This window comes from Lutjanus erythropterus, chromosome 11, assembly GCF_056507025.1.
Source record: "Lutjanus erythropterus isolate fLutEry1 chromosome 11, fLutEry1.hap2, whole genome shotgun sequence".
Classification (NCBI taxonomy): Eukaryota; Metazoa; Chordata; class Actinopteri; order Lutjaniformes; family Lutjanidae; genus Lutjanus; species Lutjanus erythropterus.
Window position 1 is genome coordinate 23,940,547 of NC_139327.1, and position 103,325 is coordinate 24,043,871.

The following is a 103,325-nucleotide window of genomic DNA, read 5'->3' on the forward strand; positions in this document are numbered from 1 at the left end:
ATGTGCTTTTATATGGACAGTGTGATGTGTTTTCATTAGTTTTATTTGATTTGTAATATTAATATGTAATATTTTGCACCTTCAGTTGAAATTTGAATAATAAATGCCAAGCACAAGGTTATACATGCATGGTGTCCTCAGCTGTCTGTTTATGCATCAATGTGAGAATATATTCAGGGCACACAGACTGTGCATCTCCACGCACAACTTCTATTTTGGTTCATGTGCGTGCAGCAGCGCAACATGTGAAAGGGCTGGGTGAAGCTGAATATAGATCAGTAGGTGTGATGATTGTTAAATACTCTCTCAGACAGTCACATCACTGGTCTCATAGCTCTGAAGCTGAAACTGCGCCGTTTCACAGTTAAATGGGAAAATGAGCAAACAGAAAGTACTACAGCCAAAGACAAATGGAGTAAGATTTTTTTTTCCTCCATTAGATAGTTATCATGATGATATAAATAAGAAATAAAGAAACTGATTGGGTGATGATTACATTGGACTGATTCTATTTTAGCAATATTTCTAATGTAGCTCACTTCATATTTGGTCTGATAGTTTTGTAATTAATGCTACACAACAACGTTTGCGCTGCAGTGTGTTTCAAGGATAAAATATTAGCTAGTTTTGCTAAGAGGAAAGTTGTAAAATAGGCTATAATGAACCCTGGTAAGCAGACGTCTCCCTAAAAATGAAGAATATAGAGTTATATCCAAGCAAACTGATGTGTGTGGAGGTCTGTAAGGTTATACTGTAGCAGCCTGGTGTTGTTATCAGGTGATTTAATGAAGGTTAACACAGTAAGCGGCCGTGCGTAACAGCACTGCGCTCTCCAGTGCAGGTTTATTAACAAAAGACCATGGTGCCATTCTGACTCATAAAGCAAACTGTCACTAAAAAGGAGCAAGATACTGCATTCAGTTTAGGCTGCGTGCAGCTTTTTCCAGCACAATCCGACCTGTAACACCTGTAACATGTTTGTCATTGCTGTTGCCGACCCATACTAATGCTCTCCTACTAACTTCAGGTGCACTCCTCGCCACTTTGTTCTGGAATCAGGCCAGCCTGTTTATCAATGGGCTTTAGAGACTTTAAAATGACTGAGCAATGTGTATTTGAAACTGTTTATGTCTTATATTCCCATGCAGTTTTCACTGTGTATGCTGACCAAAGAGAGAGAAAGAAAGAAAAAAAAAGCTTATTATTATTTTGTTGGACCCGTGTACTTACAGCAAGTGTTTTTACACCTGTTTTAACTCCAAATTCTTTTCTCCTTACCGTGTACAGTCCCAACAGTCAGTTGGTCAGTTCACAATAAAGATAATGAGATGATACAAATGCTGATCTAATCAACTTGCAGGCAGAAAAATAAGATTTACTTCAATTTGATTAGCAGTCATGTAATAATGCACAGTCTGGGTGGGATTTTGTACACTGGGGACCGGCTTTCCCACCATCAGCATGCGTTTCCTGGTTTTAATGCACTTTGCTCTGCCGCTCTGTGGGCATTTTTCATGACGTCAGCGGCCCCCTCCTCCACGGCTGAGCGGCTGTTTACAGCACTGACAGATCTGGTCCCAGGATACTAATTAGCACAGAGTGATCCAATCATAATTGTTAGCAAAGGGGCGGTGAAGGTGCTAATTGTTATGTTCCCTCGCAATTTTGCTCCTCACTGTAAAATATATAGTTTTCCAAGAAGGTTGAATTTACTGCCTTGCAAAAGTTGTACTTAAAAAGCGGGATGCAACCATCCCTCAACCCCATTTAAATCATCCTCAGCCAATAAGTCCCCACAAGGCCACTGTTGCCAAGAAGCTGCTGGCTCAAGGCCAGCTGACCTGGCTGTCAGTCACAGTGATTTGTCCACAGCCACACCCAGTGTAACTCACAGTCTAATCAAACAGCCTTCAATATTCAGGATCGAGCTCGCAGTTTGGGTGTTCTTGATTTCAGTGCGTAAACTGCCGCAGGAGCTGAGGAGTCTTAATTATATTTTCAGTCTCTTCTGCTGAGGTTAAATGGCTTTAAGCTGATTTGCCTCCCTGGATTTAACATTTGTCCACTCACAGTTTCAAATCCGGACACATTAGTGTGTTTGCATGTGTGTGTGTGTGTGAGACAGAGTCTGTCTGTCTTCATGAGGAGCAATAGATCTTTTTCACAGCAGCCACTGTGACATGTAAACACAGGTGTTAACAGTTATACTAATTAAGGCTCTGTACCATTCAGGTCAAACGGAGTCAGGGTGCCTCTGTTGTGCATGCTGGCTCACTGAAAAGGCTCTGTTACAATAAATGGAACTGGGCCTTAATTAGTATCATCAGTACCACCCGTGTTTACCCTAATATTTCATATCAACATGGCTGCTGTGAAATAGGTCTGTCTGAGTGTGAATGTGTGGAGATTATGGCTGTTTTTCACTTCTTCAAAAGGCTATTTGTGAATTAAAACATGATTTAAAGGTTAAGGTGAGCTTATTCCTAAACAGCAGGCTCTCTTCCCACAAGTTATAATTCAGTCATAATGGTAAATACCTCTGTATAGTAACAGTAACACAAATTGAGTTTAGTCAAAAAGTCAGCAAACAGACTTGATAATGTCAGTTACACAATCTTGTATAATTATAAATACATTACCTTGATTAGCTATCTTAAAGGACCAGTGTATAGGATTTAGTGATATCTAGTGGTGAGCTTGCAAATTGCAAACATCTCATCTCTTCTCTGATCCAAACACATACAAGAGCGGTGCCCAAAATCTTTCCTATGAAGGGCCAAAAATTTACCTAGATGGAGTGTGGGCCAAATATAAATGCTGATGTTATATAAAATTACTCTACATTAAAATGAATCATGTTTTATTTTAACAATACCTTTTAAGCTGCTTAACAGTGGTTTTTATTCATTTGCAAAGAGACTGCCTCACTCTCTCCATCTTGACTGGCAGATTTAAAGCTAGTGACGTAAAACACATGCATTTACGTGAGCATTAGTGGGAGAAAGAGAGAGAGAATTCAGAGATAACACACTTTGATAGAATTTAATAGGGAAGCTTAATAGCACTGTGCTCAGAAAACTCAGATGATGCACTTTAGTTGTACAAAATGTACATTTCGTAGTCATGCCATGGGTGCTCAAAACAAAGGGAGTGCAAGTCACGAAATTCACATAAAAATGCAAAAAGTCGTATCTCGAGTCAGTGTTTGTTTTTTTCATTCTGGGGTGCTCTAGAAACATACTGGTGCAACATGGCGGCCTTCGTGGAAGACGACCCATGCTCTCTGTAGATATAAACTACTCATTCTAAGGTAATGCAAAACAATTATTATTTTCAGGTGATTAAACACTAATGAAAACGTACTAATAGGTGTTATTTTCCATTTCTTGCATATTCTGCAAATAAACCCTGTAAATCTTACACACCGGACCTTTAAGGCTATTTAGGGTCAAGCCAACCACGTGGTTATGGTTAGAAGTAGGGGCTAGGGAATATAAAAGGTGAACGAGGGTCCTCACAAATATAAAAGTACAAACGTGTGTCTGTGTTGGTGTGTGTGTGTATGTACTCCATTTGAAATGTCACGTAAGCCATGCTGCAAAAGCTGCTTATCGGACAAGACTCATCATGATAAACAACATGATTAACAGTTGGTAATGTCAACAAACATGCACACACACGCACACACACACACACACACACACACACACACACACACACACACACACACACACACACACACACACACACACACACACACAGTCAAGAACTGTCCTTATTTCTCATCAACAGTCAATATTTGCTATTGCTCATGTTCAATCTGAAATGACCGAATAAAATCTCCGCTTTTCAAACTTTGCCACTCTATACCTCTTTCTTTTCTAGTACACACGTTCAAAATCTCTCACACACTTTTTTCCTGTCCTTTCACGCTTTCACTCACACACACAAACACACACACACACAAATGTGAACATACATACACATATTCTGCAGCGCTCCAGGTGAGTAAACAGTGTGCTGCTGTACTTTGGAGCGGTGGATCCATCTCTCCTGCGTTCCTGAGTTCAGGCTTTGAATCCGCAGTGAAAAGCAGGCGGACAGCTGACAACAACAAGATGGCCGGAATTTGTTTACTGGCTTTCATAGCTGGTTTACTTCTGGAGGTGCACGGACTGCCTGCTGAAATCCCAAAGGAAAACACAGGTAAATGACAGACAATGACAGAGGAGCAGGTATGGACTAACAAAGGTCAGAGATGTGAGGATATACAGTATGAAGAGGCTGGTGGTTGGATCGTTTTCAAAACCCTGATCTCTGATTCCAAAGTCTCAAAGTGACAACACACAAAAAAAACTTTTATTTATGACTAAAAATTATGACCATGGCTTGGAAAAATATAAAATATAAACATTAATAGAAATGACTAGAGCCAGTCCTGCAACATAACCCAGTTGTCTGTCCATCCAAATGCTGAGGATTAAGAAAAAGTGTACTTCTGGCAGAGTGTTGATGCTTCGTGGAAGAGGATACAGTGACAAAGAAGCAGTGCATTTGGTTGTATCTGTGTGATTTTAGATGTTTAGACTTTTTTTGATGCTGTTTTGCAAATTCAAACTTCTACACCATTGTAACCACAGTGAGTTTAAAATAACTACAGCTGCTGTTCTCCACGCCAAAGGAAACTTTTACAGCCATATCTGTGAAGCCTGACACATCAAACAATTGCCAGATAATTATTTTTTTTTATTGAAATCTTTATTGGACTGGTATTAACCTGGGATGTGTATGCTGTCAAGATTTTTAAAAAAGGCACAAATAATGCAAGCTATAAATGCAGCGTGATCGGAACGTGCTCAGATCTGCCAGACCACACTGTGTTTGAATCTCAGGTAGATGTAAACGCAATCTGTGCAACAACAGATAACAGTATTCTGATACTGATTATATTTTAACACCAGGTACAAATTAGGTTTTTGACAAAATCAGAAAAACTTTTTTCCATGTCATTTGCATATTTTCTTGTTATCTATTTGCGTGGGGCATTTATGAAAATTCATTAATCTGAATAATTTTTACTTTTGAAATAAAAACAAATGTTGTCCATTTGTCCTATTTCAAATGGTTGGGTGGTATTTTTTATTAAAAACAGGAACGTTTTTATTGGCAATGGCAGGCTTATTCCTACAGTGTACGTCTGGTCCGGCAGACTAGATTTCGTCAGTATTAAAATAATTTAGTTAGAGTTCTCTGTACATCTATTGGGACATTGTAAACTGCTAATAGCTCATTCAGGATACTGACCAATCTACTAAAATGGAAACAAATTGGGCTGAAGTTGTGGTTGACAGCGAAACCCCCTGAATCTATGGCAATATCATACTTCCTGTTTACGTCCTTGAAAATCATTCATGCCTCTGAAACTTAGAGCAGGTTTATCCATATAGGAGTAAGACAAAGAAAAATTATAAAAAGGTATGAAAAAAATTGGACATTACTGAGGATGTGAAAGTCCCATCAACAGTGTCAGAATTTGAAAACTGAGCTGAAAAAATTGTTTTTTAGTGGTAGGGCTGGAGAATAATGTCAGAACTGTTTTAATAATTTTCCCCTTTTGTCTTCTGTTATCTTTTCAGGCGCTGTATTTGTATCTCAGCAGACGGCACATGCGGTACTGCATCGCAGACGCAGGTACAACAGCGGCCTTGAAGAAATGCTGCCGGGCAACCTGGAACGAGAGTGTAGAGAGGAAATTTGTTCGATGGAGGAGGCCAGGGAGGTGTTTGAAGATGATGAGAAAACTGTAGGTTGCATACACACAACTAAACCATTCTCCACTGCAATGAATGACCAGAAGTGTTTCATTATCATCCGTGTTTCTCTTTCAGATGGAATTCTGGGCCGGCTACCTCGGTAAGACAAATGAAAGTTCTCACAATTGCTCTCAATTTAAAGTCCAACTTCACCTCATGTGTGTGTGTTTTACACTTGTGTGTAGACGGCGATCAGTGTCAGCCACCCCCTTGCCAAAATGACGGTACGTGTGAAGATGGGATGAGTGCATATATCTGCTGGTGCCAACCAAACTTCAGTGGCAAGAACTGCGAGATCGGTAAGTGTGACTGCCTGAATAGAACAAACTGAAACAGGAACCTTTATTTTTGTTTCGCTAACATACAAACAGTATTTTTTTAAGTTTCTATGAAGTCAAAACCTATGTTGAAGTGTTTTATCACGCATTTGCTCTACATCACAATGACCAAAAAGTAACTGTGTGGTTATTTTCTGGTTATTTAGTGCTATTTCAGAGCTTTCTGAAAACAATTAAAAACTCTTTATGACTCAACCTGCACTTGGGGAAGTTCACTAAATTTGCGTCCATTGAAATGCTGTCTATGACACTGCTGGAGCATAAAAGGAGAATATATTCATCTTTACATATTGGTGTGTCACTGACTTTGGTCAAACTGGATCATGTTTTATGAAAAAGAAAATTTCTCATTTCCTCTCTGATGTCTTCTGGATGTTATTTAATTACAAAGCTTTCCTGATGGACAGACAGAGTTAGCTTGTTGCTAAAGTAGCTAACTGTACATGTTAGTTGCTGCTGCTGTTAGCAGGCAACAGAACTGCCTCACAATTTATGGAGTTTCCTGATGGAAAGGTAGCTGTTCTTGATGGTAAAGTAACTTAGTAAACCACTAACTGCTGTTGGCTCAGTGCGTGACTCTCCTCTGGTGTGTCAGGAGCAAAACCACATCGGTATTCCCTGCCATCAAACTGGCCTCCATTGGTTTCGGTGGCTGTTTTGGTCCAGCTGTGCTCACTGGGAGCTCTGGATGTCAAAAAGGCCAGAAAGGGTTAACTAATATGACTAACTAGCTATATGACTTACTATGTCCTTCCTGCATTCATGGACTGCTTTAGCTGCATGGTGGGGCAACGTAACACACGAAACATCCTTTCTCGCCTTTTTCCAGAGGTGTATGAGCAGTGTTCGGTCAACAATGGTGGATGTTCCCACTTCTGTGAGATGCAGGGGGAGCTGCCTGTGTGTCGGTGTGTGGCTGGTTACCAGCTTGGGCCAAACAAGAGGACCTGTCATTCAACAGGTAAAATAAAATGATAGAGCCATACAAAGCAATCAAACAAAATGTTGAGGAAACAGATTACAGATTATCATTCTTCCAGTAACCCTGTCTTAGCTGCTTAGCTCCCACTGAACTTCCACTGAGTGTGATGTCAGAGGAATATGATGAATTACTATGCTGTGTTTTACACTCTTACACTCTGAACACTACGTTACACACATTACAGTACATCAGGACTAATGAAAACAAATGGGAACCATCCAAAAACACTGGCTGGACCCCACATATAAATTTTGACACTAAGTTGCACCTTTCTCATCCTCTACACTCACATTTTAGACCGTGGTGACTGGTAGCATTGGCTCACATGAAATCCTGGTGTCAGCTACTGTAAATAAACATCCTCTCCCACAGATAAGAGATTTATTATGATATATGAGCCGTCTTTTAAACAGCAATAAAACAGAAAGCTGGACTCATCATGTTACACTTCTCATCCCCTTGGTATCCATTAAGGGAGCACAGACTGGCTCGTAAACTGTTTATTTCACAGTTTATAGCTGTCAAATAAAACACATAATAAAACACATAAAGCACATCTCCTGGTAAAGAACCACATGGATTTAACCACAGCATTTAAAACAAATGATATTTGAGGAACATTGACCTTAACAACTAAAAAATATATATAACTACAGTAATCATACACATCTCTGCTACTTAAACTTAAAATTTTGTAAAGAACTGCAGCTAATTATTTTTGCTGTTATGGATGAATCTGATTATCATTTTCTCCATTAATCCTCTGATTGCTGGTTTGTTAAAATTCTGAAAAGTAAGTGAGAAATGCTGACGCTTGTTTTTAATTACAAATTATTAAAGATAAATAAAAACAATTAAAAAGGAAAGCGAAAGCTTCTGCATGAAATACAAACATTATTAAAATAGCTGCTATTTCATTTTCATTCAACTGACTAACTGCTTAATCAGCTATACTTGTAAATACTGTTGGGTTAAATGAAAAACATTTTATAAGCACTTTGTATGTTTTGATTGCAAAATTGAATTTGTCATTTGTACAGTTAAAAGTAATTCAAAATGTCAGATAAATGTACTGAAATAAAACATACAGTATTTTACTTCTGAAATGTAGTATAATAGAAGCAGAAAGTGTAAGGAAAAGAAAAGATTCAAGTTCACTACAAGTACATCAAATTTGTAAAATCCCTTTTTTCTGCAACTGCTGCTTGTAACAAAATAACAAAAGTCTTGCAGAAAAAACGTTCCAGGTGTGAAAAAATATATACTGTTATTTACCGATGTTTAAGAAACAACAACTCTCTGCTTTGCCTTTATTTCCCCCTCAGAGCAATTCAGCTGTGGCCGTGTGGACACAACACAGGACACCAGATCCAACATAATCCCTCGGTCGTCAACAAACAGCTCTGAGAAAAAACACAGTACCACTCTGCAGGATGACTACTATGAAGACATTGATATACAGCATTTTGACGATTACCACGACCTCCCTTTGAATGATTCAGATCTGTTCAACAAATCTGCGGCCTCTGCAGAACACAAACGTTCAGTGAGGTCAGCTTCAAGCTCTAACGGGGAGGCGAGCAGTGTCACGGAAACACCCACAGTTACAAAGAAGATGCATTCCTGGGGTTTTGCCACACTTCCCAGCTCCACAGGGATGGAAAAAAATGACGAGAAGATTGTTGGTGGCGACGCGGCCATGCGTGGAGAGATATTTTGGCAGGTACTGCAGCGTGGGATGCAGAATGAGGAAATGGGGTTGGGTTCAAGGCAAATATGGATGATGCAGTCAGGTGTTTTTTGTTGCCTTGCTTTGTTTGGAAAATTGGGAGTTTTGCACATAATCACTGCAGCAGTGCAGAAAAAAGACACCAAAAAAGAGACAAAGTTGGTTGTTGTGATACTTTGAATTGGTACAATTTAGCTAAAACATTTTGTACTAAAATAGAAAATAAGTACAGTTTAATTGACCCTTCGCTAACCCCACCTTCGTTGCGCTGCACATATACACTGCAACCAAAATCACACACTATGCACTACATACTTAAAATGTATCACTCTTCTTGAGAATTGGGACAAAACAGTATATGGAGTTTTTTTTTTATTATTTGTACAACTGGGGAAATATATTTTAAAAGATCTAACTCTTGGCTATCAAACCTTGTAACAGGCCTCACCTCCTAGTTTTTACATTTTTTATTAAATGTAGACCTAAACTTCATCATATTGTTTGTCTAACAAAATGTTATTTTTTTTTTTTTCATTTCAAAGCATTGTCATAGTGAGTAGCCATTTTATTTTTTAAAGTTACTAAGCGTTCTCTTAATACTAATCAAAATACACATTTCTAAACCATAAATCTCATTTAGCTTTGATTTAGAAGGGCTACAGAGTTTACATATCATGATTGAGACACATCTGATAGCAATATTTGATGAATTTATTGAAAAATAGAAAGCTTACCAGTGTTCAAGCAGTATTCGTGCCTTTTTTAAACCAGCAAGTGAAACAGGGGAGTTTAGGCTAAAGCTACACCTCTTTATGCTTGATTAAATCATGTTTTTGTAAAAATCTGATGGAGCTGACGGAAAGCTGGACACAACTTTAAAGGGACAATATTTTCATAAAAAATAGATTTTAAAATGAAGATAAATATAATAGCACATGTTCGTACCTATGCTACCAGTAGGTATTGTTTGTTTTAAATTTTGAGGACTTTTAAGGCCTGACCACTGCTCAGCGTGTATCACGTCACTTCCAGAGAGCCTCTTTGCTGGATGGAGAGGCGTAACTATGGTAACCAACTATTAATTAATTAAAAAATATATATTCTGCCAAGCAAAGTGAAGGCTTACATTTAAACTGAAACATCATTGATGTTACACAGAGCTGCTTCCTCCTTTGCCTGTTATGTTGCTGTTGTTGTCTTCGTCACTACCGCATTGCATTGTGGGATATCTATGTTGGTGTAGTGACCAGTGCTTGCATAATATAACATTTCCCCTGAAGCAGGAATTCTATGCATGTGCGAGAGACAAATGCTGCTTTGCCACTTTGTTCTTATTGCAGGCTGCCCTGATGTCTTATTCAGCCATCCTTCAAAGAGCGGAGCCGTTCTGTGGAGGATCTCTGCTCAGTGAATTTTGGGTCATCACCGCTGCTCATTGTCTGACGCAGGCTGACATTGCTAAAAAACAGTTCTTCGTCAGACTGGGTAGGAAAAACAAACGTTTACACTCATATGCTACATCTCTGGTCTATATCTCTAACATAGTCATGTTTGTCAGCTATTTGCATGTTTTAACTCAATAACTACAAATTACTCGTGACTACTTTCCAAAGCATAACTTTTCTATCCTCCTGGCAGCCATTGGTTACAGTTCATGTATAAAAATAACTTGCAGATACTTGACATGTGCTTGAGACAGATAATCAAAAGGTTAAAATCTGCTCTGCTGTTGGTGGTGCATTCAATGAAGCTCTGACATTCGAGACTGAAGAGTCAAAGCATTTCATTCATCAGCTATTTTGTTGCGAGATCAAGACACGTAGACATGTCCACGACCACACCATAAAGGAATCTCCTTACTCGCAATTACTGCACAATGATGCAACTTTGACAAGAACTTGCAAGTTATTTTTTCAGAAAAAATACTGCTTAGAAATCAATATGCTACATGTCACATTTTAAGAAGTAGTGATTAGTCGTTCATCAGCTAAAACATGTATCTCATCTTACAACACTTTTAACACTGTACTGTCTAATAATACTTGCACTGGTGGACAGATTTATATTTCCATTTGAACAGGTATACATCATAATACTTAACTGTATTGTGAACATATATTCAAAATAAGACGATCTTGAAGTTGAAGATCATGGACCACACCCCCTACTAATACCACCAGCTGTTGACATTTTGTTTTCTTTTATTTTGCAGCTAGGTAAAGTGTTAGTGAGATCATGAATATACATTTATTCTTTTCAGCTTCATGAGTAACAAAACTGCTTTGCTGAATGTTTTTTTTTTTCTTCAAAATTTTATATTGCTTGCTTTAATTTTGATCAAGTAAATGGTTTGGTGCAGAAAACTCTAAACTTACATTATTCTATATACTGTCTTTCTAGGTGAACATGATGTGAGCGTGGTTGAGGGTCCAGAGCGAGACCATGAGGTGGCAGAGCGGCATATCCACCACATGTACAATTACAACACATCACCGTACAACCACGATATTGCGCTGCTGAAGCTCGCCACTCCAGTGGAGCTGTCCGAACAGCGGCGTCCTATCTGCCTGGGCCCTAAAGACTTCATAGAGACTCTGCTGACGGAGGCCAGCGGCTCTCTGGTGAGTGGCTGGGGACGGCAGAAGTTTTTGGGACTCGAGGCCACGAAGCTTCAGAAGCTGATGGTCCCTTACGTGGACCGCACTAGGTGTAAACGGAGCAGCCGGAGCCACGTCACGCGCTTTATGTTCTGCGCTGGGTACCTAAATGAAATGAAGGATGCATGTCAAGGGGACAGCGGGGGACCACACGCCACCAATTACAAGGGCACGTGGTTCCTGACAGGCATCGTCAGCTGGGGGGAGGAGTGTGCCAAAGACGGGAAGTATGGCGTCTACACTCGAGTGTCACGGTACTACGGGTGGATCAGAAATACAACAGGGATCCATATTAATTAACAAACACAGCTGTCTGGCAACAAAACACACAACAGTATTTGTCTAGTTTAGCCTCTGAAAAAGTTTTTCAGACCACTCATGATCATTTTGACTCTCCAATAAAATGTAATTAAAATATATGAGTATTTTGCATGTTTCTTGAAATCAGATATATTAACGCCTTGTAGCTCCTCATCCAGAGTTTGAACTGAAACTTTATACACGAAGAAATATTTAAAGGGAAAATTCAACATTTTTTATGTGGATGTTAATGTAGTCAATCGAATAAATTCCTCAGTGCTGCTTTATTGACTGTGAGTTCTGCTGCAAAATCTGTTGTTCCTGTATCCAGTGATGTCACAGTGATGTAGTTAGTGTTAAGGAAGAACTACAGGATATTTCAGCTTGGATTTCTGGGTAACCAGGGAGCATGAAAGATGAGTATTTTTTATCACCTACTGCTGTGTTTCCGCCAACACAGTATAGGGTAGGATGATGATATGCAGCTACATGTCCTTTTATTTTGCTGTGCTTTAATATCATTATTACCATGACAGTGATGTGTTTTTCTGGAGACACATGGGAGTCTGACAATTAACGTAAATAAAAATTGATAATAATGTCAATTATAAAACTTTCCACTCCTGCTGCACCTGAATTAACAGGGTGCTCTGCAGCAATCTAACAGTACCAGAAATTATCTTCATTAAATATAGTTGATTTTATTATTCTACAAATTATTTACACAGCTGTCAGAAATAGCCTTGAGCTCATAGTCTATGTAGGGCCACTGTGGTTCCTGATTTATTTTCATGAAAAAAGATGTTTCGAACCCAAGAACTGCACGGTCTGGCACCAGGCTACATTTTAGAATTATAGATCCTGTGACCAATCAATGCTCTCCATTAAACTTAAACACTCAGTTAAAAACCAGAGGTGACTGAGCATTTTCAGTTATTAAATATTTTGCCATTAACAGTTAGCTCTCCCCCTTCATTTTTATTTTTAAAACCCTTCTAAAGATCCTTCTTTTTTCTTTAGCCTTTAAATATTAATTTATTATAATATTAAAGGCCACACTCTGATTTTAACTTTTTAAAACCTGATTTTACTGTATTTTGATGTTTATATTATCAAAATACTTTATGGTTTTGTTACTTATATCCTCTTATTAATGTGTAGCTTTACCTGATCATTCCTGTGTTTTTATTTCTTCTTCTTTGTCTTGTTTTTAAACATGCTCTAAATAATAAATAAACTTGATTAACTTGACATGGGCATCAGAAGCTCAGGTGCAATGCATCCTGGTACATGTGGGCATTGCTGGCTCAGCAACACAAGCGGGAGAAGTCAGGTTCCTTTGTCAATATATCACACACTGAGCGATCTGTTGCTTCAGTTGACTACATTTACCATCAAAACTGATTTAACATTCTCAAAGAAATGGTGAATTTTCCCTTTGATGCAATTTGAATCTGATACTAGCAAATATAAGGGACATGAAATGATATAGAGAATGTAATAATAAGTTGCATGTCCAGCAGTAAAAACAGCAACCCACACATTTAGTAGAATTCATTATTTTAATCAATCATCTGTTGATGTTGTTGCACTCACTGCAGCCATGTAGCATCACTCCTGTTATGTTTGTTATACTGTAAGCAATCCATACATCCTAAATAATAGATTAGACCCTGTTGAACTGGTGCATTGGTGAATCCTGGGAGTTTTACAGCTTATAGCTCAATAGGCCAGAAAATTAGATTATTATAGTTAACAATGGCAGACTTCCATTTAAAGGGAGAGTTCACCCTGATATCAAAAATACACATTTCTCCTCTGGCCTGTAGTGCTATTTATCCATCTAGATTGTTTTGGTGTGAGTTCCTGAGTTTTGGAGATATTGGACTTACAGATAAATGCCTTCTTCCAAATATAATGGAACTGAAAATGCTGAAAAAAAAAATACAATCTAAAAATTTGAAAAACTCAACAGCAATGTCTCTTCCTAGAAGTCATGGCTTGGTTACGCAAGATAACGCACAAACCTTGTTGTGAGCTGTTTCATGAAGGTAGTGGTCGACCTTTTGCTGAGTCATGTTCCTTTTCACTCTTTGCTCCAGTAACAGTTGAGCGAGCTTGGTACCCGGCAGAACCTTTTCTGTTTGCTGTACATTATACACATGCAATGTGCTGGGCCTGTCTATGTTGAAGAGAAAAACTAATTTTGAACAAAATTCTAAAAACAGATTTTAGAAGATTTTGCTGGTGGGCCTGTAAAAGTGACTTATACTCAAATCAGTCATTAGCTGGACAGTTAGCTGGCCTTTTGCCAACATTAACCAGCTGAAAATGTGACTCTATATATAGCTTTTACAGGAAAATGAGAATGCTGACTGAGGAACCAAGTTTGCTCAATTGTTATTGACCAGAGAGCATAAAAGATTAGGACTTAGGAAGGTCAATTTTCTTTCAGTCAAACTACATCAACCAACCGTATCACCAAACAGAAGGCTGCGTGCATCCACTCATGGACGAGAGGCTTGTGAAAAAAGCAGATTTAACTGAAAGAAGGATCAATTTCCAAGACACATGTGTGGGTGTAGCTCTGTTACTAGGACCTAAACAATATTATAAATGGAAAGAAACCACACGAGTCAGATTGAATCAAATTAAATAATCCTGTGCTTATATTTGGGAAAATAATCATATATATTATGCATTATAATACAAGCTTTCACAATGATTCAAAATATCAAAAAAGTGCAAAATGAGCAAACATAGCAAACACCAGTTTAAGGTACTGTGGAAAAGACATGTTTTAGCCTGACTGAACAAACCCATGAACAACTTCTGATGTTACAGTATAGCCGGTGGATTCAAAACAAATTTAAGGTGATGAAATACTATTGATTAGTTTAGACTGAGTTTGATTGGACACACTTTCTTCAGACATTCTTGCACTCACTATGAAATAACTACAATCCCACTGCATATGTTAAATATTGTCCTGTGAAAATTAATCTTCATTCAGTGTTAATCTTAGGTTTAGGCTGAGTTGCACAAACAAGGATTCATTTTTAAACCTGCTTAAATCATGGCTTGCAATGATGTTGAATAAAACTAATTTAAAATTAAAAAAGATTAAATTTAAACCTCTCTTTCAGCCTGGGTTTAGTTTTTCTCTAAACCTAGATTAAATTTAATTCTGTTGAACTAAAACTGTCCCAGTGATCCAAATGTCCCATGTGATCCAGTACTAACTTTAAAATTACACTTGAGAATGTTTGAGAATGCTTAACTCTAAAATTGTTGCCTTTTTTAAATGGATTGAGCAGAATAATTAAGTTCCTTGAAGACAGTTATGAGACTAAACACAAATGAGTTTTACGATGCATCTCTTCTTTTCCAAGATGATCTGTTAAAACAGTCTGCCAGCTGCTGCTTGGCAGTCCCTTTTTCCTTATAGTGCTTTTTAAATTTTCTATCATTTGGCAATATTCAGAGCTTAAAATTAGATTAAAGTAAATTATAGTTTCTCTGCAGAGCCATCATGAGTAGGCTAACTAGGGTAACTTTTTTTCTATGATGTGTTTTTGTTGTTGTTTTCTTTACTTTTTAGTCATCTAGCAAATAATGTAATACATTAATGTTTAGCTAGCTACCAAACAATATAACATTTTTTTTACTTTATAGTTAGCAAGAAAATAATGTAACATTTTGTTAGATTTTTAGTGAACTGGCAAACAATGTAACACTTTGATAAGGAATACAGAGCAGCCACAAAGTAACAGTTTCCCCCTCTTCTAGTAGGTCTTGACAGCTTTTCAGCTTATTTTTTATTTATTTTAATGTGGGTAAGCAAGTATCTCCATTTAAATTAATTTTGGTTTAAATCTAATCTAATATAATTAGTTTTTAATGGTGCAAAAGAACTTAAAATTAAATTTAAATCTGGATTTACTCATTTTAAACCTAGTTTTACTAAAATTGGATGATAATTCATCTTAAATTAAATTGATATTGTTGGTGCAACACAGTCTAAGTGTAAGCAGCAGGTTTAGATTCATTTAGTCAACAGATGCAGTAAATGCTGTAGAAATGTAATGTACCTTTTGTCATTTGATAGCTGAACATCAACGTATGACTGATCAAACACATGTCCAAAGTTGAGATTTACATCTAAAATTTAGATTTTTACCATATACATATTCACAGTTAATTGCAGTTGACTCTAAAAGCTGTCACTAACTTCAGTAATTATACATCTGTCTGGCCTTCAGAGATAAATCCTCAGCACATGTGGTGGTGAAGTGGCAGTGTTTTCATAACCACTTTTCACACTTTGTTTAAAAACTGTTTTAACTGTTGACACTGTAAAGAAAATCAGTCGGGGCAGTTTTAAAACCCGGCAGTTTAAAAAAAATCAAAAACCAAATCGAATCGACATTTCATGAATCCACAATATAACTAATTTTTTCAGTTGGTAAATATAATTCTACACTACTTCACTACCCAACACCGAGCCTAGTTTTCCTGTTGGTCTAAAACAGTAGTACAGGCAGAAACAAAGCAATAGGCATGTGAGGTGATTTGTCCATGCAGAGCAGCAAACGAACAGAAACATAAAGCTCGTCTCACCTTAGTGGTAACAACAGCTGATGCAGTCATTTGATGGATGAGTAACAACACATAATCAACAGCAGCAAAAGTAAGGAATAAATCGGCAAATTAAGTCACGTTTGAAATATCTGCAGTTCAAAGCTTGCCACACTCACATGAAAAACTGAATTACAACAACCAGCTACAGTGACTGCCGGTGTAGAGATCTCCCTACACTGAGTTTATCCTGCCTAAGTACTGCGGCGGTTTCTCCTAACCCAGATAGTTCATCACGAGGACTGACCAGGAGCGCTGCGGCTGCATCAACAGACCTGATTTTCTCAGGAGACACTTTCACTGGTCAAAGCAAGAGAAGCACAAGAAGAACTAATAACATTTATGATGGCTCTGTTCCACTGAGGCATCATGCACAAGACCAAGGCTAAATGGAATGCAGCCATTATTAATGTTATTAATTACATCTGTAAATTGTCTGCTATGTGTCAAAAATATCTATAAAGGGTATGCAATGAGAGTACATCCCTAACCAACAACCACAGACTTTATAAAAGAAATGGATGTAAGTTTCAAATCTGAAAAGTGGAGCCAATGTAGAAGTGATTTAAACCTATATTCTTTCTAATGACCAGCAGGGGGCGACTCCGCTGGTTGCAAAAAGAGGTCTGATTGCATACAAGTCTATGACAAAATGACCTTACTTCTCACTTCATTTATTACCTCAGTAAAGAGTTTCCTAATGAGTCTATGGTCTCAATTGCTAGTTTTTAAGTCTTCCTTAATAATACAGCATGATGATTTTTTAAAATATGGTCCCACTTGGAGCAGACAATATAGCACGGTATGCTTTAGGGAGTGGCTACCTTGTGATTGACTGCCAAGGCGACCTGACAATCAGGATCAGACTGTATAAATGCTCCCCCTGAGCTTCACCCTCCCGTCCAAATACAGTCACTTGTGGCTCTAAAAAAGATAATGATGGCCAAAATGCCAAACTCAAGGCTTCAAAACTGTGGCCACAAACCAGTCCGTCTGTGCCAAAATCTCTGAGTGTCACTGCAGACAAACTATTGCTCTTATGAACGGGGAACCCTCCAATATCTTCTCTCAATATTGCCAAATTATGATTTTGTTGTTTTTCATGTGAATGCACCTTGCAGATGTTTTCTGTTTTGAAAGGTGGCGTTACCACAGCAACATTAGGCAAACATGAGTCTCTCATAGCCAGACCTTTTCAGTGCTGGAGAAATTCTGCTATAATCTTCTATAGGAGAAAAATGTTATGGCTTGTTTTCTTTAAAACAGAGGTTTCAAAGTCTAAGACTGTGGTCGTCCCCTCAGACAACAACTTATTTTATTTGAATAGCTCTGCTTAATTTCTGGATGGTCTGGATTTGATCTAATAAACACTCAAGAATTGAGCCAAGATAGCCAAATATTGCTGTTTTCATAGCGTCAGACTACACTAAATACATAAAAAAAAGGCCTGTCCAAAGGCATTTATTTGTTTCTGACTCTGGGAAAAACAGTTAAATTCTCCAAAGCTCTCACGGAGCCTCCTCTGAAACTGTTTGGAGTCCCCTGGGGAGGCCTGCCTTCCACTTTGAAACATCTGCTTTAAACTAGTCACAATTGTCTCAGGCAATGCTAAGGCCAAGATGGTTCTCCTGCAAAATAATGTAAGAGAACTTCTTTTGAAGGACATTTCCACACAGGGAAGCAAGCTCTGCCATTAAAATGGCTAAATCATCCTAAAAGTAAAGGTAACAGCAGCTAGCTTGATTATGTTCGTACATTGACCAGGTTAAAGTTAGGATAGCTTGCCATTTTCTGCATGTAGGTTGCTAAGTCAGAGGTTTTTGTTGTTGTTTTCTGTAGCAACAGGCATTTTGAAAACTGTAACATGCAAATAGCCAATGCTGTCTGACATAAGCAGACGTTGGCAGATTTACAGCCACAGTCTACATCTGACCAGGCATACGTCAACATCATATGCATACCCTGTAGTGATGTAGCTGGCTGCTGTAAGAAAGAAACAGAGTTTAAACTCACTGAAAACAGTGACACCACAAGGTAAAGCTATAGTGATATACAAAAAGAAGCCACGATAATTAGCTGAGCTGTTTGGCACATCAACAGTAATGATATGTTAGTAGGCATATGCATGATTTCTGTGATATTTCATAAGAAAATAGAAACGATAAAACCTGTTTTAAACAAAAGTCCATTCTGTATGTATGAATAAAAGCCCCTGTTCAACATCTTTACTTATAAGTCCAAATAATCTGCTGAATTATGCTGGAGAAGATCGATAAAGAAAATGAAGGCGGCGGTTTTGTGAGGTCCCACATATGTGCTTTGCATTGTTACAGTCTTCTGAGGTCCACTCTGTAGTTTACAGCCTTCTGAGGTGAAAGTGTCACAGTAGTCTGAAGAGGAAAATATGCGGTTGATGTGCTTCAATCTGATGATCTGATGAATGTCTCTGCAGAGTCAGATGCCCCCTTTTGGTCGGGAAGTTGAGGTTGTGTCAGTCTCTTTGTGTGTCTGTGTGGGTGTACGTTTGTGTGTGTGTGTGGGAGGCGTATTCAGGGAAAGTCTGAGGCAAAATAAGTGACCTAAACAGGAGGAGAATGGACTCATCTTTCCTTAGTTCTGATTGGCTCTTAGCAGGTCTCTCCCAGAATCCTGTGCAGGTCCTCAGGTAGAACACGCCCTTCTTCGCCACGACTTATATTCCTCACCATCCTGCGATTACACACACACACGTAAACACAACACAGATGCATCAAAAGTAACAATTTGAACATGAATTCAGTATTTTCATCTACAGTTACATTTTAAGTTGTCTGTAATGAATATTTCTGAAACACGTAGCATATTTTACCACATTCCTGACAACTCCTCATGCAGCAGCTGGATGACATCACCACAGTTAAAGATGATGTCATCAGTGCTGGCCATGCTGCTCTCTACCATGACCCTGTACCTGCCCGGCACCTGGAACAGAAGAAAGGTAAATAAAATACAGGGGAATAGAGCATTTTGACACATTTCCACATGTACAATAGTCTTAAATCTATACATCCGGACATACAAATAGATAATTTCAAAGGTACATAAACACAGAGCAGATCGGATCTTATTTAATGTGAGCCTGCCAAGGAAGGAGTGACAGAGAGAGGAGGACGAGGAAGGAATGAAAAAACGCAAAAAACATGGCATGTTGTGAGACTGATGGACAGTAGTCGTTTTTCTGTACAATTATCAAGTGAGTTTGAAGTGAACTTGAGAAATGTTTCAAAAAAAAGAGAAGAAAATGCAAATAAAGCTGCTTTGGAGCCAATAAACAAAGCTATAAAATTTGTAGTTTTGTCACAAGTTGGCAGTATAGACTATGTTAATAAAGTAGAAGGGAACGACAAAACCAAACCAGTAATAGACCTCGCAGAAGAAAAATAACTTGTTACATTACAAGATTACTGCCATTAAAAAGTAACTTTTTACATTACAGCATTACCTAGATAATTCTGTGCACATGATGGGCACATACTGCCTACGTACAAACTATAAAGGCGAATGGCTTTTCAAATCACATAAGTTCACCCAACCAATGTTCTCGTTTACTTAAGTGTCTCCACGGGAATATTATCACAAAGACAGATTTTATTGATTATGGTGCAGCTAGCTTCAAGGCTCAGCGTTCATGAATTCTCGTAGACATAACAACATATCATTTCTCCCATGCTACCTTCGCCATGACAGTAACCAGATCTCACCAGGGGGGCGGGCTGATCGTCCTCGTCTGAGTCTGATATGTTGGAGAGGTCTGTGGCGCCCCAGTCCTCCAGGCCATCACAGATCGCCACTGAGTGGGCAGGGACAGGCCATGCTGCAGGGGACAAGACAGCTGAGATGACTAAAAACTGCGGTCTTACACTTTTTAATCACTGATTTTCCATAATCTGTGATATGTGTGTCCACTGTGAAAAATTTACACGGGGTAAAGATGTTTTTCAGGTCATCAGGGGTATAAATTCGGGCAACAGATGACTGTTTCTGCTTCAGCAAATCAAAAAGATATACTCGTGACACTCTTCTACAACTTTCACTACTATTTCTTCTTTTAAAGTGATAAAAATATTCTAATTATATTGTACACTTAAACTGATACAGATTTTTAGAGGTGTGTCTTTTTTAGGTGACTAAAATACGTACTGCTGTTGACCCTGTCCTCAGCAGTACATTGATGCATTTGATTGATTAGCTTTCTACACCAGAACTCCTGCTCTTCAAACCGGAAGTGTAATACATTGGCCATGGATCTCACAGTATCCCACACAACCCCACTTAAAAAACTCGTACTATCCCTAAGTAAAGTTCAGTTTGAGAGACATCATCGCCCAATGTAAGACCCAGCAGAAAACAAATGTTTAGTTTTTCATGAATTTCTCAGACAGTGACAGCGGCCAGTAATTACTGTAAAGACAAAATACCATTAAGTGAAAATAAAAAGGAACTGATGTGTGAGTTTGAGTGTGAGTGTCAGCAACTCACTGCGTCGAGGTGAGTGAACCACAGGGTCGGAGTGGGCGGGGCTAGTGTGTATCGACTCCTCCCCCTGGAACCTGTGGGAGTGGCTTGTTGCCGAGGAGCTGTGAGGAACAGGGAGACACGCTGAGCAGCCTCCAACCGGTGCTCCGCCCCACGACACACACATCTCTGATGCACTAAACAGCATCACCATGGGAACAAGACACGACCACAACAAACAAAACAAAACGAACAACAACAACAACATCCACGGTGTCACAAAACGAGCTCATCCACATTCTGTAAATTAATACAGCATTCCAGTAGGTTCACATATATTCCAGCGCCTGATTTCAGAGCATGTTTGAGGTCATAACACAAAGATCAATTCTATCAGAGATCGCTGCAATATATGGAAATATAATCTGAGTGCACAGTATTCTGCACACACACACCAGGCCCTGATTAAACAGCATTTGCAAATAATCTACTGCATGGTTTAACCTGCTTTAAGAAGCAGAGGGTTAAAAAAAAAATGTATGAAAGTCACTTTGTCTGAATATGCTACCCATCTGATAAATAAAGCAGAAAAACTTTGATTACTTACAAATGCTCTGTGTTCTACACCTATATCATGTAGACAAGTCATTCAAAAAGTGACAAACATTCACAGAATCTCATCCTCCATCTGTTAGTAAGAATCAAAAAGTACCACAAGACAACTGACAACTGAACCGTGAGTCTTTGTGAATGCATCTACTTAAAGGAAAAGGCTCGCATTCTTTTATTTTTTTTAACAAATACCACGAAATGACCAGAATCAACAACGTGTCAGTCCATCTGTCAGTGTTTTCTGAATCCCCTGGCCCATTGGTCCCTGGTGAAGATGTAAATCTTTCAGAATGTGTTGCAAATATAAGCTTTGAGTTTTGAGTTTGTGTTTGTCTGTAATTTCCTAAGACAACTAGTCACTAGAAAATATTATTCAAACGGGAGGAAACAGTGCATCCGTTGAGGACTAATTTTAGCAGCTAATTAATACACAACTGGTGTGCTTCGGTTTACACTAGTGGAATGTGGGATTGACTAAAAATAAGATGTGGTGGCTACGTTCACACTGCAGGGACAGTGCTCAATTCTGGTTTATTACTTAGATCAGTTTTTGTTTGGCCTGAGCCGCTCAAATGAACAATCACAAAGACTTCACACGCAGTGTGCCGTCATTCAAAAGTAAACACAGAGGCCAGTGAAGTGTTTACAGGTTAATTTATATGTTGATGTGCAGTGGAAGCCATTTGTGAGTGGATGATAATGATAATGGCTGTGACTTCTGTATGGAGGTGTGTGTGGATGCAGAGTCGGAGTCAGGAGTGGTGGGACTGATGTGAATGGCTTCACAGAAACAGATTTCATCCAGAATTTCAGGATGTCCAGGGGCTACTCTTAACTTTACCTGTCAGTGTTTCACACGTGAGTGACATAAAAGTTGCATGAATTCTGACATGACTGTTCACATTGTGGTCACACTGCAAAAAATCAGACCTGTATCTGATTTAGGACCATACATTCAATAGGAACAAATCTAATTTAAAAAGATCAGATTCAGTGTGACTTGTGCTGTTCACACAGTCATGAAAATCAGATCTGAGTCACAAAGGAGAAAAAAAATCATATTTGGACCACTTTTATGTGCAGCGTTAACACTGACAGTATGGCTTTTTGCTCTGTTATTTGTTTCTGGACGATGTTTGTCTGGGGCACAGAAGAATTAGATATGTCGGGGTTTGGCTACACAAACAACTGATTGCTGTTTTTGATCTCTTCATTTAATTTGCTGACAAAATTACATCACAGTCTTAAATATTTTGACCCTAAAAAAACTATGTTAATTTTCCTGCACAATGAATCAACAAGTTGTGTATTGTGAAGCATTCATGACGTTTGTAACATGCTAGCATGCTACCAGTAAACAGAACACGGATATCTCCCACAAACACTCCACAAACACACACCAGCACCCTGTAGAGCTCCATTTTTGACACTAACCCAGAGAACCAGCACTTTTCAATGACTAACAAGCATCAGAACGACTGAAAGACAATTTTCACTGACTTAAATTCTGGCATTTATCTCTTAACATGTATGCTCAACTCACCTTTTTGCTCATTCACTCACTTTGTCATGTTTAAATTCATGTTCAGCCCCCAGGATTGATAACATAACGCAACACACTTAAGAGTTTCAGCACCACAGACAGCCTTAAAGCAGGATGTAGTCATGAATACCAATTCTCTGGGGTAATGACAAAGATGCTATTAAATCACACACACACACACACAAACTCATACGATAACTTTAACATCCTGTGTACAGAGAACCATGATGCTTTGTTTACCAAAAAAAACCAAACGAGATGTGGGTGAAATTGTGGGATTATTTCATCATCAGTCAGAAATTGAATTTCTATCAGTAACACTGTAGGTGAGAGAGCCCTTTTCCTAATGTATCAAGTTTTAAAAAAGTTCTGACTTGAGACTGAATTAAAAGTGAGTCGACCCACATCAGGAGGTCATAAACTGACAGAGCGGATGATAAGGAGGTCATGCAGAGACAATCACCTGTCAGAGAGGGCGTTGTCTGAAAGTGGAAGAGAGGGAGTCTCATCTGAAAAAAGGAGGAGAGACAGAGGACACGGACATAATTCAACAGATTCAGTTGAAAGAAGAAATCTGTAATATATTTACTGTAATAAATCATCAAATGATCATGATACGTTATCAGAGATATCAGTGTCACTTCTCTGACAGCCAGGATGTCCTCTTTTGAATTTTCGAACTGGTAACTTGTGTTATTGTTTGCCCATCTCACATTAATTAGAGTTAAAATTAATACTGAATATTCGCTGAATGAGTTAGTGTCTGCTTCTGTCTGAAGGACTAGATGTTTATAACAGTTAAATTGAGCAATATGTTTATGGGGTTTGGCAGGCAGCCACTGAACTCCAACTCCAGCGCATGTATTTTCAGAGCAGTGGGCTTTTGTTTTCAGGGTAAAGCGCTTAGCTTGTCACCACTTGTTATTGTCAAATTACAATGTTGTGCTCCTGCAGTGTTCCTGCAGCCTGCCTGAGCTTCCTTGAGTCTGGGAAGATTGTATATTAAATATGATTTAAGTTTATTCAAAATACGATCTAATTTAATATACAATTTAATGTCAGTGGCTCCAACTCACTCTTTAAACTGCAGCATTCATTTTTGGACGTGTAATTGTCACATATTGCTCCTTTAAAAAATAAATAAAAATCTGTTCTGACATTGAAAGAAGTTAAAACATATCTACAGTTCTACATTGGCTCTTCCCATAAATAATTTGGAGTTGGATCAAAGTTAAATGCAATAAAATCAGGCCTAAATAAATAAAACAGATGCAGCAAATAAATACACATAGCAGTAACAGAAACCTTGACGCAGTTTCAGCTGGTTGGTGAGAATTTTTCGGATCTCCGTCAGCCAGGCAACTTTGACCTCCACTGTGGGAGCCTGGACAAGACAAACACACACACAGAGCACAGCAGGGACCATAAGACAAGAGAGGTGTGTGAGTGAACGAGCTGAAGGTAGCAGTAAACATAACGATAGAAAATAGGAAGCAAAAAATAAAATACCTGAACTATGTACACTACTTCTCTACCACTGTACCAGATTTCAAATTTCTTCACATCTCCCTTCACAGTTTCTGTGATTCCCACTGCACTCATCTATAAAAAGAGAGAAAAGTCATTACATTTCACTATAACCTGTCATCTTTACAGACTCTAAATCGCAAATTGCACCTTAGGTCCAACAGTATGCAGTACAAATCAACAGAAAAATAGACTGACCGGTCAACAGTTTCAAAACATCATACAATAAGCTTAATAAAGGGAGGATTTATTGTGTGGCTGTTGAATTGGACTACACCGGACATTGCTAATAAAATCAGTGTATTGTGTATTGTTACTCTGAGGCAGGATTTGAAGCTGTAGAAGGGCGTCCTGTCGTGAGCGTCTTCGTCTCTGCGCTTGCAGAAGAGCAGGGCGTGTTCGTAGAGGAAGAGATGTCTCTGCATGGGCTTGAACCTGGCCATCTCCTTCATTCTCACTGCTGCCCTCTTATGGCTGATCCACACGTTGAAGCCTCCCTGCATCACCACCCGACCCAGCTGGCTGAGGTTACCCTGGAACAGACGGGTGTAAATTTAGTAATATTTGAAATATAGTAAATATATTGCACCATATAATGGAAATATTATTTTCATATAATTTATTTATCTTCACTTAATAGTTGCCAATTTATGCCTGATGTTGTAGAAAGATAGTTCACAGATAAGTCTGAGATTAGATAATGCAAATGAAATGAAAAAATCATAAATGAGACAGATTAAAAACATCCATCCTCACTATCTGTACTGTAGTCACAGCAGGACAGACAAAGTGATGAAAGCCCGGATCGGACCATTTTATATAAAAACATAACGATGAATGTCAATAAATCTGTCATCCAGTGCCATGACTGTCCACTCTGTCCACTTTACTGGTCTGACTGGTTGGTACCTGATATCCAGTAATGGCTATCTGATGCATGGAGTCGTTGACAGACTTGAGCAGCTCCAGCATGGAGTCCAGAGCCTCCTGGAGTTCACAGCGGTACTGCTGCTCCGTACAGTGTTTCAGCAGCTCCTGCGCAGGGACACAAAGACACAGGTTGACTGGTCAGTGTCTTCCACTTCATCTAATTTAGTTTGCCTTGATGTCTGCCTGCCTGAAGGTCTGTGTCTACAAACCAGTTTTGTTTGGATAAATCATGTCAATTTATGTCTGGGCCTGTTTAAGACGTCTGCTTGTGTCTTCGTCTGCAGCTCAGTGTGTATGTCTTGCTGTTGGTATGATGGTCTTGATTACTCGGCTGTCTGTGCCAACGTACCTCTGTCCTCTTATCAATCTGAATGAAATATGCACTTTTTTCTAAACAAAACTCACACTGACCTGATCACATGCATATCGCAATACTAGCGACTAGCGACGGACAGATTGCCCTGATATCTGGTTCAGACCATCGACTGTAAATGAATATGCTTGATGTGTCTCCACATCTTCCAGCTGTACAAAAATAAAGCCAGAATATCCTGGATATGAGCCCTGCCATCATGCACTGATGTCATGTGGAGCCAGAGTCTGCAGAGTAGTACAGTCTCACAGAGTCACAAGCACGATTGTAATCTTGTCGGTGATACCATTTGCAGAAACTGCAAAATGAGGTATCTTTGGATTTCCTTTAATTAAACTTATTCATTAGAATTTTGACATGCAAATGAACTTCACAGTAAGGATGCAGGGTAAATGCACCACATCTCTGCTTTGTCTCATCACAATGAAAACAGCTGTCACTCAGTGCTTGATACATTACTGTTACTGTTCTCTTGTATCTGTTTATCTGTTTGCCAATCATCATGCAAAAAAAGACGAACAGATTTTCTGAAATGGTGGACACGCGATCTCGGAACAATTTCTCTTTATGATGGCGTCTAAAAACCAAATCTTTTGGACATGCATGTCCTTGTGAGAGCTGCATCTCTACAGGACTGTCCTTGACTGAATGGCTCAGATGTACAGAACCTTGAGGAGCAGCTGGTACTTGGTGAGGCGCTGGACTGGTTTCAGGAGGTAAGAGTCCAGACCCAGCTTGTGGTCCAGCTTCTTCTGGCACTCCTGGAGAGAAAGAGACAGATCCATGCACAAGTAACAGTCGGAAAACCATGATTCTGTTCTGTAAATAAGGAAAAACAAACAGCTTTACAAGCAAATATCAAGATTATGTCACTAATCTAAATGGCTTTCATACCATCAATATGTGGGGGGATCATGTTAAAATGTACAGTATGTAACTACCTGAAAGAAGGGCGAATCAGAGCACTGTCTCCATAGCAACTCCGAGCGAGGCTTGTTTTGGCAGTAGCGCTCATACACCTGGAACTTCTCTTTCTGCTCACACACACACAAACGCATAAATGTAGATTTGTATATGTTACGTCATATGACCTCACATCAAGCTGCCATGCTTCTCCTCATGTTCCCTCACCCGTTGCAGGAAGCAGGCTCCCACCTGCTCTGGTGTCTCCAGGCAACCCTGCAGATCTTGGAGGAAGATTCTGAATGAAGAATCCAAGAGGAAAATGAAAGGAAATTGGATTGGTGTGCTAAGACAGCCCTGCAACAGCCTGTGAGCTCAGTGTGTGTGTGTGTGTGTGTGTGTGTGTGTGTGTGTGTGTGTGTGTGTGTGTGTGTGTGTGTGTGTGTATGTGTGTGTGTATATGTCTTGCCTGCTGTGAAACTGGTAAATTTCTGGCATGTTGCCAAACAGAACGTCCTTCTGGCTACGTAGAGCTGAGGGAAGAAGATTAGCCATGGATGGGTCCTCCATTTCTGCCCTGTAGCCCTGATAAATGTGAGAGGAGAGGAGAGGAGAGGAGAGGAGAGGAGAGGAGAGGAGAGGAGAGGAGAGGAGAGGAGAGGAGAGGAGAGGAGAGGAGATAAAAAAGAAAACATACAGGGCAGGAAAACTTGATCGGAGGAAAGAGGAAATGGAGAATAATGCAATAAATAAAGTGACATAGTGGGATATTTTGGTCATTAAATTTTCTTTTGGCCTTATAACAGTTAATGACATCTTTATGACAAGTCCAAATGGTACCACTTTAGTTGAAGTCCAGGAAATTATTCATGAGACCATCACAAAAGCATTTGGAAGTGTAATAACACTTAATGTCATCTTTATGATAATTCCAAAATATGCCACTTCACTTGAGATCAAGAAAAATATTCATGACACACTTATAATGGTCTCATGACAGCCAGAGTCAAAACCAACCACATATGACAGTTTAATTTTATGTTAAAACATGAAGCTGAACAGTTTCTTAGTTTAAGTCGAGTTGTCATAACAATTGACAGAATTACACTTAACTAAATTTCACATATGTCTTTTTGATCATTAAAAAATGCCTTGTATTTAAATTTTAATCAATCAATAACTGCTTCTGAAAATAAAGTGAAATGACCAAAAGACAGACCCTTTTGCTTTATTTCTCTTTCTTTCCTCTATTTTCTGTTCTTTTACCCAGTAAATTATCTAACAAAAGCAAAATTATATGAAAATAATCTAAAATAAACTCACCAGAAGCACAGAGAGCAGCTCGTCCACATAGATCCTCTCTGTAGCAATCAGTTCCTTCATAATATGGCTAGAAAGAGCGAGACAAAAACTGAATGCAAAGACAGAAGAGGTGCACACACACTGACCCGGGCCCACACACATACTGCAGACCGATACACAACCAATGCACAAGTAGAGTCACAGATCAAACTTCAGGTCAGGGATTATGTGTGACAGGTCAAAGATTACATACCGTGTCACTTGCTCTGGATTGTCTGATTCTGCCTCTGAATCGGTTTCAGAGGCGGGGCCGTACAAACAGCTCCGGTTGCCTTGGAAATCATGCATCACCTCGATCTGACAAAACAAACAGGAAACAAGTATCTCAGCACATTTATGCAACAACTTCTAGCACATTTGCTTTGAGCTAAACGCTAACAGCATGCTCACACTGGAATCGCTAACACATGTTGATGTTTCGCAGGTATAATGTTTACAATGTCCATCATCTTAGTTTAGCGTGTTAGCATGCTAATGTTTGCGAATTAACATTAAACACAAAGTCAAGTTGAAGCAGGAATGTCATTGTTCATAAACTAAAGAACCACGTTACGGAACAATTCTTCTTGATTTTGACCTGATGGTAGCACTAAATGAAAAGATGCCTTGGAATCCATTGGAATCATATGTCAGCATGTTTTTCTGACAGCTGCACATCGCAAAACAATAATGTCAAACTCATGCGTCTACACTGCTGGACACTTGCAACAAGAAGGAGCGATGACGGAGAAGAAAACTAGTCCAAAGCATAAGCTTCATTTCACAAAGATAAGAACAGTGTTAGTTGTAATGACTGTAAAATGATCATTTCAATAGTTGTTCCACTGGGAACCTGATCCACTCACAGTTATTCTTGGAGAAACTAACTCCTTAGCTTTTGCCAATAAATGTGAAAAAGATAGCTGTTTGGAAATGCAAGTGAGGAAATTGGGGTCTGTACCCATGTACAATTTGTGGATGGGAGAAATGGCAAACATACTACATCTGGAGAGACTGAGGTCCTTTAATGACAAACAGAACCTATAATAGTGTGTTCGATAAGATCTGGGACCCTGTACTGAAATAGGAACCTAGGATGTACTGTTTTCATTTTTTTTTCCTTTCTTCCTTTGTTTATTGTTGTTGTATTTTGCAAAGTTAAATAAAAGTTAAATAAAAAGGAAGTCATGTACACTGCCATTAGTGCCATGCAGATTTTTTTCTCTGACTAAGAAAACTGAAACAAAAACAAATGCTGTACAAATATTCTCTCATTCCTCCATTTTAGATCCGCTAAGGCTACAGCAAGCTCAACTAAAATTGATCAAGAATTAATAAGGGAACCAATAAAGAATTGGATCGATAAGCAGAATCAATAATAGCATTGGTATCATTAAAATCTGAGGCTTGTGGTGGTGCAGCAGGAAAAGTCCAAGGATCACCAAAGTCAGAGGGATTCATCCATCCACCGACTGACCAACATTGTGGACCCTAGAGCCACACTGCCAGTGTGACTAAAACACACACACACACCTTGCGATGGCTGTTGTTCCTCCTCGCGGCTCTCTTGCCAGGAAGCAGGTCAAAGGAGAACTTGGAGTTCAGGACATTAAAGTCCACACCTGTGGAGAGAATCACACAAACATACAAATACGACTTGTGACGCCAGAGGACAGAGGAGATGCAGACAAAAGACTGTGCAGGAGATATAGAAGAGAACAAAACACAGTGCGGAATGACATATGTCACAAGAAGGGAGAACAGGCGAGAGGAAGTGAGAGAATGGGGCTTGTAAGGAGAACGGTTAAAATAACTGCATCGCAATATCCTTGTCAACAAAAGACAGTGGACAGACTAAATCTACACTCCAGAAATAAGTGAAGGAAAACATAGGAAAAGGAAAAGAACAAAAATGACAAGAAAAATTAAAAGAAAAGAAAAGAAAAAAGGAAAGAAAACAGAAAAAAGAAAAATAGAAAGTAGAGAAAAAAGAAAAGAAGCAAAGAGGATCAGTGTGAGAGGAAGGGCCCATCGGAGTGGGTTGTACCATGTTTTGGGGAGAAGAGGGGTGACTTGCAGCGCTGTGAGGTCGGGTCGGGTTCAGGCCTGGGGGCCACCAGCTGAATTGGTCTGACCTGCATATCTGCCAACTTCCTGAGACACTGCTCTCTGTTTCTGATCATGGACTGGACAGAGTTCAGCTTATCTGTTACCATGGAGATTTGGGACTAGGAAGAAAGAAGAGAAAGTGTGAGCTGAAGTATCCTGTGGGTCATCGGCATGCTGGTGTCACTACCAGTGGGTTACCTGCAGCTGTGGAGTGAGTATGGCTTCAAACTCCAGGCTCAGAGTGTCCTGGCTGTTTTTCACTGCGGATGGCGCCCTCTCCTGGTGACAACTCAGGGACTGCAGTGCCTCCTGAGCTCCCTCTCTGGTTTGGAACCTGTCCACCATCTGACTCGCCAGAAGGTAGGCGCCCTCGTCACACCACCGCAGTGCCTACACACACACACACACAGAGGATGCAACACAAGAAAACACGTGTTTGAAGGCACATTAGAGAAAGAACAAAGAAAAGATTTATGACGGGAAATTTAACAATTGTCCATTTAAAGGAATAGTTTGGGTTATTTGTGGGATTGGGATTTGGGATTGTATGAGGTACTTATAGACAGTCCGCTATGGATGTAGTCAGCAACAAAAGGTATTTTAGACACTTCAAAAAGGTATACTATATTTATGTATTTTCACCACATTACTTTCATTTGTCAGCTTTTTCACCAAACATGGTTTTCTCCAAACTTACCAAACTCCATGGGCAAAATCAGTCATTTTACCTTGCAGGACATGTGAGTTACTGGTCTACCACTGCATCGATCTCTTGGTTTATTTGTGCTATTGAGTGACTTTGATGAACCCAAGCAGCTCTTTTAAGACACCAAAGTCACACAATAACACAAACTAACTAACAGATCGTGGCAGCGGTGGACCAGCAACTCCTGTGGTATGCAAGATAAAGTTACTGATTTCACCAGTGGAGTTTGGTTGGCCTGGAGAGGGCGATATGTGGCTTATATAACTGCAGCTTCCAATTAGAAAAGGCTGTCTGATAGCAAGGCAAAGAAGTCAAAATATTCTACGTAAAGTGCACACTCAGACTGATATTGATTTATTTTAGGTGGACCTTCTTAAATTGCTAAAACACCATTTGTTGCTGACCCCATCCATGCTGGTACTCGGTGACGACCACTGTCCATTGCACGTAATACACTGACTATCGATAAGATTCTTGCACCTTTTCTGTCATTCATGACAATCAAACAAAAACAGTCATTCAGAGCACAAATGTAGGAAAAATGGAAAACAGACAAATAGACAAATGAAGAACATTTTAATATCAAAACACACAACTTACACTACGCAGTTTGTGATGAAACTTGCATGGAAGTTTGCTTACAGATCAGTGAAACAAAAATACAAAACAAGTCAAGATTTTTTTTCCTGTTTTTTCACTGCGACAATTCTGAGTTTACATGTGTATATTTTTAAGTATATGTGTCGTATCAGCAGTTACCCCTTCGAGGCGGAGCAGCAGGTCTCGTGCTCGAGTGAGCGAGGCCCGCTTTGTGCGTACGGCAGTAGTGATGACATCACAGCGATGTCGAAGCTCATTGCAGCGCTGGATGATGAGTGCCATGGCGTAGTGGTGGTTGGCAGCCAACTGGTGACCATGCAGGATCACCACCTGGGCACGAGCCATCTCCTCCTAATACACACACACACACACACGAAGGTTTAAGTTCCAAGAAGAGTTGAACAACATTTCATTACACCTCGTCAGACAGCTATGGCATAGAGACATTTTTCTTGAAAAATAATGAACATATTGAGCCCTAAAACTGTGTGCATTGAACTTGTACCACATAAAATCAACAGGGGCCGCTGTTCTTCCACTGCACACAGACATAAAGCTTCCAGAGTTACTGGCAAGGATAGAAGGTGTCATAAATTAATAAATATAATAGATAACAAATATAATACATTGTATTATATTTCAGAGATTTTCCTTCATGATCACGAAGGCTCCTCGGCCCTCTATGAAGCTTTGGCGACCTCTAGTGGGGGTGGGAACCCCATGGTTGGGAATCAGTGCCCTATGCTATATCATATTAGGGTATCACAACAAATATTACAATGATATCATGATATACTGATGTTTAAGTGAGAAATATATGACATTGCTCATTTAAAAATTAGTGCTATGATCCTAATAGCCAGTTGGAACCACAAACTTTATATTAAATAGGTTTAAATAAACATCTACTCCTTCTAGAAGATTATTTATGATTTCTTACAATTTATTAACAAACACTAATTCATTAAGCAAATATTCTGCATTAACTTTAACTCTAATTCAGATGAAAAGGCAAACAATAGCACAACTTAGAGTTTGCATTGTTATCAGAGAGGCGAGTATTTCAACTTAACGTTTCCTTAATCTCTGATGACATATCATTTTATGATTTGTTGCAGTAAATTTATTACAGATTTGTCCTTTAAAGTGCTGTAATGTGATCCTCATCAGACACATAACATCATGCACATTTTGTTCTGCCCGGCCACTTCCTGCAAACTGTAACCACGTGCACGTTGTGTTGTTTTGTTTATGACCTCAGCACGTGTGTCCAGAGTCTCCAGGTCTTTCAGCAGTTGTTCTGTCTGAACCACCGTGGTTCCCACAAATGCAATGTCCTTCTCCTGGTTAGTGATCCTCTCTAGCACCTCGTCCATCTACACACACACACACACACACACACACACACACACACACACACACACACACACACACACACACACACACACACACACACACACACACACACACACACACAGAGTAAATCATCACAGCAGCATAACACAGAAAAAAAATGGCCAGATGCAGACAGACACCAGTCATCACACCTGCTGGAAACTGATTTCATAGTGCAGCAGCTGGTGGTACTGCTGCAGCTTCAGGTGGTGTTTCTCAAAGAAGCCATCAAATGCCTCCTCCATGTCTCTGAGCTGGGCCAGGAGCCTGAAACACACGCGACACACACAAGTTCACACAAGCTGCCTGGTAACCCCCTGCTGCACAAAATGGGTATAAAAAGATCAGACTGAGTATTTGGAATTTGTAGGTATGTTTTTGATTACCTCAAATCATTTTCTTTATGGCAGATGCTACTAGCACCCAGGTGTCAGTAGCTAACAGTGTTATTTACACTCAGGGTGGAATAGCCATGTGGCTATTTACACCCATAGGGTAAATCATGATCTGTTCCTAAATCTAACCAAGTAGTTTTGATGCCTGAACTTTGGAGACCTTTACACCCCCCTGCAGGAGAGGGGAGAGTCGAATACCCAGAGGCATGTTGTTTTCTTGTTTCAGTCTTCCAGTTGTTTTTTGTGAGTTGCAGTGATCCATGTGTCTCTTTTCTTTTGCTTTCAACAGTTTGTAAAAAGATCGCCCCGATGGCTTGTTGAATCACACAGCAGCCCTCTCATTTTAGATGTGATTTTTTTTGTGTGTTTTTGTGGCATTCAATCTGAAAGCTAGTGCTGCCACTCAGTGGGCGCAAACACAGTGACTCCACTTACTGTGATATCACGTGCATACCCTCTATCATTAGTGGAGTTCAGCAGGTTACCCATGCTTCTCTGTGAAGGGTAGCCACATGATAATCCACTTAGTGTGGCACACATGCAGACCTGGAGGTCTAAGGGCATTACAGACCTATTATTCCTCAATCTCTTGTGGCTGAACGCCATTTGTCCCTGTAAGAGGTTGAACATCGACTGCACGGGGTCCCGTAACTGGTTAGCATGCTGGTGTCTCGTATGTTATCAGAATAAACCACACAAACACAGTTACACAACAGATACACTGCAATTCAATATCAGTGTTGTCGGTTATCAGTGACATGTGTACATTATGTGTGACAAAATGACAAATAAACACATTTCAAATATTAAATGTGTTATTGTTTCATAAATCTATCAACATTATTATTTTTTGTTTTTTTATTTTTCACCCATGTCTGTGAAGCCCGATGTTGTAATAAAAATATGTTTTTGTTCATAAAGTAAGAAATCAAAAATAAAAATAATGATTTTTATTAAAGACAAGATACAGCAAAGAATCATTCAGTAATACATGAAGTAACATAGGAAATGAATATGGGTCATTTTTGACTCATGTTGCACATTAGAGGAGGTTTGGATCACTTGTGCATCAAAGGATCAACAAGATGTTAGTGTCAAACTGAGAATGTGTCTTCCTTCTTACAATGAAAACTTGTCTTGTGTCAAATTAATTTCTCTACAGGAGATGTGTGAACTCTGTACCTTTGAACAGTGTCCATGTCCGCTCTTATGTCCCTCTCCTCCTCTACATCTTTCTTAGAGGCCTTGACGGTCTCCAGGTTGGACAGCAGCAGGCGTCCCTCTTTCAGCACATTACGGATATCGTCCTGAAAAAACACGACGAGAGCAAGAAAAGACCAACAAAACCACATAGAAAAAATGAATACAAAAACTGGCACATGCAGAGATAGAGTGGTGAAGTGAGAGAGAGAGACGAGCCATCAGAAACCTTCATCTGTCTGTATCGGTGTGTGTGTGAGTGCAGCAGGAACTCGATGGCATTAGCTTCATCTGGGAGTTCGGTCTCAGACAGCTCTGATCCGAAGCCCTGCAGCAGCTGAGCGATCTCCTTCACTGTCACTGCAAACGTCTCAATGGCCTGCAGACACACATGCAACATGAACGTCACGTCTTTGAAGTCTATCAGTGTTGATAGATAAATTGTTGGTTTGATTCCTTGTGCTGTTTCATGTTCAGCTGCAAAGACCAGTGGGAAGTGCGCAGCTTTAAGCTCAGACACACATCAGAGGTGTTTACCGTGCGGAGGACGATCCAGTCGCTCTGGCAGTACTCCACTTTTGCAGTGAAGTCTGATGTGAGGTGGTTTTCATCTATGTAGCGCAGCAGGTCACCGACCGAACGCAGCATCACCACCTACGAACACAGAGACACAAGGCGTATATAGCAGTTACCTGGCAGGTGATGTACTGTGAACTGAGAAATGAAGTGTGAAAATAAAACAAGATCATATTTAAACCTGTTTGTTTGCCAGCATGCAGTTAGTAATGTATGGTGCTTGGGGATGTAACAATACCAAAACCTCAACGTATAACACTAAAATGATAAAAAAAAAAAAAAAATCCATGTTTAAAATTGATTTTTCCTTTTAACTTGAAGTCCTTCTGCTTTCCTTCTTTAATAAAGTAAAATAAAAGGAGTCAGCTGTGACCTCAGCATGTGCAAAAATTGGCATATATTGTCTTAGGCAATGATGATTGAATTATGTATGTACAACTGCAAAACAAAAACAGTAGAAGTCCTAAAAAGCCTTTTTATAAAATAAATGAAAAATAATAAAATAACAGAATTAACACACAATGATACACATTATGAGCCCAGTTGGTAAAAACATGTTTATAATGTTTTTAGTCATAAAATAGACAAAATAAGCATAATTTGAAGACATTTTCCAGTAATAATTGTGGTAAGTTTATTGCAATACTATTCAAGAATATTTGACTGCCTTACCAGTTTAAAATTTATAGAAAAAGATTAAAAATTAACGCTTTTCGTAAGTTTGTTTGTGTGGACGTTACCTTCAGATAACACTGAATCATTGTGGAACAGCTCATAGGAATGAATGTGTTAAAGAGTGTCAGCATTTTTCACAAACTTGACATCAACAATCTATCAAATCTATACAGAGAAAAGAAAAGAAAAGAAAAGAAAAGAAAAGAAAAGAAAAGAAAAGAAAAGAAAAGAAAAGAAAAGAAAATAGGATGGACAGGACAGTTCTGAACTCCCTCTCACCGGCATCTTTAACAGGAAGTCATCCTGGCTGAAGCGAAAGCCCAGGTCGGTGCTTGAAGACGGACTGGGGGTGGTGCTTAACAAGCCCGTGGGGCGGAGCACCAGGACCAAATGCAGATTGCCTGGAAATGACGTCTGAAAGAGGAAGAAGCGTATTGTCGTATTTGTTCATTATTTGATCCTTGAACAGCAGACAAAAGAGGAGAGGAGAGGTAATGGTATTTAAAAATGCATAAAGTTGCAATTGCAAATCAATATTAGACCACAGTTTAAAGCCTCTGTTCTGACTACTGAGGATTTAGGGCTGTTATATACCATGAATTTATTTGAGGGAAATAAATGATGATGCCTTCACAGTGTGTTAAACTGTGAATTTACCCACCAGTATGTCCCTGCCTGGATTAGAGCAGAATAAAAGGAGTCGGACAGTCAGTCAGCATTGTTGACGGCTGATTGTTGTTCGTCGTGCGGTCTAGCAGAGCTCAACACAGCATCAGCATCTGTCAGTGTCAATCTAAGAAGTCTCAGCAGGTCTGACTGTCAGCTCCTCAGACTGACTCTGCCGTTTCGTCACTCCTCTTCATGATCAGCAGCCTCACATGTCCTCACTCTTCCCTCCTCTGTACAAACACTGACTAGAACTGTCATTATTTCTCTGAACACTCCTTTGCTGTGTGGCTTCTTCAATCTTCTGAATTCAGTGTTTCTCTGCGTTTTTTTGGATTATTCTCTGTTTCTGTTTATTTATGTCTCTGTTGTTTTCCCTGCAGCAAATCAGCTCTCCAATTAGCATATTTTCAACAAGAAGTTGAAGCAAATAATCACTGAAACACACTGCTGTGTTGCACAGTGGTGTGAGGATTAAAGGGATGGTTAGAAAAATACAAGCTAAATATTGCTGTCTCCAAACCAACTAATCTCTATTGGCAAAATCAGAAATGTTACCTCACAGAACATGGGAGTGGCTGGTCTACTTCTGCCAACAAGTTAGTTTACACATTATTGTGTCGCTTCAATGTTTTAAAGGGTTAGTTTGGATTCACCGGAGTCACACAATGACACAAATAAATGAAAATCAAAGCAGCAGTAGATCAGAAATTTCCATGTTCTGCAAGGTAAAATTTACCAAAGGAGTGTGATGGCTTTGGTGAGAACAATCATCGGCTGGTATAACGGCAGTTTTCATTGATTAAGGCTTTTTGACAGAAAAGTAAAGTGGTGAAAATATTCAAAATAAGGTGTACACTTAAACTTATAAAGATTTTTTTTTAGGTGGACCTTTTTTAAGTGCAAAAAAACATTTTGCTGCTGACTGTCCACAGTGTTGCTCTGGATTACGTTGCTTAGCTTTCATACAATGGTCCTCCTGCTGGTTCTCAGCAGACCACCCCAACACTGATTACCACTAAGCTGGTCACTGATCAAGTGCTCTATCAAAAGTGGTGACTCTTTCCTCATCTGCGTACCATCTTTTTTCAATAAGCCCTGTCTCATCTCTGCTATCCACCTCACATTTTCTGAACAACGTTTGCATAGACCCAATGGCCTCCAAACACTTCATATACACCTCTTTCGCTCAATATCAACCGGTAGACCTGGCAGGCAAAGTGCCAACCAAAAGGGTTTGTTTTTGTTTGTTATTCACTTGCACAAAATTGTTGATTTTGTATTTGACAGTGGCAAAGGAAACAGCTTTCTGTGTTCAGGTGTGTTGCACTGGTGGAATGTAAGTACATTTACTCATATACTGTCATTAAGTACAAATACTTTTACTTGGGTATGTCCATTTTGTGCAACTTTATACTTCTTCACTGCATCTCAGAGGCAAATATTGTACTTTTTACTCCACTACATTTGTGTGAAACCTTTAGTTACAAGTTACTTTTTAAATGACACTGTTGTGTGTATCTCCAAATTTGGTGAATTTGAGAAGATTCTCCTTCTTACTCTATTTTAAACCCTCTCGGATTAGCTTGAATCTATTGTGACAAAGAAGAAAAATGTCTGTTTTTCTGAACTCATGAAAAGTCCGAAGACTATTGAGATTCAAGTTTTTCTCACAGGACAGCAATGCTACACACTATGATGATCTTATAGAAGATGGTGAGTTGGTGTAGATCGAATTAGTGAACAGTATATAAAACATTAGATATAAGAGTAAACCACTGTCAAGGACTATTTTACTACATAATGAGTACTTTTACTTCTGATACTTTCAGCATAAACCCCAATTCCAAAACAAGCCTGAAAACAAACATGGAAAGCAAGTGACCTTTGACCCCTTTGGCAGCCCTGCATTAAAAATCAAGATGATTTGTTCAAGGAGTCGACACAGTTTGCCACAGGATCTACAAATGTAAAGCGAAAGTCATAGCCGGTATCAACAACATCCAGAAATGCCGTGGACTTCTCTGGGCCTGAGTTCATCTGAGATGGACTCAGACAGAGCGGAAAAGTGTTTTTTGGACATGATGGACGCTGTGTCTGGGCTAGAAAGGAAAAGGACCATCCAGATTGTTCCCAAGGAAAAGTTCAAAACAGCGTTAGTGCCCATGGCATCATGCGTAAACTGTCACATACGTGAAGACCCTATTAAAGCTTAAAGGTACATACAAGTTCTGGAGCAACATATGCCACCCAGACAGTGTCTGTTTCAGAGATGTCCCTGCTTATTTCACCAAGACACATTCTGCATGTGTAAAAAAGAGTGTTGCTTCATAATAAAAAAGTTCGGTTAACTAGACTCACCTGCCTGCAGTCCAGACCTGTCTCCCATTGAAAATGTGTGGTGCATTATGAAGCGCAAACTACAAGAGACCCTGGACTGTTGACCACCTAAAGTTGTCCCTTTCAGAACTTCCAACAATTAGTGTCCTCAGTTCCAAAATGCTGACTGAATGTTGTTAAAAGAAAAGGTGATGTATCATAGTGATAAACATGCCCCTGTCCCAGCTGTTTTGGAGCATTTTACAGGCATCAAATACAGAATGAAAAAAAAAAAAAACACAATAAGTTTATCATTCTGGACATTAAACATACTGTCTTTGTACTGTACTGTATTTAACTGAATACAGGTCAAAAAGGATTCGCAAATCTTTGCATTCTGTTTTTATTTACTTTTTACAAAACGTCCCAACTATTTTTGGAATCAAGGTTTATACATAGTTTTGCTTAAGTAAGGTTTTGAATGGAGGACTCTTACTCGTAGCTGAGTATTTTCATTCTGTGGTATTAGTATTTTTACTTAAGTAAAGGAGTGCTTCCTCTCCCATTACCCAACCTGTCTACACAAGCCTTTTGCTGGAGGAAAATCACTCTGCCAGGTATAAAGTCATCCAAGTCCTCAGACCGGACCTGGATATTTACCCATCCGGCAGCCATGATGGATTTTTTTTGGGGGGGAATGATTGCAGACTTCCTCTGCATTCCACAGCTGCATTTAGATCTGTGGGCATCAAGTATGTGACACATATTCCCACATCTGTTACATAAAGCTGCACAAGTTGAACACACTCCACAGTCACAGTGCAAAGCTGACACAGCCTCTCACTATTCTGCACCTGCAGTTGCAGTCCAAACACACACACACACACACACACACACACACACACACACACACACACACACACACACAAACCCGTTTGTCATTGGCCTGTCCTGGTCCCCAGCACACACTCCTAGAATTTATCTGCCATCTGAATCTGTGCAGGCTCTTCACCGAGAGGCATTTTAAATCTCTGGTGCAGTTTGCAGTGTACTGAGGGCTCATCCCAGCCTCTGTGTCGCAGTACTGAACTGTCTTTAAGAACACCTCGTCTCTCTTTCTGCTGCAGTATCCTCGCCGCCCCGTTTCAAGCCTCCCACCTCCCCTCCTCCCGGCGGAGCTTACCGCGGCCCGGCGCAGACGGGGGAAGCCCCGCAGCGGGTTGGACTCGGCCATGGCTCCCAGCGCTTCCCTCTCCCGTCTTGTCCCCCCGGCCCGGGAAGTCTGCAGCGGGACGTGGTGTCGGGAGCGAGCAGCCGCAGCGATGGCACGGTAACCTACTGCAGTGTCCGAGCCGAGCGGCGCGCTCAGTGCGCACCTCAGCAGACACTCCTGCTGCTCCGGAGCAGGATGATGATGATGATGATGATGATGATGGTGGGGTGTGTTTCACTCACCTGACGTCAAAGGCAAAATAAGTTTGGACGCTGCACAGCTGCGCAGCACAAATGCACATGTGATTAAAAGTGATATTCAATAGAGTGGTTTGATTATTTAGCCAGGAAAGAATGTGCGCAGCTTCGAAGGTCTGTAAAATATTAAAAATAAATTCTAAACTTATTTTAATATTTTACAGCCTGACAATTACTTTTTTTTTGCTTTTTTTTGTTTGTGAGACTATCTCTGAAAACACTAGTGAAACACTACAGGAAATACAAAGAGGGAAAATATGGGTTAATTCCCGATAAATCCGATAGGCGGCGCTTCAAACTCAGGATATACACGTATATAGTAAATAATTGAAAACCTAAAACCTGAGGATGATTTTTTTTCCAAACACACAAGACAGAGAAGGTGAACGCAAGATTTTAGGTTTGGTTTGGTAGCTTTGGTTTGTTTGAAAATTCTGTTTTTTCTTTCTCTTAATCAATTAAATTAAAAAGATTACCTTCACTCTGGTGACAGACTTCTTCTTTAGGAGCATCTTGACATGCCTTCCTTATTTGTTACAAATCCTAGGGACATAACATAGCATTAAATTTCAGTTTGAAACAACAAATCATGTGGTAGAGATGAGGAATTCAGTATTTAGTTTTATGTACATGAAAGTTTAAAAAAAAGGGGGGGGGGTTAACAATAGTGCATAGGTTGTTGTCCTTATGTTCAAAATAAGATATAATGTCTTGTCACTCGATAATATTCATATGTGTTGTTTTGCATAATATGTAATTCTCAGAGTCTTTCAAGACCGTAACAACCATAAACCATCTCTGTATCAATTTGTGACAGACACAGCAGCCATGGACCGATTAACCTGTTAGGGGGGACGAGATGAAGGGTTTGCAGTCTGTGAGCTGCCACTAAATCCCTCACATCCTACCCAATACAATTTGACCTGGAATGAATCTGCCTTATAGATTATTTAAAATTAAACTTATAATACGTAACATTTCCTCATTAAAATATCTAGAAACACCAGACATATGTTACATATTTTGAGTTGTGTGCTTATATCCCAAATGCTTCTAACAATGTTCAAACCCAAAGCCGTCTGTGATTTATTCATGTCGCTGCCCATGTTTCATTATCCACTGTCCAGTTAGAGGCTTTACATGGAAGTGGAACAAGATCATTCTGGAATTCCTTGTAAAACTTGTTGGTGTGTCCATCATTTAAGCTTTTTAATATGGTTATATATCTCCTCGTCTGTTATTGCCTTTGTAAGTGTGATATTCTGTTCCTCTGCAACTTTAATTTTTGGAAAAATTGTATTAACTTATCTTTGTTCATGTGATTTTGGGCAGATATTCTTGTAGTATTTTGCAAATTGATTTGCTACCTCATTTCAGCCCCTTATAATAACCTTTGTTTTGTTTTTTTCCTTAAGCTGTTTTTTTTTTAAAGTTTATATTCCAACAGTTTAGCATGGCTGTGGACTCAGTCTTGTTTCTTTCCATCAGATATGGGGTCATTTTACTTGTACATTGTCTCATTTTGTGTCACATCAGTTCATCTGATGTTGTCTTGTTTATGTATATCTATACTCAGCCAGTCATGAACCTCATCATCTTATTAGTGCATGTGCCTCATCTCATTCTGTCGTAACATAAATAATTGATTATGCTGGTTGTGGACTTTGGCTGACTCTCCTCAGAAGACACTCCACATCATTATTAGTGCTTTTTGGCCTCAAGTGTTTGGTCTTAAAAAGGCTCAGGCACCTAGAGATAGTTCAGTCAGCTGGTCCTAAATAAAACCTCTCAGCACATGGAAGCTGTGCCAACCTGGGCTTTCATGACCAGGTGCTAACATGAATTTGTTTCACTCAGTATATGTTATTTGTTTTGTGTTATGTAATATTTTCAAAATGGTTAATGGTTTCGTGTCATGCTGAGAATGTTTAAAATTTTCACATTAAGAAATGGCACACTTGGTTCAAGGCAAGCATGTGCAAGTATCTCAGTCCAATGGATTTAAAAGGGCAGTATCGTGGGTTTTGTATGTGTATTGCCTCTCTTTTGATTTCATTCTGTATATTTGTATTAAATATTTTGAATAAAATATGCACACCACACTAATATTTTCAGATGTTTTGTATCTAATATATCAGTTATTTTAAGGTCCTAAATACTTAGTGTCTTCTACTCCTCCCTGCAGTTTTTATTTGTACACAAACGCATGTGACTGTTTGTCATTCGGTCATGTGTCCAGCGGGAGATCCTCTTGGGAATCACTGTCACGTTGTGTTTAGGTTGGTGATCGAAAGGCTAAGAGCCAGAGAAGACGCACTTTTCTAGGAAGCAAACTGCCCACAGACAAAACTTTAGTGATTAGTTTGGAGGCAATGTGACCTGTTCTGGTAAAACCTCAGCCTTCTACACACAGTATGTTTTGTTTTAACCTACGCATGCAGCTCACAAGCAGGCTTGGTCAGGCACAATGTAGCACAGGTAACAAAATAAATGTTGGTCTACTTCATTAAGTAACCTCTCCTCCGTAAAGCTTTAAATTCCCTTTGCATCAAATAACCCAAGCACTGATAAAGCTGATAAAGCCTTCACATAACACTCCTCCTGCACGGCCTCTATATTTTGATTTGGGCGGACTAATACCTCCACTAAGCCGAGGACATCACAACACAATGACCCGTGCCTTGTGGAACATCCTGGTGGCCCGCAGGTCACTCTGCTGACTTTGGCTGGACTCCAACTGAGAATTTTAGTCATATTTGTTATTATCTTCTCAAAAAAAAATTGCTGCCTTGTGCTTCTTGTTAGCTGATTAAATCCACAGCCCTCCAAATTATGTAGTAATTATGTGTTTAGTAAAGTTTAAAATGAAGAAACTGTTGCTGTGTTAACAATCGGTCATTTCACCATGACTGCAACTCAAGCAAAGATTCAATCAGGGAACCTACATGCAAAGTAATAAACTACATTTACTTAATTAATTTATGTTTTAATTTTGATGTAATTATGATGTATTATTATATGATAAGATGTGATAAAGCTTTACTGATCTATGGGGATACTCACAAGCTAAGGAGTATATGAAGTAATTTAAATAGCGCCACCTTTACCAGCAGCAACATTAGATTGATAAACACATTAGAAATAATTCTAATCCAATAATAAAATCTACATTTTTCTCAAATAGACCATAATGCATAATAAGAACTTTTACTTTTACTGTTGGTACTTAAAGTACGGCCCATTTAAGTCAAGGGTTTCACCTTGTTTTATAAAGTGGTGGGGACATAAGGGCTCAGATGAAAAGCATCTTTAAAATGATCTTCAACAAATCTGATTTTAGGAAATGTAATGGGGTCAAAGTAGATATAATTACAGCTGGTCAGAAGAAAACTGCATAATGGCATACCAAAATGACAGCCTAAGACTACAGAGTCAACAATATGAAAATACTCAGCATAAAACCCAAAACAAAATCAACAGGACAAGTAACGGTCATCCAGCTGAAACACCATGTCACCATGTCTAATCGTTTTATAAAGTTAGAAACGAAAAGTCCATTTCAAACAGAAATCAGAGTGCCATTTGCTTCCAGAGGGACTCGTCACAGTCGCCAGTGGTACAGAATGAAAGTTAACGCTGTGTCCTCCCCAGCCATGGAGCTCCAGCGGCCCATTAACCTCGCTGACTATTCTTGGACTGGGAACTCGCAGTGAACACAGCAAGACTGGGACTGAACACAGCCTCTGAGACAGACGGTGATTTGATGACAAGGAATACAGTACAAAGATGGATTTTTTTGCTCTTGGCACCCTGGGACCGAGACAGCTGCACGGCTAACCAAGCTAATGGCAATTAGCTACAAGTAAAGCTATTTTTCCAGAGGAAATTTCCATATTTGACCTCAGTAGCATCAGTCACAGAGGCCGTGTTTGAGCCCCTTATGACTGTGTTCACCAGGAGACTGTTGAAGATTTTATCCTCATCACTTTTAGAAAGTGACGGGGATAAAATTGGCCATTTCAGAAACTGGTGAAGACTTGTCCCCTGCATCTCCAGTGTAAATTAAACTTTTAAGTAAACTTCTGGGTAATGCTTGAGATTACAGCCTGCATAATCACTCTGGAGTTGTAAAAGTAACACTGTACCAACACAGTGCCTACTAATACAGATATGTAGGTACTGGGTAAGAAGATGGAATAAGGGGGACACTTGACACACCCTGTAGTAATATAAAAGGTACTCAGTAGTTAAAAAATAACTATAGTATAAGTTACTGTGTAAACACATGTAACAAGGGGAGAGGTGTCAGCGCTTTATAGCCTACATGTCCAGTAATCCAAAGCATTATCTACTTTTGTACCTTGACTTGAAGCGAGGATTTCTACATTGTGGTATTTACTGAAGTAAAAGATGAGTATTTCTTTCACCACTGCCCCAATATAAGTGTGTCATTGTCAGTGAGTCTGTTAAAGCAATATTGACTGATTCATTATATTGTTAACGATCCTCTTACACTGCCCACCTTATGTGTTCAGTAAGTTACATAAAATCTTCGGTTATGTTTGTTTCAGGACTTCACAAGACGAGACACCACTTAAAGGACTGTACTGATGTACTTTGTATCAGCTGGAAAACAGTCTGGCAGATTTGGCGTCTTCGGAGTTCTGTTGACTTGAACTTTCGACATCAGCTTGTTATAGTGGACCTGTCTGTGGGGTTTGTGGAGTCTCAAGGGTCAAAAGGGAATTGTTCTGGAGAATCTGCCTAATCTCTGGCACGTTACTGAGATACCCTTGAATAAGACAGCTTACTCTGCCATTGCCTCTGATGGAGCCCTTAATCTGCTGAGATCAGACAGACTGGAATACTGAGAATCTCCACACTGGTCCACAAAGATAGAAATATTATGCACCCTCTCTTTTCAGTTTTTTCCCTTTAATTCATAATACAAAATGTCTTATTTATTGGGTATCAGCTTTTTTGGTTCCTTGAGAAAAACTTGCTTACAAACTGTGGCAACTTGCTTATGAGAAACACTAATATATATATATTATAATTAATATGGAAACATCCTTAAGACACTTGCCTCAATTAACAGGACAGCATGGCTCTTTGTTTAAATGCGGCTCACAGATGGATCAGACTAATAATAGTAGCTCTAATGGCTATTATTAAACTCAAGTCAACCAACATATCCAGCAGCAAACCTCATGTCATGACATATCTGGGTCTTTTTTAACAAAATATCACAATGGACAATCTCAGACTGATTTAAAAAGGCTTAAATTTATATGATTTATGATTTATTACGACTTGACTGTTTGTGGAGGTGCAGAGAGGATTATCAGACTACTACTACCACAGCCATGTGGCGACTGACTGTGCGATTGTATGTCTGTCCCTGTGATTTAACTGGCTGGTATTATTAAACCCTTTGTAGTCCAAAAAAAGCTATCCACTGATTGCTTAACGGGATTAAGAGGCAGGCAACGGCAAGAATAATGAACCAGTTAAGCCTGAATGATGCACAGAGAGAGGGTGCACGTATAAAAAGGGAGACCAACTGTTGCAGAGCGCACTCTCCACTCACCCTGACACACACTCTCTACCAGGCTCACAGGCAACTGAGAAGAGGTAAGACTTCATCTTCTTCTTCAAGGATGGATGAATTTAGTGATGATACTCATGATGAAACACAGCTGTTGCTTTAACTTTCACCTGGAGAAAGATGCACAGTTTTACTTTTTGAATAGAATACGCTTAACATTATACACATGGTTGTACAGTCATGGTACAGTCGTTTACAGGACATTATACAGCCTAAAGTTACTCTGAATGGGAGTTCTGAAACAGATAAATACAAATCAGAAAGATGTATAATGCATACTTACCAGGGAAGGCATCAGATTGGCTACAAAGGGCCAAAACAGCTGTTCTACACTATAAAAATGAAAAATCTGAGAAAAGTGAAAATTTTAAGGCATCTTACTTCAGAAGATTTTTCAGTTTTTAGCCCAACTCAAACACATTTTAGAAACCTCTCCAAATATTTTAAAAACTATTGAGCAAACTCATTGAAGAGAAAGTAAATAATGACTAATAATTTGGAAGAAGGAAAATAAATTATCTCAACAAAATATTATGGGTCAGCAAAACTTAATTTAGTTTTTTTCGAAACTTCAGAAACTCAGTTGCCTTGAAATTATGAGTTTTCTTAACTTTACATTGATTAAAGCAGCCTGAATAATTGATGGCAGATTAGCAATGTGGCAAATTAAATGTGCTGATCTCCCAGAATTACTCTAGTTAGACAGGACAGAATTGCAACCCCGATGCCGAGCTAAGAGTCCAGGCAGATATTATTTCAGATAACAAAGAATTAATCCTTAAAAAGCCCCACTTTTCTGTAGTTTTTACTGCGAGAAAAACAGATATAAGAATTAAGGGAGAGATGTGACATTATGTCTTCTATGATCAGTTATCTACTGCCAACAACCAGCATTAATTGATAGAACAGTGATCAATCACCGTATGGACTGTAGATCAATAGGAAACATTATGTTTCAAATATTGTAGTACTTGATAGTTTCAGCAAAGTGGTTTAACGAATCAAAAAAAAAAGAAAAAAAGGAATGAGAGATGATTTAGTTAACAAATATTTAGATTAGCTGCTCACAGGATATGTCATAACAATTAGCCAATCAGAACTGAGGAAGGCGCCTGTGCTGTAGCTCTCCATGGTCCTGAAACGAGCACGCAGCCCGTGTCCCTGAATCGACAGGCTGATTTAGATTGGAGTCACCTCTCTCCTTATGTCGTCACACATTTATCCTCCACAGCAATCTCTGCTGTTAAGCTTTAAAATGGGTCAAATCAGTGCAAACATGAGGGGAGACACAGGTTATATAGTTTAACCATATATTATACTGACCTCCTTTGACTTCATCAGACTTGTGAAAAGAGAGCTTCAGTAGTTTATTTTATTTTAGTTTATTTTTAAGATTTTCTATCACTGACAGTTGCAGAAGCAGTGTCCCATGTACTGTACATGTTTATAGCTGAAGATAATTTCCAACACCAGTCCATGTACCAGTACATGAAAAATTACTCCAGATGATTTTAAAACCTTTATTGACCAACAATTAAAGAAATGCTTACAGCCCTCTTTCCCTTTCTGTATTAATCCTCATTACGGAGCTATAGAGGACTACTGTTAGGACATAATGTCTCATTAAGTCCAGGAATACTACAGCAAGTTACTGAATGGGTTTGATCCATTTAACTGTCCTTGAATAGCGTTGGCACTGCTGTTTGAGTGAAACACATCGTGACATAATCGTTTGTGTGTGTGTGTCCTGTAAGTCTGGCCAGGAGTTCGGTGTGAGGTACAGAATAACAGATAGCTGCTTTGACACAGGAGCCCTTAACACTGATGGTGTAATCTTATCACTGAGGATCAACCTAAACAAAACATCGCTCCGGCAGATTTCACAGTTGGTGAAGGATCAACAACTCATCTGACTGATGCTGTGACTGCCTGGTAACCTAAACTCGCGTCTTTTCTCTTTTCATTCAACAGAAAACTCCCAAAGAACTTCCAGAGATGGCAAAGTAAGTGTTGTTTTCCTTTTGCTATTTCCTTTCTGTCACCCAACACTGTAAAACATCATACAGGAATTTAGTGGAAGCTAATGTTTTCTGATTTGGTTGACCAAAATAAATGTTTTATTTGAAAAAGTTAATTAACCTTAAAACTTATAGTATTTATTTTCAGAACTATAAACAAGAGTTCATCTAATTTTAAAGGAGAACTATCTCATTTATTTACTGTGATAAATCATAAAATGATTTGAAATGACTATGATGTGTCAGAGGTTAAGAAAATATGTCAAGATGAAAACATGACGACTTGAAATGACTTGTTGAATAAATGAACTGTACAGAGTTCAATCAGCTCATTAAGTTTAGTAACATGATCAGTGTAATTCAGTATATTGCATGCAGTCTTTTAGGCACTTTTAAGGCAGCACAGACAACTTTTAAAGTTACAACAATCTGTTTTTTTTACAGTGATAAGTGGTTCTCTTACTTTAACCTCACCTGCTTCAAAGTAAAAAATCAAAGCTTATGAAAAGATAGAAGAAGAAGGAGTTTCTCATTTGTTAATGTGTAGCTACTAAGACTTCAGCTTCCCAAAAATAATACTTTAAAGTTACTATTCTTGTAAAGCTGACATTAAAACCTGTAATCACTTTTAAACTCTACTATGTTGCCATTGCAGACTTTGACCCAGGTCAGCCAGTTCTTAAAAGTGACAAGTAGTTTAGAGTATTAATCTAAGGTTTGTAAAGGCTTAGCCTGTTGTTGCAATGGTTCAAATGTGGTCTCAGATAGCAACACAAGTAATGAGGTATTTGGGAACCATGCCACACAATTTGTAGCTGCTCCCTTACCTTCGCCAGCCTTTCAATCCGGGCGTGATGTTGTAAAGCTGCTCCACACTTAGCTGTTCCTAACTGGATGAAGTGGAATAAGGGATTACTGGGCCTTCTGCTGCTTTCAATGGAACCTACCTCAGAGGCTAAAACTAACCATTATTTTATCTGGTTAATCCCGACAGTAATTCTGTCAATGGGTGTCCTCTTATTTACATCCACAAAGCCACTTGCTATGTTTGCTCTACTGCTAGGGATCTTAGGAGAAGTGACTTATGTTACAGAGAAGAAGGACAGCAAAGGAGGGAAGAAGTAATGAAGGATGTTAACAGTGGATACATTTCAGAAGCAATGCCACTGGGGCAAAAGGAAATATGCATTTTATGTATATTTTATACAAACAACATTAGACTTCAGCAAGGTCAGTTCACTGTAATGTGCTGTAAGGCCGGGCTAATTCAAGGAATGATGGTTGATGAATGAAGTAAGAGATAAAGTATAGTGAGCAGGTCATCATTACAAAATAAACCCTGACAGTGTGCTGCAGGACCCTGACGCAAAGCATCGTTACCATGATCAGAACTACGACCATAGCAACAGTCTGTTCTTCATAGCAACAGTCTCTTCTTCATAGTAACGATGCGTTATTCTTAGCAACGGTCTGTTCTACAGAAATAACAGACCTTAGAATGCTGCAATTGACCAATCAGAGCTGAGTATTAAATAAAGCCATCTACTAAACACAAACAAACTGTAGACTCCAGTTCATCCACAAAGTTTTAGTGGAGCTCACACAAGTGTTCAGGCCTGTCAAAATGACATGAAAGCTTCATGTTCACCTGACACAGGCACTTATGAAGTCTGTCTGTCCCCCCTTACATTTATTAAACACACTGGGAGCAGTTTCACGTATTGCCTTTGTGTCGATGCTGAGACAAAGAAGCTTCAACAGGAGCATCTCAAACTTAAGTTTTTTTTTTCTTTTTTTGTAAGAAATCAAGAATTGACTCTTTGTTTGTAATCGTCAGTATGGCTGAACAGTTTTTGGTTCAACTTAATATCTTAAGTTTTGTGTGCGAGCTGTTTACAATAAACTTGAGTTGATATATATATTTAAGACTATATTTAGTCTTAAATTGTTCTCAATCCTTTTTTTTTTTTTTACAGGGTATTCAAGAAGACCAGTGGAAACGGAGGGGTGAGTCTACATTTGTTGATACGTCTTGAGTTCCTCTCTTGTTAAGAGTTGTTAAGCAATTTTAAAACATTTTTCATTCTGAAGGACTCAAATTTTTTCCCTTTCTTCTGTCTGACAGCTGACCCTTTACCTGGGGAAGAGGGACTACGTGGACCACGTGGACAAAGTGGACCAAGTTGGTATGTTCCTTCTTCAGTGTGTGTTTGCGCTATGGAAGCCCATTTCTGCCCATGTGAGTTCCATAAGGCAATATAATGAGAAACAAACAACAAACAAACTCCAGAGTAATGTCTTAGTATATCAAAATACTGAAAAACATCCAAATCCAAATATTTTGTCATTATTTTCAAATACTAAGTTATTATTTTGAGGAAGTTTCTCATTAAAAATGACTGACAGGATCTTTCTTTCTTTCCAACACATTGGTGGAAATGGGCTTCCATACTGTGCAGTCAGGCAGTGAAGATGATGAATATATATGTTCCCTCTACAGATGGTGTCGTGAAGCTGGACCCAAAAGATTTTGGAGACAGAAAAGGTAAGATCATAAAAAGACAACCACATTAAATCAAGTCACTTGGAGGCGCAAGAGACGATAAAATAATGAACCTACCACTTTGTGTTGACAGTGTTTGTGCAGCTGGCATGTGCCTTCCGTTACGGTAGTGACGACCTGGATGTGATGGGCCTGTGCTTCAGGAAGGACATCTGGATCCAGCACGTCCAGATCTACCCAGAGAGCCACAAGCCCACCCTGTCCGCCATGCACGATACCCTACTGAAGAAGGCTGGGGACAACTCACATGCTTTCTCTTTTGAAGTACGACAACATATCCACAAACAATCTTGACCTGATGTTAAGTTGCTCAATATTTAGAGGGGGGGTCATGGCAGATTACTGAAAACTTACTTTGATATATTATTGCTTTAAAAGGGAATTAAGTTGGTTGGGAATAGGCCATGGTTTCTATATAATCTGCTTAGGGCATACAAAATAAAATAAAACACACTGCTATCCTAAAATCCTGACATATGACATACCCAATTCATAAGAATTTTGGGACCTAAAAATGGGGCCATTGGTTAGAGCAAGAAGATATTAGATAAATCCAAAGTCCCAAATATTTTACTTTGATTTCAAACAGATAAAATGTAACTCTTCTGTTTAGTTATAAATGTTCTCCTTTGACTCTCTAGATTCCCAGCAACCTGCCATGCTCAGTCTCTCTGCAGCCTGGACCAGATGACAAGGGCAAGGTAAGCCTCCTGCTAATCTGCCAACACCATTCACCTCTGAAGAGCCGGGGTAAACTAGAATGAACTAAATGCCAGCTTAAAGCCTTCTTGGCCACTAGAGGGCCCCCAAGAAAGCTTGAAATGTGAGTCTTGTTGATGGAAATATTGTTGTTGATAATCATACAAAAACACAATGTTATATTAACAGTCTGACTCGCTGTTACAGGCTTTTTTAGTTTGAATATTAAAGTGCAAATTAAATCCAGAGTGGTCTTGTGACCTTTTTAAGATTATAAACCATAAAAGGGTAAACGGTGGCAGATTAAGGTGGTCATGGGCCCCTAGGCTACTCTTTTTACAGGACCACCCTTACTCATCATGTTGTACTGGGAAAAAAATTGGTGCCGTGTCTGAAAGCGTGTTAGGAATATTACACAGTCCACATACACACACTCAGGGCGCACTGGCATACAAACTCTCACTGAGACAACCTTTACCATAGACCCATCTACCCAGTCAGCTATTTAATTCTGAAATGTTTTTATGGACCAATAGCGCTTTTTTTTAATTACGTAAATTTTAAAAATTTAAAAAAATAGTCAGGCTAATCTAGGGCCTCTGCACAAGAGGGGCCCCTAGGCTGCAGCCTTGGCTAGTCTGTGTATTAATCCTCCTCTAAGAGTAAAAAAAAATACCAGGCTGATTAGTATGATGTAAACAACACGGTTAAAATGAATACAATTGATAATGGTTGTGTTAGATTTGCAGACAGTATGAATGACTAAGGGAGGCCTCAATATATATACATCCCATACGTTTAGTGTGGAAGCAAGTATCTTTGTTGCCCCTGCTCACTGTCACAGCTGCTAACGTTTCATTTTCAGGCCTGTGGTGTCGACTTTGAGATCAAAACTTACCTTGCCATGGAGAAGAGCAACCCTGATGAGAAGATTGAAAAGAAGTTAGTGTGTTTTTTATCTTTATTCTTTCAACTTTTTGCTTAACCATTCATCTTAAGTAACATTTTCCTCTTTGTCCATCTCTCTCTCTGTCCTCTGTCTCGTTCTGTCCAACAGGGACACCGCTCGCCTTATCATTCGTAAAATCCAGTACGCCCCTTCTCAGGTGGGCGCCGGGCCAAAGGCTGACATCTGCAAAAGCTTCATGATGTCCGACAAGCCAGTTCACCTAGAGGCTTCAACGGATAAAGATGTACAGTGACAAAACTTTATTATCTGAAACATTTAGCCGAATACATTTCTCTGCTATCTTGCGTTATCTTAAGCTCTGAGAGGCAAGTGGCGAAAAAACTTAAACGCTTAAACAATATGTATCTCACTTGCCTCTCAGGGCTTCTGTAGCTATCCTAAATATTTATTAATGTTTCCAGAGTTTGAACACAGACTATAAGACCACCATTAACTAGTTGTTTTCCTGTTTTTCACCACAGCTCTACTTCCACGGTGAAGAAATCCCAATCAAAATCAAAATCAACAATGAGAGCAACAAGACAGTCAAGAAATTCAAAATCACTGGTGGGTACCAATGATAACAGAAATGCTTTTCATGAGCACAATGTAAATTATTTCGTCTCACTCTCTCTTTTTTTAAATGTCCATTTCCTTCCTGTTGCAGTGGACCAAACCACAGACATTGTCCTCTACTCAGCAGACAAATACACCAAGAGTGTTCTTAACAAGGAGTTTGGGTACGTGGACAGAGAGTACTGAACCACAGCAAATATCAAGTTGAAGCAAAGCACAAGCGAGCGGCTTGATATGAATATTTCTGTATGTGTTTTATCTTCCACAGAGAGACAGTGGAGCCCAATGGTACCTACGAGAACACCCTGTCAATCATGCCCCTGCTGACTGAAAACAAGGAGAAAAGAGGGCTGGCCCTGGATGGACGACTGAAAGACGAGGACACTAACTTGGCCTCCACCACTATGTAAGTTTTACATGCACTGAAATCAATCAAAAAAGATAGAAAGCTCAGTCAATCAGGAAAAAGATCTAAGACCCTCTCATTTCTGCAACAGACACTTCACTGAATCCATCCTTCTAATCCCTCAAATCCTTGTAATTCCTCTTCTCCACAGGCTACGACAGGGTGTAGAAAAAGATGTGCTGGGAATCCTGGTTTCCTACAAGATTAAAATTAACCTCATGGTGGCCGGAGGAGGGTATGTGTTCATGGTTAAGCATTTTTGGCACTTAGGAAACTTAATTCTTTTTTAGTTTTTTTGGAATAAAGGAAATTCACTAAAACAAACCTGTCCCTCTTGTCTTCATGTAGCCTGCTGGGCGGCCTCACTGCCAGGTGAGTTGAGATTATTTATGATCATGTCACAGTCTGTACTGTACAGCCATGTAGCCGTGATCATCAGTTACCTGTACTGTTCTGATTGGTTGGTTTGTTTTCTCTGCAGTGATGTCACAGTGGAACTGCCACTGATGCTCATGCACCCCAAACCTACAGGTATTTTAAATAACACGCAGTAGGGATACACAACAAATATCAGGGCCATAAACTTGATAAAGATTGGATGTAATAATATCTGATTTGACACATTATTTCAAAGCGTTTAATTTGAGTTATTTATTCAATGAAAACGCTCGATAAAAGCCAAAGTATATTTGTGAAGTTCTTAATGCACTTTACTACAAAATAAATCAGTCCCTCCAGGATTTTGTGGGCTTTTTTAGGGGTTGTAGCAATCTAAAATGCCTGATTTCACGGCACCTCTTCTAAAATATTGTGATGCACGTTGCAATGCTTTAGGTGTGTTTTTTTGGTGTGCAATTGTCTGAGCAAGTGGAAGTTGGAAAAAAAGGATTGAAAAAATTCTAACAAATGCAACTAACAAATACGTTTTATTTGTTAATGAAGAAGTGCACCTCAGAGGGTATTTCCCAAAACCACATCTTTTTGGAGCTCAAACACAGTCAAAAAGTCATAAAAGTGCCCTGTTGGAGCGGGGAGTAGAAATACAACTGATTAGTCAAATTTGCAGGAAAGTTGCTGTCATGAGACAAACTGCAGGGTTGTGCAGAATTATCAGGGATTGGTTGAATTTGCTGTTGTAACTGTTGTAATCACAACATCACAGCTTCTTGGATGGACTGAAAAACTACAGGATTTATGACCTTTTTTGACAGCACAAAAATGTGAAATTATCTGGTATCTTATCAGTATCTGTCATGAGAAGCAGGTTATTATCAGTACCCATATCCATATCATGTGTCCGCACAAACAAATATGTGACTGGTCTGTAATGTACTAACACCAGTGCATGTCACAGTGTATATACTGGCTTTTCTAACAATTTTATCCTCTCATCTACTATTTTCTTCCTTTCACATCAACCTGCCTTCCAAACTGAGCAGAGTAAAGACTGCACTTCAGTGTAAGTACCACATCAGTTCACTAGCAGGTGACATTTTTAAATTTGCTTTAGGTGATTTCTTATTGGGTGATAATGTTCAGGGGGTTTTATTAAGCTTGTACTTTCATCTCTTACACGGTCTTGAAAGAAAACTCCCCCATAGTCAAGGTGAGGCTCACACGCAGTATACAGTACAGTACATTGACTTATACCAATGTATAAGTCACTGTGTGATGCGTGCATATATGTGTTAATCATGACAACAAACATAATTAAACTTCTAAGGCATTAAAAACCAAATGATTTTCTAGATGTATATTTTCTATAATTTAAAAAGCCTCCCCTTTATAATCAGTCCAGTGATTTAATGTGTATTATTGCATGTTAGTGGATGTTACGGATTTAAGTAGCCTACAATGTTGAAACAATTTCAGGTGATGATTGTGATCATTTTGCCTGCATATTTTCCAGAGACGATGTTACCCTGGAGGTCGAGAAGAAACCCACAGAAAGTCAGGATGACACCAAGGGGAAGTGACACAAACCAAAGAAGAAGAAGAAGGATATGACTGGTGGCATGAAACCAAATAACAATAACTGAAGAAATAAAGAGAATGATCTTTTCAACACAACAAGGATATATGTACAGGTGTAACATCAGCCCCCTCACAGGTTTCTTGTTTTGTTTTGTTTAATCAAAGTCATTTAGGTTGTAGACAGAGTATTTGGATTGCAAAATATAACCAACATTTAGAGACCAAAGACTTGAGTGGAACAATACACATAAATGTAAAGATACAAATCTTTTCAGCTCACTTCAGATTATGAGCGGGGGAAGATGGGAAATCACTTTGAAGCCCATAAAAACCACTGTGCTTTGGATTACAGTGATATACTCATCTATCATTTTAAATGATTTTTTTTCTGTCTGTGAAATGTGTCAGATTGTGTTTTGAGACTGATAACCCAAAATACAATAAAATTATTGTAAAAACAGAAATATTGTGATTTGAGTTTTTTTGTTTGTTGTGTTTTCTTTGATTGGGCAGCAGCTTTTAGTAGGATGCTCTTATTCACCTCAGTTTACAGCTTTTTATACAGTTTTTATAATTATGCTCCAATTATATGTTACAATTAAGTTGTTATGGAGACAAAAAAGTCTGAGAATGATAGTGAGACACTTTCAAAAGTCGGTTCAGTATAAATCAGCGTGTTGATGGGGCAATGAAATAGCACATTTAACCAGACAGAAAGTCATTTTCGGGCCAGTCAAAATTAACGTCCAAAATAAATATTCCCTGAAACTCTTCAGAGTTCAACAGCAAAACACCACTTTTCAGGGTTTCAGCAATAAACAACAAAAAATATAAACTCAGTTTGTTCAGTTCAGTATCTCAAAGTTTGCCCCGAGTGACCCCTCTCCACTGAAACGCATCAAATTATTATCTCTGGCACAGTGTCAGTGGTTTAATTTAGTTTTTTTTACCCCATATAGTAAATCACCTCCCCAGCAAAGTTAATTAGACATCTCTGGTCAGGTTTCAGTTGTTTGGTTCAGTTTTTCCACACAGTCAATCTTCTTCTCAAATAAATTAGTAACGGATCTCTCAAAGAAAAACAATGTCACAGTTACTAAATTCATGGAATAAAAGTGCCTATAGATGAAGGGATATGTGTGCATATACTATTATTTTTCATAGACCATAAGTGTGAATATGAGGCAGACATTATAGCAGTTTCACGTAGTTTAAATCAGTGAAAAGGTCCGTGTCAAACCCACAAAGGATGTATACAAACATTAACACAAAATATCCCTGGGGAATTTTTCCCAGCAAACAATTTCATAAATTATTTGCGAGGCAAGAATTAAACAACGAACCCATAGAGTCAGTTTAAATTTCAAGCTTTTTTTTTTTTACTCTCATTTATTTCTTTGTTTCATATTTTAACTGAAGGTGCTGAATAAACGTTGGAAAAACCTTTTAAACAAAACCTCTTTATAAACATTAAGACTGTGCTTTGGCGTCACCCAGTGGTCAAACACTTGGGTCACAGGCCCCGCCCCATTCTACGATCTGCAACGAGGATCCTTACCGTCGTTTGCCGTCGTCATTGGTCGTCTTGGGTGTGACTTATGCTCCCTTCAGTGTATGTCGGAGATCTCAGAAACAGCCCTGACAGGATGGTGATCGCTGCAGAAATCGTGGTTTACAGTTGATTATAACTGGGGAAGAAAAACGTATACTGTTACAAGGGTGGAAATATTTCAAATGGGAAAACAAATTGTAGTCTCACTTTTTTTTTTACCCTAAATTTTTACTTATGCTGCTTTCATGTCTCCTCTGGGGAGAAGGGGAGTCTCCTTTACTACCCCATTATTCCACTGGTGTAAAGTAAATAAGTACGTTTGCTCGAGCTCTGTCCTTAAATAAAACTTACTGATTCACATTATTAAACAACAAATTATGATCAACAAATAAGATGTATTATTATGATAGATTAAGATACACAGGTGTATATAAAGCAACTAAAATTAGCCCATAATAATGAAATGAAATTTGGTATTCTGCACAATGACTTTAACTCTTGGTACTTTAACTATATTTTCATGAAAATATTTGCATAAGTTTACTTCACTAAAGCTTTCTATACTTTTACTCTACACTGCATTATTGCAACTTATACTTAAGTAAATGATCTGAGGACGTCTTCCACTGCTGGGTTTACATGATTGTAATTTAACTTTTTTTGATAGTTAGTCGGACATAAAATAACAATGGTGTTGAAAACGACTTCACTATGGTCGTTTTCGCTTCTTCTTCTTTTTTTTTTTTTTTTTTTTAATATTTCATAGGTTAAATGTTGTACTTTTACTTAAATAGAATTTTGCAAGCAGGACTTTTACCTCTTGTAAATTATTTCTGCACAATGGTATTGATACTTTTCCTTGAGTAAATGAGCTGAATACTTCTTTCCCCACTGCATAATTCCAAAACTGGATGCAATTATTCGTGATGAGTCACGATAAATCTTGTGCTATGTAAACGGTGAGTTTGTAGCCTTAGAAAAGCTAAATTTCTGAGCCTAGACGGGTAACTTAAAGGCAGCACGAGAACACGTGTTGGAGCCTTCTGGAAACCGACTCTCCTTTCGAGCGAGCCCGACCAGTGCGGACTCCCTGCCGGCGATACTTTTTACTTTTACTTCGCTGGTCGTGCTTTTTCGCCATGGCTGCGGTAAAATCTCTGAACCCGAAGGCAGAGGTGGCCAGGGCCCAGGCTGCTCTGGCGGTTAACATCAGTGCCGCCCGAGGGCTTCAGGATGTGCTGAGAAGTAACCTGGGACCGAAGGGGACCATGAAAATGTGAGTGCCGACAGACGGAGCCCTTTGTGCAATTCGTGCCTAGACGGGAACCCGAAATGTTGCTAGACTCTCGCGAGATTTATACGGATCTTGTCTTCATTGAACGATTGTACAAACTAATTGTGTATAATCGTGTGACAGTACCGTAGTTAGGATCTGTTTGAGTTTAGGTCCAGAAAACACTTGACCGGGGCCAGGAAACGATCATGATTTGGGTTAAAACGATAATTCTCGCGAGATCATTCGTAGGTATAGGGTTCTCTTCCTAGACGCGACTCTTTGTGCAGCACGCGTGCTAAGCTAACTATGCTAAGCAGCTAATGTTAGCTCAAATTCACCGGTAGCGTGCGCAGTTAGCAACATGGTCACTTCACCAACACCTTATCCCGCATGCATTTGAAAACTGATAAGCGTCCCTGTGTATTAATCATCCTCTGCCACAAAAGTGCTGACTCATAATTCAGGCCTATGCCCGCTAAACGGATTTTCCCGGCGCACGTTGCCTTGCCCAGTCATCGTCACGATCCGTTTTGACAACCATCAAGCTATGTTCGCATGTTAGCAGGAGGTGGTCAGTGGTCGCAACTAGAAGGGAATCCTAGAACCGCGAACGCGATTTCGCGGGAGGTATTAATGTAACCCAAACCATGATCTTTGCCTTGCCCCGACCTACTGTTTCTTTGTCCACAAACTTGTCCAGATTATAATCACAGCGTTTGCTTTTTATAGGACATAGTGAATATGTGTAACGTGCAAAATGATGAATCGATGCGGACAAATCTCGTGAGAGTTTCGACAATCAAGGGTTCCCTTCTAGAAACGACCGCGGTTAGCAGATCAAGCTAACGTTAAACGCTAAAATCGTCAGAACCAATCTCGTTTAGGACTCAGAATAACAAAGTTTGTTTTAATGTAGTACTGTAGTTAACTGTTGGGGAATAATAAGCAAACCAGTCACTTGATTCATTACTAACTATATCAACATGTTAGTTATTGTGCGTCTGGAGAATTATAGAAGGGAGTTGAGGCAGATGGCTAGCATTTACTGTATAATACCTATATCTGTCAGTTAGTGATCAGACTCTCGTCGAAGTGAATTTATGGACTATATTTGGCTGAAAACTTTCCGTGAGTATCTGCTGTGTATAAACTGGCAGTAGGTTGTAGTGAAGTGAACCAGTCTTTGCTTTGCCCGGTTAACATTAACCCTTCCCTGCGTGTCTGGGTCCGCAGGTTGGTGTCTGGTGCAGGAGACATAAAGCTGACCAAAGATGGCAACGTCTTGTTACACGAGATGGTAAGGAAGTGCTGAGCTGTGAAATGGCACTTTTTCTGTCCTCCTGTCTTCTCCTTATTGTACTGCTTTCTTCATTGTTAAAGAATGACCACACCCCTAATATGAGTGGATGCTGTTTGAGCCTGAGTAGATATGTGATTTGAGATGTGAATGTGCTAAGCATAAGAAATTGTTACACGTATGGTTAATTAGCTTACCTTTTAAACTTCAAACTTCAATAGTTTTTTAATACTGACTGGAAAAATCTGAAGCACAGACCATTGGAAACTGTCAAGTGCTGACAGCTGCCTTTGAATACCGGAGCATGATTTTAATACTGTTTGATAAAATGTCAGGTTTTTTCTGATCTTGGATTATGGATAAAGTTCTTGTTTGCTGTTTGTGTTAGGAGAGAATTTATTTAAGGAATTCTGTGTCATTATTAAATTAATACTTTTTGAGGAACATGTTTATAAGCGAGGTATAAGATGAATAATTTTGCTGCTGGATAGGGTGGAAAACCACAAATTTATTACAAAACATTGGTGAAAGAAATGTTCTCAGCATTAAATCTTAAATCCTCAATCCTACGTGTCTGGCTTAATGAAGGTATTTACATTTAAAATGCATCATTACACTATAGCTCTGCTTGTTCTCTTGGATGTCTGCTGCAGTTACCAGTCTGTACTTCTGCAGTACAGCAAATTATGCTATTTGTTTCCATAAAGGTCTGCATGATGTAAATTCAATTTTTTGAACAGAGCTACATGTGTGTCCACTGCTGGTGTCAAAATATTGGCAGTTTAACATTTAATGTAAATGAAATTATCAGTTGCAGCTCTGTTGTTCTTTATCATCTGAAGAAGGTTTTGCAAAACCACCATGACTCGCTTCTTGTCCCTGTTGCTTTGCAGCAAATTCAGCACCCAACAGCGTCACTCATTGCAAAGGTTGCCACGGCGCAGGATGACATCACAGGAGATGGAACCACCTCCAATGTCCTCATCATCGGTGAATTGCTGAAGCAGGCTGACCTCTATGTGTCAGAGGTAAAAAAGAAAGACTGGTCTATTTATCCCATCCCAAAATATGTACCCGGCAGTTTGTAACTGTAAACTAATTGTTAGTGTTTGTTTGTTTTTTTAATTAAGAATACATGTCACTATCTACTATTCAGAACTGGTTATATTTTCCCTCTGTAATTCCCTGCTGCAGGGTCTTCATCCAAGAATCATCGCCGAGGGCTTTGAGGCGGCAAAAGAGAAAGCGCTGGCTGCTCTGGAGGAGCTGAAGGTCACTCGGGAAATGGACAGAGAGACCCTCATCAACGTAGCACGCACCTCACTCAGGACCAAGGTCCACAAAGAGCTGGCAGACCTGCTCACTGAGGTGAGACATGAGGGAACAGCTTAGTGTGGGTTCATAGCACCAAAGGATGACTGTTTTCTTGGATATTGTTACTCTTGGTAGATGAATGTTGCTGTCCAATGTTAAATATAGACCCTCATATAATGAAACTCCCAGACATGCAGCTCTTTGTGAAGATATATGCAGTATGTTTAGTACTCAGTAACTGGTCAAAGTGATACATTTACAACACTAATTTATATTTCTATTAATGTACTAATGAGCACTAGACATCTGAGTATGAATATTAGCTGACAGTTTGTGCTAGTTGGAGATAGGGAGTGTTTTTTTTTGTCTTAAAAGGTCCTCTTTTCAGTGGTAAATGTGATGCATTTGTCTGCAGGCTGTTGTAGATGCTGTGCTGGCCATCGCTAAACCCAACGAACCCATCGACCTCTACATGGTGGAAATCATGGAGATGAAGCATAAGACCGACTGTGATACACAGTGAGTCTTAATAAAAACTTGGAACAAGAAACTATTCATCCTTTTACTGATTATTGTGCTGCAGGGGAGTATTGAGGTCTTGTGCATTTAAGGGTTGTTGCTTTTTCTTCGCTTTCTTTCTCAGGCTGATCAGAGGCCTGGTGTTAGACCACGGTGCCCGACACCCAGACATGAAGAAGAGGGTGGAGGATGCCTACGTGCTGACCTGCAACGTCTCTCTGGAGTACGAAAAGACAGAGGTCAACTCTGGCTTCTTCTACAAGAGTGCTGAGGAGAGGGAGAAGCTTGTAGCTGCAGAAAGGAAATTCATCGAGGATCGTGTGCAGAAGATCATCGCTCTGAAGAACAAAGTCTGTCCCAATGGGGAGAAGGGTTTTGTCGTCATCAACCAGAAGGTACGCTTAAGGAGGAGTCAAGCGGGACTGGTATTTAAACTGCAGGACACACAATCATGTAGTTCTATGTCTCATTGGGAGAAGCTCATTTAAAGCTGCTGCAAGGAGTTTTTAACTGGTTATGAAATTATCTCAATTTAATACTGCTGCCTCTTAATGTCCTAAGTAAGCAAACCAGGAACGAGAGAAGATTGGATATTTCATATATATGTTTATTCTTAATACCTGCCATAGGGGAGGATTGTTTGCATTTTACCAGTCAAAGTTGCAGTGAGTATTATGTTAGCCAGTTAAAGAGAAGCAGGTTTCTGCCACTTAAATCCTGTCAACAGTTGATTGTCAGGTAAAGGTCAGACCGCATAATTAAAAGTTGAGATGAAATCAAAAATGCCTTTTAGATCACATCTCTGATCATATTGTGCATCTGTTAAACAATACATACAAAAAATTACAGGTCAGGTTATGACACGCCAGCTTTTCACTGTTCAAATCAGATTCCTCCCAGCGTTACGTCCTGCCCGCCTATCATTTCTCATTCTCAATTAAGTCACAATATGGAACCTAGATACTCTTGTTGTTTGCTGTTTCAACTGGGCTTTAAGACATTTCATTTCTGTAAGAACACTCAGTATTTCGTATTTGTCAACATGTGCACAGTGAACACCCAAGGATGCTAACGTGGCTCCCCCTGGTCTCTTGTATCTGTGCTACAGCAAATCTGATCTGTACCTCTGCATTAGGAGAGTCTCTTCCTCCCCTACATGTATTCAGCGGATCTGAATAAACTTTACTTAACCAAAACTGACATAAGTAAAGTATTTCTTGAATTGATCTTTTTTTTTTTTCTGTACTTTGTAGGGTATTGACCCATTTTCTCTGGATGCCCTGGCCAAGGAAGGCATTGTAGCCCTGCGCAGGGCAAAGAGGAGGAACATGGAGAGGTAAGAAAACATATTTGACCTTCTTAGACACACATGGCCTTTTCTGAATGAAGATGATGTAGCTGCTTTGTTTTTCAGAGGTGAAAACCTGTGCAGAGACGGACTTTATTGGTTTTTGTGTTTGTTTTTTAACAAGAAGGAAAGAACAAAAAATAGCCAAAAGGGGGTTCATCATCATAAAGTGAAAAAAAATCCCACAGAACAACTTATTAGAAACTAAGTCCTTAAGGTAGCAAGAGCTTTGCTGGTTAACTGTTTCTTCTTTGCTGTATACTGTAGTGTTTCATACTGACGATAACAACACTGTCAGTTATTTCCTATTACCTTTACTGGGACTGCTATTGGTTTGAGAGCACCCTGAACACATCACAGCACTCCTGCTTCAGTTATAGTTTGCTTTGCCACAAGGGAGTGCTGTTCTGGAGTCCTGGTCTGAGTATTACATGATGTTTCTTCTTTTGTAAAATCCAGGTGGTGTCATTTGCACAGTGAACACCCAGGGATGCTAACGTGGCTCTCCCTGGTCTCTCATGTCTGTGCTACAGTGACTCTGGTCTTTTCCTCTGCATTAGGAGAGTTTTAGTCTCTCCTACATGTATTCAGCTGATCAGAACAAACTCTTTAATGTTTTTTTAATTGGTGTTTCATTTTGTTTTAAACACATCGGTCTCGCCTTGTTGAGCCCAGGCAATTATATTTGTCCTCCAGCTGTTGTGGAAATGAAGTATCAACTAACAGCTAGTTGACCTAATGAAGTGTGAACAGTTTGTGGGTGTCAACTTTTAACAGAACTCTTAACGTGATATACAGTTAGGAAACTTGCTGAATCATGATGCCACATATTGAATTTGTTTTCCCCATATGTCGATTTCAGCTCTGCCAAAGGGGTTGGGGGACACATTCTGCATTTTTAACCAGTAATATCCAGAACTAAAAATCAGAACATGTGAGGATGCCTAAAATCCAAGAAATCCAAGAGATACACATTCTGCAGTTACAAAAATGCCTGTCATATGTCCTATAGTTTTTATAGAGATCTTTTTGTGTTTATTGGCTCATTAGGTAGAGTTTATGTTCATAATGGTTTCAGGATAAGTTCACTGTTCAGTGGCTGTTAGGTTTGATTAAAAACTAAGGGCTGGATTTTATCCCAAAACGGACACACACACATGGAGTGCTGCAGACACCATGGATACCTGTTCGTTTTATTTATACTACTTACTAGAGTCAGCTTGGAGGACAAATCTGTGCAGTGCAGCAAATTGGGGGGAATGATCATGTCTGCACGGAGACTTCGTGTAATCTGACGAAATTTAAATCAGGCAGACCTTCATAGATGCAGAAAGTATAGTACCTGCTTAAGGCAAAACGTGGTGTGATGTAATTTTGCTAAATTTCAGCCCTAACAGTGGTTGTTCAGGAAAGTTTGAATACTGTGACAGTATAGTTTGTGATATTTTTGGTTATAGCATGAAGAATTTATACCAGCACATTCCCCAAATGTGGCCAAATGTGGGACCAGAATACTTTGCACTTTATTATAAAGAGTACAGTCTGGCTGTGCAATGGCAGAAGATGCTAAAATTGGTATTGTAAGCCCTAGGTTATTTATAACAGCTTGAATCTGTGATGAACCTGTAAAGTGATAAAGATACCAATGAAGTCCTTCAGTTGAGTTGAAGGTTCTTGTTTATGAAGAACACTGACAGTGATTGGCTTTGTGCAAAAACAATTTAGTCTTTTTTTCCCCCCCCTAGATTTGGGTACCAAAAAGATTGAATGCAGATATCGTTTGTCTGGAGACATTTTGATACTACTTGGTACTGGGTTATTTTAATCAATACTATAAAGATATTGAGTATCAATACCCATCCCTGAGGTCTGGTGGGCCACTGGCAGAAACCCTGGATGCAATACCTTCATTATACATTAGTGAACGAACTGGCTTGATCCTCTTCTACCAGAATAGTGATACCTGCGGAGCCCACACTTGCTGCCTACAGCTGCTTCTCTTTGGGATGTTGTGCTTCCTCAGCTGTGTTTTGCTGCAAGATGATGTTATTTCATTATAATCATAATCAAAAAACTGAATTATTCATGTGTTGCTCCCTTGGCAGGCTCACCCTTGCCTGTGGTGGTATCGCCATGAATTCAGTCGATGACCTCACACCTGAGTGCTTGGGAAATGCTGGTTTGGTCTACGAACACACACTGGTGAGTGTTTATCTGTTTTTCTCAGTGTTTATTTGTTTCTTCAGTGTGAAAAGCAAATATGAAATAAACAGGTATTTTTTTTCTGTTAGTCCCTGGAGTCTTATTCCAGACAAAGTATTTATGTTTAAGATGTTGAGTTTTAATTTTCATCAATGCTTTTGCAGGGAGAGGAGAAGTACACATTCATTGAGAAGTGTGGAAACCCTCGCTCCGTTACGCTGCTGGTGAAGGGACCCAACAAACACACCCTCACACAGATCAAAGATGCCGTTAGGGATGGTTTGCGGGCAGTCAAGAATGCCATAGAAGATGGTAAGCTAACCTAGAATTTAACAAGTTTGTGTCTGTTTGTGTTTGTTTTATTATAATTTCTTGCATCAAACTTGTAGCAAAAGTGATTCAGTTACAAGTCTAGTTTTCTGCAGAGTGGTGTTCAATTAAATCAAATTCATGGTTGGCAAAACCTTTCATATTGCAGTTGGCTTGAACATTTTATGGTTATGGGTTTAAATTGCAATTTAGAAAGTCATTTGCACAGTGAACACCCAGGGATGCTAACGTGGCTCTCCCTGGTCTATCATGTCTGTGCTACAGTGACTCTGATCTTTTCCTCTGCATTAGGAGAGTTTTAGTCTCTCCTACATGTATTCAGCTGATCAGAACAAATCCCCTATGTTGTCTAACCAGTTTGTTTTAAATACATCAGTCTCACCTTATTGAGATGAGGTAATTATACTTGTGTGTTTTCTGACCATCTTCTTTTCATCGTTATCTCTTCAGGTTGTGTCGTGTCCGGCGCAGGTGCGTTCGAGGTGGCTGTGGCAGACGCTCTGGTAAAACACAAGCCCAATGTGAAAGGCAGAGCTCAGCTGGGAGTCCAGGCGTATGCAGATGCTCTCCTTGTCATCCCCAAGGTGAGCGGTTTATCTTGTGTGTGTAAACCGTTGCTTCTGGTTTGTGTTATTGATAATATTTCTGGTCGTCCTGCTCAAGTTCATCATTTGACAGGAAAAACCCAAACTGATATTTTAGCATTCATACTGTATCAGTCTCTGTTTTTAATTGTGCGTCTTCCTTTGTAGGTTTTGGCCCAGAACTCTGGCTATGACCCACAGGAGACTCTGCTGAAGCTGCAGACGGAGTACAAAGAGTCTGGTCAGCTAGTTGGAGTGGACCTCAGCACAGGTCAGAATCATAGCACACACCATTAAGAAGCCTTATTGGTCAAAACCAATCATGGGGGTCTGGTTTAAGCTTTCTATTCATTATGTAGTATTATTTATTTCACTATTGATGACTACATAGCATATTGAGTGCAAGTATAAAACAACTTCAAAAATATCACTGTACTTTGTGACCTGCTGTATAAGAGTATGGTTGCGTTTGCTGGTTGTATTTTGTCTTGAAATAATGTTTTCCTAAATCTTTGAACACGGTATTATAATTTTAGCATTTAATCATTAAAGCTGCTATAGTGAAACAACAAAAAAGTAATGACAGATATATGCTCATTTGTTTCAACAAAGGAAAGTTTGAAAAAAAAAAGGCCAGGTAGAGATTTGATTTTGTGTTTACAAGGTACCCTTGAATGCACCATGAAGGTCCCTGTCTCCAATCAATGTGAGCACTCCTGTGTAATATATTTCACCTACCAGATATCACAGCAACGGTTTTTGTTTTCTAAAAGCAGCCATCAGTGAACTATGTAATGAAGTGCAGACAATTTGAGTCCTTCAACCACTCAGCATCAAGTACATGCTCACTGTATCACATGATGTCAGCAATAAGCTGGCGAAAGGCTGAACCATCAGAAACCAGAACATTTGCAGAGTAAAAATGTTTGTAGTAACGAACTCAGCTCTCTGGTAGCATCCTTTTTTATATTATTAAATGTTCCACTCTACCTTTTGCTGTTTTAGTGTAATCTGGTTTGGCTGCAAAACTTGTTTTTTACTTACATCCTGTTGTTTTCCAGGTGAACCCATGGTGGCAGGAGAAGCAGGTGTCTGGGATAACTACAGTGTCAAGAAACAGCTTCTCCATTCATGGTAAGATAACACATTTCTTAACAGTTCAAGACCAACTGAAAAAACAAAATTATCCTGATCCATCTTCTCTTCTTTGTTTCCTCACAGCACGGTGATCGCCAGCAACATCTTGTTGGTGGATGAGATCATGCGAGCTGGAATGTCATCGCTCAAAGGTTAAAGGTCAACTGAAGAAGCTGCAGATGTTATATTACTCACAGGGATAGTTGTTTACCTAACGGTTCAGTCAACATGTTCCCGCTCCTGGAACTCCGAAACACCCCAGTCTGATGGACCACAGCATCCATCACAGCGTCTGTCAGAAACCATTGTTTTGCTAGTCATGGTTTTTTTTCATGGATTTGTCAATGCCTCCCTCTGATTGGTTTATTTATGAGATTTTGTTAAAAGCACTGACCTCTGCCACTCAACATTGTTTCTACCCATTAAAGGTTTTCTTGGCTCTTGAAAGATTTGTTTTTGTCTTCTTTGCTCACCTTCAAAAATCTCCTTTTTCTGCTATGAAGCATGCATGAATGTAATAAACCACATAAGGACAATGCTAGTCAAATTGTAACATGCCAGTGATGTAATGTAACTTAAATGCATATCTTTTCTTCATACTTAAACTTCACCATCTCCATTTTCTGAAAATTCTACTCCACTAAGTTTCAAAATGAAATAAAACTCAAAAAGAATACAAGCTGTGGTGACTTTAAAGCTTATGAAATATGTAGTTTATCTATTATACTTAGCCGCTCCTTGAATAGAGCTTTAGAGTATCTCTTCTGCCACTGCATTTAATACATAAACAATATTAAGTCATAACTACAAACTGTTCACAGATTGAAGAAAGTGCTGGATGCTCTTAGTATAAAAAATGTTCTTCAAGGCTTTGACTTAGGAAGAAAATGCAGCTATCAAGGAAGGAGACTTAATTCTATTTCTAGATTTGTTTCAGTGTTAGATTATCCTTAATTTTGCATAGATGTTTTTTGTGAGTAATTATTTTGATTGAAACAAATTGTGACTACAGCTTCATATTTCTCTGACACTTTGAAATGTTTCAAGCTAAGGATGTAATTTAGGTGATGCAACAAAGAAGAGAAGAAAAAACTTTATTTGATTTAATATAGTAAGTAAGTAAGTATTCTTTACATGGAGAAATAATACATAAAGAGGATTTAGCACTTGTCTGGTTAAATTTGAAATAAAGCATAGATTTTAATCTTAATTTTACTTTTCTCTGGCTGTCATCCACCTCTTGCCTGTTTTTAATGATCAAATTTCTTCTACATCACATTTTTATAAAGGAATTCATATTACAATCTTAAACAAAAAAAAAAAAGTTAAATGACACTAAAATACTGCAGAGGCGGAACCTTTTATTTTACACGGAACTGGTTTGTTTGAACTCATTTCCGTTGCGACGGCGAAATCTGTCCGACAGAAACGACAAAAATGTCACTATTACATTGAAGTCTGAGAAGTTCTGCCACTAGTTAATTCTTAAACTTCGTACAAATAAATATCTCCTTATCAAATAAATGTTAGTTAAAACTAGCTTGTTAACAATGACCGTTAGAGTAACGTTATTGTCCTCCTGGATGTCTGCTGTGTGTTTACTGACAGCGGCGGGTAAGAAATCACACATTTCTGAACATCTGAAAACGTAAATTATATTAATATTGTATCCTCATGATGGAGACGAGTTTCCCCCTGATATCCAGCAGCAGCAGATGATGAAATGCTGAATATACCAGGAGGAAAAATGTTAATGGGAACCAGTGCAGCCGATGGGAGAGATGGAGAGTCCCCCACCAAGGAGGTCCGGCTGCAGCCTTTTAACATAGACAGATACCCTGTCACTAACGCCGCTTTCAGGTAATAAAACTGACCTTAAAGTGTTTTATTATTAATTAAAATGAGTCAATTAAACTGCTTTCTTGGCCTTCTGTTCTCGACAGAGAATTTGTGAGAGCGCAGAAGTATAAAACTGAAGCTGAGAAGTTTGGTTGGAGTTTTGTGTTTCAAGACTTTGTGTCAGAAGAGCTGAAGAGCAAAGTCACACAGAGGATTGAGGTACTGGGATTTTAGGTTTTGATCTAAAAAAGCAAAATAATTAGACAAATGGAGTTTTAACAATTATTTTCATGATTGTTTTGTTAAAAATGCTCAGCACAATTTACCAGAACCCATAGTTGCATCTTTAAATTGCTTCTTCTGTCCACTCAACAGTCCAAAACCAAAAGACTCTTCTTTTACTATCATGAATGACAAAGAAAGATCAAATCGATTAATCGAATAATTGTTGCAGCTCCTCAGGACAATGCATTTACTGTTAGTCTCTGACATTAGCTGACCATGAATTAATCATTTACTAAAGAAAAAAACAAATATTCCTTGTTTTTAGTTTCCTAAATGTGAAGATTTGTTGCTGCTCTGTTTCACACAGTGGTGGAAAGTAACTCAGTGCATTTCTTCAAGCACAATTTAAAGGTACATTTACTTTAATATTTCTATTTTATGCTTGCTTTATAATTCAGAGAGAAATTTGACTTTTAATATTTTAGTTCATAAATTTAGTTACAAGATACTTTATGGATTTAGATTATTACTAGGGTGTAAATCAAAGTTTCATCATGGTCAGATATTATATTGACTCTTTGGACAATGATACAACATGTCAGAATCAGAATCAGAAATACTTAATTGATCCCCAGGGATAAATTGTTGAATGCTGTTTGCCACAATAGGATTTTGATTCAGTTCAATTCAAGTCAGTCTTTGTCAGTACTTTATGTCACCTCACAAAAAGCAGCCCAATTATGATTTCGCAATTTTATGACTAAACTCTTACAAACATTTGTGACACAGACTTGGCATGGGACTTTCAAAATAAAAGTGTATCTTAAAGATGGCTATATAGATTAATATTTTCACTTTGCATATTATCAACAAAAATGAACACATATTATTATAGATGAAGCCATACAGTAGTATATAAAGTAATTAAAATTAGTCTTATATTTACTAGCTGCATCACTAAGGAATATTTTTTTTACTCCTGGTACTTTAAATATATTTTGATGCTAATGCTTTTTTAAATTTTGAATGCAGAACTTCTACCTGTTATAAAGTATTTCAACATGGCGTTATCGCTCCTTTTACTTAAGTGAATGATCTGAGTACTTCTTCCACTTTTGGTTTTACATTATTGTAATTTAATTATAAATTTCGAACAGTTGGTTGTATAAAAAATCTTAATAATGACATCACTGTGGGCATTATCACTATTTTTTTGGACATTTTGTAGATTAAACAATTACTTAAAGAATAAATAAATCACTGAATAATGAAAACAAAGTCATTCTTTGGTGCTCTAGAAACATTACAAAACATTTAGCTGTTTGCTACACAAACTTTAAACACACTGTTTATGGATAGATAGACTTTATGGATCACTTAACATGTGTAAGGCTATTTCTGGAATAATTTTACTTCTGACTCATTATCTTGTCTTTCCCAGTCTGCTCCTTGGTGGCTGCCTGTAGAACGGGTGTTTTGGAGACAGGTGAGGTCTTCTTCTCTGTTTCTTGTACATGAGCACTTCCTCATTGTCTTTCACTCCTTTGACCTTTGACCGTTCAGCCTGCAGGACCTGGTTCAGGTATTCGGGAGCGCCTGGGCTTCCCAGTGGTTCAGGTGAGCTGGAACGATGCTCAGGCCTTCTGCAGGTGGAAGGACAAGAGACTACCCTCCGAAGAGGAGTGGGAGTGGGCTGCACGTGGAGGGCTACAAGGTGCACAGATTCTACCCTGACAGAGTGATATATACCATATGTTCTGCCATTATTATGAGGTTTTATACCTTACTGACAGTTTGTTCATTTCTACTCTTGACTTATATCCATTAAACAGAATTAGAACTGTGTTTTCATTTACATTCATGCTTCTGATCAATCTGCTCCATCATGGGAGCAGCTCTTCAGAATTTCCTTCGCATTCAGAGGAGGGTTGAATAATTTGCCCTGAGCTACAGTTTGGGTTGTAAGAGAAGTGTCTTAATGCATTATAGAGGAGGAAAGTAGTTTTCATGACCACCTCGCTCATGACTTGTATATATAATTCCATCATTTGCTGTTCTCTTGTCTCTCTCCTACCTCATGTGTTCCAGGTCGGGCTTATCCGTGGGGGAACAAGTTCCAGGCCAACAGAACCAACCTGTGGCAGGTCAGCACACTACAGTAACGCAGAGTGCAGTAGCATTAGCACAGTTAATTGTCGTCATATGATGCTTTAAACGGGGACACTGATGTTTTAGTTTTAAACTGACACTAACATCTGATAGCTTTTCACTCAATTCGGCAGATATTAACACAAATTCGAATGCAAATTGATTAAGCTTTATAAGACTGTCATATCTAAAGGTATTTATGCATTGTTGAAATAGACCTTATGACTTAATTGTATTGCCGGTTGGACTTGTTAACTGGGATGCTTCTAGAAAAATGTTGCAGTAAAAATAAACCATGTTTGGTGTGATTTTACTCTGACTTAAATGTGTGAACACCAACATATATTATGTATAAACATATAGTCATATTAGAAAACATGTTTATCTTTTTTTTCTGTATGTTTTAGGGATCTTTTCCAGATAGAGACACTGCAGAGGATGGATACCATGGCATCTCTCCCGTCACAGCATTTCCACCTCAGAACAGTTATGGTAACTAGAGCCAGACAGATAAATCAGCTATATTGGCCCTTGCACAGCTACATCAGTCTATATCGATATCAGTATATATATAATATGTTTTTCTTTTGTTTTTTTTTGTTTTTTTTTTTCAGATTGTAATGTGGATTGTTTTTTTATTACCAAGTGGTATTCAGTTGGTTGCAATCTACAACCTCACCACTAGATGTCCCTTATCCTACACACTGATCTTTTCATAGCAGTCTGAGTTGCTCTGCTGTGGTTTCAGTCTCTCAAATCTCTATTAGGTCAAAGGAAATATATAAAGAAATATGAAATACTATAAAGGTTGATTTTTGCTATGTGCTTCGTAATACAATGAGAACAACGGTGATTCTGCCCGCAGGACTCTATGACATGATGGGAAACACATGGGAATGGACATCCACACCCTTTCCAGGAGCACAACCGATGTACGTGCTGCGTGGTGCTTCCTGGATCGACACGGTGGATGGTTCTGCCAATCATAAGGCACGAATCACAACCAGGTGAGTGATTTAAAAACAAAACCCTGCACACATTGTATTCCCAGACTTTAAGACCACGGAGCTACTGTGCTGCAGCCCTGACTGACTGATGGTTCTGTGTCCCGCAGGATGGGCAACACTCCTGACTCTGCCTCTGATAACCTGGGATTCAGGTGTGCTTCCAGTGATGGACAGAAGCAAGGGAAGAAAAAAGACAAGACTGAACTGTAGCATCGAACAGGAAGTCAAAAATATCAAGTGAAGGACAATAATGTTCATTTGAACCAACGATGATTCAGGAGTTGTTAATGGGTCATATGACTTTTAAGATGACAGAGAAGAGGAAAAAAGAGAGCGGACCAATTAAATATTAAAGGAGGAATATGCAAGACTTTAGCATTCAGCAAAAGAAAGCATGTCAAATTAGGAGTTAGAGCCATAGATGATATGTTAAATAGGGCGAAACCCTGTTTGATAAGTGGTACAGAGATAATGAGATACATTTTCAGAGTGACTTATTTCTGACTGATTGTTGAAAGTGTTTCAATCATTTTTTAACTGTATATAAAGATGGACAACACGACAGCTCCCCAGAAGTGAAGCCAAAACATTTTGATCGCCTCAGTTTTAATTGATGGGGCAAACATCAAATACATTTTTCCCAAAGATGGTTTCTCTCATTTTAGGTAGTTCTTGTCATGCTAATGTTTGTTCATGGGTTCATTTTTCTGATCAATTTGGTTTTAATTTGTTATTTGATGCTATGAAAACCAGGTTTCATGCTCGTTTCTGGGATATTATGGCTTTAATTATGTACAGTTTGAGGAAGTGGAGCCACGACGTCCATCTTTATTTATGTCAATGATTTCAATTTAGCATGTTTCCTTAATCTCTGATGGCATATCAGTGCAAATATATTACACATTTCTCCTTTAATGATTAACATTGAATACTAATGAATGATGATGGTGACAGGAAGATGTGATTGTAAAAACAAACTTTATTTCTCCTGTGGAGAGCTAAGATTTTTTTTTTTTTTAAAGAATTTGATAAAGAATAAACACAAACATACTGAAACTAACATTCAAAAAAAAAAAATTCCAAAAGAAAAAGTTCCTTGTTTCTGTTTTTTCTTAGTGTAATAGTTCATGTCCCCAAACAATAAAAGTCTCATGCTGATACTTTTACAGGCTTGACTGGAGAAACTTTCTGGAATGTCTCATTGTCTAATGTTACTGAATGGCAGAAATAGGAGACTCTGTCAGCACTGGTCTTCCTTTTACCCGCTGGGAAGCGTCTTTTGTTGAGTGTTTTTATGTGACTGGAGAGTAAATTGGTTCGTTGCTTCAGTCACAGCCTCCTCTAATCCTCTCTTTGTCTCTTTGTTTACTTTCTCATCGCCAGTGGCTGGCTGAGTGGTTGTTTGGGCTGATTCTGTCGACCAACACAGATAAGAAGTTTTATCAAATCAGTTCTGTTTAAGTATCAAGTTACTGTATAAAGAAACACCTTGTTTGTGTTTTTAGGGAGTGATCAAGCACTTCTGACCTGGCCACACAATCCAGACACATTGTTTCGTTGTTAAATATTTACTCAGTGCACAGTGTTGGCAGTTCTGTTATTGTAAAACATAATACCAAATCCAAAAAAAGTTGGAACACTGTAAAATATAAATAAAATACAATTTCTTAATTTGCCAGTCCTTTTGACAAACTCAATAAAAACAGTACAAAGACAACACATTTAATGTTTTACCACATCAACCTCATCAAAAGAGTTAAAAAAAAACAAACACCTGATGGGAAAATTTCATGGTTAAACAGGTTAACTGGTGACAGGTGATTTACTGTTACAAATTTTAAATATGATTTTTTAATTAACTTGTATTTTTTCAGTAAATAAATAATTAGATAAAAATAACAAATATGCAAAACTACATTTAAATTACTATATTTGCTTCTGTTATTATATCCGAACATCCCGATATTTTTATTGAGCACCTCCACAGTTCCGTACTGAATGAAGGTACCTTATTGTAGAAATGTTCAAGTGACATCAATTGGTCTTCTCCTTGAAATTCAGGCAAGAGAACATGCATGCAGACCCCAATATGAAATTAAAAAATTTTTTTTCAATAAAATGATGACTGACATTGCACTGGCAATATGTCAGAATAATGGAAATATAATTTTTAATGTCGTTTTTTTTGCATAGCATTTAGCCTTATTGTTGACTATTATGGCTAAATGCCCTAAACCCTGACACAACAACACTAAGAATGAGAGATGTTCTCTCACCCATTGGTAGATTTCTGTTTTAATTTTTGAAAAAGAGCTGACATATAAATATTGGCACAGAAAAGGCTTCCCACAAGCTCTAATTAGGACTGACCTATTTAGAATAAAATGTAAATAATCAGGGGAAATCAACAGCACTCTGAAGACTGGGTTCACCTGCCTGAGTGGTGTATTATTATGTGGTGACCTACTTTCTGCGAAAGTGTGTTAAAAGTGTGCCGCACAAAAGTTATGTACACAGCTTTAAGAGGAATACCACCAAGCACTGAAGACCGTAAATCCACACAACACCAACGTGAGCCACTTCCTCCTGCTGCATCAGGACAAAAACTAGCTCTGTAATTAAAGTTGGTTAAATTAAATCATGTGACATTTAGATCATGGTACAACATTTGGTGGCCCTCTGGAATGAGGAAGTAAAGAGGAAACAAGTCATTTAACTGGAAGTAAAATATTTGGTAATTATATGTGGCTTGATTGTTATTGTGTTTTGGCTGCCACTTTCAAATCAGCTTGCCTCACACCTGCCAGTAATAAAGTAATAGTAATAAATAAAAAGTCAGTAGGTGCTTCCTGCAACTTGAAGACTAGTATTTAGTTATAAAGCAGGATGTGATGGTGTGTCACTGACTCATCTCTGCTCATGTGTGTGGGAGGTTTGTCACCAAAAATTACCTCTCAACTTCACTGCAAAGAATGACTGCATCTGGTGTTTTCCCCAAAACGGATCAGTTCCAAAAATAAATCGATGAGTAGACTAGATAAGTGTCCGTGGTTTTGACTCTGTACAATGTTTTTTTGAAGAAATGAGGAAAGACGATGTATAAGGTTACAGTAAATGTTTTTACCATTTGTCTAACAGCTTTACTCACGATAAGATAAAATAATAGAAATAGAAAGAACACACAAGCAATTAGACTCCAAATGCACAATTACAGGCGACCCTCTTAGATTACAATTCATGCCCTTCTTTTCCAGTAAAAAGAATGGTTTGGTGATTTTGAATGAGACTTATTCTAATTTTTACTGATATACTGAAGGATTAAATGTTCTTTTATCAGTTGAGAAAATTCTCCTACCTCCTAAGCTAGATAAACTCTTTAAAACCCCTCTTCAATTGGCTGGAAAATGCATCATCACTAAGATGAGGCCAGCAATGCTCCAAGCCTATGGTAATATATAATAGTAAGAAATTGACAGGAACCGTTTTTATGCATAATTACTTCATTTATCTGTGATATCGGCTGTTAATACTCACATACATTTACTCAGGTGAAGTTTTGAATGCAGAACTTTAACTAGTAGCAGTGTATTTTCACAGTGTGGTTTTTCTACTTTGACTTAACTAAATGATCTGAATACTTCTTCCACCACTCAAGATTGTGTAACTGCCTTTGACACTGACTGTAATTTATTATGTTTGTTTTTTGTGGTTACAATCTCCAGCGCTCTTGTTTTTTTATATTTAATTAGCTTAGTAAAAGAATATTTGAAATCAGGTATCATGCGTCAGTCCCGAAACATCTGATTGCATCTAAAGATCAAAAATACCTCCTCCCTTTTGTTCCCCTGCAGCTGTGGTATGTTTGCACGTCATGTGTTTGTATAGCGACTGAAAAGAAGGAAGAAAACCCAGCCAGGCTGCATGAAGCCACAGCCTGCAGTGACATCACATCATGTCATGTCGTGTCCCTGTCAGGACACACACACTTCTGGAAAAACAAGTTTGGAGACATTCTGTTTGTCATCCTCCCTCCTCCTTGTTTTGCTGTCTTCCTCTTTCATGTTTATACTTGACAGAGTGTTCAAGTGGTTTGACTGATTCTACTTCTGTCTGCCAAGCTGATCATGGACTACACTCTGTCCTTCTCAGCTCTCAACGAGAAGCTGAGACCTCGAATCACCGCCACCAGTGAGCGGCTCTACTCTTCTCTGAACAAGCTGGAGGACAGACAGTCGGGCTCGCTCAGGAGCTTGTGTTCCTCTTACCGACCCACAGTCCTGCCAACACAACCAGAACCTGAAGTGACTCCAACAGAACCAGAAGATTCGGTGGAGCCTGAAGATGATTCAGAGCAGGAGGATTTGGAAGAAGGACGTTGTGCTGATACGCTAAACTCATGCCTCATCGCTGAATTGAATTTAAAAGATGTGGGTGATGGAGACAGCAGCCCCTCGCTGTCCGAGGAGAAAGACATCCCAGGCGAGCTGTCCTCAAAGGGGCCAGGTGACCCCTCACAGTCAGCTGCTGGTGAAGGTGGCAGCGACGTAGATGGGACTCTACCAGACTTGATCAGGAGCGGCAGACCACTCGGCAGACGCAGGACACTGGGACATGTCTCAGAGACGGTGGGTTTAGAGTCTTTATATCTCTGTGTAATTGTGGGTGAATCTTGCATGAATTTAAATCCTTTTCTGCCACAGCCAGGCTTGTCAAACAATGAAACCTGTTATACAAGAAAGAGACGGTCCTAACTGTCACTAAGGAGTGTACCAAACAAAAAAGAACAACGTGAAATTAAAGTTGTTTCCAGAACACCAAGAAATCATGTGCCTCAACAGAATCTGCAGATCCTAAAAATAGGATAGATTATAAAGTTGGATTTAACTTTAGTCTTTAGTATTGATCACACTGTAACGACCACAAAAGGAAAACAAACACTGAATAACCACTAATGCAAACTAGAGCTGCAATGATCAGTGGATAATTAATCAGCTATTAAATGAAATGGCAAATATTTTGACAATTGCTGTATTGTTTTGAGACCTTTTTTTTTTTAAATAATTCATGTCCAAATTATCTGATTTTATCTTCTTTAATGTGAATAGTTTCTTTACTCCTTGATGACAGTAAAATGAATGTCTTTTGGAAACAGTGGTGGATATTTTTCAGCATTTTCTGAGCAAACAACTCATCAAAGAATCAGAGAAAATAATCAACAGATTTATCAGTAATGAAAATCATTTGTTGTAGTCCTAATGCGAACTACAAATGTTACTTTTTTCCAGAAAGCTTTTAAAAATCTAAATAGTTGAAACTCATAGAGACCCTGATAAGAAAACCTCACCTTTCTCAGTGAACAACTTGATTTTACTCTTTATCACCTGATGATGACGGGGTTTGATTTGTGGTTATGAGTGTGAAGATGGAAACAGTGTTGGCAGGAAATGTTTTCTACCTCATACTTTATGTTAACAGCTTTCATTACTCAAGTTATCACCTCGTGTCTTCGAGTGTGCTTCTGTGAATAAGTTCATTTGTGCATATTTGCAGTGTTGGTAACACCTCAGCCGGTGCGACTGGATCTCTTGTCGTCAGTTTCACCCAGGAATCTAGATTAGCAGTTTCTGTTTACACTGTGTAAAAATGTCATGAGGCAGTACTTTCTATGTGCAGGCCCATAATTATCTACACAGCAAAAACTGATGACATGCATTGTTAAAATGTACTGATAGGACATTTATTGTTTGCAGCTTAAAGAAGTGCGCAGAGAAGTGGAGCTGTCTCGGAGACGAAGCATCAAGCTCAAAGCCCAGGTGGACAAACTGCAGGAGAGCAGAGAAGGACTGGGATGGAGCCAACACAGAGAGAGGGTAAAGGTCACACACAGCAGCGCTGGGACACAGTGCGTCACACTTCTGCTTAACTCTGCAGGATTGTTATGATTTATTTCTTTTCATTTCTGTTCCCAGGTCACAGAGGAGGTTCTGTCCGTCCTGCGGCTGCTGCACCCACTGACAGAGCCAGGGACCGGCCTACCCGAGCCGTTTCAGGGGGAAAATCAGCTGGATGCTGCCCTGGCCCAGCTGCAGAATGTGGCCCGCAAACTGGCAATGAGCCACACCAAACAGGTAAAGGCAACACTTGCATTCACACGAATAAAGCTCCTCACCCTTATCGTGTTCCTGCAATCTCAGTGTGAGTTTATTTTAATGGGCATGTTACCTGGAAGAATGCACTTTGCACATATTAGTGGATATAAAGGAAAGGTGGACAGGTAATAACACTGGCTAATTGTGCACATGTAAAAGTGAGAAGTTTTAAAATCTGACTATAGTAAAGTGACAGTTTGCCCCTATTTCTTCTTATCTGTAGTGCAGTTTACCCATGCAGAGATGTCAGCTGTAGAGATCTCTTTAATATAATTAAACTAAATGGTACTCAGCTTGTGATGCTCAAAGCACCAAGAAATACATTTGAAGAGCTCAACAGCAATGTCTCCTTGTAGAAATCACGATCATGTTGCTAATCCACAAACCTTGTTGGGAGCAGTTTCATGTTGGAACTATTTTCTCTTGACCAAACTACCGCACAGCCAAGGAGGACGCCATTAATTTATACATTAGGGGTGTTGTGATATGCTTATATTGGCGATACCTGTGATATTTTAAAAATGAAATATTGATATCATCTTACATAAATACACACTACAGATAAGGGGGAAAATATGTACTTTTGATTTGGGGCTGAACTTTCCCTTTAACTTGAGACATGTTGTAGGATCTACCTACAATCTACCTGTTCTTTTGCCCACAAATTACAGAAGACTCATTAATTTATTTTTGGCAATGCAGCTAAGAATTTATAGTTGAATAGTAAACGCCTTGAAGTAAGCCCTGACGCTCAGAGACACCCATGCCCTCCTGATGAATCATTGTTCCCCTGGTAGACCATGAGGTGGTAAAGCTCAGCTATGTGGCCTGACAAGTATACAAATGACACTATCAGTGATCTGAGGCTCTCTGGTATTTTCAGTATGTTAGAGTCACAAGGTGTGTGTGTGTGTGTGTGTGACTGAGTAAACCATTTTCAAGAAAGATAGTTTGTTTGAATGTCATTCCCAGGTTGTCACATGCTTAAGTTTTGGGAATGAGGCTCAAAAATCAACAATCTATCAACCAACTACCGTGATTTGAAGTCTCTGTCACAGGCTAGATTTTCTAAAACATGAAACAGCCAAGAGAAGGAGCAGAAATTTAGTTTTCTCTCAGAGCCACTTGAATTACATTATACTTAAAGGAGATGTCTGTTATAGGTTTACTGTAAGAAATCGTAAAATGACCATAACCGATTAAGGAGACACGCTAAGTTGAAATAGTCACTTCTTTGACCTCCTTTTCTATTCTGGGCTTTAACTTGTGTGATTGTTTGTCAGTTTCACTTTAAATGACCCTTAACTGACCCTGAGTCCCACCTCTTTTCACTCTGCGCTCCAATGACAGCCGAGCAAGCTGGTACCTTGTTAGTTAACTTACATATGTTGCTTTTACAGAAGAAGGAGAAAGTTGACCAAAGTACCAGGTTTGCTCAACTGCTATTGGGGCACAGAGAAAAAAAAAAGGCGGGGGGGGGGGGGGCTTAAGTAGGGTCAATTAGAGTTCAAATTAATACAGAATGTTCACTGAATGAATTAATGTCTGTACATGAGTTTTAAGAAATCATTAATAATCTTTTACAAGAAATAGATGCTTATAACTGTTAGACTGAGCAACGTGTTAATGGAGCAGGCAGTCGCTGAACTTCAGCTCCACAGGGTATATTTTTTTAGAGCAGTGGGCTTTTGTTGTTGCGACTATGGGCTTAGCTGTACATCGAAAATTGACAGTTATAAATGGCTTATCACCTTCCCATATGATATTAAATGTAATTTCATCTTATTTAATATACTATCTGTTGCTCCAACTCACTATTTGGACTGCAGTACTCATTTGTGGATGTGCAGTTGCCTCATATTGTTCTGTTAAAGGTTATTTTGGAACTTTTGCCAAATTATGCCAAAAATATACTGCCAGCCAGAGCTTTAAAGGACAGAAAGACATAGAACTAAGTCAGTGCAGTTAAAGGCTGATAATAACAAGAGCTGTGATAAAACCTAACCTGCCTCTCCATTCAACAGTTCACATCTGGAAAAGGAGCCGAGGACAATGCTATTCTACAGCAGGCGCTGTGTGACAGAGATGAAGCCATAGAGAAGTGAGTACACACACACACACACGAGGCACACAGTCACACTCGCCTCCTCTGTAAATGACAAATTAATCAAGATTTAAGGTGGGGAAAAAGGGAAGCTGAAAGATGTAGATTTATTTTGAGGGATGTGTCATTGTTTCTGTTTCCGCGGTGCAGGAAGAAGGCGATGGAGGCCGAGCTGCTGCGGAGCAAAACAGAGCTGATGCTGCTGAACAATCAGCTTCTGGAGGCTGCACAGAAACGTCTGGAGCTGTCGCTGGAGCTCGAGGCCTGGAAGGTAAACCTGAGAGGAGTTTAATGCTTAACAAAGACAAGACAAATGTGAACTGAGTGAAAAGAGGAAGGGTGTGATCTCTGAACAGTAAATAACTAAATGAAAAAATGCAGTCATATTGAGCAAAATAGAGACAGTGGGGGAAATTAAATATGTGAGTGGAAGAAGTAGGACAGCATAAACACACCCACACACAAAACCCCACACAGTGACATGTACACACATGTGCTTTCAGAGCACAGAATGTGTTCAGCCATAAAACACGCAATTAATACTCTCACACATTGCGTTCAGCTCATGCAGAATCAGCTGTCAGCTGGTGTCCTGCCACGGTGTTTTGGCCTCAGTGTGTTCATCTGGTGAACGCCTGACGCCCTGCAGCGTTAAGCTGAAACTACACTGCAGTTCACTGGTGAGAACAGCAGCATCTGCCTCAGTTGTTCACTCAAAATTACAACTGACTTCATCTTAATTACTGTAAAAAGTGAAGTTTTATGTTTGCATATTACACGCCTCTGTTGAATACACATTTCTGATTAATCAATTACAGCATTCTATGGTCTGATATTTCAGAATAACAGATCGCTGCTATGGACACAGTTCTGCTCATAGCCTTTAGAAGACTCAGCGGAAGTAATAAATTCATTTTTAATTAAAAAAATATTATTTTTATTGATTACAAAAATAAATCAATAAAAATATGTTTTAAATCAGTATTTTGTGTCAAATTATTGATTTTTTTTTGATAAGTAGCTGTGTAATAAGCAGGATACTGTACAGTGAGTGTACCATTGTTGCAAAATAAATCCCAACAAGGTGATGCCAGACTTGATACAGGTCTTGAATCTCTTTTTTTTTAATCATTCATTTTTTATGATATGATGAGTATTCAGATATTAGCATTGTGTTGGCTGCTTGGAGCTAAAATATTAGTATCACCATTACAGAATTCACACAAGTCAAATCCTTCTCTGGATATGATTGCCATCTTAATTATTTTTTTCTCTACTACTGGTGGGGAAAGTTTATACCAAAGTCTGTCTGGTGATTTGATGAAGAATCTTCTCATAAAATAATATCAAAGTCAACCTGCATTCTTGTAGTATCATGTTAAAAAAATGTCAGGGTGAATTTCATTGTGATTAGAACCTCCATTTTTCATGATATTTGTATTTAGTGCAGCCAGGAGACGCATCGTGATGCGCAGTGATGCATACTTTTACTCTTTCTCTCTGACTGTCAATGCCTTTCTTCGTCATCTGTGATATGCATACATGAGATTTCCACACAGTCAGAAGAATTTAACTTGTGCATCCTGATTAGGTATAAAATTTCAGTGCACTATGGAGCCTCTTTCCTGCTGGGCTGCTGACAGCGCAGGTAAAATATGAGGTTTATTGTGGGCTGATAGAAGGGTTCAGTGTGGTGCTGAACTAAAAAACAAAGGAAAAAATAAACAGCCAAATGGGCAGTAGGCCTAATGGACATTCAACTGACAAAACAGCCCTAGTGTTTCTTTGCATACAGAGTGGAGGAGTGAGATAAGATCACAAGCGGTTACTCGAGACGTATATAGAGATGCATTGTAATGGCAGGTGTGAAATGATGTATTTAGAGCTGTCATCTTGTGATCAGATCACCCAAAACGCATGTTAATACCAGGTGTGAACTCAGATCTCTCACAGATCACATTTTCATGGATTTAAAATCTGGCTTATGACCAAGTATTTGTTTGTTTATTCTCCTTTTCCCAGGAGGACCTTCAGCTGATCCTCCATCAGCAGCTGCAGAGTCAGCAGCAGCAGGCAGAGCAGGCCCAGAAGAAGACCTCCCGCCTGGGCATCCTGAGGAGACACAACAAGCCACCCATTCAGAGGCCACCCAGCATCTCTTTGTCTACACCTGCGCCCCCCACGACCAACTCAACCCAAATCTTCATGTCCAGATCTGCGGGTTCTGCTGCTCCGACTCCCAGCACGCCTCCTTCTTCTTCTGGTACCCTACGCTGGAAGGACAAGCTGAAGAGGGGCAAGATCGGTCGTCAAAGTGACCAGGATGGAGCGGGGCAGGATTCACAGTGGGGCATGAGGGACGACGGCTTCCAAGTTGTATCGCTCGATTGAAAGAGCAATGACGCTTTGAGTACGTTAATTCTGATGCACAACTACTTTAAGTCCCCTCCAGTCACAAATGTGTTTTGCTTATTGTCACTTGGATGTTTGAGCTTCGCTCGATGGCCACTAGAGGGCTGTTTTTACATTCATCTTTTGTGTCTGGAGGGGATCTTTAATGTATTCTTGGGAAAACATGTTTTGGATCTTTGAATTATTTACTGTATATATGAAATATAACTGATTATGAATGAGCCATTTCATTCTGTTAATACTGTAAAGCCTTACATTGAGTTTCTATGTTGTAAATAAATTAAATTCGTATGCAAAAGCTCCTTCAAATCTCTTTTTGAGTCATACTTAAGTTCCCTTCATTGACTGCATTTTTGCTTGTTCCATTTAAGATAGGCTTGTTCCTATTATTGTACCAGTACTGGAAAATCCTTCCAACACAGCATAAAATGCTTGCATCGGTGTCAGCGAGTCTGAGAGAATATGCACCGATCTGATAACACGTAATTTATTAACCGTTGTATTGTCTGCATGTTATGTAAAACATTAACAATGTTTTACAAAGGATTTAACATGAGTCAGGCCTTACAGCAATGATAGCAATCAACACATCCATACAGGTACTGATAATATACAGCTGTGGAAAAACATAGAAACACACTAGTATCAGAACAGTACCTGCTATCAGCTGATACACGAAGTTCAGCTATCAGAATTGGTATCAGGAAAAAAAAAAAATATCAGAACATTTCTTATTTAAGATTCAAAAGCAAAAAAGACTAAACTTTGTTGCAGATTTTTGCCATTTTATTGTATAATATTAGTTTGTACATTTTCAATAATATATAATTCACTCCTATATGCATCTTGCACACATTTAAAATTTATGTATGGCATAACCTACAGTGTGTACCACCATGGTGGCAACATGTTCAACAAACTGAGACGTATATAGCACAGCAAATTTACACCCGATGACAAGAGAAAAGGCATGCTCATAGTGAAACAATATACAATCCTGAACAGATGACTACAGTCTTCAAACAGCTTTTTCAATGTGACTGAATAAATTCACTTTTTTATATTGTTGACACCGAACTCCCTTCCTGTGGAGTCATAAAAGTGCCATTAAAAAATAAAAATCTGTTAAAGAAAAAGAATGTAAACATGGAAATATAAAGAGAAATAATAAATGTGAAAATATTAAGACAAATGACAAAATGTAAAAGAATAATTATAAGCAGTTTCATTTATTTTCACATTTATATCTGCATATTTTTAATATAATGGCATTTATTATTATTTTTTATTCCTGTATCATTTATTCTTTTCTCTATTGCTTTTGGGAAAAGGGAAACATTAAAGAGATTAAACAAAAAAGACATTATATTAAATTAAACTTTGAGAAAAAAAAATATATACATAAATAAATGCATATATACAGAAATAAATTACCAAATAAACGTGGAAAAAAATAATTTTGCATAAACATAACTCTCTTTCTATATATTTTTAATATGTAATTTTTTATTTTTATCCCCTTATTTTTGATGAAGATATATAAACAAAATATATAAATTAATACAGAAATAAAAGGACAAATAAGCGTGAAAATAAATTAAAATGCTCAAATATTCTTTGATGTTTTTCACATTAATCTACTTTACTTTATATTTACATCATTTTTTATTTACTTGTTTATTCCCATTTACTGTCTTACTCTTTTACAGATTTATTCTTTTTTACAGCACTATGACTCCATAGATACCCTTTAACTTGTTCTTGATCCACTGTGTTGCTACAGAAGCTGAAGCCAGGCCTGCATTCAAATGTCAGTGATACCCGACGCCCCCGACGATCTATTCATATTGTGCAACAAGATAAATCTGCCCTGTGGTTGAGGAGGACGAGGGGCTGCTTCTCTGCTAACTGGATTGTTTCAAAAAGAATAAAACAGCTTCACTCAACATAGTTCTGGTCATATAAAGCCTTTTAGACTTTTGTATTCACATCAAATGAACATAAAACACTGATTATAGTAAACATCTATGTAGCGCCATGAAGGGATACACCCTCCTCATCTGTTAAGTTAAGCTTCCTTGTGAGAAAATTCACACAGAACTGGCAACCCAGCTGCCAATCTAAAGTCTGCTACGTATTATTGTAGAATAAAAGTTTCTTTTTTTTTAAATTCGGTTTTACAGAAATGGAAAAGGAGCTCTCGACAAAAGAGGCACATACAAATTTACAACAACACCCTGCTTATTCATACAGATGGCAGTTTCACTACTGTGGACTGTACTGTTCAAACCCATAAGAACGGAAATGATATAAACACAATATATTACGATGATTAGATAACAACATACATTGTTGCAGCATATATTTGTCAGATACCCATATAGTCTTGCGCCTTAAGTTGTAAAGATAAGTGAGATACCGATAATAAACTGGTAAAACATGTTTCATCAAAACATTGATTGGACCGACCAAATACAAAGACACAACAACATTACTATGGCTTATTGTAGCCAGACAGACACGAGAGTAGCATAAGAAGAGTATCATAATTAGCATATCCAGTTGTAACCTGAGATATTCAGGAAACAGATTGTAAGTACTGCATTTTCAGCTTGGTTTTCACAGAGGATTATGTTGGCATAAAAAATATAACCAGCGCTCTTGCTGACCTCGAGTTGTGTGAGTAACTGACCTGTAAATAAATCCTCATCTCTGACATACAGCAGAAACGCAGGGGAGAGGACATGAAAAATAAAAACCAAAATATTAAATATATCACTATTATTAACATTAAAATAATCTAATCTGTACACATAAAGTCTGAATTACAGCCTCTCTGCAGAGCTCCATCCCCCTGACTAATGACACCAAACTCCCTCGTGCTTTGCACATTCTTCACTTCTCTCCAAGAAGAGCTTCTGACATATAAAGAATTAGTTTCATTCCAGTGCTGTCACAACTTTCATATTTAAGTATCATACTGCTGGTCCTCTTTAGCAGTCACAGATTGTACTTGGCCTACAGCCACTTTTCTATTACACTGGCTGAAATGTGTCAACATAAAGAAAGCACTGTGCAAATGAGATTTTCTTTGGATTAGTACATCACCTCCAAAACAGCCCTGTTATGTTACACTGGAGATATTTTGTTGCTATCTTCTACTTAAAAATAAAAAAAAAACACATCTAGAAACCAGCCAATCTAGCAACACTACCTGTCTGGTGGAGAGACTAAACAAAAGAGCCTACACTACACTACACTACGCTATTTGTTTGTCTGAAGGAAAGAAGACCTGACTGCTGTAAAATGGTGAGTTTGGTCCAGTGTTGGCATCTATTAGCATTATTAATGACTCTGCCTGCTCTCGCTGAAGCTGCTGAATTCTAACCTTCGCTCTCCGTGAGGGGACACTCAGAGGCGCCGAGCATAAAAAGAGTTCTGAGGCGTCGAGCGGGAGGCAGCTAGGACTGAAGGAAGGAAATGATGGAGCTGATGAAGTCTAAGGGTTTGTCTGCGTGGATCCAGTGGCTCGCGTCTGGGATGTACTGGATGTCAGCCACAGGGAACAGCCTCTGGATTTCTGGATAATCTTCAGAGCTGGAGTGAAGACACAGGGAGAGAGGAGTGAGAATGGCAGGTAAAATGAGGTGGTACGAGGAGGGCAAAAGAGATGGAAGGAAGATCATTGAGCATTGTAAATAAGCTTAGGCTAGTAGTGCTGATATGTAGCATCTTCACTGAGTATTCAACATATGTGTCTGGCCGTACAAAGTAAACATATTGCGTCTGCAGTGTGTTGTACCTGATATAGGCAGAACTGGCTCCACCCAGGAAGAGTGTAGGTCCCTCATAGACGTTGTTAAAGTTGGGGAAGCTCATGATGCTGTCGAGGTGTGCCGAGATGGCCTCCAAGTTGACCCTCCAGGCGTAGTGTCCGTTCTGCTCCACCAGGTTAGTCAGCAGAAACTGACGCACTGAGCGCTCCTGATGGAGAGGGCAGTTTATGATCAAACTGACATAAAAACAAGCTAATATTTACTATGTACCGTTTTGTTGTTTTGGTTATACTGCTCACTGTTTTGGTTCACCATCACCACTCAGCACAATATTCAGCCACAGCTGGCAAACTGTTCAGAAAAAAAGCTCTAGAAACTGATTATACATTACCTGCTCAGAACCAAAAAATAGACAGATAGACTAGCTAGTGAATAAAATTGAGCATTTAGCAGCTAAAGTGCCAGATATCTCCCTCAGGGATTGGTAGAGACCAAAAACAGAGCTAACATTGAGTCAACATTGACCAGAAACACGACTCTAACAAAACGAATGACAATACTATTCCTGGATGTGTATATCTATGGTTTCTAACAAGTTCGCCATATAAACTAACGTCAGTGTTGTGTTCACAATTTGTTTCTGCTGCCCCCAAGTGACCAAAGAAATCAGTTACTGTAAGTTTTGACATCAAAACACAGGAACGTACTTGACGAGATGAAATGCATTCCTGACAAACTAACATCCCTGGCTTGATTAAGGTACAATCAGTAGGATTTGTCCAAGCTGTTTGTAAATGCACCAGAAAAAATAGTTTATTGCTGTGTGTCTTTCCCAGGATGTCAAAAAACAAAGTTTTGGGTTGGTAAAAAAACTGCACAGTAAAATAATGAGATATACAGATACATACACCACCACAATCTTCTACTGAGCGTTAAGTGATTATTATGAATCTTTTATTATTTTTTCTATTATGCCTTTATGTGCAGAACGGCTGACATATTCCTATTTTAAACACTAAAATCAAAAAAAAAAAAAACAGGTGCTGACCTTGACCAAACTGCGCAACTGATCCTCAGCCATCCGTCTGGCGGTGGAACGTGGGATGTCACTGGAGATCTTCACCTCCTGCATGGCCTGGATGTAATAGCGGAAGTTGGTGCGTGTGGTTGTCTGGGCTGGACTGATGTCCACAACCACTAACTTCTCCACTAAACCAGGCTGGAATCAGAGACAGATAGACCAGGTTAAATAGGTAGCTAAAAAGATGTAATTGAAGACAAACTGGAAACAGAACATCTAAGTGTGCCATGAAGACAAGAGGGGGACTATTAAAGGGGTAGTTAGGATTTTCTGAAGTGGGGTTATATGAGGCACTGATCCATAGCTGGTGTATTACCTACAGTAGCTCAGTTTAGAGAAGCAGAAGGGCAGGGTCAGCAACAAAAGGTATTTTAGCCACCTTAAAAAGGCCAATCTAAAGAAATCAATATCAGTTTAAGTGTACCTTGTATTTAGAATAGTTTCACCACTTTACCTTGTAGTCAGGCAGCCTTTTCTGACAGACAAGCGCTGTCATATAAATCAAGTATCGCCCTCTCCAAACAAACCAGAGCTTATTTGCAAAATCAGTAATATTTCCCTTGCAGAACATGGGAGTTGCTGGTCTACTGCTGCCTTGATCTGCTAGTTTGGTTGTGGTATTGCATGATTTTGATGAATACAAACTAACATTTTAAATCACAGAGGTCACACAATCACACAAACAAACTAACTACTACTTCTGTGAGGTACATATACACAAACACACATATATACACAGCTTACTTGCCGACCACCATCTACTGTAGGTAATACAATGACTATTGGTAAGCACCGTACTGTACAAGCCCTAATGAAATAATCTGAACTATCCCTTTAAGTTCAGAGAGGACAGGAATGTACAGTGAGGAAAGTCAGTGATTGTGCTCTGGTGGCATTTCCTGACCTGGGTCAGGGCGGTCGCCATGGCCGTCTTCCCTCCCATGCTGTGGCCGATGAGGACGCACTTCTCGATGCGCAGCTGGGCGAGGAGGTGTTTCAAGTCATCCGTCATCGCTTCATAGGTCAGCACCGGGCTGTGAGGGCTGTTGCCATGGTTACGGGCATCTACAGTCAGCACCTAACTGGACAAAGGACCGTTAGGACACTTGGAATGGGGGGAAAGAGGCAACAGAGCGGAAACAAAAAAAAACTTTGCAGCTGTATGATTTTTTTCAGGAGAGTGACAGCTCGCACAAAGGCTGCATTGTGCTCATGAGGTGATGAGTTTCTTCGAGCACGCCAACAAGCAGATTATCTATCAGTATTTATTACAACAGTACAGACTGCCGAGGAGTTGTATCAAATGACTGAGAGCACACTGGTTGATTGTACTACATTCCCATGACTGCTTTTGTTCGAGGCTTAGTGTCAGGCTGCCGAGAACAAACACATAAAGATAAACTGTTTTTGATGTAACAACAGACAGGTGTGATGTCTTCATCACTGCATTACCTTTCGACCTGTGCGCTGCACCAAGGATTTCGCTATTGAGTGGAAGTTAGATTTGCTGCCAAAAAGGCCATGGAGAAACACCAAGGGAGTGCTGTCTCCCTTCCCATCGAAGACATCATAGGTCAAGTTGACTGGGCTGGGAAAAAAAAAAAAAAAAAAGATTGATTAGTTACAATCTCCCTGGTTACGTGTGTGGTGAGAATTATATCTCAGCTTAGACAGGAACACTGACAAATCTGAGTAATAAAAGTCTGCAAACTGATTAAACTTTCAGGGAGTGGAAATGATGACTGAACTGCTTCAACTAGTAATGCAAAAGAATTTACAGCGCATCTTGCTTTCCCAGTTTGACCCATGTCCTCTCACAAAGAGGATATCAGGAGATATTATTCAATGAGAAGAGGGCAGTACCAGCATTATTCAATGATTTGTGACTTATTTAGTTAGAACTGTTTTGTTTGTTTGAACTGTTTATACACTAACACAACATTTCACTTGCCATTTGATGTTATACAAGTGTGTTACTGGATCTTGTTGCCACTGAAGATGTTAATGTAACAGTATATTAGAAGAGGACACAATCAAATGACCACCTATACAATGAAAAAAATAATACAATAGCCCTAAATATAAACAGTCTTTGTAACGCTTTAATTTTCAAGTTTTGTTGAGTCAGAAAAACTCAACTCCATTAGGGATTTTCATTACTGATTAATGTATTATTATGATATAGCTATTATTATTTTATTACTGATGTCTTTATTCAGTCTACACAATGTAGAAAATATGAAAGCATATCATAAAGTCTAGGGATGTAAAAATACATTAAATAGTTATTTCTTTAGTTTTTAATATTGTGATAAATATTATATTGTGAACTTTTTCTAATGGTATAATCCATTATAAAAAAGTGCTTGGTATTGTTTCATCCCTACTCCAAGGAGGAGTATGGACTGGAGTCCAAAACCCAGAGATAATAAAATTAGAATTGCATAAAACAGAGAAAAACACAAACTATTCACATCTGAGAAGCAGGACCCTGCAAACTACTTGATGCTTGAAACTTACTTGATAAATGACTGAAAATGAAAGGACGTAAAGAAATAGTCAATTTTCTCACTGATGGTCTTGTTTTTCTTATGTGGATCATATAGAGGCATCAATAGTAAATTGAGACCGTTTCATAACCAACTACCCTTCATAACATGTACTTTTCTGTGACTGCAACAGCGTCCTGCACAGCACTGCTCACTTCACTCACTTCTCACAACAAACACTCTGTGTCACATATTAGGGTTCAGGTTACAAGGCCACCTATACTAGAGGGGGCTGGTGGCTTTTTGCAGGCAAGAACTTGATAGTCTAACAATGGCACAGCCATCAGTGTTGAGATTAACATGTAAATTGAAAATCAAATCAAATCATGACCTTAAAATCGAAGGTCAAATTGAATCATGGGTTTGGACATTCGTGACACCCCTGTTCAGCACTGAACTCTCTGGGTTGTAATGTGTTGTATTGTACTATGGCTGGATCTAATATTTATTTATCTCTGCAACGAATGAACACTGTAGTCTTCACTATGGTTGCAACTAATAATTGTTTTCATTACTATAAAATATTGAAAAATTGTGAAAAATGTTAGTCACAATTTCACAACAGCCCAAAGTCATGTCTTCTTTTGTCCACCCAACGGTCCAAAACTCTTAACTAACCTAAGACTCTTAATTTACTATCATAAATCACAATGACAAGAAGCAAATTCATATATAATTGAGGCTGGAACAAACAAATGTCTGACATTTTGCCTTGAAAAATGACTGAAACAATTCATCCATTATCAGAATGGCTGGCAAATATTTTTCTTTTGATTGACTAATCGACGTGTTGTTTCAGCTCTGCTCTTCACAGATTCAGATTCAGTTGCTGAGTTAGTCGGATATATTGGATTGAATTAGCTAAGGATTGTCCATTTGTCTGGGGCAAATAAAATGCCACATTAGGCTAGTAAATCTAGCAATTCACTTGACCTATTGGGCAAGAGGCAAAAACAATTAAACTATTTTGATAATTGATTAATCATTAGAGTAATTATTCATGCTAAATGACAGACAATCTTTTTTCTGTCTCTCAAATATGGAGATTTACTGCTTTTCTCTGTTTATCACAGTATTAAACTGTACATCTTTTGGGTTTAAGACAAAACAAGACATTTAAAGAAATAACCTTAAAACCTGGATGAACATTTGGAGGACAATGTTGCCCTCGATTAAACATCACAAATATTTAGTCTTTGTTCTTATTTGAAAAATACTAATACATAAAACAGTTTGTAGAGGGGAAAGTAAAAAGAGGCTTCAGCAAGTAGATTTCTGCCCCCAAGGTTAAAAAAGTATTAACCGTGAACCCTGTTTACCATCATATATAATTAGTATTGGGTACATTAAGATAAATGTAATGCAGTCTAACACAACAGCCTTGGAATAAATACTATGCTTTCTTCATACTGAGAGATAAATATCGTGTCTACCCTCGATAAAAAAAACCATGGGGTGGATAAAATATTCGACACACCTCTCAGCATGGTGCAATATTACAGTAAGAAACAATTAATCTCTAACTGAACCAGTTTAAACAAAACCTGAGCAGTGCATCATTCATTACGAAAGGATTTCCTACAGCGGTGTAGGTTAACATTACTGTTTAGCGTTAATTTTAGCTAGGCTTAGCTACCAAACCGTACATGTAACATACCCTAACATACATCACATATATAGGACAGCGGTAATGGCTTTATTTAGCCACAAAGCAGAATTAGATAAAGCGGGACAGAGAATCCATCATCTAAAATCCTCTTTGTAACTGTGATGATCGTTCAGCTGCACGTTAGTTAACCCTCCTGCTAACCACACGCCTGAATGTCATTTATGTAAACTGTTAACGGTTAAAGTTAACGGTTCATAAAGATTAAAAGACACCACACGGTGACAAATTACAACGGTCGAGTAACTGGCCGTTCAAAGGAGAAATACTGGGCTGTCATGTCCAGCCAGCACCGCCGCCGACACGCTCCGGCACAGGCACACAGAGGGCATCAGTTAGCCGGCGAGCTAGCAGCACGGATACCTGGATGAGCTGGCTGTTCGCCGGGGAGCCACCCCGCTCACATCTTGCTGTCCGGGGAACAAACGACAGGACGGCCGGCCGCTCAGCAGTCCTCGCTGGATCAGGCGACACAAAGCACTCATAGCAGCATACGCTCCGTTACCGGGCGGTCCACAAACAGCATGTGCGTTTAAACACGACCACAGTGACAACGGAGAGTCGCTGCATGCAGCGCCGTGGAGGTCGAGATTGAAAGGAGCTGCCGTCTGTCAACAGCTGATGGTGCGTCATGACGCAGGACGCACAGGAAAATTTGGTTTCTGTCCCCTGAGATTGGTCTTGCAGGCGCCCTGAAAATTGCCATATATGGTATTACTTTATATTTGTATTTTTTATTTTCGATGCAGTTTCTTTTTAGTTAGTTTTAAGAGTGGGTTAAGTTTTGATTGTTCAAAAATGTTTGTATTTATGTTGCGTTCATGTGGAAGTCGTGAACTTGTAAGGAAGGCGCGAAACAAAGTTGAGAGCTTGGAGCTAGCAGAAAACGTCCAGTTCACCATGGCATAATTACGACATGACAGAGGCATTCAAGTGGGGCTCATGGACTTATCTTATGTGATAAACACAAATCAGTTTCAGCACACAATTAGTTAGGTTTTTTATTATTAGTTTCAGCATTAGTTTTGTTTATTTGTTTGCTTGGTTGTTGTTGTTTTTTGTTTGTTTTTGTTTTTAGGGGCCGAGCCCTGACCAGTGCAAGGACTCTACTGAATCTTTAGGAATTACTGTCAGGGCCTGAGTACCGAAATCGGTGTGAGGCCCTTATGGAAAACTAAGGAATGGATTAATATTTTCTCGAAAATGACACATTTTGACCGCATCTATTCTCTGGTGGTATTAATGATTTTTTCTGAGGCAGAAGAATGTCATTTCAACATTTATCAACATTATGATAAATAATATAAATTGTGCATGCTGCGTGCAGCTTGACCCTCGCTGCAGCTACATGCGAGAATGAAATGCCAAGTTCAGCTATTGATCTGTCCCTGTCTGATTGAACAGCCGCATGGAAGTGATATTTTACACTTCTTCTATGCTTCAGTGTTCGACATAGTCGGTTTAATAAAGTTAATGATCTCTCATTCTTTAAAAAAGTTCCCATCACTAGGTGTGAGACTTTGGATGGATTCTTCGGGAGGTTTTGGCATCTTTCTTCAGTGAGGAGCGCTTTTTTTTGCCACAGCCAACTGCTGAAGGTAATGTTGTGATTAGAGCTGTTAATATTCCCAACCACAAGAGGGCAGTAGTGAGTAGCGGTCCTACCTGTACTCTGCACTATTTGGTGGGTTTCAGTGGTGGAAGAAGAAGACAGCTTGCTGCCGTATGTTAATGTTTACCCACCTCTGCTGCAGTGAGTAATAAATATGCACGTCAAAACTTGGATTACACCACACGAGCAGTATGGAAACATTTTGTGTTTTTTTGTGTTCTTTTTTTCACATTTTAAAACTGGTCACCGTTCACTTCAGTTGTACTGGATTTGGCTGCAACGCTGTTTTCCACTGAAGCTCCGGGAGTGTTTTGTGAACTGGAGATCTTCACCCATCCTCACATCAGCACAGGGTGAGTAGATACTGAGTGAAATGTCATTTTTGGGTGAACTATCGCTTTGAAGGCACTAACATCTTCATTATTGAGGACTTTTCTGAGAAGATAAACCAACTAGGATAACAAATCTGCAACTTTTATTGATAATATATTTACAAATTATTTTGATCATATGATCAGCTCTGGATTATTGTTAACTGGCATTTCTGATCATTTTCCAATATTTCATTTTTTTTTAACCAAAACTAATCCACATGACAAATCTGATGTGAGGATGAAATGTTGAATGTTCATAGAAAAGATTGAAGACTTATTTAAAGCTCTGATGGAGGAAGCCTCATGGTAGGAGGTCTTCAAAAAATCAGGATGCTGGATTGGTTTATCTTACATTTATGAAAATATTTATTTGATAAATTCCACTTGTTCAAATAAACAGGAAATGTAAGCCTAAAGCCCTGGATCATGCCAGGTACAAAGATCTTCAATTTAAAAAAAATACAATATTTAAAAAATGTGTTGTTAGTCCCACCCCATGTAATCCTGAAGTTTATAAAAAATATAAATTATTTCACCAAATTACTACAAACTGCAAAAAAACTTCGACTTTTAATTCATTAATGAATTATCAAATAAGAGAAGCGCCTCCACACTATCCCATCTCAATTATCTGATGGTGAGAGAAACTACATTATTTCTTTTTGACATAACAAACATGTAATAATGTCGTGCCTGTTTCATTTGCTGATGACGTGTCTTATTGCTGCACATGAAAATTTTAGCACACTGATTCGAGAAGCAAATGAGGCGCTAACATCAATCTTTAAATGGTTTCAGATGAACAAACTCTCTCTCAATATAAATGAATGTCATTTTATCATATTCTGTCACAAAATTAAAAGGTGTAAATTAAATTATTCATAGACAATATTGGAATTACTCAGGTTCCTCATATTAAATTCCTCGGTGTCATAGTAGATGAAAAATCAACATGGAAATACCATATTGAATTTGTCTGTAAAAAGTCTTTGAAGCCAGTTGGAATTTTGAGAAGAGTTCATTCATTGATAAATCATTCTTGTATTTTAACTTTTTATGACAGCTTATTTTATTCTTATATTATGTACTGTAACACTGTGTGGGCTGCCACATGTCCCACTTTTCTCAATAAGATTTTGTCAGTTCAAAAGAAATTTTTGAGAATGATGAGCTTTGCCAAAAAATCTCATTCATCTGCTCCTCTTTTCAGAAAATACAAACTGCTTTAAACTTTTAATGTGAACATATACCAGACTTGTGTGTTCACGTACAAACATGTACACCTAACTCATCAATTGACGAGTATTTTTCAGATTTTTTTTTTTTTTAAGTTTTCCTCAGACATTGATTGATGTCATTATACAAGACACTCAAAGGACCTCCGTCAGACTTCCCTGAATCAATACACATTGAAATACAGAGGACCAACTCTTTGGAACAATCTGCCTACATCTCTACAATCAACATTTCCATTATCATTGTTCAATACACATCTGAAAAAGTTTTTAATGAGAAAATAGTTGGAGCATTTTTTTTGTTTGTTTGTTTGTTTTTTGACCTCGTTGTAATGCATCTCACCTTGTATACTTTCATTCCTGTATATCAGTTTTATATCATTACTATTATTAGTCTTAGATGGCATCTATGCATATAAATATGGAGAAATAGAGTCCAGGTTGAAAAATTATGAAGTTATCCTTTAACATGTTTCCTGCATTGCTGATGACACATCATGGTCATTTTCTGATTTATTACAGTAAATATATTATCGTCAGTGTAAACACAGAAAATACCACAGATACAGGAAATAAAAAACAACCCTCAAAGCTTCAATTTTTAATTGTTTTATTTAATTGCAGGCCGCACTTTGAGAAGCCCAGATTTAAAGTTTCAATTCAGTCCAATTATCATGTTTTTAAAGTGTGGGAGGAAACCGAAGCACTCGGAGGAAACCCACGCAGACACGGGGAGAACATGAAAACTCCACCGTGCCGCCCAGAGACGCTGCCGAGTCCCTGAGCTCAGAGTGGGTCAGTGACTCAGCAGCAGGAAAAGATGATAGGAGAGAGAAGAAAGGGGGAGAAAGTTGTCTTTGTCATGGGTCAAGGTAAATGTCCGGGTCATCAGTTAGAAATGTCAATTAGGGGATGGTCTTCAGGGGATGGGGTGGCGCTGCAGGATTATGTTAACCAGGGGTGGCGCTGCAGGTCTTCCAGGGTGGCATGCTTCTCTGGCTCCATTTTCAAACACTCCATCAAGAAATCCTGGCACTCTGAAAAAAGAGAGGACAGAGAACAATCAAAGATGAGGGTGGAAGCTTCAGTGATCTATTGGAACATGAAAGATAAAAGATCTACACACTATGAGGAGCAAAACTCAGTGCTGTACTGACACCAGCATTGTCTTACCTTCTGTCACGTTTAGATCTTCATTCATGCCCCAGTCCTATGTCATGATTTTGTCGAGGTACTCAGAGGTGGAAAATTTTGAGAAGCCCTGATTTAAAGTTTCAATTCAGTCCAATTATCATGTTTTTAAAGTGTGGGAGGAAACCGAAGCACTCGGAGGAAACCCACGCAGACACGGGGAGAACATGAAAAATCCACCGTGCCGCCCAGAGACGCTGCCGAGTCACTGAGCTCAGAGTGGGTCAGTGACTCAGCAGCATGAAAAGTTGTCTTTTTCATGAGTCAAGGTAAATGTCCGGGTCATCAGTTAAAAATGTCAATTAGGGGATGGTCTTCAGGGGGTGGGGTGGGGCTGCAGGATTATGTTAACCAGGGTGGCGCGCTTCTCTGTCATCAGATAAAAAATCAGTTAAAAATGTCAATTAGGGTGGTGTTCCCCAACCCTGGTCCTCAGGGCCCACTGCCCTGCATGTTTTGGATGTTTCCCTGCTCCAACACACCTGATTCACATGATCAGCTCGTCATCAAGCCTCTGTAGAAGCCTGACAACAACCTGATCATTTGAATCAGGAGTGTTGGAGCAGGGAAACATCTAAAACATGCAGGACAGTGGGCCCTGAGGACCAGGGTTGGGGAAGACTGAATTAGGGGATGGTCTTCAGGGGGTGGGGTGGGGCGGGGCTTGCAGGATTATGTTAACCAGGGGTGGTGCTGCAGCTCTTCCAGGGTGGCACGCTCCTCTGGCTCTATTTTCAAACACTCCATCAAGAAATCCTGGCACTCTGAAAAAAGAGAGGACAGAGAACAATCAAAGATGAGGGTGGAAGCTTCAGTGATCTATTGGAACATGAAAGATAAAAGATCTACACACTATGAGGAGCAAAACTCAGTGCTGTACTGACACCAGCATTGTCTTACCTTCTGTCACGTTTAGATCTGCTTTATCCATGCTCCAGTTCTGTATCACGATTTTGTCGAGGTATTCGAAGGTGGAAAATTGGTTGTCTGTGTCCAGCAGTCGATAGAGCAGCGCGCCCAGCTGCCACACTGTGGCTGGGGCTGCCTCATATGATCCCCGTATGAAATACTCTGGAGGGGCGAACGCAGGGGTTCCTACAATACGCAGACAGAGACAGAAAGGAGGGTTAAAATACATTTGATTTTGTCACGGGTTGTTTTTTTTTTTGGTCAAGAACACAATCTTTGTCAGTGTTGGTGATATTTATCTATGCTCAGATTTATCAATGCAAAAATTTTGCTTCTTTGTGAAATACCCCCCAAGTGTACATCTTCAAATTAAAAGCATATTCCTGAGTCTCTTTGAAGGTTACTTGGAACACTCAAAACAGTTGCAGTTTTATTCTCACTGGAAGAAGGTACCTTTAAGTTTTTATGAATTATAAAAAAAAAAATAATTTGCTGCTGTAATTTACTTGCAAAAACACCTGAAAATATTGCAACACGCATCACAGTTTAAAAAAAGGCTGCAGTGATATCAGACAGGTTAGGTCACAACAATCTCAAAAACAGCCTGTGAAATCCCGGAGGAACTGACAGACAGATGCAGAACGGGAGCATAAACCAGACATCGTACCTGAGAATCTGGAGTAAGGCTCGGTGCTCACAAAGCAGCCACATCCAAAGTCGATGATCCGCACTCGAGGGACATTGGAGCCGGTCTCAATCAGTATATTTTCCGCTTTGATGTCACGATGGAAGACTCCCTCAGAGTGCATCGTGATGGCTGCCTCAAGTAACTGTTTGATGATGTTCTGAGAGAAAGAGATAAAGAGAAACAGATTTAGAGCGGAGAAGACGGGACTGTTGGGTGATACTTGGACACACCATAGACTGACACAGAAACATGATCCAGCTTCAGTACCTTAATCTTGTTCTCGTCCAGGGGACCAGCGTGAATGCTATAGTCGAACAGGTCCATAGACGGAACTGGTCTCTCCATGACCAGGACAACCTCCTGGTCATGATCATACCAGTCTAATAACGTCACGATCGCAGATTTGCCTGCCGAGTCTGGTCCACCTGCTGCACTGAGCATGAGGACCACCTCACTGGGGATCCTGTATGTTTCTCCTTGTATGAACTGAAGGAAAGCATATACATAACAAAATGATTAGTATTTTAGTGGATGGATGATGCAGGGATGATGTATTTTTGTAGGCCAATGCTGAAGTTAGCATCGCTCTGGTTCCCTCTGCAAAAATCAGTTGGATTCACAAAGTCTGTGAAACCACTTTTGTGATTTTTGAAGTATAGATGCAACCACCAGAGGTAAAAAGCTAATATTATCCTATGAAAGAACTGTGCCACGGTCCCATGACTGAGCATCACCACAGGTAAGTGGCTTGTGTTCTGCATGATGAAGTTTAATTTCTGCAACAACTCTTGGGATTTTATTCAGCCACTCTAAGTTACCACCTTAACATGTTTCACATTAATTACAGTTAAAATGAATACGGAATGTTCGCTGGATGAGTGTCAGTTTATGAGTTATAAGAAATCAATAATAATCTTGCACTTACCACTAGTTCAGACCTCACATCTTCTCTAGGGATGTGTTTGATCGCCACCTACAAGACACAATCAGCAGTACTTTGGTTAGTTTAGGGAGTCATGATGTGCAGGGTTGAAAGGATTACTTTAAAAATGTAACTTGATAAAATTACTTACAACCTGTTAAAAAATGTAGTCAGTAACCTAATCCAAGTATCACAATATTATAGTAATGTAACTTGATTGCTTTCCATTACTTACCAAATATGGTGAAATTGTTTAGACTTATGTTTTATGGTTACTCACAAGCCTGATGTTGTGTATGTGATGTGAGAATATGAACGTAATACTTACTGGTAAATTATCCATTTTTCTATAACCGGCATAAACTGATCCGAAGCCTCCTTCTCCAAGTTTGTTGGCCTGCAGGTACTTGGCTTCAAAGTCTGCAACAAACACAAACAAACACACACACAATTACATGTGCGTCAAATCACAAAAGTAATATTTTGACATTTTGGTAAATAGGATTCCTCTTTTCTTAAATTCAATTCTGATCCTGTCCACAGCCACACAAACCTTAGTTGATCTGAATATTCATTTATTTAGTGCAAAACTAAAGTGTTAAAAAACAACATGTTGTAGTTTTACGGGTCGTTATGTGCTGGACTATCTGTTATTAAGACGGTAGACGTACTCAGATGCAAACAACACACACAAATTCATTTTCTTTATCAGCTTACCTCTGTCTGGCAATAAGGTGGATGTGCTCCTGTTGACCTGTGTGGAAGGTGAGGGGGTCCTGGAGCTCAGGGAGATGACCTCTGCGGAAGATGAGGAGGTCCTGGAGCTCAGAGAGATGACCTCTGCGGAAGATGAGGAGGTCCTGGAGCTCAGGAAGATGACGTCTGCAGAAGATGAGGAGGTCCTGGAGCTCAGGAAGATGACGTCTGCGGAAGATGAGGAGGTCCTGGAGCTCAGGGAGATGACCTCTGTGGACGGCGAGGGGCTGCTGGAACTCACTGAGGGGTCACAGCTGCTGGTCGTCCCAGGAGCTTCACCAGCGTTGGTGATGGTGTCAGTGTTGTTGCTGTGACTCCTCTGCCTCTTTCTGGGGGACTCGCTTTCGGTAGTAGACTTTCTTTTGGTCCCCTTGGCTACAGGACCGTCCCCTTTGCAGTCACTTTTCAGCTTTTTCCTGGGTGACTCGAGCTTCATGCTGGCCTTCCTTTTCTTTCCTGCCACCTGCATGCTGGTGCTGGGTTCAGAGGTGTTGCTGTTGGTTTCTACAAGTGAGATAAACTCAGTGAACATTTCTGCAAAACTCCTGCTCAGATTGTTTTTTGCATCTCACAACATTATGGGAAAGATCCCTGCAGAAACAGATCTCAGACTGATGGAGAACTGAAGCTGTTATATCATCTCTTCATAACCAACAGTTGTTGCTTTACTGCCAAGCTAAAGTAACTAGTTACTGCGTGATAGTGATTTACATATTAATTTAAAAATGTGTTTAAAAGTCAAAATTTAAAACTAACAAAACCTGATAACATAGGTATAAAAATGTGCTAGTATAATCATCTTTGTTTCAAAATCGATATTTAATGAAAATATTGGCCCTTAAAAGTTGTGTCCCAGATTTCCACCAACTCTGTTAGACTTTTTAAAAAACCTAACCTAACCATAACCTAACTTATTTTCCGAAAAAATATATTGAAATGACTTGATAAGAAACTGTTAATCAGGATTTCACACTCACCTGAATCGTCCTTGGAGTCACGAAGAGTCTTTGACATCTTGACCGTGATCTTGTTTTATACGCGAGTTCAATACTAATATTTGTATAAATGACTTCCTGTAGATAACTCGAACTTGTGTGCAACTCTGTTGATATGCTGCGTGTGAGTGGATTTGTGATGTGAAGTCAGTCTGTTGATTTTGAAAATCTGTGATGATAAGTTCCATTCTGTGATGACATCATAATTACAGGCTGAAATTAGCATATAGAATTAGCATATGGAATAATTTTGTTTATGTTTGAATCTGTGTTGAACAGCAGTGTTTCCTGATTTTTCTTTTTTTTTCTGAAGAACAACTTTGTTGAAATTACAAACCATCGTGACCCAAATCACATTGCAGCTTATCAATAAATCCTGGAAAAAGTTAATTTGTAAATAAATAATGAAATAATTGACATTTTTTCCTGCCATTTCACATCACCTTATATTATCTTGTGTTATTAAAACCATACATGTTAAATACTTCATATCTATATATTTAGGTAGGTCGGTAGATAGATAGATTTTATAACATGTACAAAGAGAGTAAACAATAAAACCATAAAAAATTATAGTAAGAATAACAAAATGAAAACATAACAGAAAACCTGTACAAGTTCACAGAAGAAAGTCTCAAAAGAAAAGAAAAGAAAAAAAAAACAAGAAACAAAACAAAATGTTTTACATGCTTGAAAAGAAGTAAGTGTTCACACAAAATTATATATATTTACTTCTGTTTTATCTCATATATATGTATATGTGTGTGTATATATGCATATGTACACACATCATATACAGAGATATACCTACAACACTACATACCTTATATATCAATCTATTGAACCATTAATTAATTATTATCTTTTTCATCCCACATGTATGTATGTATATATATGTGTGTGTGTGTGTGTGTGTATACATGTATATTATGGCATCTCTTTCAGTGGTCGCTGCATGGTCTTTAATTTAAATGTTTTGCCATGAAGAGGAAGTTGCTGTAACATCAGTGTATTTTGTAAAATCTGCCTCGAACTTCACGTTTGATCAGAGTCCCGGCCTCAAGACATCTGCAAAATAACTACGAGTCATAGTTATAGCATCGCTGATGGTCAACAGGAAGTAGGCTTCGTGCGACAATTATCATTTGATTTATATGAAACTTTCACAGTGTGGTCTACACTTGAAGATCACATCACACTGGAACATGACAGAAATAGTGGGTGTTCTGTAGCGCCACCTGGCAGAGAAAGGAATCGACAGTGAACTCCTTCCAGTGTCCAGAACATCAAGTTCAGACCCTTGTTGACCGGTCAGAGTCCGGCAACGAGGCCGCTATTATTTTATTTTAATTTCAGTTAACTCCAATGTTTTTTCACACTTAGTTTGAGCTTTTAGTTTAAATTTAGTTAACTATAATAACCTTACTGTAGGAGCAGCACTTGTGTCGGTGAAAATCTCTGTTGAGACAATTTTAACCAAGAAGAACATGAACATGAAATAAAATATAGATATTTTCTCTGACTGTCCATGGGGGGGCTTCAATGTTAGGGTATACACTTGCAATCAATGAAATACATGTCAACACTGGTGTATTCAAGGGGAAAATGTATTTCATAGGTAAACCTAATAGCATATGTATGCTGAGATTAAACCCCCAATTAACAGGAGGAACCATCAGCAGAATTTAAGCCTAAAATATACGTGGTGAAGGTTTAAGATCATAAACTCTTGATTGATTTAAAAACAACTTTTGACTAATTGGTGTCTTGACTACACATGACCACGTGAAACTAAATTAAAGTATCTAAGTAAAGTTCCAATTAACTGTTAGTAGTCTAAAGCACACTGGTTTGGTCGTAAGTACATTTTATTACAGTTTATTACAGTACAGTTTTCTCACAGTAAAGCACAAGAAAAAAGTTGGCAAAAGTAAAATATACACATCGGTCAGGTGAGCCACTAGGTGGCGCCACAGCGTCACAATATGGACTACATCTATTCATCCTCAACAAAATGATTTTCTTTGCTCCCTGTGAGAACAGAACAGCTTATAATGAAGATCAGGTCATTCACTGATTTGCAGGGACGTTTGGAGAGGACGCCTCAAACTACGTCTCCATCTGTCACCTCAGAAAAAGCTAAAACATCAAATGTTACATCGGGAATTACTGCCACATTTCATATTGTTTTCCACTTTACAACAGTGGAGTGTAACTAACTAACGTGTATTAATTTAATCCCTCTTCTTTTCTATATCTTTTATTAACACAGTGGTTTATCCTACTCTTCATTATTACAGTTTATAGGTTCAGCTGTATGGATTTTCAGTATTTGTTAGTTATCAGATCTGAAACTGAGCAGATATTCTCACCTGCACACAAATATAACTCAATATTTATAGCATCTTAATGAATTTGAGGCACTCTTGAGTCTTACAGGCACAATAGTCCCAGTGGAGCTTAGTTGCTCAGGTATTGGGCCGCAAAGAAATTTCTTTACAGGTGCTCCTCATCCCACACTGTTCACACCTGTGCTGTTTTACTCCTCTCTCTGTCTGTATCTCTGGTTTGGTTTATTGTAATAAGTGCAGTTGATTTTTGTCCTCGTGTGTGTGGTTCCTTTCATACACAGGAACACAAACGCAACATCAGCCTATGAGAGCCTGGCCTCCTTCACTGTGTCTCCAAACATTCATTGCCATGGGAGATGTGTCTGCTGGGATAAAGCATGCTGTGAGCGGTCACCATAGTGATGACATGAGGCAGAGGCCTGGGGGAGGACACCGTACAGAACCAACCGAGAGAAGAAAAGTGAAGTGGCAGATGAGTGTGCATTTTTTTTCCAGCTAAACACTGTATAACAACCCCGGTTTTCCTTAAACTAAGTAAGTCTGCACAATGTTTCTGATGCTAACTCACGTTTTTCAACAGTTGGCCATTCTTAAGCCCCGCCCTTTTAACTTGAAAGTATTGAACTACATTATTAAAGACACTTAGTCTGTTTCAGCTGAAGAAAATCTGTGAAGATAAGTCAGTAAACTGAC

At 38.9% G+C, this 103,325-nt stretch overlaps 8 protein-coding genes and 3 non-coding genes across 12 annotated transcripts; 8 read left to right on the forward strand and 3 right to left on the reverse strand.

Annotated features, from left to right (window-relative positions):
- Nucleotides 1-3,871: 3,871 nt before the first annotated feature.
- On the forward strand, nt 3,872-11,936 carry LOC146319134 (coagulation factor IX-like). Its single transcript, XM_084729737.1, has 9 exons — nt 3,872-4,004; nt 4,087-4,206; nt 5,637-5,803; nt 5,889-5,913; nt 5,999-6,112; nt 6,981-7,112; nt 8,459-8,856; nt 10,203-10,347; nt 11,263-11,936. Exons 2-9 carry the CDS (start codon nt 4,119-4,121, stop codon nt 11,817-11,819), a joined length of 1,626 nt encoding a protein of 541 aa, XP_084585863.1. The 5' UTR covers nt 3,872-4,004; nt 4,087-4,118; the 3' UTR covers nt 11,820-11,936.
- A 5,836-nt stretch (nt 11,937-17,772) lies between these two features.
- On the reverse strand, nt 17,773-46,046 carry mcf2b (MCF.2 cell line derived transforming sequence b). Its single transcript, XM_084729738.1, has 28 exons — nt 45,882-46,046; nt 40,768-40,834; nt 40,005-40,276; nt 36,116-36,250; nt 35,123-35,239; nt 34,815-34,964; nt 34,568-34,692; nt 33,143-33,257; nt 32,852-32,971; nt 31,755-31,946; nt 30,488-30,679; nt 30,228-30,408; nt 29,714-29,802; nt 28,395-28,498; nt 28,163-28,229; nt 27,309-27,424; nt 27,068-27,137; nt 26,878-26,970; nt 26,605-26,697; nt 25,543-25,668; nt 24,951-25,166; nt 24,616-24,708; nt 24,412-24,490; nt 23,570-23,615; nt 20,976-21,148; nt 20,198-20,310; nt 19,306-19,418; nt 17,773-19,166 (listed from the first exon to the last, which is right to left on the reverse strand). Exons 3-28 carry the CDS (start codon nt 40,053-40,055, stop codon nt 19,085-19,087), a joined length of 3,051 nt encoding a protein of 1,016 aa, XP_084585864.1. The 5' UTR covers nt 40,056-40,276; nt 40,768-40,834; nt 45,882-46,046; the 3' UTR covers nt 17,773-19,084.
- On the forward strand, nt 45,818-55,548 carry arr3a (arrestin 3a, retinal (X-arrestin)). Its single transcript, XM_084729739.1, has 18 exons — nt 45,818-45,925; nt 47,871-47,902; nt 49,894-49,924; nt 50,043-50,103; nt 50,418-50,462; nt 50,554-50,744; nt 51,122-51,181; nt 52,045-52,121; nt 52,237-52,372; nt 52,611-52,695; nt 52,796-52,868; nt 52,973-53,110; nt 53,262-53,345; nt 53,459-53,482; nt 53,592-53,641; nt 54,550-54,568; nt 54,685-54,716; nt 55,020-55,548. Exons 2-16 carry the CDS (start codon nt 47,895-47,897, stop codon nt 54,552-54,554), a joined length of 1,068 nt encoding a protein of 355 aa, XP_084585865.1. The 5' UTR covers nt 45,818-45,925; nt 47,871-47,894; the 3' UTR covers nt 54,555-54,568; nt 54,685-54,716; nt 55,020-55,548.
- A 2,135-nt stretch (nt 55,549-57,683) lies between these two features.
- On the forward strand, nt 57,684-67,090 carry cct6a (chaperonin containing TCP1, subunit 6A (zeta 1)). Its single transcript, XM_084729740.1, has 13 exons — nt 57,684-57,912; nt 59,146-59,209; nt 60,103-60,237; nt 60,404-60,577; nt 60,939-61,042; nt 61,167-61,437; nt 62,296-62,378; nt 64,496-64,592; nt 64,757-64,904; nt 65,373-65,506; nt 65,675-65,777; nt 66,568-66,640; nt 66,728-67,090. The coding sequence occupies exons 1-13, from the start codon at nt 57,776-57,778 to the stop codon at nt 66,798-66,800; spliced, it is 1,596 nt and encodes a 531-aa protein (XP_084585866.1). The 5' UTR covers nt 57,684-57,775; the 3' UTR covers nt 66,801-67,090.
- Nucleotides 62,087-62,223, forward strand: LOC146319138 (small nucleolar RNA SNORA22). Its single transcript, XR_014771608.1, has one exon. It is a non-coding gene; the product is annotated as a small nucleolar RNA SNORA22 (small nucleolar RNA).
- Nucleotides 62,860-62,996, forward strand: LOC146319139 (small nucleolar RNA SNORA22). Its single transcript, XR_014771609.1, has one exon. It is a non-coding gene; the product is annotated as a small nucleolar RNA SNORA22 (small nucleolar RNA).
- Nucleotides 65,123-65,259, forward strand: LOC146319140 (small nucleolar RNA SNORA22). Its single transcript, XR_014771607.1, has one exon. It is a non-coding gene; the product is annotated as a small nucleolar RNA SNORA22 (small nucleolar RNA).
- Nucleotides 67,091-68,155: 1,065 nt separating the features above from the next.
- On the forward strand, nt 68,156-72,875 carry sumf2 (sulfatase modifying factor 2). Of its 2 annotated transcripts, none has more exons than XM_084729741.1 (9): nt 68,156-68,257; nt 68,350-68,503; nt 68,587-68,701; nt 70,149-70,193; nt 70,271-70,421; nt 70,796-70,851; nt 71,263-71,347; nt 71,721-71,862; nt 71,970-72,875. In XM_084729741.1, exons 1-9 carry the CDS (start codon nt 68,167-68,169, stop codon nt 72,070-72,072), a joined length of 942 nt encoding a protein of 313 aa, XP_084585867.1. In that variant the 5' UTR covers nt 68,156-68,166; the 3' UTR covers nt 72,073-72,875. The 2 variants fall into 2 exon arrangements, with proteins under 2 accessions (XP_084585867.1, XP_084585868.1); XM_084729742.1 differs by having other exon boundaries at nt 68,353-68,503.
- Nucleotides 72,876-75,799: 2,924 nt separating this feature from the next.
- Nucleotides 75,800-82,609, forward strand: bicdl2l (bicaudal-D-related protein 2-like). The gene is made up of 6 exons (XM_084729744.1): nt 75,800-76,487; nt 77,613-77,732; nt 77,832-77,990; nt 80,036-80,112; nt 80,266-80,386; nt 82,138-82,609. Exons 1-6 carry the CDS (start codon nt 75,987-75,989, stop codon nt 82,504-82,506), a joined length of 1,347 nt encoding a protein of 448 aa, XP_084585870.1. The 5' UTR covers nt 75,800-75,986; the 3' UTR covers nt 82,507-82,609.
- Nucleotides 82,610-83,291: 682 nt separating this feature from the next.
- abhd11 (abhydrolase domain containing 11) lies at nt 83,292-92,209 on the reverse strand. The gene is made up of 6 exons (XM_084729745.1): nt 91,963-92,209; nt 88,837-88,972; nt 88,289-88,462; nt 87,352-87,522; nt 86,330-86,511; nt 83,292-86,124 (listed from the first exon to the last, which is right to left on the reverse strand). The coding sequence occupies exons 1-6, from the start codon at nt 92,082-92,084 to the stop codon at nt 85,989-85,991; spliced, it is 921 nt and encodes a 306-aa protein (XP_084585871.1). The 5' UTR covers nt 92,085-92,209; the 3' UTR covers nt 83,292-85,988.
- Nucleotides 92,210-96,683: 4,474 nt separating this feature from the next.
- On the reverse strand, nt 96,684-100,300 carry LOC146319144 (serine/threonine-protein kinase pim-2-like). Its single transcript, XM_084730576.1, has 8 exons — nt 100,264-100,300; nt 99,248-99,790; nt 98,859-98,950; nt 98,534-98,581; nt 97,876-98,094; nt 97,588-97,765; nt 96,912-97,106; nt 96,684-96,775 (listed from the first exon to the last, which is right to left on the reverse strand). The coding sequence occupies exons 1-8, from the start codon at nt 100,298-100,300 to the stop codon at nt 96,684-96,686; spliced, it is 1,404 nt and encodes a 467-aa protein (XP_084586702.1).
- Nucleotides 100,301-103,325: the final 3,025 nt, after the last annotated feature.

Coding starts and splice junctions, on each gene's coding strand:
- LOC146319134 (XM_084729737.1), top strand. CDS start 4,119: ATGGCCGGAATTTGTTTACTGGCTTTCATAGCTGGTTTACTTCTGGAG. Junction 4,207..5,636: donor AATCCCAAAGGAAAACACAG/GTAAATGACAGA, acceptor TTATCTTTTCAG/GCGCTGTATTTGTATCTCAG. Junction 10,348..11,262: donor ACAGTTCTTCGTCAGACTGG/GTAGGAAAAACA, acceptor CTGTCTTTCTAG/GTGAACATGATGTGAGCGTG.
- mcf2b (XM_084729738.1), bottom strand. CDS start 40,055: ATGGCCGAGTCCAACCCGCTGCGGGGCTTCCCCCGTCTGCGCCGGGCC. Junction 36,251..40,004: donor CCCGTCTGCGCCGGGCCGCG/GTAAGCTCCGCC, acceptor TTCCTCTTTCAG/ACGTCATTTCCAGGCAATCT. Junction 30,680..31,754: donor TGCTGCTCCGCCTCGAAGGG/GTAACTGCTGAT, acceptor GTGTGTGTGTAG/GCACTGCGGTGGTGTGACGA.
- arr3a (XM_084729739.1), top strand. Junction 52,373..52,610: donor AGGCTTCAACGGATAAAGAT/GTACAGTGACAA, acceptor TTTTCACCACAG/CTCTACTTCCACGGTGAAGA. Junction 52,696..52,795: donor CAAGAAATTCAAAATCACTG/GTGGGTACCAAT, acceptor TTCCTGTTGCAG/TGGACCAAACCACAGACATT.
- cct6a (XM_084729740.1), top strand. CDS start 57,776: ATGGCTGCGGTAAAATCTCTGAACCCGAAGGCAGAGGTGGCCAGGGCC. Junction 60,578..60,938: donor TGGCAGACCTGCTCACTGAG/GTGAGACATGAG, acceptor ATTTGTCTGCAG/GCTGTTGTAGATGCTGTGCT. Junction 64,905..65,372: donor CAAGAATGCCATAGAAGATG/GTAAGCTAACCT, acceptor TTATCTCTTCAG/GTTGTGTCGTGTCCGGCGCA.
- sumf2 (XM_084729741.1), top strand. CDS start 68,167: ATGTTAGTTAAAACTAGCTTGTTAACAATGACCGTTAGAGTAACGTTA. Junction 68,702..70,148: donor AAGTCACACAGAGGATTGAG/GTACTGGGATTT, acceptor TGTCTTTCCCAG/TCTGCTCCTTGGTGGCTGCC. Junction 70,194..70,270: donor AACGGGTGTTTTGGAGACAG/GTGAGGTCTTCT, acceptor TTGACCGTTCAG/CCTGCAGGACCTGGTTCAGG.
- bicdl2l (XM_084729744.1), top strand. CDS start 75,987: ATGGACTACACTCTGTCCTTCTCAGCTCTCAACGAGAAGCTGAGACCT. Junction 80,113..80,265: donor AGAGATGAAGCCATAGAGAA/GTGAGTACACAC, acceptor TCCGCGGTGCAG/GAAGAAGGCGATGGAGGCCG. Junction 80,387..82,137: donor TGGAGCTCGAGGCCTGGAAG/GTAAACCTGAGA, acceptor TCCTTTTCCCAG/GAGGACCTTCAGCTGATCCT.
- abhd11 (XM_084729745.1), bottom strand. CDS start 92,084: ATGAGTGCTTTGTGTCGCCTGATCCAGCGAGGACTGCTGAGCGGCCGG. Junction 88,973..91,962: donor CGAACAGCCAGCTCATCCAG/GTATCCGTGCTG, acceptor TTTTTTTCCCAG/CCCAGTCAACTTGACCTATG. Junction 86,125..86,329: donor GCCAGTTCTGCCTATATCAG/GTACAACACACT, acceptor TCTTCACTCCAG/CTCTGAAGATTATCCAGAAA.
- LOC146319144 (XM_084730576.1), bottom strand. CDS start 100,300: ATGTCAAAGACTCTTCGTGACTCCAAGGACGATTCAG. Junction 99,791..100,263: donor TGACTCCAAGGACGATTCAG/GTGAGTGTGAAA, acceptor TCTCACTTGTAG/AAACCAACAGCAACACCTCT. Junction 98,951..99,247: donor CACCTTATTGCCAGACAGAG/GTAAGCTGATAA, acceptor TGTTTGTTGCAG/ACTTTGAAGCCAAGTACCTG.